General features: G+C 38.4%; 2 protein-coding genes and 1 pseudogene across 4 annotated transcripts in view; all 3 read right to left on the minus strand.

Annotated features, from left to right (window-relative positions):
- Nucleotides 1–1,885: 1,885 nt before the first annotated feature.
- On the minus strand, nt 1,886–86,305 carry LOC119511265 (kinesin-like protein KIF28P). The gene is given in 24 exon segments (XM_037805770.1): nt 1,886–2,038; nt 22,818–22,999; nt 23,238–23,385; nt 23,629–23,667; nt 23,669–23,736; nt 23,979–24,142; nt 24,842–24,976; nt 26,572–26,846; nt 41,056–41,163; nt 41,804–41,922; nt 47,661–47,805; nt 48,982–49,105; nt 50,686–50,740; nt 51,355–51,445; nt 52,936–53,057; nt 54,498–54,604; nt 59,284–59,351; nt 59,780–59,891; nt 62,878–63,032; nt 79,842–79,877; nt 83,018–83,221; nt 85,230–85,324; nt 85,327–85,423; nt 86,297–86,305. Coding segments are annotated over 24 exon segments (2,811 nt in total).
- Nucleotides 36,233–37,592, minus strand: LOC119527044 (annotated as a pseudogene).
- An 18,469-nt stretch (nt 86,306–104,774) lies between the features above and the next one.
- AHCTF1 (AT-hook containing transcription factor 1) overlaps nt 104,775–144,179 on the minus strand; it is a 115,256-nt gene continuing 75,851 nt past the window's right edge. Inside the window, exons 22-36 of one of the 3 annotated variants that reach the window (XM_037822667.1) lie at nt 142,509–142,653; nt 142,297–142,428; nt 141,421–141,571; nt 140,821–140,971; nt 140,431–140,535; nt 128,335–128,527; nt 126,682–126,885; nt 125,629–126,043; nt 119,143–119,266; nt 117,166–117,260; nt 114,533–114,732; nt 111,230–113,051; nt 107,359–107,492; nt 106,241–106,323; nt 104,775–105,235 (exon numbers count right to left, since the gene is read on the minus strand). In XM_037822667.1, the coding sequence (XP_037678595.1) occupies nt 105,043–105,235; nt 106,241–106,323; nt 107,359–107,492; nt 111,230–113,051; nt 114,533–114,732; nt 117,166–117,260; nt 119,143–119,266; nt 125,629–126,043; nt 126,682–126,885; nt 128,335–128,527; nt 140,431–140,535; nt 140,821–140,971; nt 141,421–141,571; nt 142,297–142,428; nt 142,509–142,653 (4,147 nt within the window). In that variant the 3' untranslated portion in view covers nt 104,775–105,042. Of the gene's footprint in view, nt 105,236–106,240; nt 106,324–107,358; nt 107,493–111,229; nt 113,052–113,522; nt 113,657–114,532; nt 114,733–117,165; nt 117,261–119,142; nt 119,267–125,628; nt 126,044–126,681; nt 126,886–128,334; nt 128,528–140,430; nt 140,536–140,820; nt 140,972–141,420; nt 141,572–142,296; nt 142,429–142,508; nt 142,654–144,179 lie in introns of those variants that run through there. The other 2 variants (XM_037822668.1, XR_005214708.1) reach the window with 2 other exon arrangements.

Here is a 144,179-nt window from a genome sequence, read left to right on the forward strand (position 1 = left end):
TGGAGATTTAGATTCAGGAGAGCTGGTGGTTGGGGCCTAGGAATCTGCATTAGACCTGTGCTTGCTAGCTACTGAACAAGGCTCCATGTTCTGTATGGTTTCCTTCCAGCTTTTCAGTGTATGCTTTGGCATTTTACTGTGTTCTGCTCTAGCACTGACACTGATCTATGAAGATGGCATTGTGACCCTGCTCTCTAGTGAGAGTAGTTGCATCTTAATTTTCCTTTTAATTCCTGGAGTCTCCACATGTACTCATTTGCGGTAAGTGTATTATCCTCTTGAGGCTTCCCTATACCCAAATTGTTCAAAACCTTGTTGCTTGATCTAAAAGGTAGAAACCAGTCTGCTTCCCACAGCCAGGCAGAAAACTGGAAAGTATGACCACCCTCTACAGTTTCTGCTTCTCAGAGGCTTTCCAGGATTTAGGGATGCCATTGCTGCTGCTGTCCCTGCCATCACTATGTGGAGCTCCACACTTGGACTCCAAGCTACAAACCACTGTTAGTTTACATGTACATACCCATTCAGGACCTGAGCTGCAGGCAAAACCCAGGCTTCCCCTATAAGCCCTTGGACCCTGGTATTACAGTGAAATTACCAGCCCAGGTTCTCCCACCTTCCCATGGAGACATTTTTTTTGGAGCCCTTGATAGCCTTTCCTGCCAGTAAAAATTCAGTGTCATCTCATTTGATTTCCCTAACAACTTCAAATCTTAAGGAGCAAAGATTGGGGTATCACCTCTTGTTTCCTCCTAGAAGTCGTCTTAGGAAAATTCAGTGCAGCCTCTCCACAGGCACAGTTCTGCTTATTAAGGCAGCAGGCCCTAGTGGTTCAGAATCCATTCTCCAGAATCAGTGCCATCTTTGATGACCTGAATAAGTTATTCAGCTTTTGCAGCCTGAAAATGTGGGAAATAATACTGCCAAACTCACAGAATTATTGTGACTGTTAAATGAGTTAACACTTAATATCTGGCACATTTAAGCACTGGGTCAATCTCAACATTATTACTCCTATTGTTATTATGAGGAATCGCTCTTTGACCACAAAAGTTTCTTTATGGCCTTTCCCCAGAGCATTCAGTGCCTCTCAGTCCTTAACTCAGGAAGACCCATCAATGAATTTTTCTTGGAATCAAGATTGGCTTCAGTATTGATTAATTCCAGGCTGATTTTCTCTCTAACCATCTTCTTACTCTCTGCCATCCCAGGCATCTGCACTACCAGGTCCTGTATGACATATATTGCTTAGTGAATTGAACATATTTGAAATAAGCCTATGAAGGGAAAAAGTGAATGGAGCTAGAAGTTAAACTTGTTCAAAACAAGGTTACAAATACGAGGGGCATATAGTAACCACTGTCTCTAGGTCTGGCAGCAAGAAATTAGTTGACAGCAAGAAAAAGCTTCATTTGAGGTTCAAACGTAAAATAAAAATATTAATGACAAATGTGTCTTGATTGCTTCTGTGTGCCAGGAACCATTCTAAGTACTTTATATTGATTAACCATCTGGGGTAAGTACTGTTATCATTCCCATATAACAGATGGGGGAAGTCATTTGTCCCACATCACACAATTGGTAAGGACATAACCCTAGGCAGTCTGATCTAGATCTCAGAGTGTTAACCATTCCCAGGATCTACTATCTCACCTCCACCTCGGATATAGATTGATTTTTATGTGATTTTTAAATCAAATTGAAGGAGAGGAGTTTTGCTTTAAAAATTATTTTTAAAAATAGGCTGAATAAGTAGGAAATAAAGGTTGACTAAGTTGACTGCACAATTCAGCTCTGAAAACCAAGTTAATTAAGCCCATTAGGTGCACACATAATTTGCACAAACTCAAGTTTCAAAAGTCAGTTTTCAGTTGTTGTACCCTCACTATTTCATATGCAATAAACATTCTCTCTTCTTTTTCACTATAAGAGGAACATCATTTTTCAATTTTCACAAGCTCGATTCAAGTAGGTCCCCAAAATCCTTTAACATTTGTGACCATTGGTGTACAAATGGTCGAAGCCCTTGATTGTCTTCCTAAAAAATAAGGGAAAAAAAAAACGATAATAAAAAACCTTATGCCATTCAAGTAAAAATATTGTGACTTCTTCTTCAGCTGCCCAGTGAAGCATTTCCTGAGGAGCTCATCGAAGTTGCTGGTTCATTTCCTGAGGAGTTCATTGGACATCTTCCTTGGAGTTGACAGTTTGCTGACTGCTCTACAGAATTTGGACTCATGCATACCCACAGTTGTGAAAGTAGGTAGAAAGCCAGGAACTGCGTGGACTGGACACCACAGAGCAATCTGACTTTGGGCATACTTCATACAACACTCATGAAAATGTGGAACTGCTGAGATCAGCGAAATCTGTAAGTTTCTGCGGCCAGGGGACCTGCGCCCCTCCCTGCCAGGCTCAGTCCTGTGGGAGGAGGGGCCGTCAGCTCCGGGAAGGAGAAGGGAGAACTGCAGTGGCAGCCCTTATCGGAAACTCATTCTACTGATCCAAACTCCAACCATAGATAGACGGAGACCAGACACCAGAGAATCTGAGAGCAGCCAGCCCAGCAGAGAGGAGACAGGCATAGAAAAAAAACAACACGAAAAACTCCAAAATAAAAGCGGAGGATTTTTGGAGTTCTGGTGAACATAGAAAGGGGAAGGGCAGAGCTCAGGCCCTGAGGCACATATGCAAATCCCGAAGAAAAGCTGATCTCTCTGCCCTGTGGACCTTTCCTTAATGGCCCTGGTTGCTTTGTCTCTTAGCATTTCAATAACCCATTAGATCTCTGAGGAGGGCCCTTTTTTTTTTTTTTAAAAATCCTTTTTTCTTTTTCTAAAACAATTACTCTAAGAAGCCCAATACAGAAAGCTTCAAAGACTTGCAATTTGGGCAGGTCAAGTCAAGAGCAGAACTAAGAGAGCTCTGAGACAAAAGGCAATAATCCAGTGGCTGAGAAAATTCACTAAACACCACAACTTCCCAAGAAAAGGGTGGTGTCCGCTCACAGCCATCATCCTGGTGGACAGGAAACACTCCTGCCCATCGCCAGCCCCATAACCCAGAGCTGCCCCAGACAACCCAGTGTGACGGAAGTGCTTCAAATAACAGGCACACACCACAAAACTGGGCGTGGACATTAGCCTTCCCTGCAACCTCAGCTGATTGTCCCAGAGTTGGAAAGGTGGAGCAGTGTGAATTAACAAAGCCCCATTCAGCCATCATTTCAGCAGACTGGGAGCCTCCCTACACAGCCCAGCAGCCCAGAACTGCCCTGGGGGGACGGCACTCACCTGTGACATAGCACAGTCATCCCTCAACAGAGGACCCGGGGTGCACGGCCTGGAAGCGGGGCCCACTTGCAAGCCTCAGGAGCCATACACCAATACCAAGGACTTGTGGGTCACTGGCAGAGACAAACTGTGGCAGGACTGAACTGAAGGATTAGACTATTGCAGCAGCTTTAAAACTCTAGGATCACCAGGGAGATTTGATTGTTAGGACCACCCCCCCTCCCTGACTGCCCAGAAACACGCCCCATATACAGGGCAGGCAACACCAACTACACATGCAACCTTGGTACACCAATTGGACCCCACAAGACTCACTCCCCCACTCACCAAAAAGGCTAAGCAGGGGAGAACTGGCTTGTGGAGAACAGGTGGCTCGTGGACGCCACCTGCTGGTTAGTTAGAGAAAGTGTACTCCACGAAGCTGTAGATCTGATAAATTAGAGATAAGGACTTCAATTGGTCTACAAATCCTAAAAGAACCCTATCAAGTTCAGCAAATGCCACGAGGCCAAAAACAACAGAAAATTATAAAGCATATGAAAAAACCAGATGATATGGATAACCCAAGCCCAAGCACCCAAATCAAAAGAGCAGAAGAGACACAGCACCTAGAGCAGCTACTCAAAGAACTAAAGATGAACAATGAGACCATAGTACGGGAGACAAAGGAAATCAAGAAGACCCTAGAAGAGCATAAAGAAGACATTGCAAGACTAAATAAAAAAATAGATAATCTTATGGAAATTAAAGAAACTGCTGACCAAATTAAAAAGATTCTGGACACTCATAGTACAAGACTAGAGGAAGTTGAACAACGAATCAGTGACCTCGAAGATGACAGAATGGAAAATGAAAGCATAAAAGAATGGGGAAAAAATTGAAAAAATCGAAATGGACCTCAGGGATATGATAGATAATATGAAACGTCCGAATATAAGACTCACTGGTGTCCCAGAAGGGGAAGAAAAGGGTAAAGGTCTAGGAAGAGTATTCAAAGAAATTGTTGGGGAAAACTTCCCAAATCTTCTAAACAGCATAAATACACAAATCATAAATGCTCAGCGAACTCCAAATAGAATAAATCCAAATAAACCCACTCCGAGACATATACTGATCACACTGTCAAACACAGAAGAGAAGGAGCAAGTTCTGAAAGCAGCAAGAGAAAAGCAATTCACCACATACAAAGGAAACAGCATAAGACTAAGTAGTGACTACTCAGCAGCCACCATGGAGACGAGAAGGCAGTGGCACGATATATTTAAAATTCTGAGTGAGAGGAACTTCCAGCCAAGAATACTTTATCCAGCAAAGCTCTCCTTCAAATTTGAGGGAGAGCTTAAATTTTTCACAGACAAACAAATGCTGAGAGAATTTGCTAACAAGAGACCTGCCCTACTGGAGATACTAAAGGGAGCCCTACAGACAGAGAAACAAAGAAAGGACAGAGAGACTTGGAGAAAGGTTCAGTACGAAAGAGATTCGGTATGGGTACAATAAAGGATATTAATAGAGAGAGGGGAAAAATATGACAAACATAAACCAAAGGATAAGATGGCTGATTCAAGAAATGCCTTCACGGTTATAACATTGAATGTAAATGGATTAAACTCCCCAATTAAAAGATATAGATTCGCAGAATGGATCAAAAAAAATGAACCATCAATATGTTGCATACAAGAGACTCATCTTAGGGACACAAAGAAACTGAAAGTGAAAGGATGGAAAAAAATATTTCATGCAAGGTACAGCCAAAAGAAAGCAGGTGTAGCAATATTAATCTCAGATAAAATAGACTTCAAATGCAGGGATGTTTTGAGAGACAAAGAAGGCCACTACGTACTAATAAAAGGGGCAATTCAGCAAGAAGAAATAACAATCGTAAATGTCTATGCACCCAATCAAGGTGCCACAAAATACATGAGAGAAACACTGGAAAAACTAAAGGAAGCAATTGATATTTCCACAATAATTGTGGGAGACTTCAACACATCACTCTCTCCTATAGATAGATCAACCAGACAGAAGACCAATAAGGAAATTGAAAACCTAAACAATCTGATAAATGAATTAGATTTAACAGACATCTACAGGACATTACATCCCAAATCACCAGGATACACATAATTTTCTGGTGCTCATGGAACTTTCCCCAGAATAGATCATATGCTGGGACATAAAACAAGCCTCAATAAATTTAAAAAGATTGGAATTATTCAAAGCACATTCTCTGACCACAATGGAATACAATTAGAAGTCAATAACCATCAGAGACTTAGAAAATTCACAAATACCTGGAGGTTAAACAACACACTCCTAAACAATCAGTGGGTTAAAGAAGAAATAGCAAGAGAAATTGCTAAATATATAGAGATGAATGAAAATGAGAACACAACATACCAAAACCTATGGGATGCAGCAAAAGCAGTGCTGAGGGGGAAATTTATAGCACTAAACGCATATATTAAAAAGGAAGAAAGAGCCAAAATCAAAGAACTAATGGATCAACTGAAGAAGCTAGAAAATGAACAGCAAACCAATCCTAAACCAAGTACAAGAAAAGAAATAACAAGGATTAAAGCAGAAATAAATGACATAGAGAATAAAAAAACAATAGAGAGGATAAATATCACCAAAAGTTGGTTCTTTGAGAAGATCAACAAGATTGACAAACCCCTAGCTACGCTGACAAAATCAAAAAGAGAGAAGACCCATATAAACAAAATAATGAATGAAAAAGGTGACATAACTGCAGATCCTGAAGAAATTAAAAAAATTATAAGAGGATACTATGAACAACTGTATGGCAATAAACTGGATAATGCAGAGGAAATGGACAATTTCCTGGAAACATATGAACAACCTAGACTGACCAGAGAAGAAATAGAAAACCTCAACCAACCAATCACAAGCAAAGAGATCCAGTCAGTCATCAAAAATCTTCCCACAAATAAATGCCCAGGGCCAGATGGCTACACAGGGGAATTCTACCAAACTTTCCAGAAAGAACTGACACCAATCTTACTCAAACTCTTTCCAAACATTGAAGAAAAGGGAACACTACCTAATTCATTTTATGAAGCTAACATCAATCTAATACCAAAACCAGGCAAAGATGCTACAAAAAAGGAAAACTACTGGCCAATCTCCCTAATGAATATAGATGCAAAAATCCTCAACAAAATACTTGCAAATCGAATCCAAAGGCACATTAAAAAAATCATACACCATGACCAAGTGGGGTTCATTCCAGGCATGCAAGGATGGTTCAACAGAAGAAAATCAATCAATGTATTACAACACATTAACAAGTCAAAAGGGAAAAATCAACTGATCATCTCAATAGATGCTGAAAAAGCATTTGACAAAATCCAACATCCCTTTTTGATAAAAACACTTCAAAAGGTAGGAATTGAAGGAAACTTCCTCAATATGATAAAGAGCATATATGAAAAACCCACAGCCAGCATAGTACTCAATGGTGAGAGACTGAAAGCCTTCCCTCTAAGATCAGGAACAAGACAAGGATGCCCGCTGTCACCACTGTTATTCAACATTGTGCTGGAAGTGCTAGCCAGGGCAATCCGGCAAGACAAAGAAATAAAAGGCATCCAAATTGGAAAAGAAGAAGTAAAACTGTCATTGTTTGCAGACGATATGATCTTATATCTAGAAAACCCTGAGAAATCGATGATACAGCTACTAGAGCTAATAAACAAATTTAGCAAAGTAGCGGGATACAAGATTAATGCACATAAGTCAGTAATGTTTCTATATGCTAGAAATGAACAAACTGAAGAGACACTCAAGAAAAAGATACCATTTTCAATAGCAACTAAAAAAATCAAGTACCTAGGAATAAACTTAACCAAAGATGTAAAAGACCTATACAAAGAAAACTACATAACTCTACTAAAAGAAATAGAAGGGGACCTTAAAAGATGGAAAAATATTCCATGTTCATGGATAGGAAGACTAAATGTCATTAAGATGTCAATTCTACCCAAACTCATCTACAGATTCAATGCAATCCCAATCAAAATTCCAACAACCTACTTTGCAGACTTGGAAAAGCTAGTTATCAAATTTATTTGGCAAGGGAAGATGCCTCGAATTGCTAAAGACACTCTAAAAAAGAAAAACGAAGTGGGAGGACTTACACTCCCTGACTTTGAAGCTTATTATAAAGCCACAGTTGCCAAAACAGCATGGTACTGGCACAAAGATAGACATATAGATCAATGGAATCGAATTGAGAATTCTGAGATAGACCCTCAGATCTATGGCCGACTGATCTTTGATAAGGCCCCCAAAGTCACTGAACTGAGTCATAATGGTCTTTTCAACAAATGGGGCTGGGAGAGTTGTATATCCATATCCAAAAGAATGAAAGAGGACCCCTACCTCACCCCCTACACAAAAATTAACTCAAAATGGACCAAAGATCTCAATATAAAAGAAAGTACCATAAAACTCCTAGAAGATAATGTAGGAAAACATCTTCAAGACCTTGTATTAGGCGGCCACTTCCTAGACTTTACACCCAAAGCACAAGCAACAAAAGAAAAAATAGATAAATGGGAACTCCTCAAGCTTAGAAGTTTCTGCACCTCAAAGGAATTTCTCAAAAAGTAAAGAGGCAGCCAACTCAATGGGAAAAAATTTTTGGAAACCATGTATCTGACAAAAGACTGATATCTTGCATATATAAAGAAATCCTACAACTCAATGACAATAGTACAGACAGCCCAATTATAAAATGGGCAAAAGATATGAAAAGACAGTTCTCTGAAGAGGAAATACAAATGGCCAAGAAACACATGAAAAAATGTTCAGCTTCACTAGCTATTAGAGAGATGCAAATTAAGACCACAATGAGATACCATCTAACACCGGTTGGAATGGCTGCCATTAAACAAACAGGAAACTACAAATGCTGGAGGGGATGTGGAGAAGTTGGAACTCTTATTCATTGTTGGTGGGACTGTATAATGGTTCAGCCACTCTGGAAGTCAGTCTGGCAGTTCCTTAGAAAACTAGATATAGAGTTACCATTCGATCCAGCGATTGCACTTCTCGGTATATACCCGGAAGGTCGGAAAGCAGTGACACGAACGGATATCTGCACGCCAATGTTCATAGCAGCATTATTCACAATTGCCAAGAGATGGAAACAACCCAAATGTCCTTCAACAGATGAGTGGATAAACAAAATGTGGTATATACACACGATGGAATACTACGCGGCAGTAAGAAGGAACGATCTCGTGAAACATATGACAACATGGATGAACCTTGAAGACATAATGCTGAGTGAAATAAGCCAGGCACAAAAAGAGAAATATTATATGCTACCACTAATGTGAACTTTGAAAAATGTAAAACAAATGGTTTATAATGTAGAATGTAGGGGAACTAGCAATAGAGAGCAATTAAGGAAGGGGGAACAATAAAAAAAAAAAAACATTGTGCATTCAGGAAGGGGGTGACCAGCAGAGCTTTAGTTGATAGTGGTTTGCACTGCAGAGACAATAAGTTACCTGAGAACACGTTTCAGGAAGGCTCGCCAGAATGGTGCTTTAGTTGTTGACAATAGGGGAAACTAATGAAATAATCCAAATACCTCAGATTGGAATGTTATTTATTTTAATACTGTAGAAGTTCTGAGGGAGGCAAAGGAACCCGTGGGCATGGGGACTCTCTCATTGGTAGGTTTTGCTGATGTAGCCCTTGCCCCATGGAAGCAGGTACTTCTGAGACTGAGAAGTGAATGTGGGGATGCCCGTGGGCCAAAGAGTGCCAGTGATGATTAGTGAGAGAAGTGGCGGCATGCAGAGAGAAGCTTGTTTTGTGGCATCTCATTTTATATTTCTCTGATTATTAGTGAAAGAACCTGTGCTCATTTTTACCAGGGTTTTTTCCAACATGTCTTTTTCTTATTTTAAAAGGAATTGTTTTTATGTTCTGAATATCAGTCTTTGATGATGAATAATACAAATGTATGCTTCCAGGCTGTGGCTTATTTATTTATTTTTTTTAATGCAGTTTTTGAGATATATTCACATCACAGTATCATCACGAAGTCAATTTGAGAACATTTTCATTACTCCAAAAATCACCACCACAACAAAAAAACAAACATCCCTTACCCCTAAAGCCCCCCATTATTGACCTTTAGCATTAGTGTGGTACATGTTACTGCTGATGAAAGAATATTGAAATGTTATTGTTAACTATAGTCCATAGCTTGCAATAGGTGCATTTCCCCCCATATACCACTCTATTATTAACTATTATATTTGTTCTATTTCATGAAAGAATTTTTTAATATTTGTACTGTTATTCAGTCATCTTCCACCACAAGGTTCACTGTGTTCTAAAGTTCCACGTTTTAATCTCTAGCTCTCCTTCCAGTGACATATATATATGACTCTAAACTTGCCCTTTCAACCACAGTCAAACTCATAATTCAGTGTTATTAATTATATTCACCATAATTAATATTTACATAACCTCTATCCATTTCCAAACATTTAAATTCAACCTAGTTTTTTTCTTTCTAATGCAATTTTATTGAGATATATTCATACACCATACAAACCATTTGAAGTATACAGTCGTTGGCTCACAGTGTCATCACATAGTTGTGAATACATTCCCATGATTAATTTTAGAAATTTTCATTACTCCAGAAAAGAAATAAAAAGAAAAAAGAACCCAGGCAAGATAGCAGCATAGAGAGGTGTGGAATTTAGTTAGTCCTCTAGAGCAATTAGTAAATAGCTAGTAAATAGTCTGAAACAATTGTTGGGGGACATCTGTGACTGTTCACACATCATACACCAGTCAGGAATGGGTGGAACAGCTGAGATTGCAGCATAAAGTAAGTAAAAACTGTGGAACCATCACCCCTCCTCACCAGCATGGCAGGCCAAGCTGCAAAACTTCACTGTGTGAGAAGGAAGCAGTCCCTGTCAGAGCAGAGAGGGGTAGCTCAGCCGAGTTCCAATTGTGGTTTTAATTTAACAAATTTGGACTACTGAAGATAACATACAAGCACAGATAGGCACTGAGTAAACAGGAATCTGTGGTTCCTCCTGGCAGAAAGGAGGCAGGGCAGAAGAATAAAAAGAAATACATACACACACATAACTAAATAAAAACAGGCTTCTGGAGACAGCTGAGCTCACAGTTCTGGTGAACGGCTGTGTCCACAGAGAACTGGGGGCAAGCTCCGGTTAACCAGTGAAACTGAGGAGCTGGAGACAGGCTCTGAAAAGGGGCTTTTGCTCTTTTTCTATTTTTTTCCTCTCATTCTAAACAGCGCATGAGAGAAAGCCTCAGACATTTTCAGTTGACAGCAGCTGACCCTGGCAAGAATGAAGTTAAGAGGGTCAGAGAGACAAAGGAGGAAGTCAAGTGTAGAAGAGAACTCCCTATGGGGTGTATCTTCCCTAAGAAAAGGGGTAAGGCCCAGCTCAAGTGAGGGCCCTCCCTCAGGGAGCTCAGATCCCAGGGCCTGGGGGAAAAGAAACAAGCCAGAAATAAGCTTGGCTTTTGACACCCTCGGCCCCTAGTGAGGACTGGGTCCACTGAATTAAAGGGACTGTACCTCTTTACTCTGGTAGGGAGCTGCAGGCTGAAAAGTGCCACCTGCTGGGCAGGATAGGAAAAGCACTGAGTCTAGAGGCCTTGTGAGAAAGTCTGACAACCTGCTGCTCAGGGAAACTTGATACTGAATACACTTTCCTCCTGAGACCTGGGCCCGTCTGATCTGGGAAAGTCTGATTGGGGTAATCAAGGAAACCAGATGCCTAGATAACAAAAAATTATGTGTCACATTGGGAAAAAAGAAGACACAACTCAGTCAAAGGAACAAAGTTACACTTCAAATGAGATACAGGAGCTGAAACAACTAATTATTAATCAAATCTAAATAAAAAAATCAAATCAGTGAGTTAAGGGAAGATATGACAAGAGATGAAGGATATAAAGAAGACATTGGGCAAGCTTAAGGAAGAAATCAAAAGTAAAAAAACAACTGGCAGAACTTACGGGAATGAAAAGCACAATACAAGAGATAAAAAACACAATGGAGACATACAACAGCAGATTTAAAGAGGCAGAAGAAAAGATTCATGAACTGGAGGCCAGAACATCTGAAATCCTACACACAAAAGAGCAGATAGGGAAAAGAATGGAAAAATGTGAGCAGCATTTTAGGGAATTGAATGACAACATGAAGCACATGAATATACATGTCATAGGTGTCCCAGAAGGAGAAGAGAAGGGAAAAGGGGCAGAAACAATAATGGAAGAAAGAATCACTGAAAATTTCCCATCTCTTATGAAAGACATAAAATTATGGATCCAAGAAGCACAGTGTGCCCCAGATAGATCCAAACAGATCTACGCCATGACAGTTAATAATTAGATTATCAAATGTCAAAGACAAAGAGAGAATTCTGAAAGCAGCAAGAGAAAAGTGATCCATCACATACAAGGGAAGCTCGGTAAGACTATGTGTGGATTTCTCAGTAGAAACCATGGAAGTGAGAAGGCAGTGGTGTGACATATTTAAGATACTGAAGGAGAGGAGCTACCAACCAAAAATTCTGTATTTGTTGAAACTGTCCTTCAGAAATGAGGGATAGTTTAAAATATTCTCAGACAGATAGACACTGAGAGTTTGTGAGCAAGATACCTGCTCTGCAGGAAATACTAAAGGCAGCACTACAGACAGATAGGAAAAGACAGGAGAGAGAGGTTTGGAGCACAATACTGAGTGGCAGTAACACAATAATGTAAGTACATTGAACAAAGACGACTGTAAGATTGAGGGAGGAAAGTTAGGGGTAGGTAGGGTGACGGGGGAAGGAGAGAAATAAAGATGGACTGTATAACTTAGTGAAACCTAGAGTGGTCAATGATTGTGATTAAATGTACAAATGTTTTTACAAAAGGGAGAACAAATGAATGTCAACTTTGCAAGGTGTTTAAAATGGGGTAGTATTGGAGGAAAAAAATGCAATCAATGCAAACTAGAGGTTATAGTTAACCATAACATTATAATATGCTTCCCTGATTGTAACAAAGGCAATACACCAAAGCTAAATGTCTATAAGAGGGGGGATATAAGGGAGAGGTATGGGGATTCTTGGTTTTGGTGGTGGTGTCTGACTTTTTAATTGTATTTTAGTTTAATTTTATTTTTTTCTTTTGTTTTTTAGTTGTCACCATTTTTCTTTCTTTTTCTTTTTTCTTTTTTCACCTCTTCCTTGTTCTTTGTGGAAGAAATGGAAATGTCCTTATATAGATAGTGGTGGTGAATACATAACTGTGAATACACAGGGGACCACTGATTGTTTACCTAGGATGGAATGTATGGTGTGTGAATAAAACCATGGAAAAAATAGAGGGATACAAGTGCTGGAGAAAATGTGGAGAAAGGGATGTACCTAATCACCATTGGTGGGGAAGTAAAATGGTGCAGCCCATCTGGAGGACAGTGTGGTGGTTCCACAGGAAGCTAAGCATGGGGTTGCCATATGGTCCTGCAACTCAGTGATTGGGTATATACTTGGAAGAACTGAAAAGAGGGACACAAATGGATGTTTGTACAGTGGCGTTTATGGTGTCAGTATTCACGATTTGCAGTGAATGGAGGTGGACTAAGGAAATTAACCCTCACGTTTGTGGCCAACTGATTTTTGAAAAGGGAGCAAAGGCAACTCAATTGAGAAAGAATAGTCTCTAACAAATGGTGCTGGGAAAACTGGATCTCCATTTGCAAAAGAATGAAGGACCCATACCTCACACCTTACACAAAAAACAACTCCAAGTGGACCAAAGACCTAAATATAAGAGCCAAAACTATGCAGGGAAGCATCTTCAGGACTTGTGTTAGCTAATGGCTTCCTGGCACCCAAAGCACATTCAACAAAAGAAAAAATAGCAAAACAGGACCTCATCAATATTGAAACTTTTGCACCTCAAAGGACTTTATCATGAAAATAAAAGGACAACCCACACAATGGGAGAAAATGTTTAGAAACCACATGTCTGATAAAAGTTTAATATCCAGAATACATAAAGAAATCTTTCAACTTAAAAAAAGGCCAACCCGATTAATAAATGGACAAAAGAATAGTCTCTCTCCCAAGAAGATACACAAATGGCCAAAAAGCATATGAAGAGATGCTCAACATCATAACCATCAGGGAAACACAAATCAAAACCACAGTGGGATACACTTACATACCCATTAGAATGGCTGTTTAAAAATTAGAAAAGTGTAAGGTTTGGAGAGTATGCAGAGAAAAAGGAACACTCATTCATTGCTGGTAGGAAGGTAACATGGTGCAGCTTCTAGGCAAGGCAGATGGCCAGTTCCTAAGATGGTTAAGTAAAGAATTACCATATTACCCGGCAATCTCACTTCTATGCATATACCCAAAAGAATTGAAAGCAGGGAGTCGAACAGATATTTGCACAATATTAATAGCACCATTATTCATATGCCAAAGATGGAAGCAACCCAAGTGTCCATCAACTGATGAGTAGAAAAAAAGAAATGTGGATTATACATATTTAGAATATTATTCAGCTGTAAAAAGGAATAAAATTCTGATAACATGCGACAATACTGATGAACCCTGAACACATCAAGTTGAGTTAAATAAGCCAGACGCAAAAGGACAAATATTGTAAGAACTCACTGATATGACATAATTAGAATAAGCATACTCAAAACTTCAGAATCTACAATATAGGTTACCAGGGGGGATGTGATGGGGATAGGAAATAGGCAGTTAAGGCTTAAAATGTACAGAGTTCCTATTTGGAAAGATGTAAACATTGTGGTGATGGGTGTTGGTGATGGGAGCACAACATTGCGAATGTAATTATCAGCACTGAAATATATATCTGAATTCTGAGAAAAGGGGAAATGTTAGGCTATATAATAGAATAATTTTTTTTTAATCGATGAAACTGTACCATACAAACAGTAAATCCTAAGTTAAACCATGGACTATGGTTAATAGTACAATTATAAAAATGTGCTTTCATCAATGTAACAAATGTACCACACCAATGCAAGGTGTTGTTAACAGTGGGGTATATGGGAAATCTATATTTTATGCTTAATTGTTCTGTAAACTCACAACTTCTATAATAAATTTTTTTAAAGAACTGTATAAAGGTGGGATGACAGAGGATTACAGGAACACAGGTTGTGTGTGCTCTTGAAGCTAACTTGGTATCAAACCACATGAGACTGTCATAGATTTAGGATGTTAAATTTAAGCCCCATAGTGCCCACAATGTAAGTAATAGAAAAGTATGCAGAGAGGAAATAAATTGTTCTAGAGGATTCACTACAAAAGATTGACTAAATGTAAAAATAGACAGTAATGGAAAAATTAAGAGACAAAAAAGGTGTAAGACTTATGAAAATCATATAGCAAAATGGTAGAAGAAAATTCTGCATTACCCATAGTTACTTTAAACATAAGTGGATTGATCCCTCTATTCAAAATGCAGAGATTGACCTAACTCTGCTGTTTATAAGAGATTGACCTTAAATTCAAAGACACTAGTTGGCTGAAAGTGAAATGTTGGAAAATAATATTCCATGCAAATAGTAATAAAAAGAGAACATGGATGGTCATATTAATATCAGACAAAGTGGACTTTAAGTAAAAAACTGTTAAAAGGGACAAAGAAGGGCACTATGAAAGGATAAAAGAAGAGTCAATTCATCAAAAAGACATAATGATTATGAACATATATGCATTTAACTACAGAACCCCATATGAAACAAACATTAACAGATTTAAAGGGAGAAATAGACAGTTCTACATTAATAGTAGGAGACTTCAATGCACCACTTTTAATAATGGATATAACATCTAGACAAAATCAATATGGAAACAGGACTTAAACAATACTATAGAACAAGTAGACTTAGTAGACATATATAGACCTCTTCATCCGACTGCAGCAGAATACATGTTCTTCTCAAGTGCCTGCAGACCATATGTTAGGCCACAAAACAAGTCTCAATAAATTTTAAAAAACCAACCTGTTAAAAAGTATCTCTCCAACTACAAGAGAATGAAGGTAGAAATCATTGACAGAAGGAGAACTGGAAAATTCAGGAAAATATGGAAAGTAAACAACAATACCCCTAAGCAGGCAATGGAGCAAAGAAGAAATCACAGGGAAAATTAGGAAATATCTTGAGGCAAATGAGAACAAGAACAAAATATATCATAACTTATGGGATGCACCAAAGGAAGTACTCAGATGGGTATTTATTGCTCTAAATGCCTACAGTGAAAATAAGAAATATATTAAATCAGTAACTTAACCTCACATCTGGAGGAACTAGAAAAAGAAGAGGAAACCAAAAACCCAAAGTGAGCAGATAGAAGGAAATAATAGAGATTAGAGGTAAAGAGGTAGAGAATAAGAAAACAGTAGAGAGAATCAATGAAATCAGCAGGTGATTCTTTGAAAAGATTAATGAAAGTGACAGACCTTTAGCTGGACTAACAAAGAGTAAAAGAAGATGTAAGCAATAAAAATCAGAAATGAAAGGGGAGGGAATTAGTACTGACCTCACAAAAATGAAAAGGATTGTGAGAGGATAGTATTAAAAACTGTCAATAAATTAGACAGCCTAGATGAAATGGACAAATTCCTAGAAGCACGTAGACTACTTACACTGACTCAAAAAGATATAGAAGATCTCAACAGACCAATTAAAAATAAAGAGATTGATTCCATAATGAAAAACCTCTCAGCAAAGAAAAGTCCTGGACCAGATGGCTTCACAGGGGAAATTTACCAAACATTTAAAGAATACCAATCCAACTTAAGCTGTTCCAAAATCTGAAGAAGAAGGAAGATCCCCTAATTCATTCTGTGAGGCCAGCATCACCCTAACATCAAAGCCAGATAGAGATATGACAAGAAAAGAAAATTACAAACTAATATATTTGAATAATAGAGTTATAAAAATCCTCAACCAACTACTAGCAGACCAAATTGAACTGTACATCAAAAGGATTATACAGCATGATCAAGTGGGATTTACCCCAGGTATGCAATGGTGGTTCAACATACGAAGATCAGTCAATGTTGTAATATACCACATTAACAGAATGAAGGAAAAAGACACAACACATTATCATCTCAACTGATGCAGAAAAAACATTTAACAAAATTTAGCACTCTTTTTTTGATTAAAAAAAAAACTCAGAAAAAAAAGGAATAGAAAGGAGTTTCCTCAACATGATAAAGAACCCACAGCTAACATCAAACTCAACAATGAAAAACTGAAAGTTTTCCCCCCGATCACGAACAAGAGAAGGGATAGTCTATCACCATTGCTATGCAACAGTCTACTGGAAGTGTTAGCCAGAGCAATTAGTCTGAAAAAGAAACAAAGGATATCCAAATTGGAAGAGAAGAAGAAAAACTATCCCTATTCACAGATGACAGGATCCTATATCTAGAAATCCAGAAGAATCTACAAGAAAGCTACTAGAGCTAATAAACCAATTCATCAAAGTGGCATCGTACAAGAGTAACACACAAAAATTAGTGTTGTTTCTATATACCAGCAATGAACAATCTGAAATGGAAATCAACAATACAATTCCATATATAATAGCAACTAACAGAATAAAATGTCTAGGAATAAATTTAACCAATGACATAATTTGTACACAGAAAACTACAATTCATTACTGAAAGAAATTAAAGATAACCTAAATAAATGGAAATATAATCCATGCTTATGGATTAGAAAACTTAATAGCATTAAGATATCAATACTATCAAAGTGATTTACAGATTTAATGCAATCCTGATCAAAATTCCAACAGCCTTCTTCACAGAAATGGAAGAGCTAATCATCAAATTCATATGGAAGGGCAAAGGACCCCAAATAGCTAAAACCATCTTGAAAAAGAACAAAGTTGGAGAACTTAGCTTTCCCAATTTCAAAACTTATGACAAAGTTACAGTAATCAAAATAATGTGGTACTGTACAAGGACAGACATGAGACCAATGGCATAGAATTAAGAGCTCAGAATTAAACCCATACATCTATAGTCAATAGATTTTTGACAAGGGGGCCAAGGCCACTCAACGGGAAAGAACAGTCTCTTCAACAAATGCTACTGGGAAAACTGAATATCCACATACAAAAAATGAAAGTAGATCCCTATGTCATACCATATACTGTACAAAATGAACTCAAAATTGATCAAAGACTTAAATATAAGAGCTAAACTATAAAAATCTTAGAATATTACACAGGGAAATATATCTTCAGGACCAAATATTAGGCCATGGATTCTTAGATTTTACAACAAAAAGAAAAATAGATAAGTTGGATTTCATCCAAATTAAAAACTTGTGCATCTAAGAACACTATCAAGATAGTGAAAAGACAACCAAGAGAAAGGGAGAAAATATTTGGAAACTACATATCTGATAAGGGTTTAATATTCAACACTACAACCAAAAGACAAATAACCCTATTTTTAAATGGGCAAAAGACTTGACATTTCTTCAAAGAACATAAAGGGCCAAAGGCACATGAAAAGACACTCAACATCAACATCATTAGTCATTATAGAGAAATGCAAATCCAAACCACAATGAGATAGCATTTACCCACTAGAAGTCTACTAGTTAAAAAAATAGATAAAAATTGTTGTAGAGGATGTGGAGATATAGCAACACTTGTTCATTGTTAGTAGGAATGGAAAATCGTGCAGCCACTGTGAAAAACAGTTGGGCAGTTCCTCAGAAAGTTAACTATAGAATTACCATAAGACCTGGCAATCCCAGTTCTAGATATATGCCCAAAAGAATTGAAAGTAGGATCTTGAACAAGTATCTGTACACCAATGTAGCAGCATTATTCACAATAGCCAAATGATACGAGCAACCCAAATGTCCACAGAAGATGAATGGATAAACAAAATGTTGTATATACATAAAATGGAATATGACTGAGCCTTAAAATGGAATGAAGTTCTGATACATTCCAATATATGGATGAATCTTGAAGATATTGTGTTCAGTAATAAGCCAGTTAGAAAGGGACAGATAGTATATGATTCCACTTATATGAGATAGCTAGTATATACAGATTCATAAGACAGAACGAATATATGTTACCTGCAGTAGGGGTAGAGGAAATGGGGAGTTAAGGCAAAATGGGTGTAGAGTTTCTGTTTGGGGTGATGGGAAAGTTCTGTTAATGGATGGTGATACAGGTAGTGCAACATTGTGTATGTGATTAATGCTTGGTAGTGGCTAAGATGTGAAAGTTTATGTTGTGTATATATTTACATAATTAAAAAATAAAAAGCAACTAAAGAGAATGAGCTCTTGTATTTTTTTGGAGTAATGAAAATGTTCAAAATTGATTTTGTTGATGAATGCACAACTATATGAGGGTACTGTGAACAACTGATTGTACACTGTGGATGACTGTAGGGTTTGTGACTATATCTCAAAAAAATTGAATTGGAGGGAGACAGAAGATTGTACACTGGATGACTGTAGGGTTTGCGACTATATCTCAAAAAAACTGATTTGGAGGGAGACAGAAGAAGATGGTGGCATAGAGAGGAGTGGAAGCTAGTTTATCCCCCTGGAACAACTAATAAACAACCAGGAACAACTAGCAAATAATCTGGAATAACTGCAAGGGGACAAACATGACTGTCCACTCATCATACACGACCAACCTGAATTGGGAGGAATGCCCAAGACTGCAGCATAAAATCTGTAAGTAAAAACTGCAGATCCAAGCCAGAAGCCCCCTCCCCCCACAGCCTGAACTACAAAGCCTTGCAGTGCTAGAGAGCAGCACTCTCCCAGCAAGCGAATATAGCTCAGCTGAGCTCCAACTGGGATTTTAATGAACAAATGTAGACTTCTCAATACAAGATAGAAATACCCAACAAGCAGACAGAGGCTTTTAGTGACGATTGATGTTGGAGAACCGGAGGGTGGCCACGGACTGGCCCTGAAGGGGGCTTTCTGTCCCTTTTTCGGCTCAGTGGAGAAAGTCTCAGCCATTTCAGTTCCCAGCGCTCTCCCGCAAGGGTGGAGATAGCACAGGCAGAGATTATTCAAATGTAAATGACCTCTCCCTGGGGGTGTATCTTCTTAAGAGAAAGAAGGTGGTGCCAGGCTCTACTACCCACCTTCCATTCAGAACCAGACCCCAGAGCCTGGGGGCAAACAGCCATGGGCCACACCTCCTTACACCAGTCTGGATCTACAGGCTGACAGGTGCCACCTGCTGGGCAGAAAAGCACAGTGACCTGAGGCCTCACAGGGTGTATCAATCTTCTAAGACACCCTCAGGGAAACCGGATACTATTCCCTCCTTCCAAGACCCAATCCTCTTCTGGTCTGGGAAAACCTGATTGGGGTAACCAAGGAAACCAGATGCCTAGACAACAGAAAACTACAACCTACATGAAGAAAAATGAAGTTATGGCCCAGTCAAAGGAACAAACTTACACTTCAACTGAGATACAGGAATTTAAACAACTAATACTAAATCAATTCAAAAAGTTTACGGAAGATATGGCAAAAGAGATGAAGCGTATAATGAAAACACTAGGTGTACCTAAGGTAGAAACTGAAAGTTTGAAAAAACAACTGGCAGAATATGGAAATGAAAGGCACAACACAAGAAATGAAAGACACAATGGAAACTTACAATAGCAAATCTCAAGAGGCAGAAGAAAACACTCAGGAACTGGAGAACAAGGCATCTGAAAGCCTACACACAAAAGAACAGATAGAGAAAAGAATGGAAAAATATGAGCAATGTCTCCAGGAACTTAAGGACAAAATGAGATGCAGGAATGTACATGTCATTGGTGTCCCAGAAGGAGAAGAGAAGGGAAAAGGGACAGAAGCAAAAATAGAGGAAATAATCAACAAAAATTTCCCATCTCTTATGAAAGACATAAAACTATGGATCCAAGAAGTTCAGCGTACCCCAAACAGAAAAGATCTAAATAGGCCTACGCCAAAACACTTAATAATCAGATTATCAAACATCAAAGATAAAGAGAGAATCCTGAAAGCAGCAAGAGAAAAGCGATCCATCACATACAAAGGAAGCCTGATAAGACTATATGTGGATTTCTCAATAGAAACCATGGAGGCAAGAAGGAAGTGGAGTGATACATTTAAGATACTGAAAGAGAAAAACCACCAGCCAAGAATCTTATATTCGGCAAAACTACTCTTCAGATATGAGGGAGAGTTTAAAATATTCTCTGACAAACAGACAATGACAGAGTTTGTGAACAAGATACCTGGCCTAAAGGAAGCACTGCAGACAGAAAGGAAAAGACAGGAGTGAGAGGTTTGGAAAACAATTTTGGGAGATAGTAGCACAGCAATGTAAGTACACTGAACAAAGATGACTGTGAGCCTGGTTGAAAGAGGAAGGTTAGCAGTATGTGGGACACCAGAAGGAAAGACAAAAAATAAAGACTGGGACTGTGTAACTCAGTGAAACCTAGGGTGCTCAATGACTGTAATAAAAGGTGCAAATATGTTTTTACATGAGGTAGAACAAATGAATGTCAACATTTCAAGGTGTTAAAAATAGGGTGCAATTGGGGGGAAATACAATCAATGCAAACTAGAGACTATACTTAACAGAAACATTGTATTATGTTTCCTTTAATGTAACAAAGGCAATATACCAAAGCTAGTGCATATGGGAGTTGGGGGCATAGGGGAAGGGTATGGGACTCCTTGCCTTGGTGATGTTGTCTGACTTGATTCTACTTTAGTTTAATGCTATTTTTCCTTTTGTTGCTTTCTAGCTGTCATGTTTTTTTTTCTCTTTCTCTTTTTTCTTTTTCTTCTGTCCCTCTACCTTCTTTGACTCTTCCTCCTTCTTTGTGGAAGAAATGGAGATGTCCTTATATAGGTTATGATGGTGCTGAATACATAAATATGTGACTATACAGGGAAACGATTGTTTACTTAGGACTTAAGTGTTAGGCCTACGTAACAAAACCGAGTCAAAAAAAAAATGGGTTGATGAAGAAACCTTGAGGGCACTATATTGAGTGAAATAAGACAGACACATAAGGACAAATATTTCAGGGTCTCACTGATATGAATTAATTATAATATGAAAACTCATAGACATGAAATATAAGTTATCAGGATATAGAACAAGGCTAAAGAATGGAGAGTGGTTGTTTATTATGAGCAAAATGTTCAACTAGGATGAACTTAAAGTTTGGAAATGGACAGAGGTGATGGTAGCATGTTGTGAGAAGAACTAACAGTGCTGAATTGTGTGTGAAGGTGGTGGAAAGGGTAAGCTCAGAGTCACGTATGTCACCAGAAGGAATGCTGGAGGTATAAAGATGGAAATATATAAAACAGTGAACCCTGTGGTGGACAGTGTCTGTGATTAACTGTACAAATATGAGAAATCTCTCTCATGAACTAGAACAAATGTATGACACTATAAGTAGAAGTTAATAATAGAGAGGCATATAGGAAAAAATATATACCAAATTGCAAACTATATACTACAGTTAGTAGTACTTTAACATTCTTTCATCAACAGTAACAAACGTACTATACCAAAACTATGAAACAATAATGGAGGGGGGGTGGTTAGGGGTATGGGAGGATTTGAGTTTCCTTTTTTTTGTCTTTATTTCTTTTCTGGAGTAATGAAAATTTCTAAAAATTGAAAAAAAATTAATTGTGGTGATGGATGCACAACTGTATGATGGTACCATGGACAACTGATTGTACACATTGGATCTTTGGATAATTGAATGGTATGTGATCAATCTTAATAATAATAAATAATAAATAAATACATATATACATACATACATACAACTGAATTGGAAAAAAGAGAGACAATGAGAATGAAAGGTCATACAAGATCCTGGACTAGATCTAATAATAGAGGAGAAAAGGCTCAAAAGGACATTATTGTGGCTTATGAAAAAATTGAAGTATGGACTATAAGCTTTATATCCATTTAAACTTCTTGAACTTGATAACTGCACTTAAGGTGTATATACAAGTGAATATCCTTGTTCTTAGGAAATGGACATGGAAGTATAATTTGTTCAAGAAGTATGATGCGTGAAACCTGCTCCCAAATGTTCAGAAGATAGATAGAAATATAGATAGATAGATAGATAGATAGATAGGTAGATAGATAGATAGGTAGATAGATAGATAACGTGGTGTGATGGTTAAGTTGTTTGTCAACTTGGCCAGTGTCCAGCTGTTTGTTACTATGAGAGCAAGGAAGGAAGGGAGGGAAGAAGGGAGGAAGGAAGGAAAGAAACAGTAGGCTCGTGCTGTTACCAGGCCTCCACCTGTTCTACTGCTTAAACACACACAAACCCAAGCTCAGGAAATGCAGTTTTATCAACAAAAAGAGATTCCTTTTGCTTCTAGGATTCTTTTTTACTTACGGGAGGTTTACAATGTCTCAACCTGAGAAACTGTCCTCTTGCCATGTTCATGCTTTGGTAGAACACCTTAAGAGCCTTGGCAAATTCTCCATGGTAGCTGACTCGCTGTGGGCACAGCTGACTGGCTGATGGCAGTTGTGCTGTCATCCCAGTTATTTTCAAGGTATTGGAAGACTTATGGGCTGAGACAGAAACAAAGGGTAATATTTATTTATTCAACTATTTATTTATTTTGGTGGCATTCTACTATATCAGCATTTATTAGGCAGCAATTTGGACCCACCCAAAGAAATCTTACAGGGCAAAAGAAAAATCTATGTATTTTGTTGATGAAACAAAAGAGCAAGCACACATCCCAAATGTAGGAAGTTAAGGGTAAGCTAAACACCCAAAATATCCAAAACCTGAGTAGCCTCTCACCTTGCCGACCAGAACCAGTTTTCTCAAGTGATTCTCTGAGAAACACATTTTCCTCTCTTAGGGTTCTGTTAATGTTTCTGAGCAATTCTGTCTCCTGTTTTAACTTGAGCAGCTTCAGATAAAGTTCTGATATCTGGTCTGTTGTAGTCTACAAAAAGACATGTCAGTTTAGTCTTTTATTGGATTATATCCATATCCTTTGAGACTGGCAGTTTTTGCTACCACATGAAAACTTAACTGGAGGGGGCTTAAACCTTACTCAGGCACACAGGAGTAAATCAAGAAAACATTTGGAAAGTGGGAAGGAAACTTGATGATCCCCAAGAAGCTGTCATCTGAAATTTTCTAGTCACCTGTGAAGTCCATTTTAATGTCAATTAAATGTACACACCTGGACTGTTTCCATCCCAGTGGAAGTTTTCTTGGTGTCCCACCATGATGTGGCCTTCACCTGTGACCATGAGGCCCAGCTGAGAGCAGCTCAGTTCGGCACAGCCTTCTACAGTGTGTGGGAGACCAGCAAGGAAAGAAACATCTCAGTTGTTCAGCCCCAGCGCTATGTGCAGATTTTAAACCACATCATCTCATGCTGGACTAGAAAGATCCCAGGAACCCAGGGGAAGATGGTTCCTTGGCCACTGCCATCCTCTCTGACCCTGACCACCTCTCTCTCTGTCTCCTCTGCAGCCCTAGATATACTGATATTTTATCTGACCAAAGAATGCACCATGCAAAAGGTACCTTGAAGAGGTAAATCAACAATTAGAGCATTTGTCTGTAAATAATTCAGAAACTCCTGAGATACATTTAAGGCTGCAAATTGGACAGTCTCTTCAATTTGGGGATTCATGATTTTCCATATAGCCTTGGTATATAAAGTGTTTGGAAGATCATAAATTCTGTAACTGAGAAAAGAGCATAAAATGTACATTAAAGCCAGAGGGACACTTTTGTAAAGAAAAGGATCAGATGAAAAGAAATAAAGATTTACAGCCCATGCATTGGTTAGTTGGTAAAAGATGACCTATAATTGATTCTCGTGATTGCCCCTACAGTTTCTTAGCTATTCAACATGAGTATCATCACTACATGGAAAATATTAAATGTCTAGCAAAAAGAGAACAGGATTTTGATTAATTCTTTCTACTTATGTTAATTTTTTAAATAGCTAGTTGGTTGGTTGATTTTTGTCCTTCAAAGTCTCCCTTTCTTTACTGCTTTATCTTAATATCCTTTTAGCCTAAATAGTTGAAGCCTATCTGGTGTTTCTACCATCTAGTAATACAGCTCTTCCTTTTCCAATTCAAAAAAAAAAAAAAAAAAAAAAAAAAAAAACCTATTCTACTTAGATAATACAGTTTTACTGGATATTCTTTCTGATAATTAAAATGTCTGACTCTACTGCTTAAATCGCTTAAAAGGATCAGTACACACTTCTCTATTAAACAGATGGGTAGAAATAGTTATTTTGGGGTTGAGGAAACAGAGAAACTTAAGAACATTTCATGTATATGCATTTTAAAAACTTCAAGGACGACTCCCTTCCATCAGGGATCATAAAGTAGGTGGTTTGTGAGAAGCAATTCTGCAGTGCAGGCTAATACCCAATCTGAATGCCCCGCTTTGCATCTTCCTTTAGCCACTTGATGCCAAGGCACCGAACAATGTGAATCTGGAAATTGATCTTCTTGCCCAGCAACTCCAATGGGTCAATAACCACAGCTTCCTCACCATGTGCTCTACAAACAGAAAAAGGTTAACACTGATGGCTGGTTAGCCTGAGTCCAAAAAGTTAGGATCTTGATGTCTAAGAGAATTAAATCAAACTCTTAAGAAATAGTTAATTTCATTGAAGAAAGGGTAAGTAATATTACCCGTTGCAGAATTCATACATTCATTCATTTATTCAAGAGACACTTAATGGGAACCCACTCTGCAGGCACTTCAAGGTATGATACGGACCTTCTTCTCAATGAACTCACAGCCTGGAGGAGGCAGGAATATAAACAGCTTCATGTAATAAATGCACCCAAATGTGGGTGCTAAACTAGCCTTGCAGATTTAGGTAAGTGTCCAGTGGACAGAGGGGTTTCCACCTGGGAAGTCCAGCTGGCTGCCCAGATACGTCCTCTTGTGTCATTTTCCTTGGTTAATTCTTTATAGTCCAGAGTCAACATCAGGCCTACAAGTTCAGAAACCAATTTGGACAGCTCTCTGGAGAGGATCTTTCTCACATCAGCCAAGCTCACAAAGACTGAAACCTATAAACTAGAATGCCAATTAATTAATTTGCAAGGGGAAATATAACTATCAGGCAGCCTAGGAAGCCTTAGTAGCCAAATAACCACAGCATTGCTTGGTGAGCATGAAGTCCTAATAAAGACAAGGGATTGTTAGTCAGCTTGGTGTCTCAGTTTCAGAAGCTTGAGGTTCCCTTACTCCCTCTTAAGCCTCAGTTTCCTCTCCAGAAAGACAAAAGTTTCCACTAGGTGCCTATGAGCGCTCGGGTACCCAGACCAAGCCCCCTTCCAGACTTTTGCTTAGAATTTTGTGAGACATTAGCTTTTGTAAAAACTTCCCACAACCTGAAGAGAGAAAACAAGTAGATCTTGGGAGGAGGGATGAGATTAAGCCTTGGTCAGAGATAAAGGAGCAGAGTTTAGGAAAGTTGCTGAAAGGTTAAAACAAAACCTGTACCCACAGGAAGGACACATAACAGCACAGAAAGGCCAGGTAAGGAAAGAAAGACATCTCAGTCTCTACCTTAAGAAAGGGAACAAAGAAACCATCACCACCTATATGAGGGATGGAGAAGCAGTGAGCTGAATAATCAGTTTTCATCTGGCTGTTGGGTCTCAGCAGGAATGGGATTTCCTCCACTAGCATGGGAAAGAGCATGCACATGTAGCAGATGTCAGACTTTGCAGGTGCTAGGAAAGTGCTGGGGGTGGGAAGGTCCTACACATTCGCTTTCTCCATGCTCAAGGACCATTGTTTGGAATCAACCCCAGGCCTTTTGGTTCTGTCCCACAGTTCCTTCTACTCCATCCTCCTTGTTCTTTAGGTTCCCCAACATAATACCAAGCTGACTCAGATTTTGTTGGACATGGGATTTAAAATATTTCAGGTTAGCTGATGTGGCTGTCATACCAAAAGTCAGATTTGATGAGGCCAAATCTTGAGTGAATGAGCTCATTCGTCTCCTGAACGAGCTCTTCAGGGTACCAAGTTGACCATTCCTTCTTTAGAAGACCTCAGGCTTGCTATGAATTTTCTGTGTATGACTACTTAGAATGGATTTGGGCCAAGAAAGAGGGAGAAGTGAGACACGCACTGTCCTGTTGTGGAGCAGGGGGTTATGTGGATGTGCAAAAGTGCCTCCTCCAGCCCCTCGCAGTTCAAAAACTCCACTTGCTCCTCAAACTTCATACAGTAGGCAAGTAACTGGAGCCAGATATGAGCTAAGCCCAAGTGCACAACCTCCACAGGGTCCCAGAAAGGGTCATCTTCTTGAGTCACATGGCTGTCTTCTCCATCTAGGAAGTGCTGGTAAAGTTCCTCCATTAGGAATTTCCTATTGATAAACTTGGCTTTTGACCAAATCCACACCTGGAAACACAAAGGTCAGTCACCAAATTTTATTTCATCTGCTTCTCAGACAAATTATGTGATTTTCCCCAGCATGCTCCCTCTGATGGGCTGAGTTAAGGGTAGATCTAGCCCACATAATGCTCTCATCAAATTTAGCTTTATTGGCATCCTTCAAGAATATCATTCATTCCTGGATCTGTTACTTCAGCATTGCTGGAGTCCAGGAAATGACTTAGAGATGATGAAGGAATTAGAAACAGACCCTTGAAATGAAGGTTTGGGGGCTGTGGTAGGTAGAATAATGAACCCTAAAGATGTCCACGTCCTAATTCCTGAAACTTGTGAATGTGCTACTTTACATAGCAAAAGGGAATTAAGGTTGCAGATGGAATAAAGGTTGCTAAATTGGTTAATCTTAAAATAGGAAGATTATCCTGTATTATCCAGATGAGTCCAATGTAATCACAAGTGTCCTTAAATGTAGAAGAGAGGCAGAAGAGAGGGTCAGAGAAAGAGATGTGACAAAGGAAGTAGGGTCAGAGAGATACCATATTGAACACTTTGAAGATGGAGGAAGGGGGTTACAAGCCAGTGAATATAGGTGGCCTCTAGAAACGGGAAAAAGTGAAGAAACATTCTCCCCTAGAGCCTCCAGAAAGAAATGCATCCCTGCCAACATCTTGATTTGCACCCAGTGAAACCTTGTTAGACTTCTAATTTACAGATCTGTAAGATCATAAATTTGTGCTTTAAGTCACTAAATTTGTGGTAATTTGTTACAGCAGTCACAGGACACTAATACAAGGGTATTATGCCTGGGGAAAAGAAAGCTGAGAAGTAGCTTCCCAGTGATTATCAAATTATACAATGTGTGCCTATCCATGAGCTCAGGTGATATTCACCACAAACATGTGAGGCAAACAGGACAAGTAGTATTATCTCCAATTTGCAGAGACCTTAGATGGTTCCACTCCTTGTTCAGGGATTTGGAACTAGTGAGAAGCAAACCCAGGACTAGATCCTATTGTTCTCTACCTCTTCGCTATGTGAAGGAACAGGGTCTCGGTATCAACACTGGCCACTGAGAGAGTGGAAAAAACTTTAAGCTGCAGTATGAGGGATTCAAGTTAGAAGACTTCTTGACCATAAATGACACATCAGAAGTGGTTCCCAGGTGGAAGTAGCAACTGCTTTTCTGGGTAATTTGAGAAATATAACAACAGGTAAGTCATTCTTCTCCGAGTGCTATATGTCTTCACAAAAAGGTTACCCTCAAGACACTAAGACAGGCTCCCTCCTTTTTCCATTTGCCTTGAGTAAAGTGAAAAATCAGTTGTTACCTCACAGGGGCCTCATAAAAAGGAAATGAGGATATGGCTAGGGCACATATTATGGGTGGCAGAGTACAACCAGAATTCTTGCCATGATTTTTTCTAAGGCTTTTAGACTAAAGATGTAACATTAAGACAATAAAATCAGTGGACTGCTTCATTACTTGTGGATATCAAATCACAGGTGCTATGACAGGCAAGATTTGTAGTAAAATTGTAGTATAAAGGGAGAAATGCTGGTTGGTGAGGCTTTGTAGGAGAAGCAGGGATACTTGTGCTGATTCTGTCCCCACTCCCCTCAGGGTCCCTCAGCTGGAAATGCTTCTTACCAGAGCCAAAAGATGTTGGGCAGGTAGAGCATAACAATAATTGGAGAAGATGGTGGAGTGGTGAGGTGTGGAATCTAGTTACTCCTCTATGGCAGCTGGTAAAAAGCCATGAGTTTTATGAACAGCCGTTCCAGGGACCTCTGTGACTGGTCAAGCATCATACACCAATGTGGAATGGGTGGAATGGCCAAGATCGCAGCAAAATACTCAGTTTCCCCAGCCAGAGGGCCGGCGCCCCCCACCCCCCACCCCCAGGCATGGCAGGCTGTCTTGAAGCTGGTTCCCCAAGGGAAAAAGAAACAGTCTTTGCTGGGAGCAAGGAAGGGGGCTCAACCCAGCCTCAACTGCAGAATTAACAAATTTGAACTGCTGAATAAAAGCTCCAAGCATAGATAAACCGGGAGCGGGCACGAAAGGAGCCAGGAGGAATTAGTCTGGTAGAGAAGAGGCAGGGCTGACAAAAACAACAACTACAACAGCAACAACAAAAAACAGAGACTGGAGTTGGAGGTGTTCAGAAAACTGGAAAAGGGCTGGGATCCAAGGAAAAGGGGCATAGAGATGGGTATCAACTTGGGCTCTGGCTTCCAAACCCGGGGAGCTGGGGTATGGCTCTGAAAAGGTTTCTCTTTTTCTTTTTTTCTGTTTTTTTTTTTTGTTTGTTTGTTTGCTTTTTTTCTTCCTTTCCTTTCTTGCTCTCTGACTCTGACTCTTTATCCTTTCACTTTTCAACAGCTCATCAGAGCTCCTGCTCCAGCACTGCCCCAGGCAAGGGTGGAATTAAGAAGTAAAGTTGTCTGAGAGTAACTATTCAGGTGAAAGAAATAATAGCTTACAGGCTTATCTTTAGATAGTCCATGCAGGGACTGACAAAACTTGGGGGGTAGCGCAAGGCCTTAAAAAGGGATTTCTTTTTTGTTGCTGTTGTTTTGTTTTTTTAAATAACTATTCTAAGTAGCTCATTACAGAAAGCCTCAATGATTTGCAATTGGCTGCTGGACCCAGGCAAGGGCAGAGATAAGATAGGTCTGAGAGACAAAGCAATGAGTAGAGTGGGGGAGACAATTTCCTAAAGGGCATAACTTCCCCAAGACAAGGTGGGGATGGGGCCCAGCTCAAGTGGTGCCCCTCCTTCAGAGAACTCAGAGCCCAGGGTCTGGAAAACAGAAACCAGCTTGAGTCGGCCATGCCCCCGGCAAGGACAGGGTCTGAAGAGAATTAAAAGCACCTGTGGCACCTCTTTACACTGGTGGGGAGCTGCAGGCTGACAAGTGCCACCTGCTGGACAGGATAGGAAAAGCACAGAGTCTAGAGGCTTCACAGGAGGGTCTGATAACCAGCGGGGTCTCATTCTCAGGGAAACTCCATATCTTTCTCCTGAGATCGGGGCCTGTCTGGATTGGGAAAATCTGACTGGGGTCAATCATATCTGGGGAGACCCTCTCACAAAAAGGTTACACAGAGGCAGGGCAAGAACCAGAAAAACAAGAGGTGAAAAATTCAACAGAAGTTAGGTTAGAGGTGTAGAATAAGTTGAACTGAATGCCAAAGGATAGAGAACAAAGCCAACCAACAAGAAAACCGTACGTAAAAGACTGAAAACAAGCTCCAGAGTAAACTAATCAAGAAAATCAGATGCCTAGACAGCTGAAAATAACAAGCCGTACTAGAAAACATGAAAGTATGCACAAGCCAAAGAAACAAACTAACACTTCAACTGAGAATTGAAACAACTAATTAATAATTGAACAAGGGAGATCCAAGATAGCGGATTAGGAGAGACAGAGAAAAATTCTCCTCCATGAAAAACACTACATAAAGGACAGAAAGTGCCCAGAACAGTGGCTCCAGGGTTCCCCTGGCTGTGCAGGGACTTCTACACCCATAGTGACTGTGTACTTGGAAAGACTGAGAGGCTCGGTTAGTAGATGGGTGAGTGTTCAGCCTGGAAAGCTGCTGGGGAATGGGCAGCTGGAGCCACAGACGAGTACAGTGGAGAGTACCCTTCCACAGCCCTGGGAACCCACCTCAGTACCTTGCATGGGTGATAAACCTTCACAGACCCATGGCCAAGAGCCCCCATGTCAGGGACTGGCCGTTGCAGCAGGCAGATGATCACAGAAGGAGGTAGCTTTCCATGCCCCAGGCAGCCATCTTTGAGGTGGTTGGTAGACACCCCTTCACAGTGCCTTGGCTGAAAGCTTCCTTGATGGAATTTGGGATTAGACAGGCTTGTGACAGTGTCCACTCTTCCTCCATGGAAACCCGTGGCATGCACAGCAAACTTTGAGAGTCAAAAGCTGAGAACACAGGTCATTTTGAGATAGAAAGAGGGCAGAGATCAGGCATGTGATGCTGAAGGAGTATAGAATGTTCAACAGGATTGATTGTATAGATCCAGAAATGGATAGTACAATACTGCGTGATGGTAGCACAATACTGTAAGTACACTGGCCAAAGACGTCTGTGAGTAAAGCTGAAAGAGGAGTGCTAGGGGCAAGTATGACACCAGAAGGAAAGATAGACGGTAAAGCAGGGGACTGTATGACTTAGTGGAACCTAGAATGGTCAATGATGTTGACTAAATGTACAAAATAAATGGAGATAGGAACAGTGTATGTGTATGCTTTTAAAGCCAAATTGGTATCAAATCAAACATGATTGTTATATATTTAGAATGTTGTTTTAATCCTATGGTAACTATAAGGAAAATATATGAAAAATGTATCCAGACAGAAATGAGAAGGCACTGAATATGCTACAACACAAAAAAATCAAATACGAAAGCAGCCATTAATGGATGAATTAAGGGACAAAAAATGGTGTAACACTTTCAAAGACTAAATAGCAAAAGTGCATTATCAGTAGTGACTTTAAACATAAATGGATTAAACTCTCCAGACAAAAGACAGAGATTAGCAGAGTGGATAAAAAAAGCACGACTTAACTATATGCCGTTTACAAGAATTAACCTTAAACTCAACGACACAAGTAGGTTGAAAATGAAAGGATGGAAAAAACATAAACCATGCAAGCTTTAATGAAAAGAGAGCTGGGGTAGCTATACTAATAGGTAAAATAGACTTTAAGTCAAACAAGTTATGACAGACAAATAAAGTCATTATTCACTGATAATCAGTTCAACAAGAAAAGTACAATTATGTATTTTGCACTTAACAAGAGAGCCCCAAAATAAATGAAGCAAATACAGACAGATTTAAAGGAAGAAATAGACAGTTCTACAATAATAGTAGGAGACATTAACACACCACTCTCAAAAATGGACAGAACATCTATACAGAAGATTAATAAGGAAATACTATACAAGACTTGAGAGATACTCTAAACCAACTAGGACTAACAGATATATATAGAACACTTCACAGAATACACTTTCTTCTCAAGTGCACTTGGATATTTCTCCAGGATAGACAATACCTTAAGTCATAAAACAAGACTCAGTAAATTAAAAGCTTTTGAAATCATACAATGTATCTTCTCTGACCACAATGAAATGAAACTAGAAATCAATAACTGAGGGAGAAATGGAAAATAAACATATGGAAATTAAACAATGCACTTATAACAACCAATGGGTGAAATAGGAAATCTCTTGAGGCAAATATAAATGAAAACACAACATACCAAAACCTATAAGCAGCAAAGGCAGTGCTAAGAGGGGAAATTTATAGCTCTAAGTGCTTACATTAAAAAGAAGAAAGATTTCAAATCATAGACCTAACATCAAAACTGGAAGAACTAGAAAAAGAGGAGCAAACTAAACCAAAAGCAAGCAGAAGGAAGGAAATAACTAAGATTGGAGCAGAAATAAATAAAATGGAGAACAGTAAAACAATAGAGAGAACAAACAAAATCAAAAGTTGGTTCTTTGAAAAGATCAACAAAATAGATAAATCTTTAGCTAGAAAAGGGAGACATTACTACTGACCACACTGAAATAGAACGGACTATAACAGGATGCTATGAACTACTATACACAAACAAATTAGATAACCTAGATGAAAAGGACAAATTCCTAGAAACACACAAACTACCTACATGACTCAAGAAAAAATAGAATATCTCAACAGACCAATTAAAAGTGAAGAAATTGAATCAGTAATCAAAAATCTCCCAACAAAGAAAAGTCCAGGACCAGATGGTCTCACAGGGGAATTTTACCAAACATTCCAAGAATTAACACCAATCCTCAAACTCTTCCAAAAGATGGAAGAGAAGGGAACACTCCCTAATTCATTCTATGATGCCAATATCATCCTCATACCAAAGCCAGGTAAAGATACCACAAGAAAATAAAAGGTACCTTGCCAGTTTGGATGTATTATGTCCTCCAAAAGCCATGTTCTTTGATGCAGTCTTGTGGTGGCAGACATATTAGTGCTGATTAGGTTGGAATCCTTTGATTGAGTGTCTCCATGGAGATGTGACTCAATCAACTATGGACAAAAATTTTGACTGGATAATTTCCATGAGGGTGTTACCCCACCCATTCAGAGTAGGTCTTATTTGAATCACTGGAGTCCTATAAAAGTGTTCACAGACAGAAGGAGGTGCTGCAGCCAAGAGAGACCCTTGGAAGAATGCACAGGAGCTGAGAGTGGAGCTGGTACATAACCTGGGATCAGCAGATGCCAGCCACATGCCTTCCCAGCTAACAGAGGTTTTCCAGATGCCATTGGCTTTCCTTCAGTGAAGGTATACTTGTGTTGATGCCTTCATCTGGACATTTTCATGGCCTTCAGACTGTAACTTTGAAACCAAGTAAACACCCTTTATAAAAGCCAATCCATTTCTGGTATTTTGCATAATGGCAGCATTAGCAAACTGGAACAAGTACAGACCAATAATTATTATGAATATAGATGAACAAATCCTCAACAGAATACTAGCAAACCAAATCCAACAGCACATTCAAAAATTATATGCCATGATCAAATGGGATTTATCCCAGGTAAGCAAGGTGGTTCAACATAAGAAAATTAATGTAATGTACCACAACAGAAGGAAGAAAAAAAAATCCACATGATCATCTCAATTGATGCATAAAAGGCATTTGACAAAATCTAGCACCCTTTCTTGATAAAAACACTTAGAAAACTAGGAATAGAGGAAACTTCCTGAACATTAAAAAGGGCATATATGAAAAACCCAGAGCTAACATCATTCTTAATGGTGAAAGACTGAAAGCTATCCCTGTTCTGGTATGAGGAACAAGGCAGGGATGCCCACTGTCACTACTGTTACTCAACATTGTACTGGAAGATCTAACCAGGGAAATTAGGCAAGGAAAGGAAATAAAAGGCATCCAAGTTGGAAAGGAACAAGTAAAACTTTCCCTATTTGCAGATGTCATGATCTTATATAAAGAAAATCTTGGAAAACCCACAACAAAGCTCTTAGAGCTTATAAATTAATTCAGCCAAATGGTGGGATACAAGATCAATGCTCAAAATTCAGTGGTGTTTTTCATTACTAGTAATAATCAATCCGAAGAAGACATCAAGAACAAAATTCCATTTACAATAACAACTAAAAGAATCAAATATCTAGGAATAAATCTAACCAAGGAGGTAAAAGACTTGTACACAGAAAACTACAAAACACTGCTAAAAGAAATCAAAGAAGATCTAAGTAAATGGAAGAGGGTTCTGGGTTCATGGATTGGAAGACTAAATATTGCTAAGATTTCAATTTTATCCAAAGTGATTTATAGATTCAACACAATTCCAGTCAAAATTACAACAACCTTTTCTGTTGAAATGGAAAATGCAATCATCAAATTTATGTGGAAGAGTAATGGGCCCAAAAATAGACAAAGTCATCTTGAAAAGGAAGAATGAATTTGGAAGACTCATACTTCCCAATCTTAAAACTCACTACAAAGCCACAGTAATCAAAACAGCATGGTACTGGCACAAGGACCGATAAGTAAACCAATGGAATTTAATTGAGAGTTCAGAAATCAACCCTCACATTAATGGCTAACTTATTATTTTTTTTTTGGTACTAATCTACATGTATTTATTCACAAGTTTGATTAAAACCTCACAGTTAGGAATGAGATCATTACAATGACAAAAATAACTGTACAGACAGACCCCAAGTGCAGAGTCAAACTGCCATGAATCAGAACATAGTTCACGTCTGACTCCTGAGTACCTACCACACACACAACCTTCATGCCACCCATCCACACCCCAACAACCATGTGTGCTAAGTTTGGACATAACCCAGGACTATTCTGTCAGGATCTGGGGATCAGAAGAGAGAAATGATCAAGGAAAAGAAGCCGGGACTCTCAATATATCTCTCTGCTCTGCCAATGACTCAGAGAGGGCAAAAGATTGAAGCACTGGGGCTTTTACTTCCTTGGCACAAAATTTAACAGGCAACAAGGTGGTCAAGGAAAGGCTTAAGTTAGTCTCATGTTTATGTCCCTTTTTCAGGGCCACAAAAGGATAGCAAGCCGGGACAAAAAGAAAAATCCTGCCATTTAAATTCTAGGGAAAAAAGGGAGGAAAGAAGATTTAAAATGTGATCCCTATTCTCAACAGACTGGCATGACCTGCAGGCAAACCAGCTAAACCAAGCTGACACCATCTGAACATGACCTCTTAGGAAAAGCATAGCTTGTTTTTATTTTTAGCTGTGAAGGGAGGAGGAAAAACTTTTCAGAGAAGCAAGAAGGTCATAAACTACATTCCTGTTGTGTTAGTATTTGGGCAAGATCATATCTACTCTTTCCCAGTCGGTCTATGGCTCTGAGGGCTTGGAGGGGGTGGCATGTGCCCATTCCTCTGCCTTTAGCCTCTGAGAAGGCAAGCGTGAAGTGTGAAAAATAACAATGGAAATCAAAAGAAATCCCATTCAACTCCCTAATTCCTTCGTTTTGATACAAAGATTAAAAACAACACTAAATTTAAATATGCTGTTTCTAGCATCTCCACTGATCCTGTCGAACCACTGAAAACACAGAAAGCTACTGTCTGAAAGGATTCACTTCCAGTGCTCTTGCTAAGCGGACAAGGATAGGAAGGAGGCAATGCGCCACCTGAATACATCATGTGAATATGAAAGAAAACTAGTCAGATTCAGAGTAGTTAGTGGTGTCAGATTCAGACACCACAGGTTAGGGTGAGTCAGTGGGTGATAGTGACATCTGAGGAGTGGGGAGGGGTATTTACTGTACAAATGCTATGTCCCTAGAGACTGAAACGAGGGGAGGACAAAGCACTTACACTGCACAGTGACCATTCACATCCACTACACCCACAGCCTGTTACCAGGAACATACCCCAAAAGTCCTCATTGGAAAGCTCAACCGGCCAACACGCTTTCCAGTTGCATCTTGAGAACTGAAGGAAATCCAAAGCAGTGTGGAACCAAGTGGGAACTGGAATGTTGGCAAAGGAAAACACTCAGCGGAAGCAAAAGGAAGTTGTCCCCTTCTGGCTTGAGGGGAGAAATCTGTTGCAGATTAGCTCAGTGAAATACTGAATTTCACAATGCTTAGCCTGAGAATACAGTGATGTCTCCCCTGGATGCCTCCTCCTTCTCCATGTTTTGATAAAGAGCAGTAAGAACTCTGAATGAAGTCAGACACCAGTTACTAAATTATCTTGCTCTGGTGATCACAGCAGATACCGTCTAACACATCTGTCTTGTCCCCATTCCATAGCAAAGTGATATGGGACTGAGATGGGGTAGAAGCAGCCTGTGTCGTTTTCTCCCAAAGCCTTTCAGGCATACTCAATTGGGGAAGGGCTCCGACTACCACCATCACCCTTCCTCTCAAAGGACTGGACAGTGGCCTTGGCTTCACTACCCGTTTCCAGAGGCTTAGCTGAGATGTAGTCCTTTACTTTGATCTTAATATTCTTGGCTTCCAGAGTGGCCATGTGCAGCTTCTCCAGGAAATCGGGCATGCCACTGGAAACCAGCCAACTAACACAGTAGCGAGGAAACACAGTCTGTGGATAGTCACTGTGTATCAGCAAGTAGTCAAAGCTATTCTCATCAAATGACTTGTGGGGATCGATAACCATTTGGGATTCATATGATCTGACCCTGACGAATTCCAGAAACTGGCAAACTGGGCGCTCCACAGCTCGTGACGCTAATACCATCACATTGTTTTCCTCATCCACACTACACCGCCGAACATAAACATAATCCCGCGAGTACGTCAGATAAGGAAAATGGGTTACCCAGTGGAGAACCTCAGAACCACTAACCGCGACTCTCTCCACCACCTCCAGCTTGTTTACCAGGGCGTCCTGCTTTTTTCAATACTCTGTATCCAGCTGAACACTGACGAACTGCCGGGGTGTCACAATCGCGTAGGTTCCAAAAACTCGATACTGGTAAAGGTGGGTGCCTGTAATTGGGCGCCGCAATGGCTTAAAATGTTTCTTATCCATCGCCATTTCCCATGGCTGCTCTTGGCTGCCTGAATTTTCATTCCCTTCTGTTTGGGATTTTGGTTCTGGGGATGGCACTCGACTCCGGAGCTCTGAAACATGCTTGACATTTCCTCCAAGCGCTTCACCTCATCAGTGGACCCTGCAGCATCTCCTCCTGGATCTGCTCCTCTTGCACATGAAGACACGGGCCAGAGCCCCCATCAAAGCCGAGGCATGGCTGGGAGGCCGCTCCGCCAGCGCCAGAGACTGCCAGAGAGGACGCGGCGGGAGCTGTGGGAGCAGAGGCTGCGGTCTCTGCCCTGCGCACCGACGCCCACGCCCGTCACGAAGCGGCACTGATTGGCCAGCAGGGCCAGCAGACCCCGCCCCACGCTCCCGCGCGCCCCGCCTGCCAGGCCGCCAGCGAGGCGCCTACGTGGCGGGTGGCTGCCGCGAGAACAAGGCGGCCCCACGCCCAGTGAGGCCTCCCTCCGGAGCCGCCCGCATCCCGCATGCCCAGACCAGAGAGGCCTCCCTCTGCGTGTGCCGGGCCACAGGTGGCCTTCCGCAGACCTCCCTAGCCAGCCGGCGCAGAGCCCATCTCCCTGTCCCGAGGCCAGGAGCCTCCCCTCCTCTCCGCACAGCCACGACTGAGGAAAGGGCGGTCGCTGTGGAGGCCATGCCGGAGGTGGTCCTGGTCCCGGGCTGCGAACTGGCCAGCCCGCTCCCCTCCACCCTGCAGGACCGCGGTGCCAGGACAGCTGCAAGCGAGGAGGCCAGGGCCTGACCGCTAACTGATTTTTGACAAGGGGACAAATACCACTCAATTGGAAAGGAATAGTGTCTTTAACAAGTGGTGCTGGGAAAACTGGATCTTTATATGGAAAAGAATGACGGTCAACCCCTACCTCACAGCATATAAAAAAATCAACTCAAAATGGATAGAAGATCTAAATATAAGGGCCAGAACTATAATACTACTAGAAGTAAACATAGGGAAGCATCTTCAGGATTTTGCTTAGGCAATGGTTTCTTAGACCATCTCTTAGATCCCCAATTCACAAGCAACAATAGAAAAAAATAGATAAATCATACCTAACCAAATTTTAAAACTCTAGTTCCTCAAAGAACTTTTCATGAAAGTAAAATGACTTATACAATGGGAGAAAATATTTGGAAACCACATAACCCAAAGGGGTTTAAAAATCCAAAATATGTGATTAAATCCTTCAACTCAACCTCAAAAACACAAACAACCTAACTTAAAAATAGGCAAAAGACTTGAGTAGACATCTCTTAAAAGAAGATATATAAATGGCCAAAAAGCACATGAAAAGAAATTCAACATCATTAGCCATCAGGGAAATGCAAATCAAAACCACAATGAGATACCATTTCATACCTACTAGAATGGCTATTATTAAAAAATAACAAGTTTTGGAGAGCATGTGGAGAAATAGGCACACTTATTCATGACTCACGGGAATGTAAAATGGTGTAGCCACTATGGAAGACACTTGGGCAGTTCAGAAAGTTGATACAGAATAACCATTTGTCCTAGCAATCACGCTTCTAAGTTACATAACCAAAGAGAATTGACAGTAGGGACTTGAACAGATATTTTCACACCAATGTTCATAGTGGCATTACACACAATCACCAAAAGATGGAAGCAACGCAAGTGTCCATCAACCAATGAATGGATAAACAAAATGTGACATATACATGCAATGCAATTTAGCATTTTTCATTGTTTTTAGCAGAAATATTCTTCAGCTGCAAAAAGGAATGAATTCCTTATACATGCAACAACATGGATGAACCTTGAAGACATCATGTTGAGTGAAATAAGCCAGACACAAAAGGACAAATATTGTATGATCTCACTGATAAGAAATGATCAGAATAAACAAACTCATTGAGTCAGAATCTAGAATATAGATTACCAGGGGACAGGGTGGGAGTAGCAATAGGGAGTTAAGGCTTAAAATGTACAGAGTTTCTATTTCAGACGATGGTAAGCTTTGATAATGGATAGTTGTGATGGTAGCACAACATTGTGAACATAATTAATACTGAATTACATATTTGTGGTTACAAGAGAAATTTTAATATACATATATGTTACTAGAATAAAAATTAGAAAAAAAAATTCTATTGAACTGCAACACCAACAGTGAATCCTAAGTTATACCATGGACTATAGTTAATAGTACAATTATAAACATGTGCCTGCATCAATTGTTAACAAATGTACCACGCCAATGCAAGGTGTTAATAACAGGATAGTATATGAAAACCTATATTTTACGTATGATTGTTCTATAAACCCACAATCTCTCTAATAAAAAAAAAAGTAACTTTGTAAGGAAAAACAGGACTTATTGAGAAAAATTTTAAGAAAGGAAAAAAATGTATCCAGGCTCACAGCTCTCCCATTCAACATGCTGAAAAATGAAATACAGAAACACTGCCTGGAGTTCTAGTTCTGTTAAAAGGCTGTGTTACTCAGGTACCTTTTCCGCTAGAAACAATGAAAAATGCTAAATAAAATATTTTAAGTCACTTTAAAATATAATAAAATAATGAGCAATAAAAAACAGAATAAAATGGAAAAAATAATTTAAAATATCCTTACACACAAGGCCTGAGAAGACAGTAGGGAACTACCAAACTAAATTATGGGGAGAAGCCTTAACTCAGAGTGGCCTGTGAAATACTGGGCTACCAAAGCTGCTTTGGTGCTGATGCCATTTGCCAGAAATTAAACAAAAAACACATATACATGGTGAGATGAGTCTGAAGTCTTCACAGACATGGCATAAAAGCCAAGGCCTGACCTCCTCAAGGTGTGGGGTCTTATTGGAGACCCTCCCCATATCACACTGGGAGCTATATGGGCAGTGCAAGGTGAGCCAGCATCAAAATAACCTCTCTTTCCTCCAGCCCTAGGAGATGTAGTGGAGGGAGATATGGCACTGGCAGAGGAGAGGAAAAAGGAAAGAGAAGTCTCTGAGAAGTTTTGGCTCCAGAATGGCCTCTGCTCAGACTTGCTTCCTGGGTCCTCACAGCCTAGGATGCCAGGTAAAATCAAGCCGTGATCTTGGTGGCCTCCACCACCTGGCAGACACAACTGTAAAACCCCTTCAACTGGGTGGTGGGTATATGGGTTTCAGCAGATATGTTTTATACTCTTTTATGTGTTGTTATATTTCACAATTTTAAAAAGTTTTTTAAAAAAATTGGTCTTGACCCAGAACATTTTGGCACCTTTAGGGCAATGAGCAGAAAAATTAAACCCAGAGAAGTTATCAGTTAGTTGCCTAGTAGAGCAGATGATGGAAAGTGGCCAACATGGCCAGCCCTTCCTCCAGCGGCATGCCTGCGCAGGGACTCTGCTGCTAGGGAGGGGCCATGTGTACGCTGAGTATTTTGGAGAAAGCTGCCCACACGGTTCGTCTGAGAACAAGATGGACACCCTCTGCGGTCAGGCTAGGGACCAAGTGTTCAGCTGGAGGTGGAGTCTGAGGGCTACTCCAAAGGCACAACGTACACTAAAGGGACACTAGAAGATAGGCCAGCTCTTCTCTGTTTCCTCCTATGGAAGGAGAGGGAAAGGAAGCAGGATCTTAAGTTCCTGACACTGAGCAGTGTCAAGCATGGGAATGGATCAACCATTGGAGTTTGTGAAATGACCTTTTCTGGAGTCTTAATAAGAGTGTGGGTTTTCTCATTGCTTCAGAACAGCAGCTCGCTCGCTCTCCCTCACTTTCTCCACCTCTCCTCCTCTCTCACTCACAACACACTCATACACATACCCACACTTACACAAAATATGCACTCATACACACTCACACTTTCACTCCTATACACACATATTATAACCACCTGGATGAACTTTTGATACTAGACTCATGTTAAAAACGGAGAGAAAATGCACAATGCTGGTGGTTAGGAAAGATCCCAGAAATTGGCAGGAGGGGAAAATTGAGAAGGGTTTTCCTTTCCCTATAGTCTATCCCCTAGGATCCCAGGCTTCCTGTCATTTTGCTAAGTCTCCCCAGGCAGTAGGTGGTAAAAATAACATTTGACCCTCAGAAACCACTTGTGGAGGCCCACCCCCACCCACAGGCGCAAACCTCACCTCATGAGTCCTCTTGTGGGTCACCTTCACCATGACCTCCTTTTGTAGGTCGTAGCCCCTGGAATCTGATGATGCTAAATTCTTCACTTTCAATTCCATTTTAAGTCCCTGGGAAAGGAAACATTTCTCACCAAATAATCCTACAATCCAATATTTATCAGCCCATACCATCTCTGCAATTTCTTTTTCATTCTCCCTACACTCAGCAATGATTCAGACTTTCTAAAAAATAGATGGCCCAATGCTTACTCCTCGGAATTCCAAATGAGAGAAATGATTCAAGACCAGAATGTCTCAACAATATCCTGGAACTAACACTTGGATATTTATCAAAGTGACTGAGTCCCTTAAAAGTTTCCTGCCGGTCTTTTCCTGTGTCACCAGGGAGCTAGCCCCAGCCCAGTCTCCAGGTATAGGAGACATCGGGGTCTAGGAACCAGGACCAGAGAGGCCCTTTTGGTGAATAACCTGAGGTGGGGGTGGCTGTGGCCTGCAAATGTTGCACCTGTGGGGCACAGGTGGAAGGAAGGGCAATTGGAGCTGGACCAGGAAGGTCTGGGCTTTTCCAAGGATCTGCTGCGAGCTTCCCGCAGATCTCAGGCAAATCCTCTCACTTCTCTGGGCTCTGCATTTTCATCCACACGCAAAGCCAGTTTGGGGCAGTGGGAGTGAGAGAGGTGTTGAACCTCTTCTCCAAGGTCCTTTCTGGATATGCCATTGTGTGACTTTCTGGTTCTTGATAAATTACCTTCTTTAGCTCTTTACTGATTTGATTTGCTTCTGCTACCAGTGGCATCAGTTTGATATAATCCTGGAACACAACCAGGACACTGGGGCCTGCTTTCCCATCTCCGTTGTTCACAGCACCTGTAGAAAATAAATCAGAATGAAAATGAGAGTTGGTCACTTGTTCTATGATACTTTTCAGCCATGAATAAATTTGTATGTTCATTCGTTCATTCATTCAGTTGTTCACTCAATTGGTCATCAAATCCCCACTGAACCAAAAGGTGCACGGATTGAGACAAGGTGATGATATGGCCCTCGACCTCAAAATATTCACAAACTGTGTCATGCTTTCCAGTTTCAAAACCATTTTCTCAACCCACAACAATACTGGCAAAAGGACACAAAAAGGTGCAGTGTGCCCAAGGAATGTATTGTGTAGCATTCCAATATTGAAAAATTGGAAGCTTACTACTGGGGGAATGATTAAATAAACTTTCTTCTATCCATAGCACATGATCCTATGGGGGCCTTTAGAAAGAGAGAGAAAAATTCATATGCACTGGCTTTCAAAGATGGTCATAATAGGTTAAGTGAAATTGCAGAATTATATGGAGCATATGATCTCATTTTTACTTTTAAATGTATAAATTTATATAATTCATACAGAGAAGTCTGGAAGGATATCCATCAAGAAAATAAATAGCAGTTGCTGCTGGGGAGATAGGCAGGGAAAGGGTTCAAAGGATTTTTTTCTGTACTATCTGCTTTTTAAAAACACTAGCATGTGATTAAAAAAAATTATCCATGGGACAAAAACAAAAACAAAAAGCTAAATAAGTGGGGGAAAAGAAGACACTGGCTTTTACTCAAGTAGTCACGCATTTCAACCCATGGACGTTGGTGGCACCTCCAGTGAGAACTGGCTCTCCGCCTCTAGATCTCACACTTAGTCTCGGGGTCCTTGACCCAAGGTGGTTCTAGACTGTGGGAGGAATGGGGGGAGGCAGATCGGGTTGGTTAGAAAGAAGGTCTGGAGGTTTTTCTTGAAGCTGCTGTCAGCACAGCAAACAACCTGGTTTGACATCTACTGAATTTGGTGTGGCTTCTTGGAGATCTCGACAGAACCCAGGTCAGCAGTGGCCTACTTCTTGTCAGGAACTCTCAACTCTTCAGGGACTCCTTGCCATGGGTTAAGGGCAGCCCGTGGCTCTGAGGCCTGACCCTTGGAGCCACCCATGTGGCTTCCCTGTTGAGGGCCCCAAAGTCTTCACTAGGTTCCCAGCCCGTGATCCTGGCCTGCAGCTTGCTCGACTTCCTGCACACACCAGCTCTGAGCTAGAAGGCAGGTATGCAATCAACCCTTGTGAATAAATGCATAAATAGATGGATTACCCAGACTCAGAACTATAGAATTTTACTTGTTTTTGATTAGGAACTTTAGCAGAAGATGAGCAGGGAGGTGAATTTCAAATCAATTTATTTTGCTAAAATACTGAGAGAAAAAAAAAAAATGGTCTAAAGAAAAGGGAGGAACTATTTGGCATGTATGTGCGTTTATCCCACTGCACATAACCCATGGTTTTATCAAGGCAAGTTCACATAGAGTTTGTGTATTGAGAAAAGCATGAGTGATGGTACCTGTGAGGGGCCCCTCCTGGGAAGCCCAGCATATCACAGAGTGGGGACCAGCCCCACCGTGTGATGGGGGAGCCCTTGTGTGGCAGCTACCCTGAGTGAAGTGTCAGGGCCTGGGGATAGGAAGTGGGAGAAGGGGGTCAAAAGCATCTATCTGAGGCATAGGCAGAGATGGGCAAAGGAGATGTCAGAGTTTTTGAATGCTCTTATGGACAAAAAATCCCAGATTATTGCTGGGGAATGGAGGATGGGTTGAGAGGAGAAGGGAGACATCTTTGACTCAGAAACCCTGAGTTGTAAATTCTTCCAGGCAGAGCTTGGATTTTGTTCATTCCTGTACCTACAGTTCAAAGCAGGCTCCCAATCAGTGTCCTTATTTGTTGGGCAACAGCTTCTTTAGGCCCAGGAACCACCTGGGTGGGGTTAGAAGGTGAATGAGGAGCACAGACTCCTGGCCTGCCCTGGCCTGGGAGAAACGTGCTGTCCAGGGCAGGGTGCGCTCACACAGAGCAGAGAGGGGATATGCTCATGTTTAGCCTTTGATCATGCACAAGTGCACAACTAAGCTTCTGTGGGAGGAATGATTTGGTTAATCTCATTCCTTCATTCAACAAATATTTATTGAGGACCCACCATTGCAAAGCAGTGTTACCAGCCTCTGGGGATTCAGAACTGAACAAGCTCCATGTCCTCTCCATGACAGTAGGACACTGCTTGGTTCACTGCTGTACTCCCCAGGCTTACAACTCTACCTGGCACATAGTAGGAGCTCAGTAAATACTTGTTGAATGGAAGGAGATATAAATTAATGGAAGAATAATAGAAAAAAAATTATCTTGGAGCTTACATTTTCATGTGGATAAACAGATAATAAATAAATTAATAAACCAACAAGATAATTAAAATTTGTGATAAATGCTATGAAGAAAATACAGTTAATTGAGAAACAATAACTAGACGAAGTCAAGAGAAGGGAAGATCTATCTGAAGAGGTAACATTTGAGCTGAGAGCTGGATGATGAGAATGAGCCAAAGATGCAAAGAAATATAGGCTGCAAGTGCAGAGATCCTGAGGCAGAAAAAGACTTGGTGTGTTTGAGGAGTAGAAAGGAGACCAGCAAGGATCAAAGTGAGATGAGAAGAAAGTAGTGTAAGAAGAGATTGAAGAGAAAGCATGTGGTAGATCATATAGGACCTTCAGGGCCAGGATAAGGAGTGTGAATTTTATTTTAGGAGCAGTAAGAAGGCAATGAACTAAAGCAGAGGCTAAGCCTATAGATAATTATGCTTAAGAGTCACCCCCAGAGAGCCTCTTTTGTTGCTCAGATGTGGCCTCTCTCTCTAAACCAACTTGGCAGGAACCCCAAAGATTGTCCACGGCCAGCAGAATCCTAGAACCCGGGGCGGGGTGGGGGGGTATGCAAGCCTTCTAGCCAATGCCTTGATTTGGACATCTGGCCTCTACAACTGAGGAAGATGTTTTCAGTGAATCCAATTTTCTCAAGCTACCTGCATTGCTTTATTTGAAGATCTCCAAAAGAAACAGCAAATGTCAAAGAAACCATCAAAAGTCATAGCCCATGGAAGAAGAGACCATGAAAAACCCTGATTGAATCTGCAAATGCAATCGAATCAGAAACACAAGGATTAACTTCTTAGCAAAACAACCCAGTTCTTTTAGAGATAAGCCCTAGAAGCTTTGCTTTATGTCACTGACACTAGCAATGAGAAGAGTGAGAGAGGATCAATGGAATGAAGTGCTAAAAAGAGGAAACTGTCTCTTGTCTTTATAATTCCTGGGCATCTTCACTCATATTAAGACATTTCTTTTGGAGAATATGGACTGTGGGAAGTTAAACACTGTCACTCAAGAAGATCAATCTCTTTGACTCAGACATATGATACCTTAGATTTTTCTAAATAAGCTAGACACATTAGCTGAGACTTATCTTAAAACCACTAGCAAGTGACAAGGTGATACTGACAGCAAATTTTTAAAAATCTTTATATAGTATAAGGAAGACACTTGTTTTAAAATCATGCTCTTTAACTCCCCTACGGTGTTACAGAGATTAATGAGTCATGTTACAGCTGCTTTCACTCACAAAATGAATGTCTCTATGTAGACAACTGGGGCAGCAGCTTTTTTTTTTTTTAGGTGAGACTCAGAAGTGATTAACAGAATAAGAAAATTAGATGTTACCCATATACGGCCAAAGACCCAACTACATTTCTCAGACTCTTAAGCATAGGTAAACTGTAAACTTATATTATTAAGATGTTAAGCAATTAAGCAAAATGTCACCATTTTTTGATGTAACAAAGTCCTAATTTTTCTAATCATGTATGTCTTTCAGCTAGTCAATAGAAAATACCATGTATTATGTACATCTGTAGCTATTCTATTTATTTATTTAGTTGCTGAGGTAGATTGAATTATGTACTCCAATTTAGACATGGTCTTAATCTTAATCCACATTCCTGTGGATGTGAACCCATTGTAGAGATAATTTCTTGTAGATGTTATTTTTAATTATGCTGCGGCCCAAATGAATGAGATTGGGTCTTAATCCAGATTACTAGAGTTCTTTATCAAAGAAGAAATTCAGAGAAAGCCATGGGGAGGAGCTGGAAGCCAGAAGTCAGCAAGAACACAGAAGAAAAAGGAGAGGACATTGCTGTGTAAAGGGAAACCAAGGATTTAAGGATTGCCAGCCAGCCAGAATGCTATCAATCTCAGGAGGAAACAAACCTTCAGCCAATGCCTTGATTTGGACTTCTGGTCTCTGAAATCATGAGCCAACAAATTCCTGTTGCTTAAGCCTGCTCGAGAGACAGAGAGAGAGAGAGAGAGAGAGAGAGAGAGAGAGAGAGAGAGAGAGAGAGAGAGGGAGAGAGAGAGGGAGAGAGGGAGAGAGAGAACAAGAGAAATGTGGCAGTGGCTAGAGGAGGATGTAGGTCAAGGCAGGGTTTTTGTTTGTTTTTATGATGGAGGATACTGTAGCATGTCTGCCTGTGACAGGAATGATCCATGGAGAGCATCTGATGATACAGGAAACAGAGAGGACTCTTTAGGAGCAAATGCTTAAGAAGATGAGAGGGGATGGAATCTAGAGGACGACTAGAGGGCTGGCCTTTTGATAGGAGTGGAGACGCTTCCCACAACAGGGGAGGAGGCAATGCAGGTGGGTTTATAGATAAAATAAGCCCATTTTACTATGGAGAAATATGGGGCATATATATTTCACTGAAAGTTTCCCCACCAAGGGAAGACTAGAAAAAGCCCTGTGGTGTTGAGCTGGAATTGGAAGTATCAGTATGAATTTAAGGTTTTATAGATTTCTTTAGTGGAGTAAAATAGTATTTATAAATCAAGAGCTGGTGCTAGGTATGTTCATCGATCTGTGTGTGTATAATCTATCTTCATAACAAAGCAAACATAGTGATGTGTTAAAACTTGGAAATCTGAGTGAAATGTATATGAGAGTTCTACATACTACTCTTGAAACTTTTCTGTAAGTTTCAAGAAATTATTTCAAAATTAATAATTACTCACAAAATATTTCCTTGCCACAGCAACAGGTTCCAGGGAACTAGGACAATATGTGTGAGCACTGAGGACAGGCTGGCTGACAACTGCTGATTTCCTGCCCAAGATGCAGTGGAAACTGTGCCTATGAGAGGGCCACATGATGACCAGAAATAAAAGGGTTCAAGTGCAAAGAGAAGTTCTCAAGAAAAATTACCCAAGACATGACCATAAGGCAAAAGGATGGCTGTCCTTTTAATGTCCCACCAGAGCCTGGTATACACATAGTGTTCAGTCCTCGAACATTCTGTAGTTGACCTCCTACTCACTACTGATTAAGGCCCAGCCTCTGAGAGGTTAATTGGGAGAAGATTGGCAAATTACAATCATCTGTTTCCAGTAGATGACTGCCCGGTAGGCCAACCTTATTTCATCATTCCTTCTTCCATCTGCTGTATACAATAGTCCCTTCTACACTCCTTGGAACCATCTTCACCCAAATTAATGAGGGGTCCAGATTAGTGAGTTAAACAAATCTTCGACATGTGCTCAGTATAGATTTGGATGGAAATCGTATTTTAACTTTCTAAAACTAGTAGTTTGACACAGTAAAAGATGATTTCCTTAAGAAAAGCGAAGAGGCACAGCGGAAGCAGTTGCTTTCAGATCAGCACGTGGAAAATGCCGGAAGCCAGGGCCCAGGGCCACTCACAGAGCTTGTCCACGCTCACCCCCTCCACGGCTGCTTGCTCCAGCTGGAAGAAGTCGTAATCGAATCTGCTCACATCCTCACAGCCTCGCTCTGAGGGAAACCCGATGTAGAGGTAGGCACTGTTGGATCCCAAAATAACGCGATCCTGGGGAGGAATGATACTCAGACATAGGAGGATGCTGCCCTCCCAGCGGCTCCGGAGGCGACAGGGGTGAAGGCAGCCTCACGCCAGCGAGAAGCTGAGGCCTTGTGCCCAGCCCAGCCTTGCTGAAAGATCTAAGAAACGTTCTTCCTGCACAAATCCCCCCAAACAGGGAAGAGATCCATAAATGAGGAGGCAAGGAGGCGGCCTCTTCCTTTTGCATGAATGCTTCATGTATTTCCTCATTTATTCAACAACACTGAGCACTGACTATTAGGCACTGGGTGGCAAGTAAACAGACCCAATCCCCTCTCTCAAGGATTTTATGAAATACTGTGTAATTACCAACTGGAAAATGCTGGGAAGGAATAGGTTTTTCCACAGCGTGTACAAGGGGCCTCCTTTAGATCTCCACTCTGAAGATGTAATCTTTAAATTGAGACTTCAAAAGGTTTGGTAAGGCAGCAAAGGCTGCTGCTGAAGAAAGCCTGGGAGTTTGGGGCACCTAAGAAAGGTTGGTGTGATTAGGGGGAGTGCTTCAGGGCAGTGATGCCAGGGGAAGCTGGAGGCCAGCAGGCAGATCACTCGCAGATGCTACAGGCCATGGTTGGGAGGGAGGTCACTGAAGGAATTTTAGAAGGGGAGTGAATTTCTAAAAGGTTCTCTGCAGCTACAGAGTGGAGAAGGGACTGGAGCTGGTGAGAGAGCTGCAGGAAGGCTGTTTACAAGCCACAGTGGTGGTGGGGCTAGGACTCGTGTGGTAGGAAGAGATGAAGGAGACTGATGCTTGCCAGGTGTTGTGGAGTCCCTCTCAAAGACAGGGCTTTTAAATCTGAAATGTCATACAATGTTAGAGCAGGAAGGGATCTTGGAAGTCGTCTAGTTCACCCATCTTTGTTTATAGGTAAGTTCTGAGAAGTGAAGTGACTTACCCAAGAACACACAGTGAGTTAATAGCAGGTCTCCTGGCTCTGACAGCTGTGCTCTCCTCGTTGCCTGGATGTGAGGAAGAGGCCATGATAATATCACAGCACCAGAGCAGATGACCCCGACACCAGTGAGCACCCAGCTCTAACCAGCCCTTGCTACAGGCCCTACATGGGCCATCTCTTAAGAACCTCCTCTCCTGAACACTCAGATAGGATTTATGAACTTCAGTGGCCCCGCAGGAGAGTTTACCAAGTGCTGCAGCTTTGTCTTTGCCGTGGTCAGCACCCCATTTACAACAACCTTGCAATTGTTGTGTGGAGTTACTGTCACTTTACCATCCACATTTGTGAAGGAAGCATGTTTATCTGAAATTCTGAAAAGACAGAAAAGCTTGTCTAAATGACCAAATAAGTGGTGATGTTAGTGAACAGTTTAGGCAGTTCTTTCTCTTTTGCAAAATAAAGCAAGACTACAGTGGTTAAAGAACAGCATGAAGCATCTGTTGGGGACTTCCTGTGTGCCGTGGCTCACAGTGAATAGAGGTAGAAAAGCAGAAGGTACAGGAGCCTGCCCTTAAGGGGCACAGAGAGTTGGGAGACAATGAAGCAACTTCATTAATGGAACAAATACCAACTTAGGGCCTGTAGCTGGAAGATGCCAGGAGACCCAGAGATAATAGCTAGTCTTCAAAACTCGTAGTCCAATGGGATTGGGTGGTGGGGAAAATAAAAGCCACAATGTTAGAGAGTAGAGACTTGGGAGGGTGGCTAAATAATGAGCCTTAAAAAATACAGGTAAGTTTAGTTCTGTTTCTGGGTCTCTAGCTATACAAATTCAGATCTTATCAGTTACAAGATGAGACTGGATGTCAGAGGTGCCAGATTGGCTGCCCCCTAGATGTCATCTGTGTGCTCTGAATGAACGGCTTCCTAACTTAGAATGTTCCTGGACTCCCTGGCTGTCATGGAATTTTCCATGTGACACACATCCATCCACATCCCTTGTTTGTATGGACCCAGGGGTCCTGTGGGAAAGGTTTTAATCTCAGATCATTATTGGAGCTCAGCCATTTACAGACTGGTGTGTTGGACTCAGGGTCTCCACAGGAAGTGGTCTGGAAAGTGGGATGTGGGGAATTACCAGGGGAGAAGTCTGAGAGGAAGGTCCTGGAGGCTGCGCCAAGCATCCCCTCACTCAGCACTGTCCCTTTCCCACCCGCTTCCACAAGGGCCTGTGGGCTTTGGCTTGGAGAGGGCTGGGATATACATGGGTTGAGGGGGAGACTGGTCAGTAGGGCCTCCTTCTGGAATTGCTGATCGTGTCTGCCGGCTGGACAGTGGTCCTGGAAGGAGGAGAGAGAACCTAAAGCAGTGTCCTCTCAAGCAGAGAGGTTACAGGGCTGGGGAAACAGCTCTGTTTTTATGAAATCTGCCATAAGGTTTCATAGGAACTCCTGTAGGGAACTCTTGAGGGAGTCCTTGGGGAGGGGGAGCACCTCCAAGTTCTGAGCTTTCTGCTAATCTGTCAGCGAGGACTCCAAGCACAGAGATCAGAGGATGCCTTTTCAAAGCTTTTAGTGGTGAGTCCCTGAAAGACAAGGGCCACCCGTGGTGGGCTGATCTTTTTAATGCTCCATGTACTGGCCAGACCTACTTGTATTTATTTGAGAAGAACTGTCATACAGTATAGCACTCACTTTCCCTTTTCTCCTAAAATTAGAACCAAGAAAACATAACACGATCACAGCAAAATAGATTTCAGTTAGAGAGAGAAAGCACTTCCCCAAAGCTTTGTTAGAGCTGTCATTGAAGAAGGTCAGGTAATCTTCTTGCTCTCAGTTGTCCAGAAAGATCTGTGGACTGGCCTGATAATATGACTTTTGAGAATCTCCTCTGGATTCAGTAGTCATGATTTTCTAATGCTGGACAAAGATGCTGAATCACATACACTTACCCCAAACCTTGAAGAGTGATAGCATTCGAAGCACAGCGACCAGCATCATATGAACCTGAAAAGAATTAGAACTTATTTTCAAAGTTTTTCAGGGTTTATCCTTAATAAGTTAACATGTCTGGTATTCTGGAATCGACATTTAATCTCCAGTAGGATCATGTGAAGGGATTTCCCTTTTGGATTTTCAATCATAATGACTTGGACATCAAATTACATTTGGGATCGGTTTCACTTTCTGCCTTATTTCGTGGGACTCCAAACTTTTTAAAGGTCTACCTTCTTCATGGGAATTCTAGAGGAATTATTGTTGAGTGTAGGCCTTGGGAGATACATTTAAGACTGGTTCCAAGGGAAGTGCCAGTCTTTAAAGCTCTGTCTATTGACTGATCCTGTGGAAAGTGGCTCTTTCGGCTGGGGCTGGCCCTCTCCTCCCACCCACACCGCTATCCTTTGACATCCCACTCCTGTCCTGGGTGCTTAGTGGTTAGAGTGAGGCGAGCCAGATGTCACTACAATACTGGGTGTCGGATTCTAGTGGGCTCAGTATTCAATTACATCAAGAAGCAATTTCAAGGACTGATTGTTCCTCCCAAACCACAAAAATGTGGTAATAAGAAAATGCCCATGGGGCTTAAGTATGAACTTTGAGAACGAGTAAATGAAAAGTACCAGCTTGAATGAAGTACTTGAGAACTCCAGTGAGCTGTGGGTCCTTGTTGACGTTGAGAAGGTAAGGGGATGTTTTCATCATCTGTCGCTCCTGAAGGAGAAAGAGAGATGGTGCTCTTCACCAGACAGGGTCAGCTTACTCAAGAGAACAGTGCTCCTTTCCTATCACCAAAGCCATTTTTCATCAAGTCATTTGTGCATCTTATCAAACAGACTGATAAAGCAAACCCAGAGGACAAAAGCTGAGTGGGGCTGGGGGGCATCACTGTTAGGGAGGGTGAGACCCTTCGGGCAGGTCTACTCTCCAGGGCCTGAACGTATCTGGACAGCACTATCCCTAGGCACAGTCAGTTTCTGGCCCTGTCCTCTCCAGCTGTCCTGCCATTGCCCCCTTCTACCTTCACATCTACCTTTACCATTTTCTTCAGACCCCTGGAGTCCTCAGGCTCCCTGTCCCCAATTCTCCTGATACCCCAGTTTGGTGCCCCACCTGGGTAATCCTTCCCTGGGTCTCCATTAAACTTGTCACTCCATCTCATTCTCCTGCTGGCTAGCTAATTTGATAACCAGATGTTGATGGCGAAAAACAGCAAGCTGGATTACCCCCTCCTGGTTACCTAAATTCATTTTATTCTTTAATACAAATATTAACTGGCTTTGTGCTTATAGAGGATTGGTAGGCAAACAGAACTGGTGTAAACTATGCAGGCAAGAGAAAAACTTTTAAATCTTGAAAATCCTTCTGGTAAAGAGTAAAAAGGATGAAAATTCTTCCAATTGTTACTGTTCATGCAGAACACAAAATCCTGTGTTTCTGCTCTTTGAATCTGACTTGACCCTTGCAGCTAAGAGTTTCAAACCCAGCCACCCCTTATACAGAATGTTACTTTAATAGTGCTTCCTGCTGTTGGGTGTGTCCTGTGTTACACCCATACCTTTAGAATCCTTAGACCCAAACTTGATCTGGTTTCCTGATGCTTTAGACCCCTGCCCCTCCCACCGCCCAAGTCCCACATCTACTCTAGGCTTCTTGAACCTGCCAAAATTCAGACTTAATCTCTCCCACCACTCCCAAGAGATTCCAGATCTGGTCCATGACCATGGGATTTGTCCAGAGCCTCACAGCTTCTGGAAATAAGGTGGGGTGTGGGCAGAAGAGAGGACTTCTCCCTCACCCATGTGACAAATTCAATCATAGCTCATTTACTATCTGAGATTGGCAGTGAATGGCAGGAAAGACACCGTAGTTCATGGTCACACCATACAATCCCCAGAAGACAGCTCACATTCCCTCAAATTCTCCCCAAACTCTAATTATCAATGGCTTTGAATTTGATCCTCAGCCCACTTGTCAATATACACCAATGCTCCACTGCCTCCTTCCCTTTCATGCCCTGCCCCCACTGTCCCCCAACACTGGCAATAATATTGTATTTTATGTCACATATCACATTTTACATAGTGCACAGTTACTAAAAAAAACCTCCCAGAATTGCCCACCTGACCACAGCACAGTCAGCAGCGTGTGCTGGGTAGGAGGGAAGGGGGTCTGCCCCTGAGGGTGGAGGCAGTGGAGCTCACCTGGGTAAGGGCCATGCACCGCTGCTCCCATTCTTGGCGCACTTGCTCCAGCTGGTGTGCCCAGGTCATCTGACCCGTACGAGTCCCAAACAGGTTTTCTGCCAAGAAACACACTGTCTGCTCTGAAAGGCGGGAGATATCGTAAGTGATATGTCAGCAGTGTTGAAAGTGAGGCACAAAATAACAAGAAGTCGTCTCGACTCAGTTCTCAGTCAAAACACAGATTCTTAGTAGGAGTGGGAAACTGAACTACATCTATGTGTGAAGAAATCACTTTATAAGTCCTACAAGTAGCATCACCTTCTAATTCATAAGAAATTAGAGCAAGAAGGTCCTTTAAAGGGAGGCACTAGGCTCAATGTATTCTTTTATTCATGTAGGCACATGAAAGTATTTCATTTCATACCATCATAACAAGGAATTACCATAAGACCAGGGATTTCAGGAAGAATCACATATTTATCTCGCATTATTTTTAAAACATTCTGTGTCCTTGCCTATAAACAATGAAAATTACATACTATATTTTGGTCAACATCCAACTCGTCATGTTAGTTGGCAACTAGCCAGAGCCAAGCAAGGCCCAGCTGTGTGCACTCACTCCAACTTAGCAAGTGTTTGCTAAAGCCTTAGTGAGTCCAGACATGGTCTCCATGAACCTGCCCTCTGTCTAAGAAAGGCACCAAGGTGGGGCAGGGGCTAGTGGGGCCAGGTCAGGGTTGGGGTTGGGGTCGTGAGGCCCTTCCCCTGACAGAGAGCCTTCTGGAGCAGGAGGCAGCAAGGGGCCTGAGCTCCGCTGAGATGGGGTTAGTACAAGGAAAGACCATGGAGTTCATGCTCTGTTAAGGAGTATGTTTTGGACCTTTTGAGGTTGTTGTTTTCATGCTGAACACTTTTTTTTTCCACTGATTTTACTTCAGTAGTTTTTTACTTTGCCTTTTTCATCCATCCCATTCTAAATCATCAATGGGCATAAAATTATATATACCTTTATGCTGCAAAAAAAAAAATCTGGGGCCTTAAAGCAGTAGTTCTCACTCTTTACTTGCACATGAGAATCACCTGGGGAACTTAAAAATTGGCTGCTGCCCCCAGGGATTCCAACTCAATCGGCCGGAGTGGATCCTCCACAGCCAGGGTTGAGCCTCATCTAAAAGAGGATGCTGTTGCTGGTGCTTCCTGGGTTTCTGTGAAGCACAGGTTCACAAAGGGTACAAAGCCATCAGCAGAATAAATGTCAGACGGCTACAGCCCAAATCCGATGAGGAAAAAGTAGTCCGGTAGAAACAATGGCCTCAAAACAAAAATAGCAATAAAAAATGACACTAAAATGATCATTTGAAAAGGTCAGGGCATTATTTTTTACAGCTGCATGAAAATCTACATTTCTCTCAAAATAAGAGTTTTGGTTTTTCTTTTTAAAGATTCTAACCCAGTTTTTTTCTCCCCCAGCCCGCTTGGGGACGTGGGGGAGTTCAATTCCTCTCTCCCTCCCTTCACAGATCAGATTGCTTCTTCTTGCCCCTAGCTTGGACTCAGTTTTGACTCCTGACTCAGTTTACCTGTCATTCCAGAATTTCCACATGCAAGCAGCAGTTTGTTCTCTGTCCTCGACTCGCTCATCAGTGTCTAGGTATTCATCACTGCTTTGTTCTGGATCTTTTTTGCCCTTTCATGCACAAAGATGAACCCACTCTCAGTCCCTGTGCCCTGCTGTAGTTGAACAGGCACCACCTGAGCAGAGGCCAGAACCAGGACGTGCTCTGACCTCAGACGGTCAGAGTGGGAACCTTTTTCATGCTCCGGTGACTCAAGATGCCACGTCAGTTTCCTCTAAACCATTAAGACCAAAACTGAGTCAATGACCTCACGGTTCAAATATCTGCAAATCAGCCATGGCAGAGAGCACGGCCCTTGCCGTGAACACACACAGTTAACTGGGCTGGCTCGGATAATTCAAGAATCTGTTCAATCGCTGTTGTTACCTCAAATCATGGAGACTGCCAGCAATTGCTCTGCCATGTACATCAGGCTAGGAGGGATCTGAAAGATTATCTGGTTCACTCCCTTCTAGTGTTGCCAGATAAAATATGAGATGACCCCAAATATTGCATGGGACATATATACACTAAAGGTTTATTTGCTTTTTATCTGAAATTCAAATTTAACTGGGAATTCTGTACTTTTTTTTAAAAGTCCATTTGTAAAACTTTTATTTCACTTCAATCAACTTAATACGTGTTCTTAACAATTATGCTTGAATTGTTCATGAAAATTTCATAAGATATTAAACAAAGCTAGCTATCATCAAGTAACTTCCCTGTTAACTATTTTTACAGCACATGCAAGTTAGGTAAGTATCAAAAAAAATCACAAAAGCAAAAAACCTTAAAAAAGTTCAATACATGGATTTTTTGTTTTACTGCTGTGCTTGATAAACATGAAGTAATGGATATCAAGCAACTCTTTTTTTTTCTTTTGTTATTATTACAGGAAACATCTGTACTCACTGAAGTACATTTTTTTAAACTTTTTGTTTGAAAGAATTTCAAACTTACAGGACAGTTGCAAAATAATACAAACCCATACAGGAAACTCCACCATACCCCCGCCCAGATACCCAGATCCACCAGCTTTTAGCATTTTGCCGCTGTACCAGTTTATATACTATGTCCCCCAGAAAAAGCCATGTTCTTTGATGCAATCTTTTGGGGGCAGAATATTAGTGGGGATTAAGTTGGAACATTGGATTAAGTTGTTTCCATGGAAATGCGCCCCACCCAACTGTGGGTGATGACTCTGATTGGATAATTTCCATGGAGGTGTGGCCCTGCCCATTCAGCGTGGGTCTTGGTTAGTTTACTGGAGGCCTATAAAAGCTCAGACAGAAGGAGCTCAGTGCTGTAGCCAAGAGAGACATTTTGGAGACAGTCATTGAAAGTAGATTTTTGCTAGTCCAGAGTTTGCCTGGGAGAAAGAATCAAGAACACACAGGAGCTGAAAGAGAAGGAGCTCAGTGCTACAGCCAAGAGAGACGGCCATTGACGGCAAACTTTTGCTGACACTTTGCTCCAGAGAAGCTAAGAGAGGACAAAACATCCCAAGAGCAACATTTTGAAGAATACACAGGAGCTGAGAGAGGAGCTGAAACAGAACTCGAGATCAGCAGATACCAGCTATGTGCCTTCCCAGCTAGCAGAGGTTTTCCAGATGCCACTGGCCTTCCTTTGGTGAAGGTATACTTGTGTTGATGCCTTAATTTGGACATTTCATGGCCTTCAGATTGCAAATTTGTAACTAAATAACCCCTCTTTATAAAAGCTAATCCATTTCTTGCATAACAGCAGCATTAACAAATTGGAACAACCTCTGTTGCTCAGATGCGGCCTCTCTGCCTCTAAGCCAACTCGGCAAATGAACTCATTGCCCTCCCCCCCTAAGTGGGACATGACTCCCAGGGGTGTAAATCTCCCTGGCAACGCAGGACATAGCCTGGACCTGGCATCATGGGATTGAGAAAATCTTCTTGACCAAAAGGGGGATGCAAAATGAAATAACATAAAGTTTCAGTGGCTGAGAGATTTTAAATGGAGTTGAGATGTCACTCTGGAGGGCATTCTTATGTGCTATATTCATATCTCTTTTTAGTTTTATGTATTGGACTAGCCAGTAGGAAATACCTGAAGCTGTTGAACTTCAACCCAGTAGCCTTGATTCTTGAAGATGACTGCATAACTATGCAGCTTACATGGTGTGACTGTGTAATTGTGAAAACCTTGTGGCTCACACTCCCTTTATACAGTGTATGGACAGATGAGGAGAAAAATGGGGACAAAAACTAAATGAAAGAAGGAATGTTTTGGGAGTTCTTTTTTACTTTTATTTTTATTCTTATTTTCATTCTTTTTGGAGTAAGGAAAACGTTAAAAAAATTGATTAGGGCAATGAATGCATAACTATATGATGGTACTGTGAACAGATGATTGTGCACCATGGATGACTGTATGGTTATGTGAATACATCTCAATAAAACTGAATTAAAAAAAAAAAAAAAGCTGTCTTTGCAAGAGAGCAGACTTTCTCCAAGGAGTTCAGAATCTCATAATAGAACACAGAAAGTTAAGAGCTAGACCCAATCTGATAGGATGCACTGGTTCCATTTCCTTTTTGCTGATTTCAAATGCTTTTTGGTATGCTTGTTGTTGTGACTGATCCATAACCCCTTTCTTGTCATCACCAGCAGTAACCTCAGACAAATTTCAAATAGAAGACTTTGCTGTTTGCTTATGAGGCACTGGAAATCAAGCACTTTTCCAGAAGAGACAGCACATCATTGCAGATATCTCTTAACTTGGTTTCAATTTTCTCTCTGTATTCTTGAGCCATCTGCTGGTTTTTCTGAGCGCCTTCTGTCTTTTGCTCAATACTTGAGATAACCCTCCAAGATGACCTAAGAGCTCCTACAACACTTTTACAAGCAACTGAGAGAAGATTCCTCTCTTCATGGATGATTCAGCTCCTTGCTCAGTTACAGACTCCATGCAGGCTGCCATGTCACCATATCGCTCAGCCTGCTGGGCCAGTTTGGCCTTCTGCACCAGCTCATTTTTATCCATGACTGGATGTTCTGGCTGGCCCAACCCAGCAGGGCCTCAGCTCAGAGCCTGGGCTTGGGCCTTCTCCCTCCCTTCGAGGGGCTCTGCAGCCCCCGGCCCTTCCTGGTCCTTCCCGGTCCTTCCCAGCCCTTCCTCGTGGCGCTGCAGTGCCTAGGAGGAAGGGAGGGGGACACTGCCTGTATTTTTATTTGCGAAATCTAGGACCCTTTATCCTTTCATTTTGTACAAGGGAGATGGAGGAATAGAGAATTTACAAGGCTTAACCCAAATCATAGTCAGTGGCAGACCCGGGTATAGAACCCAGGACTTCTGAGTACCATTTTCTCTTTCCTCTGCATTACACAGTCCCTCATGTAAAAACCTGCTAGCAACAGATTTGCATCTGATAATCATGGAGAAAATGAATATTCTAGACACCACTGGAGACAAAATTTGACTTGAAGAGCCAAACTTGTGGTTCAGATGTTGGAAGAAAATGTCTAATGGGGTAAATGATATTGAGGCAGTGCAGTGGAATAAAGAGAACAAACGCTTTGTCATTAAAATGCAAGAGATTGCCTCACTGAGAAGAGTGCCCAAGGAAAGACCAGAAAGAGAGGCAATTACTCAGTGGTATAATAATACCTACTGTTTTTAAGCATAAACTGTACACCAAGAAGAATTTTGCTAGGGACAGTTCATTGATTTTCTCATATGGTCCTCACCCTGACTCTGTGAATGCGTTACCATTGCTTTCAACGCATGAGGTAACTGAAGGTCAGGAAGGTTCAGTGTCTCACCTAAGGTCACATAGCTGGTAGGGCCAGGACTCTGTCCACAGACTTGACAAGTGACATATTAGGGTTGGCAAATAGGTTTCATTTCATATGCCAGCTCCAGGTGGTTGAAAGTGGCTGCCTGGAACGTTGGCCCGAGAATTCCAAGTTCACATCTGGATCCGATGGGAAAGCTTCAGTGGTGGGTGATCACTGTCTTCCCTGGGTATAGGAAGGAGGAGTGGGGCACCCTCTCCCCATACCCTTCACTTTCTTAAAAGGTTCAGGAGAAGCAGGCTCAAGAGGCTCCAGATGCCTGCTCTGATAAGCGCGAACGTGGCTCAGCAACAGCCTCCCGCTGGTGTTAACCAGGAGTAGGCTTGTTTCCTGTGCCAGTCACATGGGAAGGAACCCAGCAATTATAACCACTCCCTGGTGACGAGATATCTACTTGTGACCTTCAGGTCTCCTGTAAAGAATATGATCGGTTGTATGGGCCTGGGGAAATGAGATAACCAAAAAAAGGGGGATGCTGATATTGTGTGCAGGGGCTGCAGAGCTGCTGAATGGTCTCCAACCTAAGGAGCTGTCTCTTACATAGCTCATTTTTATTTATTACTAGTTCAAAAATCTCCTGCCTGGCACTGTCCTCTACCCATGTCCCATATGACTAACAGAGTAATCTGTGAATGACCATGCTATCTAGCAGAAAAATCCAGGTAGACAGATACTAACCACATCAGGCCTGGTATCCAAGCCTCTCCCACTGATTTGAGCCCATGGGTTGCTCCTATTCAGGATTCAGTGACAGGATGACAGTTTGGGAGTGCCTGGCACCTCCAGTTCCTTCTCCTCTTATTTGTTTTATTCCCTCTCACTTCCCCCAAATGCCAACCCTTCAAGTATAAGCGTACTGGAAGAGTTTGCCAGATTTAGGACGTAAAACCATAATCGACAATAATTATTCATCAACATACCTTTCAGCATATCTTAATGTTGACAGCATTTCCTCATAGCAGATGTCAGCTGGACTTATGGCTGCTATCTGTAAACATATCCATTTCAGATTTTGTGTTTTATATGGAGGATTATTTTTATTGTGATTGCTATTATTAAAACAGCTAACATTCATAGGACAGTTTTGCATCTTGTAATTTCCAGTGTTGTTTAAACCTTACAACTCAGATGGAAAACTGAGGCTTAGAGAAAATTAAAAAGCCTAAAATCACAGAGATAATAACTGGCAGAAGTGGAACTTGAACCAACATCTGACTACCTGTTAGCCCTTCTGCTCCACTGCCCCCTGATTAGTGGGGCCTCAGATTTACTCAGGGATTTGCATGACAGGTTAATGTTAGTTAGCATTGCTATGTCAATACAAAGTGCTATATTAGTGGCTTATTGAGAATAATCTTAATAATAATAATAGCAATAGCTGAATTAGTCTAAAATATTTTAAGGAAATCATTTTACCAAAGCAGTTCTGCTATTGCCACCCAGAGCTGACTGGAGTAGTTTTGTCAGAAGAGAATCTCTGTAGGGGATGTGCAAGACTTTCTTTCCCATAGCTGCATCAGCCAGAGCACTGGATGAAAAAAAGAAAATACAAAACAACAAATTAAAATAATGTATCAAGAAGATATCTGCCTCACTGGGGATAAGTCAGAAACACGTCTCCAGTCACCTCTGTGACCCCACAAACCTGACAGAGGATTCAAAATAATACCCAACAGTGGAGGTACCTTCTGAACGAAGATGCTGAAGACGACAGCTAACCAGCACAGGATGCTGACTTCCTCTCTGAAACCAACCCTAGAGAAACCGTAACAGAGAGCAGGGACCCCAGATGTGAGCAGCTAACACACTGAAACCTGTGAGGAAAACTCTGAAGAGACTGTGGCTGTGGTAAACTTGTGTGTAGAGAGGAAACGGCAAGCTGGGGAAGAGGGTTGCAGGAAGACAGGCGTGAGGAGTGCGATGAAATCCTTTCCTTGCCTCTCTACCACAGTGCCTTAAGACGATCCCACAAAGTCAAGACCCTGCACGGCTACAGACTCAGGATAAGAGTGAATGAGAAGTGGACATCTAACTGCCCACCCTGCCTCCAGAGGACCAGGAAGACATCAGTGGCATTGACGAGGAGAGGAGAAGAGGAGAGAAGAAGCCCCATTTTTCAGAAATAATCATCACAGAGAAAATAAATGTACAAAATAAATCTAGAAGATTTTGAAAAGAAACAAAGTGACCTTCTGGAAATGAGGAAATACAATAATCATAATTTAAAACACCATGAATGGGTTGAACAGCAAATTAGACACTGCTGTATTTGGAATTAGTGAATTAGATAGGTTAGAAGAAATTATCCAAGGTTCAGACTGGAAATAGAGATGGGAAATAAGAAAGAAAGGTTAAGAGACATGGAGGACAGGGTGAGAAGAACTAACATAGTATAACTGAAGACTCAGAGGAGAAAAAGGAAAAATAATGGGACAATTTGTGAGAGATGATAGATGACAATTTTCCAGAACTGATAAAAATCATGAATCCATAGAACTATAAAGATCAAGGAACTCCAAGCTAGATAAATAAAACAAAATTCATACTCAAATGAAACAGAGAGAAACTGGACAACACAAAAATGAAGAGAAGAACTTAAAAACAACTAGGGAAGAAAGATTATCTTCAAGGGAATGACAATCAGAAAAAAACAGTGAAATGGAATCCTTAATGAGCTGAAAGAAAATACTACCCATCTACTATTCTATACCAGCAAAAATACTGTTCAAGAATAAGGATGAAATAAAGACAAAAACAGAGTTTTCTATCAGCAGATCATCACTAAAAGAAATTCAACCAGAAGGAAATTTATTTTAGGTTGCAGCTTTGAGGTAAAACAAATAATGAATAAAATAAAAAGGATGTGAATGAATACTATATAAAATAGTAATGATAATGTCTTTTGGGGTCAAAAAAGAATAGAATTAAAATGCATATCAACAATTATTATGGATGGTAGAGGGATGGAGATCCTTGTATTATTCAGTGGGAGAATAAAATATTCATTATATTTAGACTTTGACGAACTGAACAAAGTAAAGAGCAGGGAAATAGAGTTATGCATACATTGAATTTTGATATATTACAGAGATAGCATTGAAGACCACTGGGGACAGCAGGAACTACTCAACAAACGGAACTAGAAGGATTGGTAATTTAAAAGGAAAAAATAATGAAAAAAGGATGCCTACCTTACACCATACACAGAAATCAACCCCAGATGGATAGGAACCTTAATATAATATATGTGGATAGCTTTCTGACTTTAATGTTCTTAAATAAGATGCAAAAAAATGCAAAATATAAACCATAAGTTTTGTTTACCAATGGACACTTTAAAGAATGTGAAAAGACAGGCTGCTAAATGGGAGAAGATATTTACAATAAATGTGACAATACAGTAATATCAAGAACACGTCAAGAATACCTACGAGTAAAAAATATATAATAGTAAAAAAATAATGAGCAAAACATAAGGGCACCATTTCACAGAAGAGGAAACATATTGCTAATAAACATATCAAGAGATGCTCAACCTTGCTAATAACTAGGAATATCAAGACCATTATAAGATACATTCACACCCATTTAATTGATAAATCTCAAGAAAACTGACAATAACAAGTGTTAGAGAACATGTGACTCAGTGGGATATCTTATACATTGTTGCTGGGAATATAAGTTGGTCTAGCTACTTTGGAAGACAATTGGTTGTCATCTTATAAAACCAGGTATTCAAACACCTTACGACTCAACAATTTCACTTCCACATATATACCCAAAAGAAACTTTAATATATTGATATCCAATGATTTCTACAAGAATTTTCATAGTAGCACTATTTGTAATAGCAAATGAACAAACAAACAAAAAACCTGGAAACAACCCAAATGCCAATCAACAGGAGAATGAATAAACTGTGACATATTTCCACACTGAATACTACATAACAATGAAAAGAACTAGAAATTGCCGTATGCAACGTGGATGAATTTCATAGACGCAATGTTTAATGCAAGAAGTGACAAAATATGAACTATAGCTGTGTATAACATGGACAGATCTTGTTAATAATGTTAATACATTACTGATATTGATAAAACAAGAAAAGAGGAGAAGGAAGGAAGGAAGGAAGGAAAGGGAGGGAAGGGAAGGAAGAAAGGAGGGAGGGAGGAAAGAGGAATGGAAGGAGGGAGGGAAGAGAGAGACAGAAGGAGAGGAGAGAGGGAGAGAGGGAGAGAGACAAGATAATGGTACCTCCAAGGGGAGAACAGGAGAGGAAAACCTCGGGCAGATGTAAGTTAATTGGTAATATACGTGCTCTTGGGTTGGGTGGTGTTTTTGTTAGTGTTTATTTTATTAAAAATAAATTATTTAATTTAAAATAAAATAGAATAAGAGGGCCAGTCATGAACTAAAGGTGACAGTCAGCTGTGAGCCAAAAATTATGATTAATCTAAGTTTTGTATGTAAGGTCATTTTATGGCACTAATACCTGTTCACTGATTATTTACCTGATAACATTTCCTAAACTGGTTAAACGTAAGTTAACTCGTGATCCTTCCTTCAGTCTGTCCCCTTCAGATCCTGAAGATTTCTGCCTTTCACTTCCTGCTAAATCCACCAAATTAATACTGGATTGTTTGGTAAGGTTTCTGTCTAGGAAAACCTGTAGAAAAGAACCACAAGTCATGTTATTAAGGTGGTAGAAGGATATATATTAAGTCAATCTAGATTACATGTTTAAATGTTTCTTCTAAATGTATTTCATATTCAAAGACATAATAAAATTTACAAATTAAAATGCCACTCTCTTGGACTTCCAGAAGATGATGGTTAGGTGAGACAGGGCAAAAAAACACCTCTGTGAAAAATACTAGATAAAAGCCAGAAAGTGACCCAGAACACCAGTTCCAGCAATGTACCAGCTACACAAGGTCTGCTAAATCCACAGGGATCATGCATTTGGTGAAACCTGGAGTCTCTGTTCTGAAACGAGTGAGTGAGCTGGCTGAATATCCATCAGCCACACTGCAGTGTGGGGAAATTGTGGGTTGGCATTTGGAGTCAGACTAGTTCTTTTTTAAAAAACCAAATGTGGCTGCGGATATGGCAGTGAGAACCACACAGTGAAACATGGCAGGAATGAACTGTGGGTACACCTCAATATCTGGTGTGAACGATAGCCTTTCACACACTCGCTGCTAATTGTCTCAGAGTGAGGAAGGCAGAGGTGAGCCAAAAGGTGAAAATAACCATGCCCCTTACAGCCATCTTCCCAGCGGGCTGGGAACGGCTCCTGCCCAGCACCAGCGCCACAGCCCAGAGCTGCACCAAAAAACCCAGTGCGATGGGAAGTGTTTCCAGCAACACGTGCACATGCCACAATATCAGGTGAGGACAATAGTGTTTTGTGGACCCACAGCTAACTGTCCCGGAGCTAGAAAGCTGGAGCTGTGCGAAAAGGGGGAAATTAACAAGCTCCAAACAGCCATCCTTTCAGCAGGTTGGGAACATCCCTACATGGCTCGGCAGCCAGAACTTCCCTTTAGGAACAGCGCGCACTTGTGACATAGCAAAGCCTTCCCTCAGCAGAGGCCCTAGGAGGGCATGGCTTGGAAGAGGGACCCACTCGGAAATCCCAGGGACCATATGCCAATACAAAGGACTTGTGGGTCAGCAGCAGAAACAATCTGTGGTGAGACTGAAAGGAGGGTTTAGACTCTTGCAACAGCCTTAAATCTCCAGGAACACATGGGAGATTTGATTATTAAAGCTGCCCTCCCTCCCTAACTGCTCAGACACATGCCCCACATTCAGGGCTGACAGCACCAAAAACACACTCAAACTTGGTGCACCAATTAGACCCCCACAAGAATCAGACCCCTACACATCACAAAGATAAAGTTGGGGAGAGCTGGCTTGAGGGGAATAGGTGGCTCCCAGACCCCAGTGCTGGTTAGTTAGAGAAAGTGTACCCCACCAAGCTGTAGATCTGACAAATTAGCCTACATATCCTAAAAGAACCCTATCAAGTTAACCAAATGCCAAGAGGCCAAAAACAACAGAAAATTTTACAGCATATGAAAAAAACAGACGAAATGGATAACCCAAACCCAGACACCCAAATCAAAAGATCAGAGGAGATTCAGTCCTTGGAGCAATTAATCAAGGAACTAAACACAAACAATGAGAGCATTGCACAGGATATAAAGGACATGAAGAAGACCCTAGAAGAGCATAAAGAAGAAATTTCAAGAGTAAATTAAAAAACAGATGATCTTATGAAAATAAAAGAAACTGTTGACCAAATTTGAAAGATTCTGGATACTCATAGTACAAAACTAGAGGAAGCTGAACAATGAATCAGTGACCTGGAGGACGACAAAATGGAAAATGAAAGAACAAAAGAAAGAATGGGGAAAAAAATTTTAAAAATCGAAATGGATCTCAGGGATATGATACATAAAATAAAACGTCTAAACTTAAGACTCATTGGTGTCCCAGAAGAGGAAGAGAAGGGTAAAGGTCTAGAAAGAGTATTCACAGAAGTTATTGGGGAAAACTTCCCCAACATTCTACACAATATAAATACACAAAGCATAAATGCCCAGCGAACTCCAAATAGAATAAATCCAAATAAACCCACTCCAAGACATATTCTGATCAGACTCTCAAATACTGAAGAGAAGGAGCAAGTTCTGAAAGCAGCAAGAGAAAAGCAATTCACCACATACAAAGGAAACAACATAAGACTAAGTTGTGACTACTCAGCGGCCACCATGGAGGCGAGAAAGCAGTGGCATGACATATTTAAAACTCTGAGAGAGAAAAATTTCCAACCAAGAATACTTTATCCAGCAAAACTCTCCTTCAAATTTGAGGGAGAGCTTCAATTTTTCACAGACAAACAAATGCTGAGAGACTTTGCCGATGAAAGACCTGCCCTACTTCAGATTCTGAGGGGAGCCCTGCTGGCGGAGAGAAAGGGAAAGGAGAAAGAGATATAGAGAATTTTAACAGACATATATAGTACCTTACATCCCAAATCACCAGGACACTCATTTTTCTCTAGTGACCATGGATATTTCTCCAGAAGGGACTATAAGCTGGGACATAAAACAAGCCTCAAGAAATTAAAAAAAAAAAAATTGAATATACTCAAAGCACATTCTCCAACCACAATGGACTACAAATAGAAGTCAATAATTTTTGAACTGTAACTCCACTATTTACTTCCTACATGATATAAAATACACAAACTCTAAGGACAAATCAGTGGTTTTGAACCCAACGTAAAATATGTAATTTTAGACAACTATACAAAGGTGGGGGAATGGGGGAGTATAGGAACATAGTTTATGTGTCCTATTGAAATGAAGGTGGTATCAAAGAAAAACAAGATTGGTATGGATTTAAGAGGTTAATTTTAAGCCCCACAGTAAACACAAAGAAATTATTAGAGAATATAACCATAGAGCTGAAAAGTAGAGTACGGGTTAAGAGAAATGGGGGAAAGGGCAATGGGGAGTTAAGAAATGAGTGTAGGGTTGCTGTTTGAGGTGAAGGGAAATTTCTAGTAATGGATGGTGGGAAGGTGATAGCATTACAACATTCTAAATGTGATTAATCCCACTAATGGAATGCTAGGGTGGGGGTGGAATGGGAAGATTTAGGCTGTATATATGTTTTCACAACTGAAAAAAAAAAAAAAAGACAGTCTAAATGATGACAATTGAATGCCAAGGATGAACTTGAATGGGATTGGAGGATGGAGGACAGGTGGCTCAAAGGGACACAGTTGAGACATAAGGAAAAGGAAATATAGAATGTAAGCTTTGTATCATTGTTGAATCTCTTGTACTTCTTAGCTGCACTTAATGGGATTGCATAAAAGAATGTTCTTGTTCATGGGAAGTGTATATGTGAATTACAGTGTATGTCCAAGGATGTGTGCAGCTAGCTCTCATATGTTCAGAAGACAGAGCAATAGATGATGGATGATGGATAGGGAGGGAGGGAGGGAGGGAAAGAAATAGCGATGTGACAGCACGTTAAAGTTGGTGGATTGGGCTATCGGGGGAGGGGGGTCAGGGTATGATGGAATTCTGGGTATGGGGTTAGTATTGCTTTTGCAACTGTTCCTATAACTTTGAATTTATTAAAAAAAAAAAAAAAAGAACTCCCAAAACATCCCATTCTCCTCATTCCTCCCTATTATTCATTTGCTTGTCCTCATTTTTTCTATTCATCCACACACTGGATAAAGGGAGTGGGAGCCACAAAGTTTTCAGAATCACATGGTCACACAGTGTAAGCTATGTCGTTATACAATCATCTTCAAGAATAAAGGCTACTGGGTTGCAGTTCAACAGTTTCAGGTATTTCCTTCTAGCTATTCCAATTTGCTAAAAAGTAAAAAGGGATATCTATATAATGCATGAGAATAACCTCCAGAATGAGCTCTCAACTCTATTTGAGATCTCTCAGCTATTGAAACTTTATTTTGTTTCATTTCTCTTCCCACTTTTGCTCCAAGAAGGCTTTCTCAATCCCAAGGTGCCAGGGCCAAGCTCATCTCCACGAGTCATTTCCCATGTTGCCAGAGAGATTTACACCCCTGGGAGTCAGGTCCCACATATGGGGGAGGGCAGTGAGTTCACCTGCAGAGGTGGCTTAGAGAGAGGCCACATCTGAACAACAAAAGAGGTTCTCTGGGGGTGACTCTTAGGCACCATTTTAAATAGGCTTAGCATCTCCTTTGCAGCAAAAAACTTCAAGAGGGCAAACCCCAAGATCTAGGGCTCAGCCTTCTAAACTGGTAGTCCCCAAAGCTTGTGAGAATATCATTAATTCCCCAAGTGGGGAAGTTTAATATTTCCATATTTTCCCCCAGTCCCACAAGGGGGCTTTGCAAATACATTTTTATTCTCTACCCAATTACTCTGGGATGTACTTGGGTTTCACACTAAGCTGTACAAACCAACCAAATTTCACTCCCTATTCAACGTTCCATATAATTATGTTGTTTGAATAAATTGACCATACAAGTTAAATCGTACGGTGCGTTACAAAAAACAGAGATTCTTCACCTAATAAACATCTCTTCCTTTGGTCTCACACAGAAGTTGAGGTTTTAAAAACACCATCAATATTGTCCTTTACCCTTTAGTCTAATTTACCTTAATCCTAAACAAGTCCATTTCATTCATTTCTCTAATTGAAGACTGATCTCTTTTTTCAGACACTTTAACATTTGCTGTATGGGGTAATACTGACATTCATAGCTGCTGGACTCTGGTTCTGAGTCTCAGGTGTCACACAGATACCCAAAGTTCCAGGGACGACCAGGTTATACACAAAGACCTCAGCATCTCAGAATTTTGAAACAGCCATTACAACTCAGGAATAGATGTAACTGCTGTAAGAGCTTACAATCTAGGTACCTTTACAGTAAGCCTTCCCCTGATAACCTATGCTGTCAACCTCAGTTCTTAGAGTTTGCCCATTATAGTCAGTCTATATTATTGAGGCATTATGATGTTTTTCTTTTCATTTCTAGTTTATTTCACTCAACATATTGTCATCAATGTCCGTTCACCTCACAACTTCACTCCTTCTTGTGTAGCCACTCAATATTCCATTGTATGTATACACCAGTTCACCATTTTGTTTATCAAAGTACCCTTAGGCCACCTCTATCCATTGCAAATCATGGATACTGAAACACCATAAACCCCACTGTACAAATGTCCATTCATGTCCCTCTTTTGAGTTCTTTCATACACACACACACACACACACACACAATATATATATATATATATATATATATATATATATTGTATATACCCAACACAAGTTGCAGGACCATATGGCAACGCCATGCTTAGCCTCCTATGGAACCACCACTGTCCTCCAGATGGGCTGCACCATTCTACTTCCTCAAAAAGGTGATTAGGTACATCCCTTTCTCCACATTTTCTCCAGCACTTGTATCCCTCGGTTTATTTTATAGACGGTTTTGTTCACACACCATAAATTCCATCCTAAGTAAACAATCAATGTTTCCCTGTATAATTACATAGTTACGCATTCACCACCACTATTTATATAAGGGCATTTCCATTTCTTCCACAAAGAAAGAGGAAGAGGCAAAAAAAAGAAAAAGAAAGAAAAAAATGACAACTAAAAAGCAACAAAAGGAAAAATAAAATACAATTAAAAAGTCAGACAAAGAACCTAAGACGGCGGCTAAGTGAGACAGGGCAAAAAAACACCTCCGTTAAAAATACTAGATAAAAACCAGAAAGTGACCCAGAACACCGCTTCCAGCGATGCACCAGCCAGACAAGCTCTGCTAAATCCACAGGGAATGTGCATTTGGTAAAAACAGGAGCCTGCATTCTGAAATGAGGGAGTGAGCCGGCTGAAAGTCCCGTGGCCATGCTGTGGTATGGGGAAACAGTGGGCTGGCATTTGGAGATGGACTAGTTCTTTAAAAAAAAAAAGCCCAGGAGTGGCTGCAGATACAACGGGGAGAGCCACACAGTGAAGCATGGTGGGAGCGGGCTGGGCTAACTTCTTGGTGTCTGGCATGGAGGATACCCCTTCCCACACCCACTGCTGATTTTCTCGAGACCTGAGGAGCAGAGGGGAGCCAAAAGGAGAAAAAAAACCCACATTTCTTGCAGCCATCTCCCCAGCGGGTGGGGGACGCTCCTGCCCGGCACCAGACCCACAGCCCAGAGCCGCGCCAAGAAACCCAGTGTGACGGAGAATCTTTCCTGCAGCACTACATACAAGCAACAATATATGCCACGGACAGTGGCCTTTAATACACCCACGGCTGATTGTCCCAGAGCTGGGAGGGAGGAGCTGTGCGAAAAGGGGGAAGTTAATGCGTCCTATTCTACCGTCTTTGAAGTGGGCTGGGAACGCCCCTGCACAGCCCAGCAACCCAGGGCTTCCCTGGCAGGCTGGCGTGCACTAGTGACGTGGCGTGGCCCTCCCTCAGCAGAGGTCCTAGAAGAGCACAGCTGGGAAGGGGGAACCACTTGGAAATCCCAGGGAACTTACGCCAATACAAAGGACTTGTGGGTCAGCAGCAGAGACAATTGGTGTAAAGACTGAAATGAAGGCTTAGCCTCCTGCAACAGCCTTAAATCTCCAGGAACACCTGCGAGGTTTGATTATTAAAGCTGCCCTGACTGCCTAACCACCCAGACACACACCCCACATTCAGGGCGGACAACACCAGCAACACACCCAAACTTGGTGCACCAATTGGACCCCCCAAGAATCAGACCCCCACACACCACAAAGACAAAGTGGGGGAGAACTGATTTGAGGGGAACAGGTGACTCACGGACGCCATCTGCTGGTTAGTTACAGAAAGTGTACGCCACCAAGCTGCAGTAGTGTCAAATCAGGGATCAAGTAAAACAAATGCCAAGAGGCCAAAAACAACAGAAAATCCTAAAGCATATAATAAAACCAGATGATATGGAGAACCCAAACCAAAACACCCAAATCAAAAGATCAGAAGACACACAGTACTTGGCACAATTAATCAAAGAATTACAGACAGGCACCAAGAGCACGGCTCAGGATATAAAGGACATGAAGAAGACCCTAGAAGAGCATAAAGAAGATATTGCAAAAGTAAATTAAAAAATAGAAGATCTTATGGAAATAAAAGAAACTGTTGGCCAAATTAAAAAGATACTGGATACTCATAATACAAGATTAGAGGAAGCTGAACAACAACTCAGCATCCCTGAGGACCAAAGAACAGAAAATGAAAGAACAAAAGAAAGAATGGGGAAAAAATCAAAAAAATAAAAAAAATCAAAATGGATCTCAGGGATATGATAGATAAAATAAAACATCCAAATTTAAGACTCACTGGTGTCCCAGGAGGGGAAGAGAAGGGTAAAGATCTAGAAAGAGTATTCAAAGAAATTGTTGGGGAAAACTTCTCAAACCTTATGCCCAATATAAATACACAAAGCATAAATGCCCAGCGAACTCCAAATAGAATAAATCCAAATAAACCCACTCCGAGACATATTCTGATCAGACTCTCAAATACTGAAGAGAAGGAGCAAGTTCTGAAAGCAGCAAGAGAAAAGCAATTCACCACATACAAAGGAAACAACATAAGACTAAGTTGTGACTACTCAGCAGCCACCATGGAGGTGAGAAGGCAGTGGCATGACATATTTAAAATTCTGAGAGAGAAAAATTTCCAACCAAGAATATTTTATCCAGCAAAACTCTCCTTCAAATTTGAGGGAGAGCTTAAATTTTTCACAAACAAATGCTGAGAGATTTTGCTAACAAAAGACCTGCCCTACTTCAGATACTAAAGGGAGCCCTACCGACAGAGAAAAAAGCTGAGGGACTTCACCACCAGTAGATCAGTCCTATAAGAAATGCTAAAGGGAGTTGAGCAGGCTGAACAATTGACTGAAACTACATGAAGAAATAAAGGGTACCACTAAAGATCACATAGTAAATATAAATACCAATACTACTATGTTTTTGATTTGTAACTCCACTATTTACTTCCTGAAGGATCTAAAAGACATAAACTGTAATGATAAATCAGTGGTTTTGGACTCAATGTAAAATATGTAATTTTTGACAAGAACTACATAAAAGTGGGGGAATGAGGGAGCATAGGAACATAGTTTATGTGTCATATTGAAGTTAAGTTGGTATCAAAGAAAAACAAGATTGTTATAGATTTAAGATGTTAAATTTAAGCCCCACGGTAAACACAAAGTATCAGAGAGTATGACCATAGAGATGAAAAGTAGAGTAGGGGTTCTGAGAAGTGGGGGAAGGGGCAATGGGGACTTAAGAAATGAGTGTAGGGTTGCTGTTTGGGGGTAAAGGGAAACTTCTAGAAATGGATGGTGGGAAGGTGATAGCATTTGCAACATTCTAAATATGATTAATCCCACTAATGGAATGCTAGGGTGGGGGTGGAATGGGAAGATTTAGGCTGTATATATGTTTCCACAATTGAAAAAAAAAAAAAAAAAAAAAGACAGTCTAAATAGATGACAATTAAATGCCAAGGATGATCCTGGATGGGATCTGAGGATGGAGGAGAGGAGGCTCAAAGGGACACACAGATGGGAGATAAGGGAAAAAAAAAAAAAAAAAGGAAATATAGAATGTAAGCTTTGTATCAATGTTGAATTTCTTGAACTTCTTAGCTGCAGTTAATGGGATTGCATAAAAGAATGTTCTTGTTCATGGGAAATGTTTATGTGAATTATATTGTCTTTTCAAGAATGTGTGCAGCTTGCTCTCATATGTTAAGAAGACAGAGCAATAGATGATGGATGATAGGGAGGGAGGGAGGGAGGGAGGGAAAGAAAGAAAGAAATGGTGGTGTGACAGGATGTTAAAGATGGTGGATTGAGGTATCGGGGGAGGGGGATCAGGGTATGGTGGAGTTCTATGTATGGGGTTTGTACTGTTTTTGCAACTGTTCCTGTAAGTTTGAATTTATCTCAAAATAAAATTTATTAAAAAATAAAAAGTCAGACACCACCACCAACACCAGGAATCCTTTCTTATATCCCCTCTTATAGACATTTAGCTTTGGTATATTGTCTTTGTACAATTAATGGAAGCATATTACAATGTTACTGTTAACTATACACTCTAGTGTGCATTGATTATATTTTTCCCCAATACCACCCCATTTTTTACACCTTGCAAAGTTGACATTCATTTGTTCTCCATCATGTAAAAACATTCTTATATTTGTGCCTTTAATTACAATCATTGTCCACTCTGTGTTTCACTAAGTTATACAGTCCCAGTCTTTATCTTCTATCTTTCCTTCTGGTGTCCTACATGCCCCTAACCTTCTTCTTTCAACTGTACTCACAGTCATCTTTGTTCAGTGTACTTAGATTATTGTGGTACCATCACCCAATATGGTGCTCCAAACCTCTCTCTCCTGTCTTTTCCTGTCTGCCTGTAGTGCTCCCTTTAGTATTTCCTATGGAGCAGGTATCTTGTTCACAACCTTTCTCAGTGTCTTTTTGTCTGAGAATATTTTAATATCTCCCTCATTTTTGAAGGACAGTTTTGCTGGATAAAGAACTCTTGGTTGGCAGTTTTTCTTTTTCAGTATCTTAAATATATCATACCACCACCTTCTCACCTCCATGGTTTCTACTGAGAAATCCGCAGTCTTATTGAGCTTCCCTTGTACGTGATGGATTGCTTTTCTCTTGCTGCTTTCAGAATTCTCTCTTTGTCTTTGACATTTGATAATCTTATTATTAAGTGTCTTGGCATAGATCTATTTGGATCTATTCTGTCTGGGGTATTCCCCTTCCTCTAGTTTAATCACTTCCCTGATCTTCAGGGATGTCTAGGCAGTGACCACCCTAAACTGTTTATGTTGAAAAGGGAGGTTGACATTATGGGAAAAGGGGACACATCTGGTTGATGTTCTTGAAGAGGCTATTGCCTCTGGGTTTGGGGACTTAGCTTCTTAGCATAGGAGTTCTCTGAAGGATTTAACTTTCTGAAGAATAAACTTATGAGTGAAATTTTTATAGAGTCTTAAGACAGGGATCCAGGTATTCCTAAGGTTTTCGGGACTACTGTTGTCTTGGGCTTATCACACAGTGGTCATTTGGCGTATTACTAGGTGGAGCTTGCATACGAGTAACCTCCAGGACAGCCTCTTGACTATATTTCAATTTTCTTAGCTACTGAAACCTTATTTTGTTGCCTTTCTTTTCCCCCTTTTGGTCAAAAAGGCATTCTCAATCCCTGGATGCCAGGGTGGGGCTCATTCCCAGAATCCATGTCCCACATCACCAGGAAGACTCATTCATCTGGGGGGTCTTGTACCACATTGGGGGGATGATGATGAATTTATTTGCAGAGTTAGGCTTAGAGAGAGAAAGACTACACTTGAACAACGAAAGAGGTTCTCTGGAGGTGACTCCTAGGCATAATTATAGGTGGGCTTAGCCTCCTGAGGGCTGGACTTATAAAATAGGGGTTCCTAAATTGATATAGCATATGTTATATCCATGATAATCCATCTATCTCACATTATCATCACTTAGTTGTACAATCTTCATCACTCTCAATTTTAAACAATTCTCATGACCCCAAGCACCTCATAGCTCTTGTCAGCCCTTAATTATTAGTCCCTAGTGTTTGTGAGGTATCAGTAAGGTATTCCTATTAATTATAGTCCCTAGTATGGAATAGGTAGATTCTTCCCATTTACCCTCTGTTGTCAACTCTCTGTTCTAGTGTCATACCTTTGAAGTATATGATGCAAGCACTTATCTATATTTGTGGTGCTGATCTGTGGGAAATATGCCTTGAAAAAACCCCTTTCAATCCTATTCACCTTCAATACACCTTTGATACTTATAATCTCGTTAACAAACAATCATCACCCCTTTCCATTTTCATACCTTTGAATTCAATCATTAACATATCTGAACACATGAGACTATAATTCCCCCTCATTAGCTTCCACCACTAGGTCCCCAATATTCTACATTATAAGACAATGATTTTACATTTTTCAGAGAGTTCATAGAAGTGGTAACAAACAATATCTGTCCTTTTGTGTCTGAGTTATTTCACTCACAATTATATCTTTAAGGTTCCTCCATGTTGCCATGTTTCAGGACCTTGTTCCTTCTTACTGCTGCATAGTATTCCATTGTATGTATACACCACATTTTGTTTATCCGCTCGTCTGTTGAAGGACACTTGGATTGTTTCCATCTCTTGGCAATTGTGGAGAGTGCTGCTATGAACATTGGTGGACAAATGTCTGTCCATGTCACTGCCTTCAAATCTTTTGGGTATATACTGAGAAGTGGAATTGCCAGATTGTAGGGTATTTCAATATCTAGTTTTCTGAGAAACCACCAAACTGCCTTCCACAGCAGTACCATTATACATTCCCAGCAGCAATGAAGTTGCAATTTCTCCACACCCTCTCCAGCATTTATTATGGTGACCATTCTTATTGGTGTGAGATAGTATTTCAGTGTGGTTTTGATTCGCATTTCCCTAATAGCTAGTGAAGATGAACATTTTTTCATGTGTTTTTTCGCCATTTCTATTTCCTCTTTGGAAAAGTACCTTTTCATATCTTTAGGCCATTTTATAATTGGACTGTTTGCACTATCGTTGAGTTGCAGGATTTCTTTATATATGCAGGGTATCAGTCTCTTATCAGATATATGGTTTCCAAATATTTTCTCCCATTGAGTTGGCTGCCTCTTCAACTTATTGACAAAGTTTTTTGAGGCATAGAAGTCTTTGATTTATCTATTTTTTTCTTTTGTTGCTTGTGCTTTGGGTGTAAGGTCTAAGAAGCTACCGCTTATTATGTAATCCTGAAGATGTTTCCCTATATTATCCTCAAAGAGTTTTATTGTGCTGTCTTTTATATTGAGGTCTTTGATCCACTGAGTTAATTTTTTGTATAGGGTGTAAGATAGGGGTCCTCTCATTCTTTTCGTTATGACTATCCAGTTCTCCCAGTTCCATTTGTTGAAGAGACTGTTCTGTCCCAGTTCTGTGGATTTGGGGACCTTATCAAAAATCAGTCAACCATATATCTGGTCCATTGATCAATATGTCTATCTTTATGCCAATACCATGCTGTTTTGACCACTGTAGTTTTACAGTAGGCTTTAAAGTATGGAAGTGCAAGTCCTCCCACTTCATTCTACGTTTTTTAGGATGTTTTTGGCAATTTGATACCACTTTCCCTTCCAAATAAATCTGATAACTAACTTTTCCAGTCTTCAGTAGGTAGTTGGAATTTTGATTGGAATTGTGTTGAATCTGTAGATCAGTTTAGGTAGAACTGACATCTTAATAATGCTTAGTCTTCCTATACATGAGCACAGTATATTTTCCCACCTATTTAGGTCCTTTTCTATTTCTTTAATAAAATTTTATAATTGTCTTTGTAGAGGTCTTTTACGACATTGGTTAAGTTTATTACTGGGTACTTGATATTTTTTTAGTTGTCATTGTGAATGGAATTTTTTTGATTGCCTCTTCAGTTAGGTCATTACTAGTATATAGGAATATTACTGATTTCTGTGCATTAATCATATATCACGCCACTCTGTTGAATTTTTTTATTAGCTCAATTAGCTGCGTCGTCATATTCTCAGGATTTTCCAAATATAAGATCATATTATCTGCAAATAATGATAGTTTTACTTCTTCTATTCCATTTTGGCTAGAACTTCTAGCACAATGTTGAATAACAGAGGTGATAGTGGGCATCCTTGTCTCATTCCTGATCTTAGGGAGGCGGCTTTCAGCCTTTCACCATTGAGTACTATGCTGGCTGTGGGTTTTTCATATATGCCCTCAATCATATTGAGGAAGTTTCTCTCAATTCCTTCCTTTTGAAGTGTTTTTATCAATAAGGGATGTTCAATTTTGACAAATGCTTTTTCAGCATCTATTGAGATGACCATTTGATTTTTCCCTTTTGATTTGTTAATGTGTTGTATTCCATGGATTGATTTTCTTATGTTGAACCACCATTGCATGCCAGGAATGAACCCCACTTGGTCGTGGTGTATGATTCTTTTAATGTGCCTTTGGATTCAATTCTCAAGTATTTTGTTTAGGATTTTCACATCTATATTCATTGGGGAGATTGGCCTATAGTTTTCCTTTTTTGTAGTATCTTTATCTGGTTTTGGTATCAGAGTGATATTAGCTTCATAAAAAGAAGTAGGTAGTGTTCCTTTTTCTTCAATTTTTTGAAGAGTTTGAGCAGGAATGGTATCAAAACTTTTTGGTAAGTTTGGTGAAACTCCCCTGTGAAGTCATTTGGCCCTGGGCTTGTATTTGTACATAGATTTTTGATGACTGATTGGAACTCTGCTTGTGATTGGTTTGTTGAAGTCTTCTATTTCTTCTTGGGTCAGTCTAGGTTGTTCATGTGTTTCTAGGAAATTTCCATTTTCTCTAAATTGTCTAGCTTGTTGGCATACAGTTGATCATAGTATCTTCTTATGATTTTTTTATTTCTTTGGGATCTGTAGTAATTATCCCCATCTCATTTCTGATTTTGTTTACTTGGGTTTGTCTCTTTTTGACTTTGTCCATCTAGTTAAGGGTCTATCAATCTTGTTTATCTTCTCAAAGAACTAACTTTTGGTTTTATTTATTCTCTCTATTGTTTTTCTGCCTTCAAGCTCATTTATTTCTGCTTCATTCTTTGTCATTTCTTCTACTTGCTTTTGGGTTAGTTTGCTGAACATTCTCTAGCCTCTTCATTTGTTCAGTTAGGTCTGTGGTTTTAGCTCTTTCTTTGCATTTTGATCTATGCATTTAGAGCTATAAATTTCCCTCTCAGCACTTCCTTCATTGCATCCTACAGGTTTTGATATGCTGTGTTCTCATTTTCACTTGTCTCTAAATATTTAACAATTTTTCTTGCAATTTCTTCTTTGACCCACTGGTTGTTTAGGAGTGTGTTGCTTAACCTCCATATATTTGTGAAAGACCTGGTTCTTTGGGGGTTATTTATTTCTAGTTGTATTCCATTATGGTCAGAGACTGTGTTTTGAATAATCTCAATCTTTTTAAATTTGTTAAGAGCCCCAGAATATGATCTATCCTGAAGAATGTTCCATGGGCACTAGAGAAGAATCTATATCCCAGTACTTTGGGATGTAATGATCTATAAATGTCTGCAAAGTCTAATTCATTTATCATATTATTTAGTTCTCAATTTCCTTATTGATCCTCTGTCAAGTAGTTCTATCTATAGAAGGGAGTGGTGTATTGAAATCTCCCAATATTATTGTAGACATGTCTATTGCTCCCTTCACTTTAGCCAATGTTTTTCTCATGTATTTTGGAGCTCCTTGATTGGGTGTGTAAACAATTATGATCGTTATTACTTCTTAGTGAATTTTCCCTTTTATTAATATATAACGTCTTTCTTTGTCTCTTATGACATGTTTGAATTTAAAGCTATTTTGTCTGATATTAGTATAGCTACCCCAGCTTTCTTTTGGTTGTAGTTTGTCTAGAATACTTTTTTCCATCCTTTCACTTTCAGTCTCTTTGTGTTGCAGAGTCTAAGATGAATCTCTTGTAAGCAGCATATCAGCAGGTCATACATTTTAATCCATTCTACCAGTCTGTATCTTTTAATTGGAGAGTTTAATCCATTCACATTCAAAGTTATTACTGTGAAGGGAGTTCTTGAATCAGCCATCTTAACCTTCGGTGTTTAGATGTTAGAACTATTAATTTTTTCCCTCTCTCTTTTTTTTTTCCTTTAAGTTACCCTTATTAATACTCTTCAGTTCTGTGCTCTTCTCCAGACCTCTCTCTCCTTTCTTTTTTTCTCAGCTGGCAGAGATCCCTTTAGAATTTTTTGCAGGCAGGTCTCTTGTTAATAAATTCTTTCAGTATTTCTCTGTGAAAATTTTAAATTCTCCCTCAATTTTGAAGGAGAGCTTTGCTGGATAAAGTATTCTTGGTTGGCAGTTTTTCTCTTTCAGAATCTTAAATATGTCTATTGTATGCCTTAAAGCAGGTAATCCTTTGTCTCAGGCCATTTTGACTTAAATGTTTCTTACATGGCTTTGGCTGTCTGCAAGCTGCTTTTTCCTACAAGGCAAGTACTAGGAAGGTAAGCCAGATCAGAGTCTCCTGGTTCAGTCTTTCAAGCTGCCAAGTGAAAGACTGGCATCAACACACAGGATCCCCAGTATGCCCGTAGGTATTACTCCGCTCCCTCTGGAACACAAGTCAGGGATCCACAATGGGAGTGCAAGCTGGCTGCACACCATTCTGCAGAGGGGTTAGGGGAGAGGCCAGCAAATGTGCCACGAGCTTCTCACATTGTTTTTAAAGCTGTGTTTTCTTGATTTGACACTCACCCAGTTACTGCAATCATTTAACCATTTTCCAGAATTTTAAGAAAGACAGCTCTGCCAATTCTTGACAGTTGTTCAAAAGTTCTGCAGGGTAAGGAGAGGCTAGGCCTCCCTATGGTTGTGCCTAAGAGCCTCCTCCTGAATGCCTCTTTGTTGCTCAGATGTGGCCCTCTCTCTCTGGCTAAGCCAACTTGAAAGGTGAAATCACTGCCCTCCCCCCTACGTGGGATCAGACACCCAGGGGAGTGAATCTCCCTGGCAACGTGGAATATGACTCCCGGGGAGGAATGTAGACCTGGCATCGTGGGACGGAGAACATCTTCTTGACCAAAAGGGGGATGTGAAAGGAAATGAAATAAGCTTCAGTGGCAGAGAGATTCCAAAACGAGCCGAGAGGTCACTCTGGTGGGCACTCTTACGCACGCTTTAGACAACCCTTTTTAGGTTCTAAAGAATTGGGGTAGCTGGTGGTGGATACCTGAAACTATCAAACTACAACCCAGAACCCATGAATCTCGAAGACAGTTGTATAAAAATGTAGCTTATGAGGGGTGACAATGGGATTGGGAAAGCCATAAGGACCACACTCCACTTTGTCTAGTTTATGGATGGATGAGTAGAAAAATAGGGGAAGGAAACAAACAGACAAAGGTACCCAGTGTTCTTTTTTACTTCAATTGCTCTTTTTCACTCTAATTATTATTCTTGTTATTTTTGTGTGTGTGCTAATGAAGGTGTCAGGGATTGATTTAGGTGATGAATGTACAACTATGTAATGGTACTGTAAACAATCGAAAGTACGATTTGTTTTGTATGACTGCGTGGTATGTGAATCTATCTCAATAAAATGAAGATAAAAAAAAAAAAAAAAGTTCTGCAGGGTAACAGCACCCTGGCACATCTTAAACTGTCACCTCGGTTGGCTGGAAGCCCCACCACAAATTTTTGTATGATCTTCATGCTAAGAATGATTTTTATCTTTTTAAGTGGCTGACAAAAATCAAAAGACAAATATTTTTTACTTTACACATGAAATTTCAGTATCCATAAATAAGTTTTGATTGGAACACAGTCATATTCATTTACATATTGTCTAAGGTTGCTTTTGTGCAACAATGGCAGAGTTGAGTACATGCAATGTATGACCCACATAACCTAAAATATTTACTATCTGGAATTTCACATAAAAAGCTTGCGACTTCCTGTTCAACACAATGCTGACAGAAGCCATCTGCTTCAGGACATACAGAGGACCAGATACTTCAGCTGGACCTTGAAGTTTAGTGATTTCTTTAAGGGCAGAGAAAGCAGGAAGTTTTCCAGCCAGAGAAAGCATAGCTGTGTGAAAGAATGACACATTCTTGGAAGGAGGAATATTCTATGTGGCTGAAGCATAGAGTGTGTGGAGACAAGAGATATAAAATGAAGCTGGAGAGGCAGGTAAGGGTTGAAGAGCTTTGACTTGATCTATAGGATAAGAGATGAGGAGTGGAGATCACTCAGATTCATGTGTCAGAGAATGTAATCACTGTTACCTGTTCACTGTAAATTTCCAGCATACTGAATGTAACCTGTGTAGAGAAGAATATAAAATAAATAAAGATTCTCTTGAAACAATCATCTTTGGGAGGAAAAAAGGTGATATGTAAACAATGCAAATGTCTGACAGTGAAAAATTAAAATTTAGTTCTATTTCATATGTAATATGTAATATGAGGTTCTCAAAGAATTTTAATGATATAAAAGATATAAATTAAAAACAGATACAAAGCAGAATAAATACATACACACACACACATACAGACATGTATGTGTGTATGTGTCAATCTCAACTGGGAACAGGAAAATGTTGGTATTTATTGCTCACTCCTCAATACTGACGTATGTAGAGAAAAAAGCCTGGTCTTTACCCTACTATGCTTTCGGAACGTGGCTTAGCAAGCTACTACTGCTGGGGCAAGACACTGGAGGAATCTTCTCTCGGGAAACTGAAAGATACTAGTCTAAAGAAAAGACCTTGAGAGACTGGCATTTTTCCACCCACTCCCCCAAGAAGATGCTGGCCTGTCGGTTAGTCACCCCATGATGAGTCTTGCCAGTCAAGCCTCACAGAGCTTCTAACTAGCTGAAGCGTATCTCATATTTAAAAATAAACAAATGACCAAGGATTAACAGACAAGAATGCCTGTGACATGGAAGCTGGATCAAAACAAAGAAGTAGAGAAAATGACCTCAGAGAAAAGAGTGCAGAGAGTAGAATAAAACATTTTAAAAGCCCTATAATTAATAAGCCCAGAGAAATAAATAATAGTATCCATGAAAAAACAGGATGATATCAGAGAACAAGAGTGCTTGGAAATTTAAACTCAAAAATGATAAACAAAATAAGAAGTTAATATAAGAGTTATAAAATACAGTTCACGGAGTCTTCCAGAATGCAGAGTAAAAAGATCAAGAAGTAAAAAAACGAGAGGAAAAACAAAATAAAATTAGATTTGTACAGAAGATCCAAAATTCAATTAATAGGAGTTCCAGAAAGGGAAAACAGAAGAAACAAAGGGAAAAAAACTTATAAAAGAAATGAGAAATTTTTCCATAATTGGAGGACAGGAATCTCCAGACATTGAGTGCCCAGCAGGATGAATAACAATGGACTCATATTAAGGTACATCAGAACATTAGGGATAAAATGAAGATCCTAAAGGCTCCTAGAGAGAAACTGACAATCAGAAAAAGTCACATGCAAAGAACTGGGAATCAGAATAGTACCAGATTTCCTATCTGCAGCATCGGAAGTTAGAAGATAATGCAATATCTTCCCTGTTCTGAGAGAACTAGAATTCTATTCTAGGTAAATTTCAATCAAGTGTGGAGGTAAGAAGGTATTATCAGCTATTTGATGATGCAAAAAAATGTACCCCTGATGCACCTTCTCCAAGGAAGTTGTAGCCAAGGAGAGAGCAAACCCAGAAAGACAAATATACTGGCTCTAGAGGTCACCGGTTAGGGGAGCCAACAAAGAAGAACTTTGAAATAAAGTTCCATAATGACAGTTTTGTAGTAGACCTGGAGAACCACTGCTGTAGGTTGTAGCAGGAAATGAAGACTCCTGCTGAAGAAGACCCAAGACAAAAAATGGGACTGAGAAGTTTAGATATATGAAAAATATTAATATGAATGTGACACTGATTTGGAGCACTTAGAAAAGCATACAGAAAACTATAAAACAAGACATAAAAAACAAGGCAATTTAAAACACCAAGAAAAACCAGAATAGAAAGGATGCATGTGTTACATGCCTCAGCAGTGGCCAATATTTGCACAGCGAAAATATTAAACACTATTGAGTTAACCGAATCTTGTAATATGGCTATGCATGGGGTATGTGGAACAAACGTAGGGGGTGTTAGTACAGCAGAGTTAAATCCTCTTCTACAATGGTGAGAAGATAATAAGTAATGTCCCAAATAGCTTTTCTGAGAAGAGAAAAACCAACGTTATTTATAAAAAGGGAGGCAGATACTAGGATCTACTGAAGAGCTGTAGATGGTAACCCATAGGGAGCAAGCAGGAAGAGGAAGAGGGATGAGCAGGAGACTGGGCAAGAGACTGATGGTTTCCATTATAAGAGTTTCAGTACCATGTGAACTTCTTAACAGCTTTATTAAGATATAATTCACACACTATACAGTTAAACTATTTAAATTGAACAATTCAATGGTTTTTAGTACATTCACGGAGCTGTGCAGTCATCATCACTATTTAGAGCATTTTTGTTCTCCCCAAACTTGAAAGTTGTGGAGCTGACCCATGACATTCTTTGAAATGTGCTAACAACGTGTGAAATCATACTTTGAAGGTTATCACTGTTACGTATATATATTAAAGTTCACAATAAAAAAAGAATAAAAATAAAAGTAAAAAAGAACACCCAAAGCATTCCATCCCCCTGCCATCCCACCCTATTTTTCATGTAGTGTTTGTCCCCATTTTCCTACTCATCTGTCCATACACCGGATAAAGGGAGTTGAACACATTACTTTTAATATCAGAAAAAAAAATTAAGATAAAAAGACTTGCACTGAACTTTTATAACACAAATTTAATCTCTTTGCCATTAGAGGAAGAAGAAACATATATGCTTACAGGTATTTGTTGACAGCTTACTGTCATTTTTATGAAGCTAATTATGTTAATGGTCGGTCACTATTTTAAAAATGTCACCAGTCTTCAATGAATCTAAAATTTAGTCTTAGGACTTCTATCCTAGGGCTAGGAAGAAGCTACGCTGGGTCAGATAAGAAAGTAAATGACATTATTTAGAAGTAAAAATAAATTCTTAAGATGAAAACACACCAACAACCTTGGTAGAAGAGGGCAGCAAAGGAAATCATAGAATTGTATCAGCTAAGGTTTTGTATCCTAAACCTCAATAATAATCCCTTGTTAGAATTAGCAACTAAAGTGTCTATTTTTATGATATCCAAAATGCCTTTTAAAAATATTTCCTTGAGTTTGCCGCCACAGAACCAGAAAAAAAACCTCAACATTTTATTTAGCTGGAATATGGTTTTTTAATCATGAAAACACTTTGGTATGAGAAATTAATATTATCCTAAAACAGAGATGTTGATAATTTCCAATGGGTGAGTGAGAGGTCAAAATGAAAACATACGGTTCCTCGAAGAAGGGATTCTAGAATAATACATACCTGCTATTCTTGATTTCTCTTCCGGTTTTCAATTGCTTGAAAGAGCTCTTCACACACATTTGGAATGATGCCCTTGTTTGCACCAAACCCAATCATGGAACAGCTTTTTCCTGATCCAGTCTGGCCATAGGCCAGGAGAGTAGCATTACAGCCTTGCTGGGCACTGTCCAGAATTCCCCTGCCAAGATCGTGGAAAACATCTCTCTGAAAATAAGATCACAGGTGTTCTGTTCAGCACAGGCCAGTGGGGTGTATAGTTATTCTTCCCTAGTTTTTCACAGTATTCCTAAAATCTAATATCCTGGTTTCAATAAATTCCACCTTAATGAGTATCCTATAGATCTACTTGAAATATGACTCACATGCTTTCTTAGAACCAGGGGAATAAAAGTGGAAACCAAAAGGGGATTTACTTTATCCTAAGTGTCAAGCTAGAAAACCTTGATCATTTACATACATGGATCACACAGTGTATTTATCTTGAACTAGCTAACATCCATCAATAATTCATTTGTGTATTTTACAGCCTTGCTGAAATCAGGCTAGGTCTTAATAAAATTAAGCAATGAGACAGGAAACTTCAAGGCATCAAGGAATAGAGATCAGTCAGAGGGTCTTCATTCAATACCCTTTTTCTTTAACCCTAACAAAAACATCACAAAACAGCCACCCTATTTTTAGCCCTCTGCTGGTGAGCTCTTTTTTTTTTTTTCCACAGTGAGCTCCATTGTCCATTGATTCTGGAGCCTTTTTCCAACACACACGTGTACATACATACCCCCCCCCCAACTTTTTTTTTTTAAGTGGAAGAGAAGCTTGTTCCCACAGTTGCTTCAAAGAGGGGATGTAGTCTGGCTCCTTTTATTATCTGGGCCACGGTCATAGCAAGCGATAATTCTCTTATTTTAGGATTTTTCAAAAGGTACATTCTCTATATTCTCTATTATCAATATTAAAACAGTAAGGATTACATGTTCCACTTTATTTGCAATATATAGTTATATAATTTATAGAATTTATATTTCTGGGAAAGATGCACACACCGAGTGTGATTTAGATTAAGGACAACAGACAACAATAAATATTCTTATACCATTTGTTTCTCATGAGGAAAGAATACAAATTACTACACTGCAAGGGTTGGGGGAGTTTCTCATGAGGAAAGAATACAAATTACTACACTGCAAGGGTTGGGGGAGCTTGACAGGGGAATTCTGGACAGTGCCCAGCAAGGCTGTAATGCTACTCTCCTGGCCTATGGCCAGACTGGATCAGGAAAAAGCATAGAAAAAAAAAAATCCCAGAACATTGCGATCATACTTCTAGGGGAAAAAATGGAACCATGTTTACGAGCTTAGTAAAGCAACTCTTTTTGCTGTCTTTTCTTCTCAGTGCTATTAGGAGATTAAGAAAAATTTTGTTTTTAATGGCCTTAATTTTTATAGATTAAAAACTTCAAATAACTAATACAGAATTTTATTAAGTAAATGAAGTATTAGGTAGAGAATAGAATCAATACATAAAATTTGTTAGTTATATATTTTTTCCCTGTAGTTTCCTATAATCCATGACAAAAAACATTTTCCTACACTATAGTATATGAAACAATAATTCTGCAGTTATCTTCAAAGGTGGTCAAGAAAAACTCATTTGGGGGTAGAAGGAGAAGCCATTAAAAGAGTTAAACAGATTTCTTTATAGCATACTTCTTGTAGCCTTTTAAAAATATCTTTAGTGAAGTAAAAATAATATTTTAATTCACTGATTTAAAGTATACAATTTGGTAAGCTTTGCCAAATGTATCCAGACATGTGACCACTACAACAAACAGAATATAGAATTTTTTAAGCATCTCAAAAAGTTCCCGTGTGCTACTTTGCAGTCAGTCCCCTCCTCCTACCTTCAGTCTCTGACAACCCAGATTTACTTTCTTAGCTCCAAGAAGCAAAACATAACTGACCTGACAGCCATTTCTTTTTCAAGCCATGTCAATACATCAGCAAGTCAAACCGATTTGGGTGCCTGGAAATAATTCAGGCAATACCCACATTTTTGGACCTCACATTAAGCATGAAAAAAGCATAAATATTTAAAGTAGAGACAAACTCTCATATGAAGGCATATTTTGAAACATGCTTACATAAAAAATTATCAAACTGTGAACACTTGATCAAAAAAAGGTGTCATTAAAATTTGTTTTAAAGCACTTTACCTGGCCTGCAAATTTTCTGCTAGGATTAGCTGAAATAAGCACACCATCTTTATCCTTTTGAAATCCACTGTGAGACCAATATGCCCAGTCAAAATAAATGTCTTCACATGCTCTGGATTCTTGGGGTTCTGTATAGTGGTGGTGGTGTTGGAATGCATGGAAATCACACATTTTCTCCTAGAATCCTTCTCTCTCTATAGTCAAATTACAAATTCAGAGTCAATCATTATCATTTTTCTTTGTCATCCAAGTTAACTGTTCTTCAAGTCTTCATACCTAGTAAGAAATTAAACCAGGAACTCACCATTCATTTTGTTCTATAATTGTGTTATTCTTAGCAGCTATTATGAGAAGTAGTTGCTCTTACACTCCCTCAGAATTTTTGACAACTTGGCTGTAGTCATATTAACTTTCTGAGAACAGCCTGTTATCTAACGCCCATCTCTAAATACTAATACCAATAACAATAGCAGCAGGGAAATCAACTTCTGGCATGACAGCATGAGAAACTCTGCTAACCTGCTCCCCAATGAAACCGGTGAAAATCATTAAAAACGAAAACAAACATTGAAATCCTCTGGAAACGGTCCTAAGGGCAAACACCGAATAAAGCAAGTATCTATTCAAGAAAATCTATGAAAATTCAGTAAGGCAAGAGATTGTGGTACTTGAACAAAGACCCCTGCGACCTTCTCCCTCCCAGCACTCCACTCCAGACTGCTGCAGCCAAAAAGACAAGACTACCTCTTCCCTGGGTCCCAGCCAAAGGGCTTTCTTTCTGGCAGGAGCAGGATGTCAGCATTTCTGATCTGGCTCCCAGCTACCTGTCGCTAAGTCTATGTCCCTAGTGAGTGGGGGTGAGATAGGGGCTCCCTCTTATGTACAGCGGAGCGGTGGCTCTACCTTGAGGGTGGCCTACTGAGAATACGGGAGCCCTGATCACACCTGCCTCAGTTCATGAGGTGGTGGTTCCACAACAGGAGAGGCTGCTATGCCTCCTCCACTGAGAAAGTCAGCTTCTAGAGCAGGGGTGTCATGCAGAGAGAAACTTCCCACTGAACCCACACCAGCTCCATAGCCCTGATTTAGAGATTCTGCCTGAGGATAGAAGCAGGCTGTAGAGTAGATGGCTCCTAATCTTTTCTCAAAGGAACTGACTTCATTTGCAATGAGTGTGGAGAAGTTCAAGCCTAAGGGTAGTCTCAAGAACAGTGGAGGTTGTGGTGAAAGTCATTTGGGAGGAGAGGGAACCAGGGAATAAGACAGCTGGGAGAGGCCCTTCTGGGTCAGTACAAATATCAAACATTTTAATATCTCACAAATATTCCTTCAAATGAGCCTGATTTTGACTGGATTCATTTGTAGGGCAATTTAGGCCCCAAAGCATTGTTGGAAACAAAAGTTCAATCAGCTGGAAATTAGTGAAGTTTAACAGTGGGTGTGGTCAGAAAAAAAGAGGAAGGGAGCTGTATTAAAACCACTGCCGGAGGAGGCGGGGCAAGATGGCAGACTGGTGAGCTGTAAGTTTTAGTTACTCCTCCAGGAAAGTAGGTAAAAAAAGCCAGGAACTGCGTGGACTGGACACCACAGAGCAATCTGACTTTGGGCATACTTCATACAACACTCATGAAAATGTCGAACTGCTGAGATCAGCGAAATCTGTAAGTTTTTGCGGCCAGGGGACCCGCGCCCCTCCCTGCCAGGCTCAGTCCCATGGGAGGAGGGGCTGTCAGCTCCGGGAAGGAGAAGGGAGAACTTCAGTGGTAGCCCTTCTCAGAAACTCATTCTACTGATTCATACTCCAACCATAGATAGACTGAGACCAGACACCAGAGAATCTGAGAGCAGCCAGCCCAGCAGAGAGGAGACAGGCATAGAAAAAAAAAAATAACGCGAAAAACTCCAATAAAAGCAGAGGATTTTTGGAGTTCTGGTGAACACAGAAAGGGGAAGGGCGGAGCTCACGCCTTGAGGCGCATATGCAAATCCCGAAGAAAAGCTGATCTCTCTGCCCTGTGGACCTTTCCTTAATGGCCCTGGTTGCTTTGTCTATTAGCATTTCAATAACCCATTAGATCTCTGAGGAAGGCCCTTTTTTTTTTTTTTTTTTAATCCTTTTTTCTTTTTCTAAAACAATTACTCTAAGAAGCCCAATACAGAAAGCTTCAAAGAATTGCAATTTGGGCACATCAAGTCAAGAGCAGAACTAAGAGAGCTCTGAGACAAAAGGCAATAATCCAGTGGCTGAGAAAATTCACTAAACACCACAACTTCCCAAGAAAAGGGGGGTGTCTGCTCACAGCCACCATCCTGGTGGACAGGAAACACTCCTGCCCATCGCCAGCCCCATAGCCCAGAGCTGCCCCAGACAACCCAGTGTGACGGAAGTGCTTCAAATAACAGGCACACACCACAAAACTGGGCGTGGACATTAGCCTTCCCTGCAACCTCAGCTGATTGTCCCAGAGCTGGGAAGGTGGAGCAGTGTGAATTAACAAAGCCCCATTCAGCCATCATTTCAGCAGACTGGGAGCCTCCCTACACAGCCCAGCAGCCCAGAACTGCCCTGGGGGGACGGCACTCACCTGTGACATAGCACAGTCAGCCCTCAACAGAGGACCCGGGGTGCACGGCCTGGAAGAGGGGCCCACTTGCAAGTCTCAGGAGCCATACGCCAATAACAAAGACTTGTGGGTCAGTGGCAGAGACAAACTGTGGCAGGACTGAACTGAAGGATTAGACTATTGCAGCAGCTTTCAAACTCTAGGATCATCAGGGAGATTTGATTGTTAGGGCCACCCCCCCTCCCCGACTGCCCAGAAACACGCCCCACATACAGGGCAGGCAACACCAACTACACACGCAAGCTTGGTACACCAATTGGGCCCCACAAGACTCACTCCCCCACTCACCAAAAAGGCTAAGCAGGGGAGAACTGGCTTGTGGAGAACAGGTGGCTCGTGAACGCCACCTGCTGGTTAGTTAGAGAAAGTACTCCACGAAGCTGTAGATCTGATAAATTAGAGATAAGGACTTCAATAGGTCTACAAACCCTAAAAGAACCCTATCAAGTTCAGCAAATGCCACGAGGCCAAAAACAACAGAAAATTATAAAGCATATGAAAAAACCAGACGATATGGATAACCCAAGCCCAAGCACCCAAATCAAAAGACCAGAAGAGACACAGCACCTAGAGCAGCTACTCAAAGAACTAAAGATGAACAATGAGACCGTAGTACGGGATATGAAGGAAATCAAGAAGACTCTAGAAGAGCATAAAGAAGACATTGCAAGACTAAATAAAAAAATGGATGATCTTATGGAAATTAAAGAAACTGTTGACCAAATTAAAAAGATTCTGGACACTCATAGTACAAGACTAGAGGAAGTTGAACAACGAATCAGTGACCTGGAAGATGACAGAATGGAAAATGAAAGCATAAAAGAAAGAATGGGGAAAAAAATTGAAAAAATCGAAATGGACCTCAGGGATATGATAGATAATATGAAACGTCCAAATATAAGACTCATTGGTGTCCCAGAAGGGGAAAAAAAGGGTAAAGGTCTAGGAAGAGTATTCAAAGAAATTGTTGGGGAAAACTTCCCAAATCTTCAAAACAACATAAATACACAAATCATAAATGCTCAGCGAACCCCAAATAGAATAAATCCAAATAAACCCACTCCGAGACATATACTGATCACACTGTCAAACACAGAAGAGAAGGAGCAAGTTCTGAAAGCAGCAAGAAAAAAGCAATTCACCACATACAAAGGAAACAGCATAAGACTAAGTAGTGACTACTCAGCAGCCACCATGGAGGCGAGAAGGCAGTGGCACGATATATTTAAAATTCTGAGTGAGAAAAATTTCCAGCCAAGAATACTTTATCCAGCAAAGCTCTCCTTCAAATTTGAGGGAGAGCTTAAATTTTTCACAGACAAACAAATGCTGAGAGAATTTGCTAACAAGAGACCTGCCCTACTGGAAATGCTAAAGGGAGCCCTACAGACAGAGAAACAAAGAAAGGACAGAGAGACTTGGAGAAAGGTTCAGTACTAAAGAGATTCGGTATGGGTACAATAAAGGATATTAATAGAGAGAGGGGAAAAATATGGCAAACATAAACCAAAGGATAAGATGGCCGATTCAAGAAATGCCTTCACGGTTTTAACGTTGAATGTAAATGGATTAAACTCCCCAATTAAAACATATAGATTCGCAGAATGGATCAAAAAAAAATGAACCATCAATATGTTGCATACAAGAGACTCATCTTAGACACAGGGACACAAAGAAACTGAAAGTGAAAGGATGGAAAAAAATATTTCATGCAAGCTACAGCCAAAAGAAAGCAGGTGTAGCAATATTAATCTCAGATAAAATAGACTTCAAATGCAGGGATGTTTTGAGAGACAAAGAAGGCCACTACATACTAATAAAAGGGGCAATTCAGCAAGAAGAAATAACAATCGTAAATGTCTATGCACCCAATCAAGGTGCCACAAAATACATGAGAGAAACACTGGCAAAACTAAAGGAAGCAATTGATGTTTCCACAATAATTGTGGGAGACTTCAACACATCACTCTCTCCTATAGATAGATCAACCAGACAGAAGACCAATAAGGAAATTGAAAACCTAAACAATCTGATAAATGAATTAGATTTAACAGACATATACAGGACATTACATCCCAAATCACCAGGATACACATACTTTTCTAGTGCTCATGGAACTTTCTCCAGAATAGATCATATGCTGGGACATAAAACAAGCCTCAATAAATTTAAAAAGATTGAAATTATTCAAAGCACATTCTCTGACCACAATGGAATACAATTAGAAGTCAATAACCATCAGAGACTTAGAAAATTCACAAATACCTGGAGGTTAAACAACACACTCCTAAACAATCAGTGGGTTAAAGAAGAAATAGCAAGAGAAATTGCTAAATATATAGAGACGAATGAAAATGAGAACACAACATACCAAAACCTATGGGATGCAGCAAAAGCAGTGCTAAGGGGGAAATTTACAGCACTAAACGCATATATTAAAAAGGAAGAAAGAGCCAAAATCAAAGAACTAATGGATCAACTGAAGAAGCTAGAAAACGAACAGCAAACCAATCCTAAACCAAGTAGAAGAAAAGAAATAACAAGGATTAAAGCAGAAATAAATGACATCGAGAACAAAAAAACAATAGAGAGGATAAATATCACCAAAAGTTGGTTCTTTGAGAAGATCAACAAGATTGACAAGCCCCTAGCTAGACAGACAAAATCAAAAAGAGAGAAGACCCATATAAACAAAATAATGAATGAAAAAGGTGACATAACTGCAGATCCTGAAGAAATTAAAAAAATTATAAGAGGATACTATGAACAACTGTATGCCAACAAACTGGATAATGTAGAGGAAATGGACAATTTCCTGGAAACATATGAACAACCTAGACTGACCAGAGAAGAAATAGAAGACCTCAACCAACCCATCACAAGCAAAGAGATCCAATCAGTCATCAAAAATCTTCCCACAAGTAAATGCCCAGGGCCAGATGGCTTCACAGGGGAATTCTACCAAACTTTCCAGAAAGAGCTGACACCAATCTTACTCAAACTCTTTCAAAACATTGAAGAAAATGGAACACTACCTAACTCATTTTATGAAGCTAACATCAATCTAATACCAAAACCAGTCAAAGATGCTACAAAAAAGGAAAACTACCGGCCAATCTCCCTAATGAATATAGATGCAAAAATCCTCAACAAAATACTTGCAAATCGAATCCAAAGACACATTAAAAAATTCATACACCATGACCAAGTGGGGTTCATTCCAGGCATGCAAGGATGGTTCAACATAAGAAAATCAATCAATGTATTACAACACATTAAAAACTCGAAAGGGAAAAATCAATTGATCATCTCAATAGATGCTGAAAAAGCATTTGACAAAATCCAACATCCCTTTTTGATAAAAACACTTCAAAAGGTAGGAATTGAAGGAAACTTCCTCAACATGATAAAGAGCATATATGAAAAACCCACAGCCAGCATAGTACTCAATGGTGAGAGACTGAAAGCCTTCCCTCTAAGATCAGGAACAAGACAAGGATGCCCGCTGTCACCACTGTTATTCAACATTGTGCTGGAAGTGCTAGCCAGGGCAATCCGGCAAGACAAAGAAATAAAAGGCATCCAAATTGGAAAAGAAGAAGTAAAACTGTCATTGTTTGCAGATGATATGATCTTATATCTAGAAAACCCTGAGAAATCAACGATACACCTACTAGAGCTAATAAACAAATTTAGCAAAGTAGCGGGATACAAGATTAATGCACATAAGTCAGTAATGTTTCTATATGCTAGAAATGAACAAACTGAAGAGACACTCAAGAAAAAGATACCATTTTCAATAGCAACTAAAAAAATCAAGTACCTAGGAATAAACTTAACCAAAGATGTAAAAGACCTATACAAAGAAAACTACATAACTCTACTAAAAGAAATAGAAGGGGACCTTAAAAGATGGAAAAATATTCCATGTTCATGGATAGGAAGGCTAAATGTCATTAAGATGTCAATTCTACCCAAACTCATCTACAGATTCAATGCAATCCCAATCAAAATTCCAACAACCTACTTTGCAGACTTGGAAAAGCTAGTTATCAAATTTATTTGGAAAGGGAAGATGCCTCGAATTGCTAAAGACACTCTGAAAAAGAAAAACGAAGTGGGAGGACTTACACTCCCTGACTTTGAAGCTTATTATAAAGCCACAGTTGCCAAAACAGCATGGTACTGGCACAAAGATAGACATATGGATCAATGGAATCGAATTGAGAATTCGGAGATAGACCCCCAGATCTATGGCCGACTGATCTTTGATAAGGCCCCCAAAGTCACTGAACTGAGCCATAAAGGTCTTTTCAACAAATGGGGCTGGGAGAGTTGGATATCCATATCCAAAAGAATGAAAGAGGACCCCTACCTCACCCCCTACACAAAAATTAACTCAAAATGGACCAAAGATCTCAATATAAAAGAAAGTACCATAAAACTCCTAGAAGATAATGTAGGAAAACATCTTCAAGACCTTGTATTAGGTGGCCACTTCCTAGACTTTACACCCAAAGCACAAGCAACAAAAGAGAAAATAGATAAATGGGAACTCCTCAAGCTTAGAAGTTTCTGCACCTCAAAGGAATTTCTCAAAAAGGTAAAGAGGCAGCCAACTCAATGGGAAAAAATTTTTGGAAACCATGTATCTGACAAAAGACTGATATCTTGCATATACAAAGAAATCCTACAACTCAATGACAATAGTACAGACAGCCCAATTATAAAATGGGCAAAAGATATGAAAGGACAGTTCTCTGAAGAGGAAATACAAATGGCCAAGAAACACATGAAAAAATGTTCAGCTTCACTAGCTATTAGAGAGATGCAAATTAAGACCACAATGAGATACCATCTAACACCGGTTAGAATGGCTGCCATTAAACAAACAGGAAACTACAAATGCTGGAGGGGATGTGGAGAAATTGGAACTCTTATTCATTGTTGGTGGGACTGTATAATGGTTCAGCCACTCTGGAAGTCAGTCTGGCAGTTCCTTAGAAAACTAGATATAGAGCTACCATTTGATCCAGCGATTGCACTTCTCGGTATATACCCGGAAGATCGGAAAGCAGTGACACGAACAGATATCTGCACGCCAATGTTCATAGCAGCATTATTCACAATTGCCAAGAGATGGAAACAACCCAAATGTCCTTCAACAGATGAGTGGATAAATAAAATGTGGTATATACACACGATGGAATACTACGCGGCAATAAGAAGGAACGATCTCGTGAAACATATGACAACATGGATGAACCTTGAAGACATAATGCTGAGCGAAAAAAGCCAGGCACAAAAAGAGAAATATTATATGCTACCACTAATGTGAACTTTGAAAAATGTAAAACAAATGGTTTATAATGTAGAATGTAGGGGAACTAGCAGTAGAGAGCAATTAAGGAAGGGGGAACAATAATCCAAGAACAGATAAGCTATTTAACGTTCTGGGGATGCCCAGAAATGACTATGGTCTGTTAATTTCTGATGGATATAGTAGGAACAAGTTCACAGATATGTTGCTATATTATGTAACTTTCTCGGGGTAAAGTAGGAACATGTTGGAAGTTAAGCAGTTATCTTAGGTTAGTTGTCTTTTTCTTACTCCCTTGTTATGGTCTCTTTGAAATGTTCTTTTATTGTATGTTTGTTTTCTTTTTAACTTTTTTTTTTCATACAGTTGATTTAAAAAAGAAGGGAAAGTTAAAAAAAAAAAAAAAAAGAAAAAAGACAAACAAGGAAAAAAAAAAAAAAGATGTAGTGCCCCCTTGAGGAGCCTGTGGAGAATGCAGGGGTATTCGCCTACCCCACCTCCATGGTTGCTAACATGACCACAGACATAGGGGACTGGTGTTTTGATGGGTTGAGCCCTCTACCATAAGTTTTACCCTTGGGAAGACGGTTGCTGCAAAGGAGAGGCTAGGCCTCCCTGTATTTGTGCCTAAGAGTCTCCTCCTGAATGCCTCTTTGTTGCTCAGATGTGGCCCTCTCTCTCTGGCTAAGCCAACTTGAAAGGTGAAATCACTGCCCTCCCCCCTACGTGGGATCAGACACCCAGGGAAGTGAATCTCCCTGGCAACGTGGAATATGACTCCCGGGGAGGAATGTAGACCCGGCATCGTGGGATGGAGAACATCTTCTTGACCAAAAGGGGGATGTGAAAGGAAATGAAATAAGCTTCAGTGGCAGAGAGATTCCAAAATGAGCCGAGAGATCACTCTGGTGGGCACTCTTACGCACACTTTAGACAACCTTTTTTAGGTTCTAAAGAATTGGGGTAGCTGGTGGTGGATACCTGAAACTATTAAACTACAACCCAGAACCCATGAATCTCGAAGACAGTTGTATAAAAATGTAGCTTATGAGGGGTGACAGTGGGATTGGGAATGCCATAAGGACCAAACTCCACTTTGTCTAGTTTATGGATGGATGTGTAGAAAAGTAGGGGAAGCAAACAAACAGACAAAGGTACCTAGTGTTCTTTTTTACTTCAATTGCTCTTTTTCACTCTAATTATTATTCTTGTTATTTTTGTGTGTGTGCTAATGAAGGTGTCAGGGATTGATTTAGGTGATGAATGTACAACTATGTAATGGTACTGTAAACAATCGAAAGTACAATTTATTTTGTATGAAAAAAAAAAAAAAAGAAAAACAAGGAAAAAAAAAAAAAGATGTAGTGCCCCCTTGAGGAGCCTGTGGAGAATGCAGGTGTATTCGCCTACCCCACCTCCATGGTTGCTAACATCACCACAGACATAGGGGACTGGTGTTTTGATGGGTTGAGCCCTCTACCATAAGTTTTACCCTTGGGAAGACGGTTGCTGCAAAGGAGAGGCTAGGCCTCCCTATATTTGTGCCTAAGAGTCTCCTCCTGAATGCCTCTTTGTTGCTCAGATGTGGCCCTCTCTCTCTGGCTAAGCCAACTTGAAAGGTGAAATCACTGCCTTCCCCCCTACATGGGATCAGACACCCAGGGGAGTGAATCTCCCTGGCAACGTGGAATATGACTCCCGGGGAGGAATGTAGACCCAGCATCGTGGGACGGAGAACATCTTCTTGACCAAAAGGGGGATGTGAAAGGAAATGAAATAAGCTTCAGTGGCAGAGAGATTCCAAAACGAGCCGAGAGATCACTCTGGTGGGCACTCTTACCCACACTTTAGACAACCCTTTTTAGGTTCTAAAGAATTGGGGTAGCTGGTGGTGGATACCTGGAACTATCAAACTACAACCCAGAACCCATGAATCTCAAAGACAGTTGTATAAAAATGTAGCTTATGAGGGGTGACAATGGGATTGGGAAAGCCATAAGGACAAAACTCCACTTTGTCTAGTTTATGGATGGATGTGTAGAAAAGTAGGGGAAGGAAACAAACAGACAAAGGTACCCAGTGTTCTTTTTTACTTCAATTGCTCTTTTTCACTCTAATTATTATTCTTGTTATTTTTGTGTGTGTGCTAATGAAGGTATCAGGGATTGATTTAGGTGATGAATGTACAACTATGTAATGGTACTGTAAACAATCGAAAGTATGATTTGTTTTGTATGTCTGCGTGGTATGTGAATATATCTCAATAAAATGATGATTTAAAAAAAAAAACCACTGCCACGCCAGGGTGACTGGGGGCATACCCAAAGCTGCACTTCCAGAGGAGCAACATTCAAGGCTTAACATTGTGTGCGTGTGGGAGAATAGACTTCACTAAAATAATCCAGCCAGTCACTAAACAAGTAAACTATCAAATAACAATAATAATCCTGGCAAGGGTGGGGGTGGGGGTACCAATAACCAGAATTGCTACAACATATTGTCTAAACTGTTCAGTTCCCAACAACAAAAAAATATGAAGAATGCAAAGAAATAGGAAAGTCTGACCCATACACCCAAAAAAAGCAGGCAAGAGAAACTGCCTGTGAGAGCAATTAGATTTCATGTTTATGGATTTAACAAAGATTTCAAAGTAGCTATTATAATTATGTTCAAAGAGCAAAAGCATGCATGATTTAAAAAGTAACGGAAGATATGATGACTATTTTGCTTCAAATAGATAAAATTTATAAAGAGAAGTAATAAAAGAAAGAACTGAATGGGAATTCTGGAGTTGAAAAGTACAATAACCCGAATTAAAAATTCACTAGAAGAGCGCAACCGGAGATTTAAACTAGGAGAAGACAGAATAAGCAAATATTATATAGTCATAGAGATTAAGCAAGCCAAAAAACAGAGTTAAAAAAATGAAGAAAAATGAAGTGCGCCTCAGAGAAATGTGAGTTACTATTAAGCAAACCAACATGTGCATAGTGGGAATACCAATAAAAGGGAAGGAAAGGAGAAGAAAAAATGTTAAAAGAAATAATGGCCCAAATTAATGGAAAAACAATAACCTACACAGCCAGAAAGCTCAATGAACTCCAAGGGGGATAAATGTAAAGAAATCCACAAACAGAAACACCACAGTAATAATGATGAAAGTCAAGACAAGGAAACAATCTTGAAAGCAGCAAGAGTAAACGACTTAATACTTACAAGGGAACCCTGATAAGATTAGTAGATGACTTCTTAGGAGAAACAATGGAAGTGAAAGGCAATGGGAAAACATATTCAAAACCTCAAAGAAAAACAACAACAACAAAAAAACCCCCAAAACTGTCAACCAAGAATCCTGTATTCAGCAAAGCTATCTTTCAAAAATGAAGGCAATTAAAGACCTTCCCAGATAAATACCAAGAGAATTTGATGCTAGCATACCAACCTTACAAGAAATACTAAAAGAAGTTGTTCAGGCTAAAAGCAAATGGCCCAGATGGTAATTCTATCCCACAGGGGAGTGGGGACAAGAGCTCCAGCATAGATAATAATGTAATTTTAAAAGACAGTAAAAATGTGTATTTTCTCCTTTTTGCCCTTAACTGATTTAAAGAGCACCTGTATAAAATAATATGTATCTAATGTATTTTTAGACATATATAAAATATATGTGTAATATATTTAACAAGAGCACAAAGGATGAGGATGGGAGTAAAGCAGTAATGAGCTATAGAAATGACCAGAGATGGTAAATTTATAATTACAACAATGTATTGTTGGGTTTGTAACATTAATACATGTAGAATTCTTCACAACAATATATAAAAAAAAGGGAGGGATAGAGCTATATAGGAGTAAAGTTTCCAAATACTGCTGGAATGAAGTTAATATAAATCTGAAACTGATTATAAGATGTACACGATAAACCCTAGAGCAACTACTAAAAATAAAGTTACTAGAGATAAAGAAGGATATTCTATAATTCTAAAATGGCTACCATATCATGAAGAAAAAACAATAATAAACACACATGCACCTAATAATTGAAGACAAAATACATGAAACAAAAACTGACAGAAATAGAGAAATAAACAATTCAACAATAATAGTTGGTGATTTCAATACTCTACTTTCAACAATGGATAGAACCACTACATAGATCAACCAAGAAACAGAAGACTTGAAAAACACTATAAATCAACTGGACCTAACAGACATCTATAAAACACTTCATCCAAAACCAGAATATACATTATCTCCAGTGCGATGGGGCATTCTCCAAGATAGACCATTTGCTGGGCCATAAAAAAAAGCTCAATAAATTTAAAAGGATAGAAATAAAGTATGTTCTATTGACCACAATGCAATGAAATTAGAGATCAATAGCAAGAAAAAAATTAGGAAACACAAATGTGTGGAAAAACAAACAACACATTCTTGAATAACCAATGGGTCAAGGCAGAAACCAAAAGAGAAATAAAAAAATACTTTTAGATTAATGAAAATGAAGATACAACATACCAACTTATGCAGCTAAAGCAGTGCTTAGAGGGAAAATTATAGCTGTAAATGCCTACATAAAGAAAGAACATCTCAAATCAATAATCTAACCGTTCACCTTAAGACTGCAAAGAGCAAACTAAACCCAAAGCAGCTAGAGAAAAAAAATAAACCTAAAGAAATAATAAAGATTAGAGCAGAGATAAATGACATAGAGAATAGAAAATAGAGAAAATAAATGAAACCAAAACTGCTTCTTTGAAATGATCAACAAAATGATAAACATATAGCTTGACTGACCAAGAAAAAGGGAGAAAACTCAAATACTAGAATCAGAAAGAGAAGGCATTACTACTAACCTTACAAAAATAAAAATCAAAAATACTAAGAAAAATTGTAAGCCAACACATTAGGTAACTTAGATGAAATAGACACATTCCTAGAAAGGTGCAAACTACCAAAACTTACTCAACAAGAAATATACAATCTGAATAGACCCATAACAGGTGAAGAGATGAAACAGTGATAGAAAAATTATCCACAAGGAAAAGTCCAGGACTGGATGGCTTATGTGCTGAGTTCTAACAAACATTTAAAGAAGAGTTAATAGCAATTCTTCAGAAATTCTTCCAGAAAAAAACAGAACACTTTCCAACTCACTTTATAAGTCCAGTATTGCTCTGATAACAAAACAAGATAAAGATATCACAAGAAAACTACAAATCAGTATCTGTTACAAATATGGGTGCAAAAAACCTCAAAATACCAGCAAAGCAAATCCAGCAATATATATAAAAAGAATTATGCACCGTGACTAAGTGGGATGTATCGCAAGGATTCCACGTTGGTTCAACATCCAAAAAATCAATTAACGTAATACACAATACATCAATAGAATAAAAAACAAATGGCTCTGGGCGAAGCGCTAACTTCCATCTCTCCCAGAAAGCCACAACCCGGAAACAAACCACATATCCTCTTGCTTCATGCACTTCAGGACAAAAAAAAATGAGGGCAAAGGGCTATAATTCTCAAGAAATAGAGCATAAAAATGATTGTTGAGTAGTCACTGCAGATTAAGAGGAAAAAGTAAGTTCCCTTACTGAAGCATAACAAGAATGTGTTCTGCAGGTTGATTTTATAGTAATTTTCAAATTAATGTATCTACTGCATTTCTTAGGCCAATATATTGCAAAAAGTATAGAAAAGAATTAAAGGAAATAATGCAAGAAAAAAAGGATTAAAAGGAGAATACCTACCCTGCTCATCAGAAGTTTCTCAGGTGGGAGGGGCTCATTGAACAAGGTAGCATAAAGACCTGGGGCATTCAAAAAGATGATCTTAAGTAGATAAAGTTTTCTTTCAAGTTTCCTCCAAAACTAGGGATATTTCAGATAAATTTAGGCAATTGGAATCCGAAACATCTAAGTGAATTATGTGTTTTATGGCTAGTTAAGCAGTAGAGCCAGGATTCACTCACAAACTTCTGTCTCCACATGTAATTTTTTGGTATGTTATACCCTACAGATTCAGGATCTGAAGCTGAGGACAAAAGGGAGTCATACTGCCGATTTAGTGGACCGAGCCCTCCATCAGGAGAGGCTAAGCCTTCTTATAATTGTGCCTAAGGGTCTCCCCCAGAAAACCTCTTTGTTGCTCAGATGTGGCCCCTCCCCAAGCCCACTTGGTAGGTGAACTCACTGCCCTCCCCCTTATGTGGGACATGACAACCAGGGGTGTGAATAACCCTGGCAATGCAGGACATTACTCCTGGGGATGAGCCTGAACCTGGCATTCTGGGATAGAGAATATCTTCTTGACCAAAAGGGGGAAGCAAAATTAAACAAAATAAAGTTTCAGTGGCTCAGAGATTTCAAATGGAGTCTAGAAGTCACCCTGGAGGGCATTCTTATGTGCTACATAGATATCCCTTATTAGTTTTTAGTGTATTGGGATAGCTAGAAGGAACTACCTGAAACTGCCGAACTACAATCCAGTATCATTTTCTTGAAGATGACTGCATAACTATGCAGTTTACATGGTGTGACTGTGATTGTGAAAACCTTGTGGCTCATACTCCCTTTATCCAGTGTATGGAGATATGAGTAGAAAAAATGGGGACAAAAATTAATTGAAAAATAGGGTGGAATTGGTGGGGGGGGTGGTGGAATGCTTTGGGTTTTTTTTTTTTTTTTGGAGTAAGGAAAATGTTCAAAAATTGATTGTGGTGATTAATGCAATTATATGATGGTACTATGAACAGCTGATTGTACACTGTGGATGACTGCATGCTATGTGAATATATCTCAATAACACTGAATTTAAAAAAGGGGTGGGGGTTATAGGCTACTGCATGGTAAAAAGAATATGCTTGAAAGAATACCAGATGTGACCAAACAGCTGAACATGTTGAATTTTAACACGAAGCTTAAAAATGCTATTGATTTTTGTAATCCTAATCAAATACAGCCTCTGAAAAATAAAAATTATCATGCATGCTTTTGCTTTTAATTCTCAAAGTCAAAAAATCTGTAGGATTATGTATCCCTCAAGGTTCAGAAAATTAAATGATAGGGTTTTACTTTAAAACGGTGAAATCCATATATTTTAAGTCATTTGCGATACAAAAGTCAAGGAGAAACATAAACGTATCAAACATTGTAGTTTTTTTCAACCATAAATCCTCAAGTTTCAAACTTTCTTAAACAACAATAAAGCAGAAAGCATCCATTAAAAACAAAACAAAACAAAAACAAACCAAAAAAACCCAAACGGTGCTGGGATAACTGCAGTGCCAAATACAAAAGAATGAAATTGGACCCTTACCACAGACCATATACAAAAACAAAACAATTAGATTAAGCAAATTCGTAGTCAGAAAGTAGACTGTTAGTTACCAGAGGCAGAGGTGGTGGTAGTTCATGGGGAAATAATGTTTAAATTGTACAGTTTCTATTTGGGATATGAAAAGTTTGGGTAATAAGAGTGGTGATGGTAACACAACATTGTGAATGTAATCAACATCAGTTGATTACATTGGCCTGCAATTAAAAGGTGATATTTTAGATTGTACATATGTTCTAGAACAATTTAAAAAAATCCATAGGAACGTACAACACAAACAGTAAATCCTGAAGTAAACCATGGACTATATAGTTAATAGTACAATTATAAGAATGTTCTTTCATCAAATGTGTAATAAATGTACCACACTAAAGCAAAGTGTTAATAAGGTGGTATTTTGAAACTTTTTGTTTTATTTTTCTGTAAAACTACAACTTCTCTAATTAAAAAAAGAGAGGAGGAAAAAACTCCACTATGACCTATCACCTCACACCCACTAGGATGGCTATAATAAAAAAGCAGATGGTAACTGTTGGCAAGGAAGTAGAGAAACTGAAACCCTCATCCACTGTGGTGACAATGGTAAATGGTATAACTGCTTTGAAAAGTCTGGCACTTCCCCCAAATGATTAAACATAGTTAGTATATGACCCAGCAATTCCAGTCTTAGGTATATATTCAAGAGAAATGAAAATGTATGTCCACACAAAAAGTTGTGCGCTAATATTACAATAGTATTGTTCATATTAGCCGAAAGGGGGAAAAACCTAAAGAACCACCAACTAATGAATGGCTAAACAAAATGTGGAATACAGTCATACAATGAAGTATGATTCAACCATAAAAACGAATGAAATACTTAAACATGGTACGACATAGATAAACCTTGAAAACACTATGCTAAGTGAAAACAGCCAGTCCAAAAAACCACTTATTATATGATCTCTTTCATAGAGATGTCCAGAATAGGGAACTCTATATACAGAAAGCAGATTAGTGGTTTAGAGCTGGGAAAGGGAAGGGCAGTAGTGATATGACAGTAAAGGGTAGTTTTTCTTTTTAGGTGATGACAATATTCTAAAATCGACTGTGGTGATGGTTGCACAATTTTATGAACATACTAAAAACCAATGAATTGTACACTTTAAATAGGTAAATTGCATGGTATGTACATTATATCTCATAACAGTAATTATAGCCAAAAACACACACAAAACCAAAAAAAACAAAAACAAAAACAAAAAACAAAAAAACACAAATGCAAAACCATTATAGTGTCTAAATACAGATAAATACAGAGAACTTATGTTCCAGGCACTGTGATCACTGACTTACACATACTGTAGCATTTAACCCTACAAAAGCAACCCTGTAAGGTCATTTTACCAATAAGGAAACTAAGGCTCAGAATGCTTAAAAACTTCTTCAAGGTTACAGTGTTAAGTAGCAGTCAGGTTTTGAACACAAGTTAATGTCACTTCAAAGGCTATGTGTGCTTCAAAGGTTCCTGAGAATATGCTCACCTGTAATTACAAAGGTCCCATGGAAGTGGTTCTCTGATCCCACAATGAAGACAGGCTTAATATGGGGTTAGAAATTTAGGCAGTGTCCAGTTCACCCTAGGATTTTGACAATCTGTATAAATTTTATTTTTAAGCAATTGGAAGGTTTTGAGAAGGAATTGCAAGGTTTTCTTGTACTTGCATGTATAGAATGGATTGGGAGCAGCAAGAACATGTAGGAGATACTGCAGTTGTTCAAGTAGACTTCTCGTCAATTGTATCTTGAATTCATCCTCTTTCCACCTTACTACTGCTCCAGTCTAAATCAACTTTGGTGCTGGATGTGAAAAAAATAGTCTTTTTGTTAAGGGAGCCAAAAGGCTCTATAAATACAGAACTGTTTTATTGCTTATTTTGACAAATTCTTCCATTAGCTGTTAAAAATTTGGAATTAGTTTCCAAGGCAAAAAAAGACCTCTGAAATACCCATATTCAGTGTGTTGAATTAGGTTATTAAATGATTTTATTTCCTCTCTTTTGGCCAAAATATTTGATGCACTGGTCACAAGCTAATTCTGTGACATTGCTTTTTTTGATCACTTGCCTGAGAAACAATGATACTTTAGAAGCCTTAAATAGGTGCTACACTTATTTAGTTACACATAACTAAATTATCTAGTTATACATATAAACTAAACTTACCTTGTATAATTGTACAATGTACAATTGCATGGCTGTCTGGTTGCTGAAATATTTTACAATATAGGTGAATGTCAAGGAATGGGACAAATACATATTGAGAAAGCACTAAATCACATGAGTAGGAAAAACTTCACACAAGTTCATCATTACATTGCAGCCCATTCAGGATCAATTATTGTCAAGGCTTTTGCATGCTGTTATCTAGCATGGTTTTATCCAAATGTTATTCTTTATAGTCACATATCAAATGCTACCTCCAGAGGCCTCTAAGAGCTCACCTAACAGAATTAAGTACACCTGACATTCCTTTGGGCACCAAGAAAATTTCCTGTGCTACTATGTTATATACGGCTATAAATTATTTACTTACATAAGACTGTAAACAAAATCCTTTTGGAACAAAAGGATTTTGCTTTGTATCTTCTGTATGTAGTACAGTGTTTGATCCATAGCAAACAGTCAAAAGTTTGCAGAACGGGTCAATCGTTCAGAATTATCTTAAAATTTAACCAATGAATAGATAATCAAAGATACATGATTGCTAGAAAATTTTAGAATGAGTAAAATTCATGTTTTTTCCCCTAAAATATTGTAGCAATACATTTTAATGATCAGTGTTTTTAAAAAGTTATAAAAATACATCTAATGCATTTACAATATGAAGAGTTCAGAACTGGCAATTTATGATATGGTGGGGATGGGGGGGAGTGAATTTATTAAAAATAGATACCACACATCTATTTATTTCCCAAAGTGCGTTGGTTTAAAAAATTATTAACTTGACAATATATTTCTCTCATCATTTTTTTATTGTGCTACTTGCGCAAAAGGAATGAAATTTGTTTACTGAATTATGTTCAGATCTTTACTCATTTAACAAATTCATTTAAATAAGTTTAATATTCCATAAATGAAAAGCAGCTTAAATACAAGTTTGGTAACTATCATTAAAAAAGTAATAAAAGTAAAGTCATAGGCAAATTTCCAACAAGGCAATGTAACATTTATCACTAACCTGACTAAAAGGCCACACTCACACTGCTACTTTCACACTGTCAATACTTGGCATAGGCATTTTCATCATTTTCTCATAATTCATATTGTTGTATGATAGAAAAATAACATATAAAGCAAACTGCTTCAGCATCACACTAAAACTTTAAAAGCTTAGCCAACAAAAGCAGTTTGTTACTATACGATCAATTATTAAATTGTCCATTCATTACACACTATCAATTACCTGCTATAAATTATTTCACAACACTTATTTATTGATGAATTTTATAGCCTACATCAAGTATCACCACTTAATTGCACACAGTCATATTGCAGAGACCAGGATTTTCTTCTTTTCCTGTTTCCACATCTACCCACACTCTTCTTTCATCCGCAATAGTCTGTGCCTGAGGTCCTGTGAGGATTTGTCTGTTTTAAAAACCTGAATATTAAAAGATTTCTGTGATTTAATAGCAAGCTCCTACACAGCAAGAACCATATAAAATTCATTTGGATTTCTCATTGTTCCAGTATCAGGCACATCCAAGGTGCACTGAATATCCATAAAACAGATTTATTTTACATTTCCCTATCTTCTCATACCTTTTTACGAAGTTGCTAGTGAGCAGTGAACCGGTCAATCTAACCTGGATAATTAGTCTCTGAATAATTAAGAGACTTTAAGATAAATACCCTTGAAGCTTGCTGAACAAGAAATGCCAATATTATAGTTAACCAATCCATTACTTGGAAAAGTACTCATTTGAGGTAGATTACATAAAATTTGTTAACTACAAATGGGTGGTAAAATTACATGCCCATATTTCAATTTCAACATAGTAACAGCCAGGAAAAAAAAAAAAAAAAACCACCTTTATGATTAGAAATATTAATCACAGAAGCAAAGTGCATAAATTATAAACTAGCAACTGTAAAAAAAAAAAACCCAATCCTTTCTAAGATTCTAACTGTAGAGAAAGAATGGGATCAATGCCTACTAGCATACAAAATCATTATTAAATCAGAAATCCCCTTTCAAAAATCTAACAGACACAAACTATTGTAAAGTATACACTTTATTTAACATTCCAATAGGTTGTATTTACATATTATATAAATGTATGAAGTTTTAATATAAAATAGAAAAAACTGCCTGTGACTAAAAGAATCATACTCCATATGGAGTTACTTTACTTATTGAAAACCTTCTGTTTACAAAAATTTACAATAATTTATATAAATTATTTTCTTCCAAATTAGATGATTCTTAATAATCCACACAATTCTGATGACTTTACAAACAGGTGTACATTAAAAACCTGAAAAAACTACAGCATTTTTCTGCGTAAAACTTGCTTTGGAAAGGAAGACAGTTTCTTTCTGCTTCTTCCAAGAGCTTTTCCTGTTACTTCTGCAGGCTTTCTTGGTTTGCTCTTTACTCCATCGATTGGGCTTGCTAAAGGAGAAATAAGCTTAATTTCTACTGGAGGAGGTGACCAATAACCTTCTTTTTCTAAGTTTCTGCAAGAAAAATGTAATAATTCAAGTAAGAATAAACATATTATATTATAAAAATATAATTGGACTCCCAACATTTTGACAGAAATCTTAGGAATTACCTTGTCTAGTGCTTTCATTTTATAAGAGATAATGGTTTCAAGAGAAGTGAAGTAAAGCTTTAAGTCATATAAGCAAATTAGAGGCAGAGTTAGTATTAAAACGGTTTTACATTAGGGAATGTTTTCTTCTGAAGTGGATTTTTAAATACAATCACTGCTGAATTTTCCTTTGAACAGTTCATATGTATTATAAATACTGCTGGGTTACAGGGATGGCCAGGTACTAGTATTCAGCCCATGGAAGAAGAGCCCATAAGGCCATAAAGCATTTGAAACTGGCAATTCTCAAACAACCAAAAATCAGAAAATACATACATAACTTCACAAACAGGAAGCTGTTTTCCACACATATAAAAAGCAAATTTATTTGTAAAGTGTTACTAATTATGGTTAATAATCTCATTAAATCAGTTTTTAAAAAAAGATAAAAATAGATTATTCTGTACTTTTATTAAATTCAATCATGCCTAAGCACAACATGACCAAAATAGTGTGTAACAAATGTATCTGACATGGAGTAATTTCCTGATGGTGGCAGTTTTATTACTACTGAGTGAAATAACTGCAGGATTTGTAAGTTTATAACTTTATACTAATAGTCGCTCATATTAATTAAAAAGTTAGTGAATCATCCCTCCCCTATCCACTGCACAAACAGAAAGATCCATTAAGTATTAGACTACCTTACCCCATGCCCTTCTAAAAAGGATGAATGGGTTTTCATGCCATATAGAGAAATTCCCTTCAGCAATGAAATTTAATAACGTAAAGGAGCCAGGGCTCCTGTAAGGCCCCTAATAATCCTTTTCTTAGGAGCTTAACTTCACTTCTTAAAGTAGACTCTTAATTCTCAATCTAATTTTGAGAAACAAAATAGATAAAAATTTACAGATAGAAAAAGTCATACTTGCTTGCTTGTTTTGTTTTTGCAGTCCTGATTCTTTTTACTTTTTGATTTCCCACAGTTTCTATTGATTTTGGATCATCTTCCTATGGGTTAAAATTTTTTAAAAGTAATTAAACACATGAAATCTAAATCTAAAATGCTCTATCCTGAGCTAAAGAATACAGCCAAACAGCTCTAATGAATTAAAATTCAACAAGTCTGAAACCTTGGTCAGCTAGGCCTGCTCTTTATGCCTCATTCCCACCCACTGACTCAACTGTTCCCCAAGTCTTGCCAACTTTATTTGAATATTTCCAGTTGTCCATTGCCCTTCTGTTCTCATTGCCTCTGTTCAAACCCAGGTCTACCCATCTCATATGGATTAGGCTGAGACTATGTTTTCCCTCCCCAGAATTCATCTTTCATTGAAACTACTTAAAATATACAAATAGCCATTTGCTAGTTCATCAACACATCCCACGCATTTTCATCCCTCTGTGCCTTTGCATTTACTATTTTCTCTGCCAGAAATGCCTGTCTCCCCTACCTTCTACCTACACAGGTATTTGAGTATAACTGATTGTTATCACAATATGAAATAACTGTTTTTCCCTGTTCAATTAAACTGCAGGCTCCTAAAAGGGAAGGCTCTTTCCTGATCATCTGTGTTAACTCCTTGCCTTTGCCTAGTACCCAGCATATGGCAGATAATTACAAACATTTGTGAATCAACGTTGTTAAATTTAAAGGGTTCACACTCACACTTAATCAGTGAAGTATTTTTATTTTTAGAATTATATGCACTTAGGTGATGAATCAACTCTAAAACAGTGTCTCTCCAAGTAACAGACAAGGGGTTCAGAAATCTACATTTTAAACAAACACACCCAAATAGTTTTGGACACTAAAATTTAAAAACTTTTCCCCTAACAGGATTTAAACTGCAGCTTCCAATAATATACAATTATCAACATATCAAAGACCTGTCTTAGAGGATAGGTTCTTCAAAATTGTAGACAACGCAATTTTGGGCTTTTAGTATAAAAACTATCTTTAAATTAGTTTATTTAGAAGACTTTGCTTAAATAAGAAAAAAGTATATTTAAACAAACATATAAATAAAATCATACATTCCATACCAGTTCATCTACAAGCTTGGACGTACTGGATGTGTTTTTTCGCCTGGTCCTCAAAGCAGGAGGCGAGAAGACAAATTGAGAAGATAAATCTGAAACTAATTCTTTCAGTTGTGCAGGAGCCTCTATTTTTTTAGCTAAAGAAAGGTTTAAAAAAAAACAACAACCGTGTATTTAAATCTGTAAGTAAATTTCAACAAAAAGCTTGGAACAAATGAAGCACATTAGAAAGATGCAAACATACCCAAATCTGTATTGATTCAATTACCCATGTTAGGAGAGGGAAATGTCAGGAAAATTCCAAACATCATTTTAATAAACCAAAAGCTAGAGTATAAAGATAGGACTTAAAGGCATGCACAAACATGTATTATCATTACTGCTAGTTTTAATCCTTACGGCTCCTCAAACATTTCGGTGGAAGGAAAGCAGCACTCTCATACATAACCTGAGCTAGTTTGTATCATAATTCATAGTATTCCAGAAACAAGGTTTTTAGCTACAAATTAAGTGTTTTATTTACATAAGTAATTTTATTTACAAAGAAGAGATTTAAACCCTCTTTTCTTCTATCTAATTCTGAACTACTTGTTCCAGTCAAGAGGAACAACAGACAAGTTCACATCACAAAAAGAAAAAGTTGTTCAAAAGACCTAGATTCAAATCTATTCGTGTGCTGGTAAATGGCTGGGACAAGGAGAGCCCTGATTTATAGCACTTGCTGATTTTTGAGGTGAGAATGCTCCCAACATGGCCACTTTCAAAGTACCAAAGGCTGGCTTGCAAAATTCCTGAATATTTTAACAATTGGCTTTCACCAGCCAGGAGGAGCCCATTACAGGACACTTTTATTGATTTATTACATAACTGTTATGATTTGGTGCTCACTCACTGAACTTTAATTTCCTCATCGTGGAATGAAGGAATAATAGTACCTACTTCACTGAGTTCTAGTGAGAATCAAATGAATTTGAATTTAATTATGTAATATATCTGTTATAGCCTCAGCCATATAGCAGACCCTTCTTACTAATTGCTGTAATGTAACAGAAATTAGAGAAAATCCAATGAAATGTCAAGCTTCACCTTCTTAGTTATCTAGTGAAACAACAAAATAAAATTTTAAGATACCTTGTTTCTGACAGGTTTCAAACAGAGGACTGCCTCCTGCCTTCCATCTATATAATATTTGTTTCCACTGTTATTCACTTCTCACTGCCCCTCTTTAAAGGAGCCTTAAAAATATAATTTAAATAATCAGAAAAGACAACAGATATTAAACTAAGAATATAGAGAAACTATAATCTGAGGTGGCAAAGAAAGACAGGCACTAATGGTATCCTATGGCTCAAACTGTTTTGTTAAACCACGAAACAATCACAAGAACCCTATGAATTAGGCATTATCATCTTCATTTAAAGATGAGGAAATGTAAGGCACAGATGCTAAATGGCTTTCTACCCAGCCAGTAAGTGGCAGAAATGTGAGATCTCAAGTCTCTCATCTTCTTGAATCTCATCATCTCACACTGGAGGGTTACCTATTTTAAATACCAGAAAATCTGAAAATAATTAAAATACCCAAGAGAATGTTTAAGCAACCTGTGACATATCACTGTCCTGAAATTTCACATGTATAAAAACAAAAACAAATAAAAAAACCCACAAACATACATGCCACTTGGGTTTTCTGAGGAATATTTATGAGTATCTGAAAATATTCATGAAGTGGATGAAAAAGAATACATACATATGTATATATATACACACACCTCAGTTTTCTTAAAAACAACAACAAACTAACCATATGCATACAGAAAAAAAGAGCAGCATACAGAAAAAAAGACCAGAAAGATACTCAAGAAAATGAAACAGTGGTTAGTGGTTCTCTAGGCTAGATTACATATTTTTAATTTCTAGTTTTCTATGGTAGGTGTATATCATTTTTACTAACAAAATAATTATAATAAATAGGCATACAGGCGACAACTACATAAAAATAACAAGATCAAAACTACTGCGATATGTTTGCTATGCTGTACCACAGTAACCCATGAATTTTGTTTACTACACTTCTCTGAGTCCCAAGGAAAACAGAAGTTATGTTAACGACGTTCTTCTGCAACTCTCACTGTTTTTTTTTATATTACTTCTAATATAGCAAAGTGAAGGAACAATAAAATTCATATTTAAAATTGAGAACCCAACCCAATAAAATCATGAAGATTGTAATTTTTTTTTTAAAAAAAGGGAGGTTTAAATAAAATCTAAACAGTAGTCTTTCAGTTCTATGAATTTTCATTACTTTTCTTCAAGTATTATGTGGAAAAGAACAAAAAAAGAGTCAGTTTAACTCCCTAAATCTAATAAAACTTGGTTAGAAATTCTAGCAAGTGGCTTTTCTGATTTAAAAATATAGTTCTGCCTTATTTTAAAAATTCAATCACCTAACAAATGATATATTTACTAGCATATTTACCCTACTCTTTAAATATGCAAATTCCCTCGCTTTTCCAATCCCTAGCAAAACAAAATTGTTTATAATTCACTATGTGCTTAATAAAATTAGCTAAAATCTCATACACTTTGTTATTTATACATTAATTTCAATCCATGCAAAGTATAGGCATAGCCACTCTTTCCTAACACCAAGAAGAAAATGAATCATACAGTACTACCAAATCAAAGACCTGATCAAAATTGTTTTATGAGGGGAGACAATCAATTTTATCGGAAAGGACCTTCTTCCTGTGCTCAGGAAATTACTGCATAAATACAAAATATTTAAAGAGGTTTTTGCACAGTGAATGTTCAAGATAGAATATTTTGGTCTGAAGATTTTTAAATGACTTATCTTTCTCTTGGCCTTCAAGTCAGGAGGGAGATCTAGGACTTTCACTAATGCATGTTTAAAAGTTTAAATATATAGAACAAAGTCACATATTTTGTTTGTAAGTCCTGAACTGCACTGCTGAAATTTAAAAGTTAAACCATAACTTAAGTAAACAACTACGTTATGTTTACCTATTACTTTTACCAGTTCCCTTTACAAAGACACATCCAATGGGATCTATTCAGGTATTTTTTTTACCATTATTGCTTTTTTGGACATTTCCTCCAATTCAGTCCCCAATGAAATTTTTAACCCTTATGAAATTTTAATTCTACAGATATACCATATATCTGTTTATTTATTGTACACTGTATGCTTATCTGTGCTTTATACATAATAAAAGTAAGATATTTTTGCCTACTTGGAAGTAATACAGCTCCTGTTGTGAAGGTATGAGGTACACCAACCAAACAATATAATCATTAGCTAATCAGTGGTAATGAAAGAGGTTAGGTGTGTAATAGTGTCAGTTTATGGAGCAGTAATGAATATGGATTTAAATGTGTATCTTAATCCATAAAATTCTAAATTTGTTTTCTTTCCGAAACAATTTGGGGTTGTATCACCTGGGACATGAGTCAAATGCAGTGGTACTTAAGAGATTAAAAATGCTGATTCTACATTGGTTTCTCCAAAACTGAAAGTCACTCAGGAGGACAAAATAACAAGAAATGATCCTATCCTAGAAAATAAAACTGAAGTCAAGTGAATTATAGGTTTTAAAATGTCATGTTGAACCATAAAATTCTTGAATCCCACCCCCAACCCCAAAATCTGAAACATACAATCATTTAATTTTATTATTAAAAATCTTTAAAAAAATTTTTTAAAGGAGGGAATCTCTTATAACTACAAATAATTTTGAGGACAAATAATCAATTAGTACCTTAAATCAAACAAATAGTGCCTTAAAATAATCTAATTTTAAGCCAAACACTTTGAATGAAGTATAGACTATGCTTTGAAGTAGAAATAAAAGTACCTGTCTCTTTCTTGGGAACTTTTGACACAGAAGGAGAAAACAAAAAAGGCTCATTTTTTGGTTCAGAAATGTCCGGCAATAAAACAGCCTTGCTAGATCTAGTCCTTGTGCTACGGGCAGATTTAGTCAAAGTAGCTGTGGCAAGCAATCTTTCTTGGTTATTTGGTTCTTTGTGTGTCATTTCTTCATCCATGTGTTCTTCTAATATTGAATGTAATGAACGTTTTTGGCTTTGATTTTCAGTCCTTTTTGTAAGCTTCTTCTGAGAGCTAATCACCATGGTAAGTTCCTCAGTTGGCAATACAACTGATTTTTCTAAAGCCGGGTTTCCAACATCCATATTTTCACTTTTAGCGGGGGTATTTCTTGTAGATCTCCTTTGGATGCTGAGCGTTTCTCTCTTCTTTGGATCTCTCTCAACAGCCTTAGGTCCTGAATTTTCAGATGGATTTATTTTTCTTGGTCTACCACGTTTCCTAGGTGTAGCAGGCAGATCAAACTCTGCTTGAAGAGTCAATTGGGATGAGTCAAGCATAGAGTGTTCTATCACATCTGATGCACTAATTTCTTTCTCTTTGACTCTTCTACTATGTCGAATGGACAGTTGCTGGTCACTGGATTTCTCATCTTTTTTGTATCCTGTATTTTTAGAAGCTTCTAAATCAGTACTTCTCAATTTTCTGATACTTCTTCTAGGACTTGCCACTTTATTAACTTTGGGATCATTTATAATTTCAACAGTTTCCTGATTTTCTATAGATTTTTTAATTCTTTTAGGAGTCCTTTTTGTAACAGATGAAACCTTAACTTCTTTGCTAAAAGAAGTTTCTTCAGTTGCTGGTGCCAACAGCTGGGATGATTTTAATCTTAATTCCCTCCCTCGAGTGACCTGTAATTCTTGTTCTGTAGAGTTCATACTTTTAAGTGTGTCTTGATTAATTTCTCTTTTTCTCCTCCCTCTCCTAGGAGTAATAGAATTTTGAGGTATTTGCTTGTTCTGAGATATTTCTTTGACACCAGAATAGGCACTTTCGGAAACCTCAGAAACTTCTTTCGTTTTCCTAGTTTTCTTCATAACTGAAAGCCCTAGTATCTCAGGAGTAGCAGCATTTGTGGACTCTTCCTGTTGTGATTTGACATTCAGGTTTTGGACACGACGTCCTCTCGTGCGAGTTCTGGAGGAAACCATGTCATCTACCTGGCTGACATTTATAGTCATTGTATCTGTCTCTGGGACAGTCTTGAATGTAGACGTAACTAACTTCGTAGAACACATTACCTTTTGGCTTATTAAAGGTATGTTTTCATGAATGGAATGTCCCATTGTGTCTGAAGTAATTTCTTTACTTCTCGTATCTTTAATTACATCTAATAAATTTTCTGCAATAGCTACTTTGATTGGTTCAGGCACATATGGTAATGTCTCTATCTTTTGGGACTCTTGATCACTAGTTATGATATATGGCAAATTTGCAACATGTCCAGGATTATCATTTTCCCCAATGCATACATGTTTTTCCTCAGATGCTGTGTTAGCTGCTTTAGCTAACACATTAGATGCTGCAGAATCACTCGTCTCAACTTCTCCTTCTTCACCTTCCAATATCAAGGTAAAGTTGCTCTGTGTCACAAAAAGTTCCCCATCTACTTCAGCAATGTCGCACTCAGCAGAGTCTTTATTATCAGGCAAGTCACAAAACTGTTGTTCAATGGTATCAAAATTATATTGAAGCTTAAGAGTTCCTGAGGGATATAATTCATTAAATGAACGATTTCTAGTCTCTTCTGAATCTTGAGCTTCAATCTTTTCATGTTCAATCACCTAAAATGAATCGAAAAGATTATAGAATTTTAATGTATATATTTATTTTAGCCTATAGCAAAAAAATTTTTAATCACAACCTCACCCTTGGTGTACGTCTTTTTAAACATAAAATACATTTGATATGGCATACACTTAAGGGTTTATGTTATAAAATATCCATTTAAGCAAACAGACTTTCTCGCTCATTCAAAACAACAGAAAAAGATTTTGAGATAATGACTGGAGATAAAATAGAAATTCTACGTCTTCCTGACTAAAAAAGACAGTCATAATAAAACCTTGAAAATTATCATGATGCTAACAGTTGTGAGATGAATTAAGGACTTAGTCTATTCTCACCCAAGAAAAAAATTAAATGGAGAAAAACAACCCCCAAACTGTGTTTTAATGATAATCCCCAAATTACCTAACTATTCACACTTTTCTAAACAGCATGATCCCCATAAGGTTGAAGAAGAATTCACCTACATAAGCTCCCTTGGGCTAGACTCAATCCTCTTCCCTTTGCTGGGGCTGCATAAACCATGAAATTCCTAAGGCTTTCAAGTTCAGTACCTCTCCTGCAAGGGTTTGGTGGAAGAAGGAATGGTCCTTGCATTTACCTTTTGGTAAGGGAAGGGGAGAAAAAGGAGGAGGTAGAAAGTAACAGATAGATCTCCTGACCAAGAAGGTAGAACATTACCACCCGCCTACACAATGACATTTTCCCACTCCCCAAACATTCAGTGAGACGACAGATTAACACCTAGAAATGAGGATTCCCACTCATACCATACCCACAATTTTTATTAGCTTCCCAGATGAAAGAAAAGGGACTTTATCCTTCTATTTCAGAATGAGAATATTCATAAATATGAATATGGATAACGAGGACATTTTATGAGTTAAGAAACTTCCCAAATTCTATTTTCATGTTTCTATAAGTATTATTAGAGGACTTGGTTGGTCTTTATTCTAAATTCATATATCATATAACAGTTTCCAGTTGATAATAAAAGAGATTTGGTGGAATTTTTAGGAACCATAAGTCACACTTAGTATCCAACAACAACAAAAAAGGGTTGGTCAACTCCAACCAACTATCATTCTCCCACAAATACACACGGGAAAAGACTGTGTTTAACTGTATTTGATTATTTTGAAATATAATGCCATCAATAGTCTAAATGTCATATTTATCTCTGTATCAGCCAATACACTTTCTTAAGGCTAAAAAACCTTTTTATTTGAACCAGATACTAAACAAAAAATTGTGGCTTCTTTTAATACAGTCTTTTGGTTTTTGTGAAAACCAATTTCTTATTTAAAGGATGTGTTCTTTTATATTCCACAAAATATTTAAACACATTTTTTTAAAATAGATTTTTAAAAAGAAGTGATTTCAGAGCAGACAAATAAATAACAGATTTGAACTACGGTTGTCTATCTAAAGCAAAACTGAAAAACTGAAAAAGGAGTGAAAAATTAAATTTTTTTACATGAATTTCTTGAGTATCAGGAGGACTGTCAGAAATTGGAGATTTTTCTTCTGGTAAGTCACCGCTTTCATCAACTTCTATTTCATGATCTTCTTTTAAAGTCAATGCTATTTCTTGGTCAAGCCTATGTTCAGAGATAATACGGCTTTTAGAGATAACAGGTCCAGAGCTTCCATTATCACCATGGACATCAACCGTAGCTGGAAAAAAAAAAAAAATCAGAGTTAATCTTCTTCATTTTAAGCTAAAAAATATCATGTACACACAATTTGGAAGAAAACAAATGGGAAAAGCTGGACTGAACTTGAGAATATTATCTTGATTAATTGTCATACTGCAAAATATTGTGTAACATCTTAAAGGGGAAAAGTCTAAAAGAATTTACAGATCAATCCCATTTTCTTCATATCCTATCATTCAGTTTCAACAATACATATTTGCTTTCCATAAAGATAAAACACAGAAGATAATTTCACATTAAAAAACAGAACAAAACAAAAAAACACTGGTTTCTCTCAACAGGAATATGATTCCTGCTGTAAGGAGCTCAGAACATTTCTTCCTTATTAAATTAATCAGAAAATTACACTCTCCAGGTAACTACTATGCAACCAATTATCCTTGTTGAGCTGTTACAGAATTATTTGAGGGACATGCAATCTGGGCTTTGATCTGGCCAGGAAAAGGACTGGCTGTCTCTTTTAGCTCACTTAAAAAAAGAAAAAAAAATTCTCCTTTCCTTATGCTTCAACTTTCTCTTTGCCAAAGTTTTATATGTTAGTACTCATAAGCCATATTTGGGTTTAGAGTTTGTGAATGACACAAAACCTAAAAAGACCTTTAACTTAATTAAAAACCCTTTAGTGTTTAACAGAAATCAACAAAAAAGTAATAAAAAAAACAACTAGAAAAACTATGTTGTCTCATTTTAACAGATAATGGGACTAATATCCCTAAGTTTATAAAACAAAATGAAAAACTCCTATCGGTTTGACAAAGAGAAGTGGGAAACAGGCACTACCTTCCAACCATCACTGTATGAAAGTAATATACAGCCTTTATTGGAGGAAACAATAAAATGATAAAAAGTCTGTGCACGCTCTTTGATACACCAAATCCATGATTAGGAATCTACCCGACAAATATTCTGACATAGAATGTGCAAAGGTATATACACAGGAATGTTCACTGCAGAACCCAAATAGCTTACCAACCAAACAAAAACCACTCAAAGAAAAATGGTGATTGGCCCAAATGTCCACCGATAAGGAATTAATTAAGCATATAATAGAAAATCCATACAATGGAATACTATTACAACCATTAAAAGAACAGGATCAATCTATTACTATTGGCATGGGAAGACGCCTTACATAAATTGTTTAAAAAAAAAAAAAAAGTCACTTTTTTGATAATCATAAATAATAACTAATGATGTATAATAAGAGTTAACATTTATTGAGCTTTTATGCTAAGCTCTGTTGAAAACATTTTACATGCAATGCACTTAATCCCAATAATTTTATGAAACGGGTATTATTAAGATTTCTATTTTACAAATAAAGAAGCAGAGATTGAGTGTTTAAGAAAATACTTATAAACTAGTAAGTGCTAACTGTGTTATGAACCTAAGCAGTCTGGTTCAAGCCCATGTGCTCTTTAGCAACCATACCTATCTCCTCTTACAATTTATGGGGGAAAATATGTATGGGAAAAAAAATCCAAGAAAAAGACACTTAATTTTTAATAAAAGATCCCTAAGATGCGTAACCAAGTTTTGGGGATTCTTACTTTACACATAAGATGATTTTCTCTTGACTATTTTATAATAAATATTATATTCAAATAAGGGAAAAAAGCAGGATGCTCACCCTGTCCTAAGCCCTGTTCATAATTTGATGGGCAAAAAGGTACAAGAGTAAGAGCATGGGATTTAGAGCCAGATGTCAGAGCACACCATTGTTGTGAGGAGTAAACATATTAATACATGTGATACGCTTAGACAAGTTTTGGCTACACAGTCGGCATTCAAGGTGTCTGTGTTCCCTAAACCAAACTGTGAGCTCACTGAGTGGGGAAAGAAAAAGGTATTTTCCTCATCTCTGTATACCTGGGTATGGCTTAGAATACGCACACACACACACACACATAAAAGTTCACTGGATAAAAAATAAAATTAATTCCACGTTTATTCATTTCCCTGAGGTAAATTCAGTCATTTGTGATTCTTTTCTAATACTGAAAAGCCAATCTTAGCCTTAAATTATCACAAACAGAATAAAATGGGAAGTTGCTTCCTGTAGATATCTAAGCCTCAGATCAAAAGGCAGGTATGCAATCTGGCTATGAAGTGGTAATGTACTTTGCTCCTTTTTGACGTTGCAAAGAAAAGTATGTCCATGAAAACTATTTGAAGACATCCACTATCAGAGCCACAGAGTGATTTGCAAGCAACCCACTGTTTAGATAGCAAACAAACTTGCTTATAACACTACTTTTATGCCAGGGAAGCTACACAGAGACAGTGTTAGAGTTGAGAAAACAAAATTTGGATAATAGAAACCTTTGTTCTCAAAAATAAAAGAACTCTTAAAATACTAAAATGAAATAATTCAAAGGAAAATAATACATACATTTATTATCTGCTCTAATCGTGGCAGTACAGCTTTCAACAGATACTAGTTCTTCTTCCAAAACAGGTATCTTGGACTCCAAGGTGAGGATTTTCCTTTGGAAACAGAAATATATATTTGAGTGTAAAAGGATCTCATCTGCTTTAACCTTACCCCTTTACCTTTCATTTTGATGATGAAAACTGAAGTTCAGAGAAAAATTATTACCATTCATGTACATTTTATTAAACACAATGAAATTTTAAATGAATTTAGAAACAAGTAATGCTAGACCTGCTATTCTTGTTTCCTGATATTCTACCTTTATGGCAACAATGGCAGGGACTTAAATTATAAACAAAATGATTTTAAAATGCTGGCAGTGCTGATAAATTCCACAAGACAAATTTAATAATTTGTGGCTAAATTCTTCAAATAAGTTTGTCAAGTTATTATGGAATAGAATATTTCCTATCTACTCAGTAGAGTTAGGTTCAATATTTTAATGTTAATGGCAAAGAGTATGATGAGTGACTCAGTATAGGAGACCAATGGGAGACATTTATATTAATCCATGTGATGAAAATAAACTGACAGTGGCGCCTTACAATTCTGGGCTGGCCTTTCCCTCAAATTTAAGTACACCGACTTTTAAGAATGGGACAAACAAAATTAAAAAAGTAAATTCAAGGAAAAGCATGTATTTTAATATATACACATTTATCTATTTACTTATGTACATATTCGTAAGAATTATTTCAATCACAAGCCTATACTAGGGATAACAGAACCAACAATAAATCTCCACAAAATTTCAAATAAGTTTGTATTTTAAAAAGGAACTAGCTTTCCAAGATGGTGAATATTCACCTAGATTGTCACTTATGACCACAAAGTTTCTTCTCATGTGATTATTCTTTGCTTTGTGATTGTTTCAATTATCCATCAAACCCATTGCAATAAATAACATTAGTTTACATTAAAATTCACAAAACAAACATTAGAACTAAACAATAAAGCAACTTGGACAGTGCTTTCATATTAGCCTCTCCCACTTCCTATTAAGCCCTGGCAAAGAATCCAGCTAATCAAGCTCAATGTACAAGTGACTATTAGATAGTGGTGTCTGTGGTTAGTTGGTGAAGTCATTCTCATTACTTATAATGAACCATTTACAATACCTTAAATTATCATAGTAAATTACATTTTCTACTTCTTAATAATTGAAGCTATCACATTTTTTGTATTCTCTACAACAATACTTATCAAAGTGCTGAAGTGCTATGTGAATCAATTACTTCTCTAATCATATTGTTTACTTCAGCTGACTTTCACTAAAAGAAGTAGTGCACTGATTTATGTTCTAATACAAGATGCTTATCTTCTTGCAGATCATAAATAGTTAGGGAACTGGCATCAATCCAAAAGACCACACTTTGAGTAGCACTGCCTTACCTCATTAATACAGTGCATTTCCTGGCACAGAGTGCTCAGTGAAACTAATTGGAGCATAAAGATTAGTTACTGAAAAACAAACAAGAAAAACTTAGGTCTTGTATCAACCAATGGTAGGTAATAAAATGTCTGAGCCACCCCCCATAGGCTCCATTATGGTGCTATAGGAGATCTGTACCTGATCATCCTGAAATAACTGAAAATGAGAGGGCATGGAGGAATGCATGGCTATGAAATGTATGGTTTTAAAAAATAGAAAACAAAAATAAAAACAGAAGCACCAAAGAATATAAGAGTTCTGCCTTAATTTATCATGTTGCTGTATATTTAGGAAATGTCTAGTGCCATTCTAAGATTTCACAACTACTAAATAAAACACAACTGTATAATAGAACATTTTCCATATCAGACACCATTACCAAAATGGAAATGTTAAAGATCTAAATGAGATATAATCTATGCACAGAAGTATACTACTGTAACGGATTCAGTTTCATTAAACTCTTAAAAAATAAATATATGATTTTTTTTCCATAAACTTACCCTTCTGGGGTTAATGGTGCACAAGGAGGAGCTTCAATTCCTTGAATGGGGCTTAAGTGATTTAATTCTGAAAGTATCTCCTCTGAAACTAAAGGATGCTTTGTTTCTGTTTCTGTTAAAGTGCCTATAAATGACAAAGATAAGAATATTTACAATTATTTATGTTAAATGTTTGAAAATTACTCATGGTCTTGGGCTACCACTTCTCAGAAAGTTCTTTGGTCCGCTTTTTTGTTCTTTTAGGTTTACTCCCTTCATGTCAGACTGTCAGCAATTCCTTCTTCTAATTCTCTGAGCCTAGCCCAGGAGACCTTCCCATCACCTCTCACTTCTCTATTATTGACTTAACAGGCACTGTTCCAAGTGCTTTACATGTATTAGCTCACTTAATCCTCAACATCCAAAGAGGTACAACTACTATCCTCATTTTAGAGGTGAGAAAACTGAAGTATAAGGTTATGATGCTTAGTATAGACCACAAAGCTAGTAAGTAACTAGGATTCAAATCTAGGCTATTTGACTATAGAATCTGTGCTGCACATAAGTATCATTCCCCACAAAAAAATCAGAATTTCTATTCAAGACTGCTTAAACACTGTAATAATCACTGAAGATAATGCCATGGACATTTTCACCTAACAGCTGCCATTCAAATATTTTAGTGGAACATGGCACATCAAAAGAGCCATGTGAGTTTACAGACATGTCATTTTTAAGCATAGCCCCAAAGTTCTAAAAGTAATTCATAATGCCTATATCTACTAAATAAAAACATTATAAGCTCAAATTTCAGTGGTCTCACATTTTTAGAAGCCTTAGTTACTTCAGCCTAGGCAGAAAGCTTTTCCCAAAAGGAACCACTTATGACACAGATTTTCATGTTTTTGTTTTGTTTGTTTGTTTTCTTTTCCTTTTTTTTTTTTTTTTTTTTTGTTAAAACAGATTTAAAGATAGTTAAAACTATGCCTGGGGTAAGAAACATAAAAAAAAAAACAGTGATCTTTCTGATCGGCCAATTCTAAGCCTTCCACCTTCCCTCCTAGTATTATTCTAGCCCATTCTATATCCCCCCGAGAGCATTTATCGTACTGCACTAATAATAAAGGCCACTAAGCTCTAAATTTCATGTGGCCAGGTGCCAGGTTTAGCTTACTACTCATGGTATGATCCTCAACACCTAATACACATGCAGTAGGAGCACTCCTGGTCACTACCTTAGGGGCTCAAAAATTTTTTTTTGATAAATAAAGAAAATAAATCCATGGGCCTTTGGACATTACTTTCATTATCCAGTGATGGACAGGAGGAAAGGATGGCAAGTAATGAATTTTCTGGTTTCAGAGCAGCAATCTGGAAAGTTGAGGGTGCTGGATAAATTAAAGATTATAACAATCTAGTCTGTAAAGTCAGTACTATTATTTCTCATAGCTATAGGAAGGCCTTAAAAAGAAAACAGTAGATGGTGAGAAGATAGTAGAGTAGGAAATTCCAGGAATCATCAGTCTGTCCAACAAAAGAGCTATTAAGCTGGAAGGAATAGTCTTGAATCAACTATTTTCAAACTTCAGAAACTGGCAGAACACTTTGCAGCATGCAAGAAAGAGCTGAATAACTTTGAATAGGAAGTGAGATCTGGTAGGTTTATATAGGTCAGTATAGGTCAGTGTGAAACAGCGACACATCCCAAAGTAATTTGGGCAAAGAATAAACATATATATGCAGGGCCCCCCTGAGGAGCTGGGGGAAAATGCATAACCGTTGGACTTCATTACCTGGATTGTTGCTGATGTTCTTACAAACATTGAGGACTGACAATTTGGTAGACCAAGCCCTCTATCTTGGGGCTTGCCCTTATGAAGCTCATTACTGCAAAGGAGAAGCTAAACCTGCTTATAATTGTACCTAAGCGTCTGCCCGAGTACCTCTTTGTTGCTCAGATGTGGCCCTCTCTCTCTACCTAACCCAACTCTGCAGGTGAACTCACTGTCCTGCTCCCTATGTGGCTGACTCCCAGAGGTGTAAATCTCCCTCGCAACGCAGGATATGACTCCCAAGGATGAATCTGGACCCGGCATCGTGGGATTGAGAACATCTTGATCAAAAGGGAGATGCGAAATGAAACGAAATAAAGCTTCAATGGCTGAAAGATTTCAAATGGAGTTAGAGGTCACTCTGGTGGGTATTCTTACGCACTATATAGATAACCCTTTTTAGGTTTTAACGTACAGAAATAACTGGAAGTAAATACCTGAAACTATCAAATTGCAACCCAATAGCCTTGACTCTTGAAGACAACTGTGTAACAATGTAGTTTGTGACAGTGTGATTAAGAAAACGCTGTGGATCACACTCCCTTTATCCAGTGTAAGGATGGATGAGTAGAAAAATGGGGACAAAAACTACACGAAGAATGGGGTGGGATGGGGGGATGATTTGGGTGTTCTTTTTGACTTTTATTTTTTATTCTTATTTTTATTCTTCCTGGTATAAGCAACGATCATACACCACAGATGACTGTATGGTGTGTGAATATATCTCAATAAAACTGAAAAAAAAAAAAAAGAAAGAAAGAAAGCTGAAGGATGAAAATGGTAAATTGTGGTAAATATCGGTGAATTTCACTCTCCCTGCAATGGCTCCCATCTTTCCAGCAGACAGCAGTGGGGTCCATAGCCCCGGCACAGTAGGGTGGTGCCAGGGTTGAATATTCACAGATTAAAAAAACCTGGTGGAGGTTGTCACCACTAATTCTGCCTCCTAGGCAACACTAAAGGGAGTTCTTCAGACCGAAAAGAAAGGACACTGGAGAGTGGACAGAAGTGATGGAAAGAAAGAAAGATCTATAGTATAGTTACCAAATGGCAACTATAAATGCCAGTACTACTGTAGTATTTTTTTGGTATATAACTGCACATTTGACTTCTTACAGGCTCAATCAGGCAAAGGCATAAAAGGTAATGATAAATCTATGGTTTGAGTAATACAAGTACAACAAAAGGGAGGGAGGGTGGACAGAGGGATATAGGAACAGTGTATGTGTATAATATTAAAGTTAAATTGGTTTAAATCAAACATGATTGTTACAGATGTAGGATGTTAAATTAGAGCCCCATGATAACCAAAAAGAAAATGCATGAAAAATATATACAGAAAGAAATGAGAAGGGATTCAAAATCATAAACTACAAAACTTTGAGTAAATATGAAAGGAGGTGTGAATGGAAGAACTGAGGGACAAAAAAAGATGTAAGACTTAAAAAGACCAGGTAGCAAAAAGTCACTTCAAATGTAAATGGATTAAACTCTCCAGTCAAAAGGCAGAGATTGGAAGAACACATAAAAAAGGCAGGACCCAACTATATGCTGCTTACAAGAGACTCACTTTAAATTCAAAGACACAAGTAGTCTGAATTTAAAAGAATGGAAAAAATATATACAATGCAAACAGTAAACAAAAGACAGCTGGAGCAGCTGTATTAATATCACATAAAATAGACATCAAAACTGTCAAGAGCGATAAAGGTCACTATATACTGACAAAGGGGACAGTTCTACAAGAACACATGACAATTATAAATTAACAGCAAAGCCCCAAAATAGATGAAGCAAATATTGACATATTTAAAGTAAGAAACAGTTCTATGTTAATAGTAGATTTCAATACATCACTTCCTATATTGGAAAGAACATCTAGATGGAAGACCAATAAGGAAAGAGAAGATTTGAGCAATACTATAAACCAACTTGACCTAAAAGACATACAGAAAAGACTTTACCCAATAGCAGCAGAATACACATTCTTCTCTACTGCACATGGATCATTTTCTAGCATATACCATATTTTAGGTCACAAACTAGTCTCCATAAGTTAAAAAATACTGCAATCACACAATACATTTTTCTCCAACCACAATGGAGTGAAGTTGGAAACCAGTAACAGAAAGAGAAATGGAAAATTCACAAATATGTGGAAATTTAGAACTTGCAAATAATGGGTGAAAGAAGACATCAAAGGAGAAATTAGGAAATATCTTAAAGTGAACAAAAATGAAAACACAACATACCAAAACTTATGGGATGCAATGAAGGCAGTGCTCAGAGGAAAATCTATAGCCCCAAATGCTTACATTAAGAAAAAAAAAGATCTCAAATCAAAGACCTAACCTCACAGCTGGAAGATCTAGAAAAAGAAGAGCAAACTAAACCTAAAATAAGCACAAGGGAAGTAACAAAGTTAAGAGCAGAGGTAAATGAAATAATAAACACACACACACACATGAGAAAATCAACAAAATCAAAATTTGGTTCTTTGAAAAGAAAGATAAAATTGACAAATTTTAGTGGGACTAACAAAGAAAGAGAGAGGGGGGGGAAAACAGGTAATTTCAGAAATGGGGAGGGGGCATTTCTACACAATCCCACAGAAATAAAAAGGATTATAAAAGGATACTATTAACAACTGTCACCAACAAACTAAATAACATAGATGAAATGGACAAATTCCTAAGCATATACAAATTCTTCAAAAGAAGAAACAAAAGATCTCAACAGACCAGTAACAGGTAAAGAGACTGAATCAGTAATTAAAAAAAAAAAAAATCTCCCAAGAAAGAAAAGCACAGGACTGGTGGCTTCACTGGTAAATTTTACCAAACATTCCAAGAAGAATTGACATCAACCCTGCTCAAACTTCAAAATATTGAAGAGGAAGGAACACTATTTAATTCCTTCTATGAAGCCAACATCAACCTAATACCAAAACCATATAAAAATACCATAAGAACACAAAATTAGAGACCAATACCCCTTGTGAAAGTAAGTGCAAATATCCTCAAAAAAACAGCAAAACAAATCAAACTACACCATAGGGAAGCAGCTTCAGGACTTTGTGTTAGGCAATGGTTTCTTAGACTTGACACCGAAAGTATAAGCAACAAAAGAAAAAACAGTAAATTGGACCTCATCAAAATTGACTATTTTTGTGCCTCTAAGGACTTTCATCATGAAAGTAAAATAACCACCTACACAATGAGGGAAATATTTGGACACCACATCTCTGATAAGGGTTTAATATCCAGAATGTATAAAGAAATCCTTCAACTCAACTACAAAATACACACAACTCAATTAAAATATGGGGAAAGGACTTGAATAGACATTCTCTAAAGAAGATATACAAATGGCCAAAAAGCACACGAAAAGATGCTCAACATCATTAGCCAATAGGGAAATGCAAATCAAAAACCACAACGTGATACCACTTCACACCCACTAGAAGGCTACTATTTTAAAAACAAAAAATAACCAGTGTTGGGAAGGATGTGGAAAAACAGAAACACTCATGCATGGCTGGTGAGTGGGAATGTAATATGGTGCAGCTGCTGTGGAAGAGAGATTGCAGTTTCTCAGAGAGTTAATAAAGAATAGAATTATCATTTGTCCCAGCAATCCCATTTCTAGTTATATACCCCAAAGCTTCGAAAACAAGGACTCAAACAGTTATTTGCACAATGTTCACGGCAACATTATTTGCAATTGCCAAAAGGTAGAAGGAACCCCAGTGTCCATCAACAGGTGAACGGATAAACAAAATATGGTATATACACACAATGGAATGTGCATATACAAAAAGAATGAAGTTCTGATACATACAATAAAGGATGAACCTTGAACACGTTGTGTTGAATGAAATAAGTCAGACACAAAAGGACAAATTTTGTATGACCTCACTGATAATAAGCAAATTCACAGTGAAAAACCAGAATAGAACTTTCCAGGGCTGGACTGGGGGTAGGGAACGGGGAGTTAATTCTTAATAGATATAGTTTCTATTTGGAGTGATGGAAAAGTTTTAATAATCAATGGTAGTGATGGTAGCACAATATTGGGAATGTATTTAATACCACTGAATTATTTATCCTAATGTTGTTAAAAGGGGAAATTTTTGGTGGCATATACATTACTAGAATAAAAACAAAACAAAACAAAAAATTCAGGACTTTACAACACAAAGAGCAAACTCTAATGTAAACTATGGTCTATGGTTTAGTTAACAGTACAATTATAATAATACTCTCTCATCAACTGTAAAAAAGGTACCACACTAATTCAAAATGTAAAGATGGGCAGGTATTATGGAAACCTTCTGCATGATTTTTCTGTAAACCAGCAACTTCTTTAATAAAGAAAAAGAAAACAGTAGTCAGGAGTCAGACTATGGCATCTGAAATTTTCATCCTTAAAGATTACTTGTCTTTTCCAAATTTCATAGCCAAATAAAAAGCATACACTGTTACCATCCCTCTCAACTTCAATACTTATAATGTAGAACAAAGTCCATCTGGCATACTTACATAAACTGAAAGAATAAGACTTTTGTTAGTATTTTATCTCAATGCTCTTCTTGAATGGTAGGGAAAAAATCTACTGCAAATTTTATTTAGGGACATCAATGGCAATTTTGGATATTTTGAAAATGACTTCTTACCAGTTTGTTTCTCCAAATTTGGAGGAATTACTTCTGATTCAAATACATTTTTATCACCTTCCTTCTCAGTTTGTTCAGTTAAATTAGTAATTAGTTCGGTGGAAGAGCTTGCTTGCTTAGAGGTTATGAAAATAATATCTTCAAAGTCTTCCGGTGATGGTGCATCCTGATACTCCAAGGTAGTCTGGTCTGATCTGGTTGAAGCATTGCTGTTTTCTTTGCTCACATCCAATTTCTCCAAACTCTGAGAGGGTGTATCTTGTGACTTCACATCCATTTCTTCATGGTCGTTCTCAGGATTATTCAGGGAAAAAGATGTCTTGTCTTTACTTTTAAGCCATTCGGTTTCTGCTGGAACACCACATTTATGGAAAGGTGTAGAAACAAATACTTCTGTGTTGCTGTCTTCAGCAACCTGTTAAGTGAAAGAGTTGAAAAGAAAAAATTTTACTAGTAAAACTCACAGTCAGGTTTAGCACTAAACTACCAAACCCAATCTTATCCATCCCCTCCCTATTTCTCCAAACTCTCTCTTCAATCAAAAATTCACTAGTTCTAAATTCATTCTCTTCAGACACATGACTAAAACCTAATGGTTGCTAATATGCTTCCCTAATGGGTAATAAATTGGTATTTTTAAAAGACAAACAGGTGAGATAACCAACAATCCCTGAATGGGGTCCTATTAACAGTGGAGTTCTGGAGACACACCCTCCTTAATAGACAACCAATTAGGGATTAATCAAGAGAAACACACAATATAGGTTAAAAAAACAAGCAAGCAAAAATAGGGAAGAATTAGGAGATCTAGAATCTAATCACATTTCTGCCACTAAATCACTACAGGCAACTCCCTTGCTGCTTCTGAGACCTACTTTCTAAAGTGTCTTTCAGATTTAATATTTCTTATTCTGTGATTATCTGGCAATACTGTATACAAAAATCTAGAAATACTGTATACAAAAATCTACAGTGGTTATCATTTAAGTGGTTTTTACTTGATAGGAACTAATATATTCTTAAATTTTTCTTTTTTCCAATTATTAAACTTACTCCAGCCGTCCATTTTGTGGTCACACCTTCTTCCATGAATGAAATTCTAGTTTCTTTAAGTCGAAAAGGAGGAGTAAGAGACCTTCCAGGTGATAGAGAGGGAGATGCTAAAGGTGTTGTTCGAAGACCAGACCTTAAGATGGATTGAGGAGTGAACTCAGCAAATCCAGAGGAAGTAACTGACATGGCCAAAGTTTTAGCTTTCTATGAGAAAGACCAAATGCAAGTCCACCATTAGTGTGTGTTTGTAAATATAATTACTTATATAAGACTGGATCAATCAATATTCATTTTAGTAGTGAAAATTCTCTTATTTCCAATAAAGACATTCAATCCTATCTAACATAAACCATGAATAAAAATTTTCATGACAGATTACTGGAAAGAAAATATAAAATTCTACTCAGAGATTTCTGTATGAAAGGCTACAAAACATGAAATTGCATTTATAATCATGGCAAAGGCCATGATTATTTACAATTTATTCAACTTAAAAAAACAAAATGCCAATTAGTAAGTTAAGTTATTTAACTAATGCTGGTAAGCTTCATAAACTTTAGTTGGATGAAAGAGGTGATCGCAAGGTGATTATGAGCACAACCTGAGGCGATTTAATTATAGGAAGCTAATCTGAATTAACAGTAAGACTGACTTTAAGAATGTTTTTGAGTAAACAAAATTTCATCATGTAAATCCAATAGTAACTGAATTGCTTATTAGAATTCTCTGAGGATTTTTAATAAAAATAATCTGTAAACTACTTAGTAGAAATAATTTCTTCACTTAACTTCCCTTCTAAAGGACTGGTAAATAGATTGTTGAATTCTGTCAGATATGTTACAAGATGATACTGATTCTTCTTTTAAACTATGAAAAGAAGAACAGATTTTGAGGAGCAGCTGAAGATTATTCCCTGATTTCATTTCCTTTGAACCCAGATGTAGAGAATACAAAATGTCATTTTTTTTTGATTGATGAAGAAAAATTTTAAATATTAGGACTAGCATTTATTGAAGCACCTTTTATTCAACTTGAAAAATAAAAATTTCTTAGTTTCACTGTAAATGCAGTATATCTAGACTAGAGCACCCAGTAACCAATTATCACAAGTGTAGTTTTATAGTTTCTCAACTAATAACCTAAGACAGAGTGGAGGAAAGGTAATTTAAAGACTATCAATAGGAAGACTGGTAGGAAGGAGTAAGAGTTTACAGTCTCAGCTAAGGAGTCGGAAAATTAAAATAAGTAAAAATAAATCTAAGAACCCAAAAGCATTTGTTAGAAAGAAAAAATAACAGTTTACTGGTAACAGCACAGGAATTTAAAAAACAAAACAGAAAACCCTCAAGAACTTGAAAGCATCTTGCAAAGGAAAAAGGCCAACTGATGATAACCACACAGAGCCCGTGGACATTCAGGACAACCCAGTGATTGATAACCTTAAGTATAATTTGAGTGGGCAGGAAAGGATAAATTTAGTGAACAGTGTCAAAATATATTAAGCATTTTAGAAAGACATCTACTAAAACAAAAAAAGGGGGGGGGGGAGGGAAGAAGCTTTAAAGTTGCCGGTTATCCGGAATGTCAGTTACAAATAGCACATTTTCTCCCTGATATCTGAAAAACAAAGAATGCTGGATATGCAATACTTACCTTAACTATAAGAGGGGTTTCAAGTAAATCTAATTCTGATGCTCTTGTGGTGTTCTGATGTGATCTTTTTAATTGCGGACTCACTGGCAACGAACTAGATGACAGGTACAAAGGAGATTTGGGGAGGGTTTGCTGAATAAACCCCAAACACTGAGAAGGCTGGGGGTCAGGACAAACAACAAAATCCAGCAGTCTGTAATCAGAGCACACATATGAACAGAACAACTCAGATTATTTATTTACTGAGCTACAGTGAACAAAAGAATTTACATTTAATTATTCAGAACATCTATATCCACTAGTAAATATGATAGCCAAATGAAAATATAAATTCAGTCATGTATAATGTAATCCAAACTGCTACCATTAGTTCAAAAAGTCAGAAAATTATGAAGCAGCAAGAAAGAGAATTAGGAATTCTAGACAACTGATTCAAAAAAAAAAAAAAGAGTTCTAGTCCTCTTCCCTCTCTTTTTACCAATATATACTGAATTTCTACTATGTGCCAGACACTTATTTTCAAATGAAGATAAACTGCTAAATGATTTAAAATATTAAAGAAAAAAGGATAGTGCTTCCCTGCAATTCATATCCTACAATACACTGTCATCCCACCTAAAAAAATCCTTTCACCTATATTATTTACATAATGAATAAGTCACCTTGAAAAATTTAAAGTATGGTTTATTTTACAGTTCTAAAAGCAATAAAGAATAGACTAGCAAAAAAGCTACTTTTTAAAAATTAATGAGTTTGATGATAAAATGGCATCTCAAACTTCTAGTGAATGGTTTTCCATGTCCTGGAATCAGATCATATCAAATTTATACAAGTGTTATTACAACACAATAAACCCTATTGTAAACGATGAACTATAGTTAACAGCATAATGACAAAAGTGTTATTTCATAAATTATAATGAATGTACCACACTAATGCAAGGTGTTACATGGAAACTCTATTTTATATGTTCTGTGTACTACATTTCTATAAACCTACAACTTCTCTAATAAAAAAATTAATAAAAAAGTGATCTCGAGGAGGCGGGGCAAGATGGCAGACTGGTGAGCTGTAAGTTTTAGTCACTCCTCCAGGAAAGTAGGTAAAAAGCCAGGAACTGCGTGGACTGGACACCACAGAGCAATCTGTCTTTGGGCATACTTCATATAACACTCATGAAAATGTCGAACTGCTGAGATCAGCGAAATCTGTAAGTTTTTGCGGCCAGGGGACCCGCGCCCCTCCCTGCCAGGCTCAGGCCCGTGGGAGGAGGGGCTGCCAGCTCCGGGAAGGAGAAGGGAGAACTGCAGTGGTAGCCCTTCTCGGAAACTCATTCTACTGATCCAGACTCCAACCATAGATAGACTGAGACCAGACACCAGAGAATCTGAGAGCTGCCAGCCCAGCAGAGAGGAGACAGGCATAGAAAAAAAAAAATAACACGAAAAACACCAAAATAAAAGCATAGGATTTTTGGAGTTCTGGTGAACACAGAAAGGGGAAGGGCAGAGCTCAGGCCTTGAGGCGCATATGCAAATCCCGAAGAAAAGCTGATCTCCCTGCCCTGTGGACCTTTCCTTAATGGCCCTGGTTGCTTTGTCTATTAGCATTTCAATAACCCATTAGATCTCTGAGGAGGGCCCTTTTTTTTTTTTTTTTAATCCTTTTTTCCTTTTCTAAAACAATTACTCTAAGAAGCCCAATACAGAAAGCTTCAAAGAATTACAATTTGGGCACGTCGAGTCAGGAGCAGAACTAAGAGAGCTCTGAGACAAAAGGCAATAATCCAGTGGCTGAGAAAATTCACTAAACACCACAACTTCCCAAGAAAAGGGGGGTGTCCGCTCACAGCCATCATCCTGGTGGACAGGAAACACTCCTGCCCATCGCCAGCCCCATAGCCCAGAGCTGCCCCAGACAACCCAGTGTGACGGAAGTGCTTCAAATAACAGGCACACACCACAAAACTGGGCGTGGACATTAACCTTCCCTGCAACCTCAGCTGATTGTCCCAGAGCTGGGAAGGTGGAGCAGTGTGAATTAACAAAGCCCCATTCAGCCATCATTTGAGCAGACTGGGAGCCTCCTTACACAGCCCAGCAGCCCAGAACTGCCCTGGGGGGACGGCACTCACCTGTGACATAGCACAGTCATCCCTCAACAGAGGATCCGGGGTGCACAGCCTGGAAGAGGGGCCCACTTGCAAGTCTCAGGAGCCATACGCCAATACCAAAGACTTGTGGGTCAGTGGCAGAGACAAACTGTGGCAGGACTGAACTGAAGGATTAGACTATTGCAGCAGCTTTAAAACTCTAGGATCATCAGGGAGATTTGATTGTTAGGGCCACCCCCCCCTCCCCGACTGCCCAGAAACACGCCCCACATACAGGGCAGGCAACACCAACTACACACGCAAGCTTGGTACACCAATTGGGCCCCACAAGACTCACTCCCCCACTCACCAAAACGGCTAAGCAGGGGAGAACTGGCTTGTGGAGAACAGGTGGCTCGTGGACGCCACCTGCTGGTTAGTTAGAGAAAGTGTACTCCACGAAGCTGTACATCTGATAAATTAGAGATAAGGACTTCAATAGGTCTACAAACCCTAAAAGAACCCTATCAAGTTCAGCAAATGCCACGAGGCCAAAAACAACAGAAAATTATAAAGCATATGAAAAAACCAGACGATATGGATAACCCAAGCCCAAGCACCCAAATCAAAAGACCAGAAGAGACACAGCACCTAGAGCAGCTACTCAAAGAACTAAAGATGAACAATGAGACCATAGTACGGGATATGAAGGAAATCAAGAAGACTCTAGAAGAGCATAAAGAAGACATTGCAAGACTAAATAAAAAAATGGATGATCTTATGGAAATTAAAGAAACTGTTGACCAAATTAAAAAGATTCTGGACACTCATAGTACAAGACTAGAGGAAGTTGAACAACGAATCAGTGACCTGGAAGATGACAGAATGGAAAATGAAAGCATAAAAGAAAGAATGGGGAAAAAAAATTGAAAAAATCGAAATGGACCTCAGGGATATGATAGATAATATGAAACGTCCAAATATAAGACTCATTGGTGTCCCAGAAGGGGAAGAAAAGGGTAAAGGTCTAGGAAGAGTATTCAAAGAAATTGTTGGGGAAAACTTCCCAAATCTTCAAAACAACATAAATACACAAATCATAAATGCTCAGCGAACTCCAAATAGAATAAATCCAAATAAACCCACTCCGAGACATATTCTGATCACACTGTCAAACACAGAAGAGAAGGAGCAAGTTCTGAAAGCAGCAAGAGAAAAGCAATTCACCACATACAAAGGAAGCAGCATAAGACTAAGTAGTGACTACTCAGCAGCCACCATGGAGGCAAGAAGGCAGTGACACGATATATTTAAAATTCTGAGTGAGAAAAATTTCCAGCCAAGAATACTTTATCCAGCAAAGCTCTCCTTCAAATTTGAGGGAGAGCTTAAATTTTTCACAGACAAACAAATGCTGAGAGAATTTGCTAACAAGAGACCTGCCCTACTGGAGATACTAAAGGGAGCCCTACAGACAGAGAAACAAAGAAAGGACAGAGAGACTTGGAGAAAGGTTCAGTACTAAAGAGATTCGGTATGGGTACAATAAAGGATATTAATAGAGAGAGGGGAAAAATATGGCAAACATAAACCAAAGGATAAGATGGCCGATTCAAGAAATGCCTTCACAGTTTTAACGTTGAATGTAAATGGATTAAACTCCCCAATTAAAAGATATAGATTCGCAGAATGGATCAAAAAAAATGAACCATCAATATGTTGCATACAAGAGACTCATCTTAGACACAGGGACACAAAGAAACTGAAAGTGAAAGGATGGAAAAAAATATTTCATGCAAGCCACAGCCAAAAGAAAGCAGGTGTAGCAATATTAATCTCAGATAAAATAGACTTCAAATGCAGGGATGTTTTGAGAGACAAAGAAGGCCACTACATACTAATAAAAGGGGCAATTCAGCAAGAAGAAATAACAATCGTAAATGTCTATGCACCCAATCAAGGTGCCACAAAATACATGAGAGAAACACTGGCAAAACTAAAGGAAGCAATTGATGTTTCCACAATAATTGTGGGAGACTTCAACACATCACTCTCTCCTATAGATAGATCAACCAGACAGAAGACCAATAAGGAAATTGAAAACCTAAACAATCTGATAAATGAATTAGATTTAACAGACATATACAGGACATTACATCCCAAATCACCAGGATACACATACTTTTCTAGTGCTCACGGAACTTTCTCCAGAATAGATCATATGCTGGGACATAAAACAAGCCTCAATAAATTTAAAAAGATTGAAATTATTCAAAGCACATTCTCTGACCACAATGGAATACAATTAGAAGTCAATAACCATCAGAGACTTAGAAAATTCACAAATACCTGGAGGTTAAACAACACACTCCTAAACAATCAGTGGGTTAAAGAAGAAATAGCAAGAGAAATTGCTAAATGTATAGAGACGAATGAAAATGAGAACACAACATACCAAAACCTATGGGACGCAGCAAAAGCAGTGCTAAGGGGGAAATTTATAGCACTAAACGCATATATTAAAAAGGAAGAGCCAAAATCAAAGAACTAATGGATCAACTGAAGAAGCTAGAAAATGAACAGCAAACCAATCCTAAACCAAGTACAAGAAAAGAAATAACAAGGATTAAAGCAGAAATAAATGACATCGAGAACAAAAAAACAATAGAGAGGATAAATATCACCAAAAGTTGGTTCTTTGAGAAGATCAACAAGATTGACAAGCCCCTAGCTAGACTGACAAAATCAAAAAGAGAGAAGACCCATATAAACAAAATAATGGCTGAAAAAGGTGACATAACTGCAGATCCTCAAGAAATTAAAAAAATTATAAGAGGATATTATGAACAACTGTATGGCAACAAACTGGATAATGTAGAAGAAATGGACAATTTCCTGGAAACATATGAACAACCTAGACTGACCAGAGAAGAAATAGAAGACCTCAACCAACCCATCACAAGCGAAGAGATTCAATCAGTCATCAAAAATCTTCCCACAAATAAATGCCCAGGGCCAGATGGCTTCACAGGGGAATTCTACCAAACTTTCCAGAAAGAACTGACACCAATCTTACTCAAACTCTTTCAAAACACTGAAAAAAATGGAACACTACCTAACTCATTTTATGAAGCTAACATCAATCTAATACCAAAACCAGGCAAAGATGTTACAAAAAAGGAAAACTACCGGCCAATCTCCCTAATGAATATAGATGCAAAAATCCTCAACAAAATACTTGCAAATCGAATCCAAAGACACATTAAAAAAATCATACACCATGACCAAGTGGGGTTCATTCCAGGCATGCAAGGATGGTTCAACATAAGAAAAACAATCAATGTATTACAACACATTAACAAGTCAAAAGGGAAAAATCAATTGATCATCTCAATAGATGCTGAAAAAGCATTTGACAAAATCCAACATCCCTTTTTGATAAAAACACTTCAAAAGGTAGGAATTGAAGGAAACTTCCTCAACATGATAAAGAGCATATATGAAAAACCCACAGCCAGCACAGTACTCAATGGTGAGAGACTGAAAGCCTTCCCTCTAAGATAAGGAACAAGACAAGGATGCCCACTGTCACCACTGTTATTCAACATTGTGCTGGAAGTGCTAGCCATGGCAATCCGGCAAGACAAAGAAATAAAAGGCATCCAAATTGGAAAAGAAGAAGTAAAACTGTCATTGTTTGCATATGATATGATCTTATATCTAGAAAACCCTGAGAAATCAACGATACAGCTACTAGAGCTAATAAACAAATTTAGCAAAGTAGCGGGATACAAGATTAATGCACATAAGTCAGTAATGTTTCTATATGCTAGAAATGAACAAACTGAAGAGACACTCAAGAAAAAGATACCATTTTCAATAGCAACTAAAAAAATCAAGTACCTAGGAATCAACTTAACCAAAGATGTAAAAGACCTATACAAAGAAAACTACATAACTCTACTAAAAGAAATAGAAGGGGACCTTAAAAGATGGAAAAATATTCCATGTTCATGGATAGGAAGGCTAAATGTCATTAAGATGTCAATTCTACCCAAACTCATCTACAGATTCAATGCAATCCCAATCAAAATTCCAACAACCTACTTTGCAGACTTGGAAAAGCTAGTTATCAAATTTATTTGGAAAGGGAAGATGCCTCGAATTGCTAAAGACACTCTAAAAAAGAAAAACGAAGTGGGAGGACTTACACTCCCTGACTTTGAAGCTTATTATAAAGCCACAGTTGCCAAGACAGCATGGTACTGGCACAAAGATAGACATATAGATCAATGGAATCGAATTGAGAATTCAGAGATAGACCCTCAGATCTATGGCCGACTGATCTTTGATAAGGCCCCCAAAGTCACCGAACTGAGCCATAATGGTCTTTTCAACAAATAAAAAAAAGAAAAAAAAAAAAAAAAAAAAAAAAAAAAAAAAAAAAAAAAAAAAAAAAAAAAAAAGATGTCAATTCTACACAAACTCATCTACAGATTCAATGCAATCCCAATCAAAATTCCAACAACCTACTTTGCAGACTTGGAAAAGCTAGTTATCAAATTTATTTGGAAAGGGAAGATGCCTCGAATTGCTAAAGACACTCTAAAAAAGAAAAACGAAGTGGGAGGACTTACACTCCCTGACTTTGAAGCTTATTATAAAGCCACAGTTGCCAAAACAGCATGGTACTGGCACAAAGATAGACATATAGATCAATGGAATCGAATTGAGAATTCAGAGATAGACCCTCAGATCTATGGCCGACTGATCTTTGATAAGGCCCCCAAAGTCACTGAACTGAGTCATAATGGTCTTTTCAACAAATGGGGCTGGGAGAGTTGGATATCCATATCCAAAAGAATGAAAGAGGACCCCTACCTCACCCCCTACACAAAAATTAACTCAAAATGGACCAAAGATCTCAATATAAAAGAAAGTACCATAAAACTCCTAGAAGATAATGTAGGAAAACATCTTCAAGACCTTGTATTAGGCGGCCACTTCCTAGACTTTACACCCAAAGCACAAGCAACAAAAGAGAAAATAGATAAATGGGAACTCCTCAAGCTTAGAAGTTTCTGCACCTCAAAGGAATTTCTCAAAAAGGTAAAGAGGCAGCCAACTCAATGGGAAAAAATTTTTGGAAACCATGTATCTGACAAAAGACTGATATCTTGCATATACAAAGAAATCCTACAACTCAATGACAATAGTACAGACAGCCCAATTATAAAATGGGCAAAAGATATGAAAAGACAGTTCTCTGAAGAGGAAATACAAATGGCCAAGAAACACATGAAAAAATGTTCAGCTTCACTAGCTATTAGAGAGATGCAAATTAAGACCACAATGAGATACCATCTAACACCGGTTAGAATGGCTGCCATTAAACAAACAGGAAACTACAAATGCTGGAGGGGATGTGGAGAAATTGGAACTCTTATTCATTGTTGGTAGGACTGTATAATGGTTCAGCCACTCTGGAAGTCAGTCTGGCAGTTCCTTAGAAAACTAGATATAGAGCTACCATTCGATCCAGCGATTGCACTTCTCGGTATATACCCGGAAGATCGGAAAGCAGTGACACGAACAGATATCTGCACGCCAATGTTCATAGCAGCATTATTTACAATTGCCAAGAGATGGAAACAACCCAAATGTCCTTCAACAGATGAGTGGATAAATAAAATGTGGTATATACACACGATGGAATACTACGCGGCAGTAAGAAGGAACGATCTCGTGAAACATATGACAACATGGATGAACCTTGAAGACATAATGCTGAGCGAAATAAGCCAGGCACAAAAAGAGAAATATTATATGCTACCACTAATGTGAACTTTGAAAAATGTAAAACAAATGGTTTATAATGTAGAATGTAGGGGAACTAGCAGTAGAGAGCAATTAAGGAAGGGGGAACAATAATCCAAGAAGAACAGATAAGCTATTTAACGTTCTGGGGATGCCCAGAAATGACTATGGTCTGTTAATTTCTGATGGATATAGTAGGAACAAGTTCACAGAAATGTTGCTATATTAGGTAACTTTCTTGGGGTAAAGTAGCAACATGTTGGAAGTTAAGCAGTTATCTTAGGTTAGTTGTCTTTTTCTTACCCCCTTGTTATGGTCTCTTTGAAATGTTCTTTTATTGTATGTTTGTTTTCTTTTTAACTTTTTTTTTCATACAGTTGATTTAAAAAAGAAGGGAAAGTTAAAAAAAAAAAAAAAAAGAAAAACAAGGAAAAAAAAAAGATGTAGTGCCCCCTTGAGGAGCCTGTGGAGAATGCAGGGGTATTCGCCTACCCCACCTCCATGGTTGCTAACATGACCATAGACATAGGGGACTGGTGGTTTGATGGGTTGAGCCCTCTACCATAAGTTTTACCCTTGGGAAGACGGTTGCTGCAAAGGAGAGGCTAGGCCTCCCTGTATTTGTGCCTAAGAGTCTCCTCCTGAATGCCTCTTTGTTGCTCAGATGTGGCCCTCTCTCTCTGGCTAAGCCAACTTGAAAGGTGAAATCACTGCCCTCCCCCCTACGTGGGATCAGACACCCAGGGGAGTGAATCTCCCTGGCAACGTGGAATATGACTCCCGGGGAGGAATGTAGACCTGGCATCGTGGGACGGAGAACATCTTCTTGACCAAAAGGGGGATGTGAAAGGAAATGAAATAAGCTTCAGTGGCAGAGAGATTCCAAAACGAGCCGAGAGGTCACTCTGGTGGGCACTCTTACGCACACTTTAGACAACCCTTTTTAGGTTCTAAAGAATTGGGGTAACTGGTGGTGGATACCTGAAACTATCAAACTACAACCCAGAACCCATGAATCTCGAAGACAGTTGTATAAAAATGTAGCTTATGAGGGGTGACAATGGGATTGGGAAAGCCATAAGGACCACACTCCACTTTGTCTAGTTTATGGATGGATGAGTAGAAAAATAGGGGAAGGAAACAAATAAACAAACAGACAAAGGTACCCAGTGTTCTTTTTTACTTCAATTGCTCTTTTTCACTCTAATTATTATTCTTGTTATTTTTGTGTGTGTGCTAATGAAGGTGTCAGGGATTGATTTAGGTGATGAATGTACAACTATGTAATGGTACTGTAAACAATCGAAAGTACAATTTGTTTTGTATGACTGCGTGGTATGTGAATATATCTCAATAAAATGATGATTAAAAAAAAATAAAATAACCATGTAAAACCAAAAAAAAAAAAAAAGTGATCTCACTGATGACTTGTACTAAATTTGCACAATCCAAATAAGCTTCTGAACTTAATTTACAGATAAATAATTTAAATTCTAAAATGAACCTTTCAGTTAACAATTTCTGCTGAACATATTACTCCTCCTTCCCCAATTTCCTAAGTCTTTTGTAGCAGTAGCAAAAATACCTTTTTACTTTTCCAAAATGCCAATGTGGCTCAGCTGAGAATAACCAGAAAAGTGCAGCATGCTTTGTTGCCCAGAAATAGACTCCAGTTGCTTTACCTTCCTTGTAATTCTATCCTCTATGTTCAGATGAGATTTGTACTAGTGTGGTGGTAGACTGACAAAAGTCATAGCTGCTTTAAGATTCCATCGATTCCCCAGTGGGGAAATATTTAGTGGAAGCTGTTTCTTAATACAGGGTCTACCCATTTGTTATTCTGTTCCAAGCACAGCTTTGAAATTTTCACCAAATTACTTAGAGATCCAGATATCTTTTCAAGAATATCCAATCAGACAGGTAGGCATTTCTTTTCATATATTTTATTCCAATTCTTCCCTTCCTTCTGTACCGTATTTGCATTAAAAAATGTTTCCTAATTTTGTATTTATAAAATATTGTTAAATTTATATATTATATATTTTATATATCCCCAGTGTATATTAGGTTAAATGCTTTGCTTCATGTTAATATTTTAAAGTCTAAGATGTGTACTTATGAATGACTGCTTCCCCAAAGCAGGGCCTGTGCAACAAATGGCATCTAATGCATGAAAGCAAAATTCTTATACTAAGAAGACTTAATAGTTTAAGTTATACTAAATAAAAATTATTGAAATAAAATATTTTTTGATTGTTATTTTCAAAAGGAAAAGATCTGACATACTGCATTAGGCCTTAGGATTTCTGCAATGACTGATGCAAAAACTTCTTTGACCATGATCCAAATAACAAATACATTTGAGATCACACAAATAAACAAAACATAAATTATACAAGGCAGCAATTACCCTTATATATGCAGTGCCCACTGATATTATCTGCTCTATTTCATTGAAATATGCTAGTCAGAACACATTAAATGTATTTACTACTCATTAACAGAAACCAGTTTGGAAATTCAGAATTAGGGAACAGAACAATTTTATAAAAAGTAAATATTCATGCCTCAATCAGCTCTCTCCCATCTGCGTTAACACTGGCTTTCAAGGATTCTCAATGGACACAATACTTCTTTATTGAGCCCTTTAGACCATTACTAAAGAGTCTAAAAACTTTTATTATTCCTACTTCCACAAACCCCAGATCTATTCAAATACAAACAGACCAGGAAAAAGCGACTTTGAGATAAAAATTATTACTTTGATACAAAAAAAGGATGTTAATAACAATGATTTCCATTTAAAACTATCCTCTTATCATCTCATGAAGGTAATTCAAGACAAACCACCTAACTATATCTTTTCTAAAGAAGGAAAGAGCTTTTCAAGTTTCAAAATATGCCCATTATGCACTTTTTATTTTATTATTTTTAACAACTTCATTTTATATTTTGTTTCCAATACCCTTTTTTATTATAGTCAAAATTCTGTTGGACTTTTTCTTTTAATAAACAAATCTTCTTCCTTCTCCTCCACCCCCCCCCCCTTCAGTAAGCTCTAGTCTGCTTTCTATTTGAGAACTTCCATTATGAACTTTGTAAACTGCTTTGGCTTCAACTTAATATAAATTATTAAGTTATCCTGAGTATCTTAACCAGAGTATCAAAAATACGTATCATTTTATTCACACATTTTTATCCTTGATAAAACTCAAATCATGGGTATATTACTAAGGACAAAAGACTGATATATATCAAGAGTTACTAGTTTGTCCTCTGCTACTGATGATTATAAGCACTTTTCAACTATCCGTTGTTCTTAAATAAAAGTTATGATCAAAATTTTATCTTGAATGTTTAGCTATTTACTGTCCTAACACCATAGGTAAGATGTAAAAGTAACATCACAACTGGATCTAATAATAGACAAGTAAATGTCCAAAAGGAATTACTGGGACACAGACTGTAAGTTTCACACCAGTGTTAAATTTCACGAACTTGATAACTGTACTTAAGGTGGTTAAAATAGTGAAAGTACATGGAAGGATTAATTGTTCAAGGAAGATGAAGTACAAAACCTGCTCTTCCATGTTTAGCAAACAGATTAAAGGACAGATAAACAGAATGATACAGCAAATTTTGTAAGTTGGCAGATCTGGGTGGGGGGAGTACGATGGAATTCTCTTTACGGGTTTGGATTATTTTTGCAATTGCCTTCTAAATTTGAAATTATAACAAAAGAAAGTTATTTTTAAAAAAAGTGCAGCTGCATCTGAAGCTACTTAAGACATTTTAGTATGCTCTGTTCCACAAGATAAAGTTTCAAGATAAGCCAACCAAAATTAATTAGGAATTAACTATGAAGACAACCTTCATTCAGTGGTCAACGAATGAGATAATCTTAAACAAAGTAAACAGTTTGCAATGCTCAAGCTCTAAAAAAAACAGCTTGTTTCTCTTCTCTAAACTATCTGGTATCTTTCTTTAAGCAAAAATTTTTAAGTACATTACCAGCTCAGTAAAATGTCGAAAACTACACTGCCCAAAGTACAAAATAAAAGCAAGCATTAAAAAATTCAGTCAAGAATTTTAAACTATTACTTGTAAAATTTTAAACACAAGCAAAAATTATAGTTGTAATTGTTGTTTAACAATGTGCCTTTAAATATGATTTAACAAATTCTTACCTAGAAATTTTTTGTGATGTTTTTGAAATTGGTGTTCCAATAAAAGCCTCAGGCATTTCTGAATCGGGGAGAGAATATTTTATAGATGGTTCTTCTCTGTTAGGACTACAAAGAAAATAAAAATTTAACTTTTGATTATGCATTACAGGCCCATTAAATAGAAAAGGTGGTATTGGATGGAAGAGAAAAGGGCTTTCATTTTTCACTTTGTACATTTCTGCATTACTTACACATCCCTTTTAAATGTAAGATTTAAAAAAAATTCTTGTAATGAATATACCCAACATAAACACACATTAAGGCAATCAGATTGGGTTGTTTATGAATGCTCCCGATGTCTAGGAAATATTAATAAGTTACACAATGATAAAAGACATAAGAGAAACATACCTATTGTAAGGTGAGATGCTAGTTTTAGGTTTATTGCTTGCCCAAACTTCTCCAATTTTAGATAACACATTATTGATGAAAGCAGATCTTGTTAACACAGTCCCTGTTACAGCTTGCTTTGGAACTGCTGATAATGGTTTGGGTCTAGACACTGTGAAATTAAAAATGTAGGATTTAATTTCATCTCTAATCATCAAGGAATTTATTAAAAGGAGAAATAATATTAGAGAACGGTTGAAAAACAAGGATGACAAGATAAGAGTAGCAAGAATTACAGTTGGTTTAGCAATAGCTAAGCAGAAATTTAGTTTGGGCTCTTAGAGATGGTGATAAAATTAACTACATGTTCTCTATAAGTTAGACAAGTCACCATTTGAAAGAAAAACATTCTTTCATTCCGCACTACATTACTAAGTAAATTGTAAAACTTCCAAGAAAGCCTTATATTTCTTGAAGTACAGCAGCCAGTAAAACAACCACTACATGGGATGAATATTAGCAGAAGTGAACATACACAGCATTACAATGGTTATCAAAAAGGTAATCATTCAATATCTTTCCAACCCCAATAATTCATGAAATTCTTCAATGAAATCTTACCTTCTCGAAGAACTGATGATGCTGACAGATGGTAAGGCTTAGCTCGCTCAATAGCTAATTTTCGCTGAACTCTAGGAAGGATTTTCCCATATTGTTCTAATATAGAATTTCGTGCCACTGATCTTTCCCGCAAATGAGGGTCGCGATCATTCTATAGAATATACCATAATTGAAAAATATGATCTTAAAGAAATGTTAGGTACTATGCTTATATAATCACCATTTAAAGTATAATTATGAATATTCAAGAATATCTTCTTCGTCCATACATATGATTTCTTAAAACCAAACCTGCATCTAACTGCTTTAACAACACTTTGCTGTCAATAAATTCCAAGTCTCTCCTACCAAGCACTGATTGTTCATAACTAATAAAAACAACAGCTTTCATTTATTAAGCATTCCATGTGTCAGGCAACATGTTACTTCACATACACCTCTCTGCATCCTCACAGCATCCTCACAAAGAGGGTATTATCCATTTCACAGAGGAGGAAACCAATACCCAGAGAGGTGGAGTGCTGAGTCCTAAGAGCACAGAGAAAATTAAGAATTAGTCTGACTCCTGAAGTCCATGCTCCGTCCACCAGATAATCCCTCCTGCTGTCCTCTACCTCTTCCTCTCAATTTTCCTGAGTGAAGTGTTTGCCTGGCAAAATTGTAGACAGATATCTGAACATACAAGGCATACAAAGGCATGTATAGAAGAATCAGATAAGTAAAAATGGCCTGTTACCAATTATGCCACAGAATTATACAGATTATAATAGATTGTATAAAGCACAATGGTTAACAAACTGCAAGTTCTCACATAACAACAACAACAAAAAAGTTCCCAGTTCTTATTCTCTTATCCCCCATAATATACAACATTACCATTAGATTAATCTTCAGAGTTTGGTTCAGCTTCAAGGCAGGTATATAATTGGCACGCTGCAAATGGTGAACTAAAAGGAACTCATGATTGTGAGCACTGGTACTGGACTGCAAAAATTTCACTAAACACTCCTAGAGAGAGAAAAATAGACTCATAAGCTATCAATTTATAAATCTGTGTTTCAGATACGTTTACATTGATAACTCATTACCTGCTCAGTGTCGGTAAATGGTAACTTCAATAAATCCTCCATTAAGCCCATTTCCTGAGAGACTTCATATGTGTGCTTTAGCAACTCCTCTATGTTCATCCTATTAGAGTGTTGGCGCAGTAAACTCCATGCCTCAACCATGCACCTGAAATCGTTTGTTAAAGTATAGTTTTAGAAAATCTATTAAAAATGTTCAAAAAGCAATCCATTTAAAGAATTTCAAAGATATTTGTACATATAATTTTAAAGTATTTTAAAAATTTATTGAGTATTAATTGCTATATAATAAATCTGGGTAATAACACCAACAGCAAGACAAGGCATGTTTCAGACTCAGTTTTATGCTGGTTTGTATCATTAAGATTTTGAGTGTAAAGTAATTGGAAAGTAAGTACACAGGAGTTCAAACAAGACAAAAAACAATGTGCTCTGTATGGAGTAGCTGAGAACTGGAAGATGTGTTGAGTATGACAGAAAAATGAGGACTTCAAAAAAGTGGCCCTCAACATGAGAAGTGTAGAGAAGAAAATGAGCAACAACCTATACACAGAACACAAACATACTGCTTTGATGGGTATGTGGAAGGTATAGTTTGGTAGCAGATGATTTGGGCTGTTCTATAGCAAAATGTGACGGGAGAACTTGGTTCAAATTAAATAATGCCCTGTGGAGGTGATGAGAAGGTCATTTAAATGAAGCAGTATTTCCTAAATATAAGTCTCCGATTCCCAGAATCAGACAGGAATTATGGAAACTTTAAAAATGCCAATATTCAACTCTCAAACCCCATAAACAGGAGTGTCTTGATAAATATTTCCAAGTGGTACTCCAAAAGTAAAATTACATATAGGCTATGACTAAACAATTACAACGCAAGGGATATAAGCCACAGAAATATTAGCAAAAATGCATAAAGACTTACGTGCAAGAACATACATGATATAGTGGACTACTATGTAGCCCTTACATGAAGCAGGTATAAACTAACTTGAACAATCATTATAGACTGCTAAGTTTAAAAAAAGCAAGTTTAAACCAGTATGAATAGGTGGGAACGTGGCAGAGTAGGAAATTTCAGGGATCAGATCCTCCACCAAAATAACCATTGAACCGGCAGGAAATGCCAACATAAACTATTTTGAAACTCTGGAGTCTAGTGGGACACTGTGCAGCATCCAGGAAAAAGCTGGATGGAGAGTCTGTTAGTTAAAACTGTTTTTCCCTCCATGCAGTGGCTACCATCCTCCATCCACCAGCCACACGGCAGGCAACAACGGGGACTACAACCTGGAATCCTCCAAAATCCTGGGGTGTGTGGTGTGGTCCAATCACCAATCACTGCTTTTTGATCAGCTACTTCAGATGCTGGGGGACCAATTCTGAGGGTGGTCACTTTTCCAAGCCCCCTCAGACAAAAGTGGCACAGGAGCCTTAAAGAGGCAGTACATACACATTTTTTTCTCTTTTCTCCTTCTATTCTCTATTTCGTGGCAAAAATAGTTTGGAAAACTCACAAACTGATGGCTACAGGCCTCAATAACAACAAATAAACAAGAAAAAAGCTAGCAATACCAAAATAAAGGAGAAATAGATTTCCAGATTTATAACAACATAATACTCAAAATGTCCAGTTCGCAATAGAAAATTACAAAACACACAAAGATACAGGAA

This window comes from Choloepus didactylus, chromosome 2 (genome assembly GCF_015220235.1).
Source record: "Choloepus didactylus isolate mChoDid1 chromosome 2, mChoDid1.pri, whole genome shotgun sequence".
Classification (NCBI taxonomy): domain Eukaryota; kingdom Metazoa; phylum Chordata; class Mammalia; order Pilosa; family Megalonychidae; genus Choloepus; species Choloepus didactylus.